At 36.2% G+C, this 144,179-nt stretch overlaps 5 protein-coding genes across 10 annotated transcripts; 3 read left to right on the forward strand and 2 right to left on the reverse strand.

The window, feature by feature from the left end:
- Window positions 1-13,432: 13,432 nt before the first annotated feature.
- LOC114246255 (uncharacterized) lies at window positions 13,433-31,622 on the forward strand. 3 transcript variants are annotated; one of them, XM_089740318.1, is made up of 2 exons: window positions 13,433-13,606; window positions 27,298-31,622. In XM_089740318.1, exons 1-2 carry the CDS (start codon window positions 13,552-13,554, stop codon window positions 27,951-27,953), a joined length of 711 nt encoding a protein of 236 aa, XP_089596444.1. In that variant the 5' UTR covers window positions 13,433-13,551; the 3' UTR covers window positions 27,954-31,622. The 3 variants fall into 3 exon arrangements, with proteins under 3 accessions (XP_089596444.1, XP_028034516.1, XP_028034523.1); XM_028178715.2 differs by lacking the exon at window positions 13,433-13,606 and adding an exon at window positions 23,636-24,146; XM_028178722.2 differs by lacking the exon at window positions 13,433-13,606 and adding an exon at window positions 23,640-23,994.
- Window positions 31,623-38,520: 6,898 nt separating this feature from the next.
- Window positions 38,521-59,499, forward strand: LOC114246681 (uncharacterized). 4 transcript variants are annotated; one of them, XM_028179352.2, is made up of 15 exons: window positions 38,598-38,758; window positions 38,854-38,973; window positions 43,210-43,281; window positions 45,306-45,442; window positions 48,152-48,313; window positions 50,544-50,719; window positions 52,072-52,241; window positions 52,768-52,904; window positions 53,932-54,082; window positions 54,465-54,631; window positions 54,777-54,913; window positions 55,115-55,352; window positions 57,327-57,537; window positions 57,900-58,012; window positions 58,296-59,499. In XM_028179352.2, exons 3-15 carry the CDS (start codon window positions 43,212-43,214, stop codon window positions 58,374-58,376), a joined length of 1,950 nt encoding a protein of 649 aa, XP_028035153.2. In that variant the 5' UTR covers window positions 38,598-38,758; window positions 38,854-38,973; window positions 43,210-43,211; the 3' UTR covers window positions 58,377-59,499. The 4 variants fall into 4 exon arrangements, with proteins under 4 accessions (XP_028035160.2, XP_028035153.2, XP_089596454.1 ...); XM_028179359.2 differs by lacking the exon at window positions 38,854-38,973 and having other exon boundaries at window positions 38,521-38,758; XM_089740328.1 differs by lacking the exon at window positions 38,598-38,758 and having other exon boundaries at window positions 38,832-38,973.
- Window positions 59,500-66,666: 7,167 nt separating this feature from the next.
- On the reverse strand, window positions 66,667-71,653 carry LOC114245698 (uncharacterized). The gene has a single exon (XM_028177967.2). The coding sequence runs from the start codon at window positions 71,457-71,459 to the stop codon at window positions 70,725-70,727; it is 735 nt and encodes a 244-aa protein (XP_028033768.2). The 5' UTR covers window positions 71,460-71,653; the 3' UTR covers window positions 66,667-70,724.
- Window positions 71,654-74,258: 2,605 nt separating this feature from the next.
- On the forward strand, window positions 74,259-102,456 carry LOC114246909 (solute carrier family 35 member H1). The gene is made up of 6 exons (XM_028179649.2): window positions 74,259-74,647; window positions 79,387-79,674; window positions 90,391-90,643; window positions 91,392-91,558; window positions 92,773-92,957; window positions 94,927-102,456. The coding sequence occupies exons 1-6, from the start codon at window positions 74,462-74,464 to the stop codon at window positions 95,048-95,050; spliced, it is 1,203 nt and encodes a 400-aa protein (XP_028035450.2). The 5' UTR covers window positions 74,259-74,461; the 3' UTR covers window positions 95,051-102,456.
- A 1,940-nt stretch (window positions 102,457-104,396) lies between these two features.
- LOC114245202 (KIF-binding protein) lies at window positions 104,397-106,049 on the reverse strand. Its single transcript, XM_028177282.2, has one exon. The coding sequence runs from the start codon at window positions 106,047-106,049 to the stop codon at window positions 104,397-104,399; it is 1,653 nt and encodes a 550-aa protein (XP_028033083.2).
- Window positions 106,050-144,179: the final 38,130 nt, after the last annotated feature.

Genomic DNA, 144,179 nt, shown 5'->3' on the forward strand with positions numbered 1-144,179 from the left:
TTTTCCTATAGTTTCTCTATAAATTTAACGGTGCTGTGTTGACATGAGCTCAATTTGAGTCTCCCTTGCAAGTGTTCAGAGAACCTGTTGGAATGTAGAAAACTGTTTGAAATGTGGTTTAAGTAATCATCTGAGTTCAATTATCACTCAGACATCAGCCTCATGCGCACGGGTTGGTAGGACTGCCGCCTCTATTTCTGGCGAAGTGGTAATGTGTTTCGGTTCGAAGAGTGGGCCACCCATTGTACTATATAACAATGAGACTTAGAACTCATGTCTCAAGGTGGGTGACGGCATTTACATTGTTGACGTCTATCTACTATCTATCTACTACCAATATTACTACTACCAATACTACTACTACCAATACTGCTATCACCATTACTACTACTACCAATACTACTACCATCAATACTACTACTACCAATACTACTACTAATACTACTACTACCAATACTACTAATACTAATTCTGTCCGTAGCTACCGCGTGGAAGTGAATTAGCGCCTCTACATGTACCGTGCTACTGCTGCACCCTAGGCAGCACTCGTACTAGACATGAACTAACTACTTGCAGAGCAGAGATGAACAATAGCCAATCTACGTCGAAGAAGAGCAGTGGCGCTTATGTTGGTTTCGGGGCCACACAAATATATTATATGCTCTGGAGTACTCCGAGCAAATTAATTTGGGCCACAACGAGTGGAGATAAATATGTAGATATAATTCTTCTTTTTCTCCACCTTATCTCATTAGGTGGGGTCGACACAGCGAATTTTTCTACTCTATTCTCTTCTTTCAGCCGTCATCTCAACACTAACTTTTCTCTCTCTCATATCGTCGCTCACACACTCCATCCATATCTTCTTCGGTCGACCTCTTCTCCCTCTACCTTGCACTACCATTTCCATACATCTCCTAGTCACATGAATCTTCTCTCTACGCATCACATGTCCAAAAAAATATGTACATATTATTGTGGGTAAGCTTATAGATTATCCATCCACACCTCTCGCCACCGGAGCAGAGTTCATCCATACTATCTGGAACCGCTGCGTTCATCGACAGTCCGCTTCCTACCTTTTCTACCGCATACCATCCGACTATGGAATGAGGGGAGCTCGTTCCATAGTCCACGTTGTTTCCCGAGAGCTATGACATGTCCTTCTTCAACCGAGGCTTGGTACTCAATGGTAGGCAGCGACTTGGCTGTGCCTCTGGCATTATTGACGCACATAAGTGATGGTAACCACTTACCATCAGGTGAGCCGTACGCTCGTCTGTCTACAAAAACAATTAATTTTTTTATAATATGATAATATAGGTATTATGGTATTAATTGATGACCTAAATCGTAGGCATTAGTGACACCAATCGAATTGCAGGACGCGCGGCGTGAATACGTTAGTTTCAACTTAATTTGTTACAAACCGAATTACAGAGACCGCGTTTTAAATTGCAAATATTTTTAATTCACCGATATGAAGTTGTACGAGTAATTGTGAAACAGTTTAGAAGCGAGTTTGAATTAATTAAATTAAATTAATTTGTGTTTTGCGCGAGCGGTTTCCTTTATGAAGGCATCAGGACGCTTGCAGCAGGATCGCAAGCTGGGCGGCATGCGCGGCAGAAGTCCGTCTCCAGAGTAACCAGTTGAACGGCAACGCTTATTAACGTAATGATTTGAAAGCTTTGATTGGATAAAATTGTATGCGGCAGCTACATAGAAACAAAGGACTATGAATTAAAGGAAAATCAACGCGGACAATAAGCGGGCTCGTGTTTCCGCACAGCTTACCTAATATTCAGTGGCTACCGGAATTTATTGACAATACTAATAGCATCACCCATCATGAGACAAGTAGTATGTGCTTTATTTTATATTTTTTTTTATTGCCCTTGTAGGCAGACGAGCACACAGCCCACCTGATGGTGAGTGGTTACCGTCGCCCATGGACTTCAGCAATACCAGGGGCAGAGCCAAGCCGCTGCCTACCGCTTAATACTTTGTATAGTTAAATGAATATCCGAACTGAACTGAATCAATCAAAGGCAAACCGACACGAATATCTATATCGTGACTTACTTACGACACATAATACAATCAGACTTTGTGCTGGTGTCGTGGGACGGTGGCTGGGAGGACTACGGGTTCCCGTATTTAATGCCAACTGCCACCATAAAAGTTCGCAATTAACAGTGGGTTGGATTGCCGAATCTATCACTATTTGGGGTGGTGCATTAGGATGATGTGTCGGACCTGGGCCCGCCCGCCTGTCCGATCGCTATGCCAAGTGTTATGCCAAAATTGAACTTGGAAAAAAGGTCGCGATCCGCTGCCGACAAAAAGAAAGCTTTATTATCACACCGTTAGATCCTAATATGGCAAAACCGAGTTTTATTTTGAGTATCTTACAATGGGAACGATGCAACAGTGCAGAAACAATGTATAAGACATGGTTCCATTGTTGGTGTCCACTTACCGTCAATTATGTTGCTGTCGTGTCCAGGCTTTGTGCAATAAAATGTAATCGGCTTAACTTCCTACCCGAATCGATAGAGTCCTAGCCATAGCTCGTACTGACATTGTATTTATCTTCATAGTAAACGGAATTTAATTATTTTGTTTGAGACCATGGGCCCCGATCAACCATTATATGGGTTTTGGAGTCTACACAACGTTGATGTTACGAGGGGAAAACTTTGCAATCCAACATGATTATGAATTTATGAACGAGAGGGTATTGTTATCAACAGCTTCAGGTGGTCACTTAACATCAGATGGGCCGTGAATATACCAAATTAGGCATTAAAAATTATTATTTTTAAACCGATATTTTTTTATTTGCTAAACTACTTTGAGCATTTTAAAAGTGAACTGAATGTCGACTTTCTGAAGGGATGCACTTACAAACGATTAGCATTTTATATTCACTAATATGTTAATTTATATTATTATGAAAAGTTATTTATATACCAGTCATGTACTATTGTATGAATTTATGTTTGTGTTTTCTATATATCTGGATAATATGAAAGAAAAATAGACGATTGTTTCTTTTAATCGCTTTGGGTGTTGGGCTTAGCTACGGACTTAGGACACCAAAGCTTTGGGTTTCAAAGAGATCAAATAGTTCACCTCTTTATTATCTTAAATTCATAGAAATTTATTCAAAGGCTCATAAAATAGCTACAAATTTAGGAGAGATTGCATATAACACAATACGACATTTTTTTTGAAGGACATCGCTTTCTTTCAAATTTTATTTGTTTCACATAATTTTATTTTACCAATAGTATTTAGTATAATTTAAAATATATCTATTTATAACATACGTTAAAAGAAGATACATACAGCAAATTAAATAAAAATCTAAACTTTAAAATGAAACGCATACATACATAGATGCATACATATACGTATGAAATAAAATCACAGTTGAAAATCTTTATAACGCTTAGGTTATGCCATAATTCAGAGTTTCTGATTTAACGTTCAGTATAGGACTTTTTGATCCTAATTGCTAGGGGTGACGTTAGAACTTATCATCATTACCCGAAGGATCATTCGTCATCAATTCGCGTTTTTCGATTCACGGCTACTCACTGTCACCCATCGACCGACAAGTAAAGCGCTTTACAACTTTAAAGTAGACCTTTGAGAAAATGTCAGACATTTTTAGCGCCTTATTTTCCGTGTAGGTAACGGCTTGGTAACGACAAACGACGGTAACCACCACAATCACGCGAGTTGTATGCTTTTCTACCTAACGGCCCACGTAAAAGTTATTCAACGAAAGTTAGCTTGAAGTTCTTTTCAAGTGTAAAAGAACTTTAAGTACATTAAGTGGGCCTTTTACACAAGGTTTTCCTGTTGCTATTGTTCGATTCCTATTTTTGAATGCTTTACGAGGAAACGCAGGTGTTGTTAAAACTTGAAGAATAAGTTTGTTAAAATTATATTCAAAACTCCCCGAGTAGAGCACAATAGGTATTGTAGCTTGTAGAATAGTAAATACCAGTGTACAAATTAAATATTTTGTATTTTAGTGTTTGTTTTTTCTTCCAAAAAAGATTTTAATAATTTAAAAAAATATCGTAGATCGCATGATATAAAAATCATTTTCGACGTGGACTACCCTTTTTCTTTAACGCGGGGAACCCGTTTTCCGATACCCGGTCGAAGAGGATGTGGATGGCCCCTATAAAAACCAAAAACATGTACTTCAGTTATTAAACTAATTATAAATACTAATCGATGTGGTAATTTCAAAATTACTGAAATCGCTACAGAAAGGTAGCTTTTGCCAGACGCCGTGCATCATACGAAAACCCCTTTTTTTATTGAGCCGGAGGCCAGTCCTCCTAAGAGGTCCCCGCGCTTAGGGAGCATGCGTAGTATGTTGGTCAATTAATAATTTTGTTATGTTAATAAACCAATTCTAAATTGTAATAAAACAATGTTTCATTATTTTTCAGTGCGATTTGCAATATGTTTCTTGCTATTAAAACTTGTTTATTTTTTCAATTTATGTTTTTTCTATATCAAAACTAATCATGTACACCAGAGACGATACATTAAATGATTAATTCATTAGTTAAAATGTGTTATACCGGTCTCTTTAATATGATTGATCAAATAAAGACCTAAAATAATGTACTTACTTTTCTGTTATTTTATTTTACACAACTTAGATTTTTTTTTATTTCGTCCTTGTCCTCAAAGAAAGATAGCAACATATTAAATACATCATAAATGTGTGGCGGGTAGCCATCATAAAACACAAGATATTTGACAGGGACTTTTTGGCGGGAACGCGAGGAGTGAAGTTGTGCGATTTGTTTTATTTTGTCTATTTAGTGTTTCTTCAGGTTTAAATGTGTAATAACGGTGGTTTATTAACTGTTTAATATCTGTGAAAGTGCACAAATGTGGGAAAATGAAACAAAGCCGCTGGACGCAACTTCTCGGGATCCTCCAAAAAGTCCACTGAAAAAATCTTAGTAAATGACCACCATTTTACTAAGATTATATTTCATTCCATATCATCTCATTTCATTTAATTTCATCCCAGTTGATTAACGTCTCAAATTAATCATTTTCATTTCATTTCACTCCATATTATCATTTTTCATAAAAATAAGAATATAAATTAAAATAAGACATGACTTAAAGGTCTTAGTTACCAGGTCATAAAATCACTTAAAAAAAAAGATATTTGACAGATGTTTGAAACTCGCTTACGACATTTTCAAGATAGGTTTGCATAGTTACAAGTGCCAAACTACAACATTCGGTTCGTCGGTCTACCGAGCAATATCACCAGGTCGATGGAATAGCTTCCCTTTTTCATTAAATCTCCGAAGGTGGTGACCTGAAACGAAACAATTACAACACATTTTTCGGCTACAGTGTCAACTTCGACTAACACTGCTCCCGCACTCTCCGGCTAAAAACAAGTGATCAACAGTCATCCCACAGCAAGCCAGCATCGCAGCCTCAACAGGTCCATCGCAGCCGACTCACTGCAGACTTCGAGCAGCACTGGCAAGCTAACCTAAACACGGACAACGCTGACCTAATGGCGCGATCTCCGGTCTCGGAGGGGAGTGATCTTAAAGTTGACAGCGTTTTTTTTATAAACCACCCTCCCGTCAGTACGTAACCACAGTATTTGGCATAAGAACAATGTAGTTAAAGAAATGTTTACAATTATTATAATACAATTTTACGGGTCCGGAAACTTCGTTTGGTATAACCCTGTCGTAAACAAAAGTAAATAAGGTAATCATAATACTTTAGTAGTTCAACTAAATTCTCATTTATTCGTACCTACTATTGTGATATTATATTATTATTTTTAAAAGCAGCCTACCGCCTTCTTGGTACATAGCTACTGTTGGTTATAAGCTTGTATATTTCTAGACGCACTAGTAAAAAAATAAAGCGAATCATGTTTGAAGTCATGTTTACTGGTGGTAGGACCTCTTGAGAGTCCGTGCGGGTAGGTACCACCACCCTGCTTATTTCTGCTGTGAAGCGGTAATGCGTTTCGGTTTGAATGTGGGGCAGCCGTTGTAACTATACCTGAGACCTTAGAATTTATGTCTCAAGGTGGGTGGCGCATTTACGTTGTAGATGTCTATGGGCTCCAGTAACCATTTTACACCAGGTGGGCTGTGAGCTCGTCCACCCATCAAAGCAATAAAAGAAAAAGAAGTTAAACTCTGGAACGAAATCCTTCTTGAGACCTGGCTAAAGGGAACTACTTCGTGTTAGGCTGTGGCTGGTTGTGATTGCGTTGTGAATGATATGTCATTTTAATAATATAGCCAAAAAGCGTAAGTTTGAAATTACGCATATTTATAATTTATATATAGTTTTGATGAGGTGGATAGTTAGAAAATGATCAGTCAGCGCGCAGCCGACGCCGTACGGTATCACGACGCACAGAAAGTCCGGCTCTCGTCTAGTTAGCCGTGTGGCACGGAGCGGTAGGGCTGTCTTGTCTACTCCGAGTCTAGCTCACATCTCCGAGTCCCTTTCGAACTTTGTCGAACGAATTCTTATAGCGAAACAATATTCGTTTATTATTATTGAATTCTGTTAATTTAATAATCTATTTTATTCTTAAGGTGAAACTTGAACTTTTGATAATATTGTACTTAAATCGAAAAATGAATAACGGAACATCGGACCAAAGTCAAGGCTCTGCCAACGGTAAGTGGCTATTTTAATTACATTAACGAGGAGAATAGTCTTTATGAAGTAATCGTTTCCTGTTTTTGTTTAATTAATTTTTAAACCGTATACCCTAACACAGGATTAACAATTGAATCGTTTGGTATTGTCATAATAATATGGCTATTTATTTTAAAAGCTTGCATTATTTATTTCTCATATGAGGCATTCGGCTGATTCTTCAAACTGTTTCGACCGTTTTAAATTTTATTATCGTCGCGCATATAATATTTTGGTTGCTACCCTACACAGGATAATACCACTGTCTTGTCAATACCAGCTTTTTTTTATTGCCTTAATAGGCAGACGAGCGTACGACCCAACTCATGGTGATTGGTTACCGTCGCCCATGGACTTCAGCAATAACCAAGCTGTCTACCGTTACACAGCACAGCTGTGGATCAGTAACAAGTTTTAGATCGGATCGCGTTATCGTTATTTCAAATGAAGCTTCAATCTCACTTCCCAAGTTGTACTCTTGCTAAATCTATTACTGTATCAAAAATTAAAATATAAAGTGCCGACCATTTTTTTTGTCTAGACCCAAAACCAAGGTAAGTTTATGTTACTCCCGACTCGGGTTTTTTTAACAGTAGGAAATTGCCGAATCGTTTGAAGGGTGGGGCAGCCGTTGTGACTATACTTGAGACCTTAGAACTTATATCTCAAGGTGGGTGGCGCATTTACGTTGTAGATGTCTATGGGCTCCAGTAACCCCTTAACACCAGGTGGGCTGTGAGATCGTCCACCCAATTCAGAAAAAAAAAAGTACATCCACCCACGCGTTGGAAGCGGTAGACGAGTCAGGTCGCAGTTGGACCTAATAAAATCTTCTGGGGCTTAACAATCGTCGTCCGAAACTCGGATGGGATAAGAGGTATCCGAGATACGATGTGGGGAAAATGAACAGATACGCGGTGCGTATCTGTTCATTTCTGGCATCTGGCCATATCTGGACACTCAACCGGTGGTCATTGGTGACCCGATCGCCGGGTCTCTCAGTCTGCAGGATGTTTGATGACTGCTTAGACGGCGCTGCCAAGTCATACGGTGGAATTCCCTGCTGGATAAGAATTAGCGTGGGCGGGGTGGACCGTCATCCCTCAACGGTTGCTGTTTCTCACGACGTGCTTAGAGTAGCTTATACGTCGTTTTTTGATCTCCTTTGCTGGTCCTCGAGACACAGGGGATATAACCAGAACTAGAAGGAGACTCGAAACACTTAGGGAGCCAAGGATCAGACGAGATCCCTATCCCAGCCTCCAGCTCGATGTTGAAGCATTGGTACGGAAAGAGAAAAGCGCTTTCTCTCACGACTTGCCGTCTCCTTGTGCAAGGTACTCGAGTATCGCCCGTCACGACTATTACCAGAGACAATACCGGACGCGGCAGAAAAAAAATGTTTTATTTATTTATTTTTATTTTATAGAAGTAATGCTTTTTGCATCAGTCACAATGTAACACCGTTATAAAAATGTAGTGACGCACAGGATGAACTGCCTCGAGGGAACGCGGGTAGTAAACGTAAAATGCTTTTATGTTAAGGTCATAGCTTAGTTTAGTAATGCATAATGTTTTTAGTTAAAGCTTGTATCTGATTCAGGTTACGGCCTCGGTAGCAGATAGCTGAAAGCTGCTCCAAAACTAGAGGAGCCAACAAAAATAGCGTTCGATCTCAAATCTATACTAATATTATACAGCTAAAGAGTTTGTTTGTTTGAACGCGCTAATCTCAGGAACTACTACTGGTCCGATTTCAAAAATTATTTCAGTGTTAGATAGCCCATTTATCGAGGAAGGCTATAGGCTAGTACACATTACGCTAAGACTAATACAAGCGAAGCACCAATAAAGAATGTTTCAAAATCGGGGTTTTAATCCTTTTGAGAGCTTCCACTGGGTGCGCTGCAGAAACGGTAAAGTCCGCGACAGCATATGTCTATATATTAAGGCTGGCTCACTATAACATTTTTTATGTTAAAGAAATTTGTTCTAAAATAAAGCATTATTTGTGAACTATTCGACACGGACGAAGTCCTGGGCAAAAGCTAGTAATAAATAAAAAGAGACAAGTAAAATTTCCCCATCTCCAAGCTGCGACCTGTTGATTCTAAGCATTCTAAGGCAACGTACCGTTGCGAGGATACAGGTTTACCAGAGAGAGCCCACCCGCACGTCATCATTAGAGGCATCATTTTAATCTAAAATCAAATGATACTCTGCTTAACGATTTCAATAGCTTATTATTATTGTTGCTTAGATATATGGACGAGCTAACGGCCCAGCTGGTGTTAAGTGGTTATCGGAGCCCATGGACATCTACAACGTAAATGCCGCCACCCACCTTGAGATATGAATTGTAAGGTCTCAGTATAGTTACAAAGGCTGAATGGGCAACGGCATCGTGGCGTTCATTACAAAGAAGGGTGGTACGTAGCTAAAATAATTCTTTAAAACGTACTATGAATGAGCATAGAGGTTTCACAGATTTCAGTTTCAATTCTGCTCTGATGACGGGTGATGCGACGTCAAAAGTTTTTTTACTGGTGGATCTCTTGTGGGTCCCAACGGGTAGGTACCACCGCCCCGCCTATTTCTGCCGTGAAGCAGTAATGCGTTTCGGTTTGAAGGTTGGGGCCGTCGTAACTTTACTGAGACCTTAGAACTTATATCTCAAGGTGAGTGGCGCATTTACGTTGCTGATGTCTATGAGCTCCAGTAACCACTAAACACTAGGTGGGCTGTGAGCTCGTCCACACATATAAGCAATAAAAAAAAAAGGCGACGACGTGATCATCTCAAACAATTAATTCTCGAAAGCAATTTACTGTACCCCATATAACGTACTATCCAAAATACAAAGAGTAGAAAAATCCGAAGACAACGCTTTGGATCTAGCTTTGGCATTGCTGACATCCGCGAGGGACGGTGACCACTCACCATCAGTGGGGCCGTTGAACGAGATTGCGATTTTCTGTAATTTATACATTCAGAGATTTTTGTTACCCATTCTGTAAAAAATTCCAGAGTTGTCTTTTAAGAAAGCCACGGCAAAAAAGAGGTAGTGTTATACTGGGCCCAATTTTATTTTATTTATTTGTTAGTAATGGCACGACAATATAATGAGTTGGCAAGTAAGTAGCAACACTGATCTTGATATATTTGAGAATATTTTTCATAAATATTGTAAATTAATTAGACATATTCTCAAATAATTAATATTATCCAGTTAATGATAGATTTAATTTAATCAGATAGTAACTTACATATGTGTGTGAGTGTGCGCGCGTGCGGTTGTGTGTGTGTGTGTGTGAGCGTATGTTACACGGTATTTAGGCATCGGTTCAGTTCTTAATTTTTTTTCTGTATGCACCTGTCTTGAATTGCAATCCAGATTGTTATGTTAAACATTTAAACTTATAATTTCTCTGGTTGTAATTTGATTTGTGCATCAATAAAAAGAAACAAAAAAAGAAGAAAAAGAATAACAGTAATGTTATTCGAATGTATTAGGTATAAGTTAGTATTTTTGGTTTGAAGGGATTTCTTTTTATTGGTTAGAAGGGTGAAAGAGCTCACGGCGCACTTTCTGTTAAGCGGATAACCACTTCACATCGCAACTTAAATCTCCATCTTGAGATAAAGATAAATCTCAATATTAAGAATAGAGAGACATCCTAATTTTTTTGTTATTAACAAAAGCAACACCTAGAGATTTGACGAAAGAGAGCTGTCTCAGAAATTAACGCAATATTTTTATTTCATGTTCTGATTCTCATTTATATACGTGTTAATAGAGGTGAAACAATAACTCTCATAAGCAACTAGCTGTACCCGTCCGCTTCGCTGGGCATTTAAAATTAACGTTGTTATTTCTCACCCCCTCAACGATTCTCATTATTAACGCCCCCTCAACTGGTGTAGGGAGTCCAACACTCAAATAAATATTAGCCTATCCATTAAGTACATGTATTTTCTACATGGATACCAAGTTTCAAGTCAATCGGATGCACGGTTCAGTAGTTATAATGGAACATCCGTAAACACAACTGTAGATTTATATATTAGTATAGATTTAGTATAGATGTCAATATACGTTTCTTTAAAAGCATCTATATATTTATTAATACTTAAAGCAAAAACTTTGTATCCTCTTTTACGAAAATTGCGACGAAGAGGGAGTATGAAATTTCCTTCACTTATCTATACATATAAATAAATATATTTTTTATATTAGTATAAATACATCACCTCATTTGTGAATATCTGTATATGTATATCTCTAAACGGTATTCTCGGTGCTTTAGACTCTCTAAGCACCGGTCACCGTTCTCGCCGAAGACGACGAAGAGTTCGACGTGCAACCTAGCCAATAGCCACAAACCACTGAGTTTCTTATCGGATATCAACTCCAATCCGTTGGTACATTCAACGAGAAACTGCTCCTTCTAGGCATAGTGTTAGCGATGCAATTCAATGCAATTGCAATATGTTTTTTTTATTGCTTAGTTGGGTGGACGAGCTCACAGCCCACCTGGTGTTAAGTGGCGCCCATAGACATCTACAACGCAAATGCGCCACCAACCTTGAGATATAAGTTCTAAGCTCTCGTTCAGTTACAACGGCTGCCCTACCCTTCAAACCGAAACGCATTACTGCTTCACGGCAGAAATAGGCAGGGTGGTGGCACCCACCCGTGGGGAATCACAAGAGGTCCTACCACCAGTAATGGAATAGTCCGTTAGGCTACCAAAGATTAGATACGCAAAAAAAGGCATTAAGACCAAAGCGCTCAGTGCATTCGTATCGAACTATACAACTATGCTGGTACTCAAATCCCACAAGTGGGTTTAAATTTTCTATCCGTATACGTACGTAACTCACGATTGACTTCCACGGGTAAAAAAAATAAACGGTACCTTCAGTAACTTAATACTAGGTGACCCGTGAGCTCGTCCCCTGTACAGAGCAAAATATGTTTATCACGAACTAAATGTGTAACAAAAGTTCCTTCCAAAGTCTTCCAAAAGTCCTTCTGCATTTTCGTGCAATAGCCTGTGAGCTACGTACTTTCAAGTCTCTAAAAGCTCATCAGGAAGTTAGTTTAAATCGATTACAGAACAGACAAATCCTTCGAGCATGGTCTTGAATGAACTTAAAATCTCCAAGCTTTGAAATCACTCATGAACATAATCCCACTAATGTGCTTGGTAAAAATTAATTATTTTCACTCGAAAAATTGTAGAATGTTTGTAAAGTTTTATTAATTCTAATAAAAATAAATATAATTTAGTTTTAGAAACTCCATCTTCCGTAAAGCGATGAATTAAAGTGAATTCAAACAGCGAATACCCTGAGCGTCAGTTGAACTTTAACTACGCGTACTTTATGAAAACACTGAAGCTGTAATTCTCCATTCGCGATATTTCATGTTTTTATTTTTTATTTTTTACTAGCTGACCCGGCAGATTTCGTAGTGCCTAAATCGATAAATAAAATACCTAAAACTTTTGTATAAAATAAACTTAAAACAAACAAAAGGAATCCGTCCGACGGGGGACACGTCAAAGGAAAAACAAAATTGTTTTTTTTATTTAATTCCGGGTATTTTCATATTTATCTACCGTTTAAACCTTCTCTGGACTTCCACAAGTAATTCAAGACCAAAATTAGTCAAATCGGTCCAGCCGTTCTCGAGTTTTAGCGAGACTAACGAAAAGCAATTCATTTTTATATACATAGAAGAAGAAGATAGAAGATTATTGCTTAGATGGGTGGACGAGCTCACAGCCCACCTGTTGTTAAATGGTTAATGGAGCCCATAGACATCTACAACGTAAATGCGCCACCCACCTCGAGATATAAGTTCTAAGGTCTCAGTATAGTTACAACGGCTGCCTCGCTCTTCAAACCGAAACGCATTACTGCTTCACGGCAGAAATATGAAGGGCGGTGGTACATATCCGTGCGGACTCACAAGAGGTCCTCCTAAGGAATCCCTCTGACTATGTGTTAATAATGGTCAGGGGGATTCTTTACAACCAGTATTAAAAGAGTCAATATTAGTTTGTAATAATAGGAAAGATGTTAGGGCCAGTGTAATTAAGAAGGCATTTGATAAAGTTCAGTCCTATGCAGTTACATTTCATACAGTTTCATACTAAAATAAAATAAAAGGATCGGCAGAGAAGCGTATTCAAAACAACATACCTGATTTTTTTAACTTAGGTTTTATATATTTATATAGTTATTTAGTTTAGATATTTATATAGTTTTAAATAAATACTTTTGCGTTCGTATTCTATTTGATGTCTATAAAAATGAAAAGATAATTAATTAATTTATCAAAAAAACTTTTCCAAACTTATTTTTAACATTTATAGCCATAATTAGTCGGCACGGAAACATTTTCAAAGAACTGCATCTTATTAAATCAACGCACAATACGGATTATGTTTTTCTCAGCCACCCACTGCATATCGAGCCGTAGTCATCGTGGAGCTCATACACGCCCGCCTTTCCCACACAGTCGTAGCATCTGCCAATTTGACCCTTCGGCTTACACAATAACCACTATTATTTTTCAACCCCAATAGTGACTCCCTTCCACTGCGAGATGCCACTTTTCTTTCATCTTTTCTTTCAAGACAATGTGATTCTTGACTTCGTGTGGGCCGCGTCCCTCGAACAGAGTAGCTACGGCTGCCGTGCCAAGCGGTCCATTGCACGCTCCGCTCTTCTTAAGTGATTTCGTACGTGTGCAGTGACTTTTTGTGATAGTTAATCTTAAATCAATTAAACATAATTATAATGAACACGTTAATCAATACGCGAAAAAGGCACATTCCCATCATGAATATCCCAAGTATGTATACGAACTGATTTTTAAAACCGAAGAATATGTAACGTACTTATCATTTTATGTATTCCTGTTCAAAAGCGAATCTAAACTATTTAGTTCTGATTTATATACAAGTATATCTATGTTTGAGAGTTCCACGTTCCTGTGAAAGTTTGTTTCTGCTATGTTTAAGTGATATTTTGGTGCGAGATTAGTAACCAGAAATGAAAATGAATAGTTATTTTTATAATATGTTTTCTGTAATAATTATTTTGTTTTAGAGTACGATTCTATCAACCTTTCTGAAACAAACTGTTAGTTGGGTAATGTTCCTTTGACACGGCAATGTAACAATATTGTTAATTAAAAGAAAAAAAGTTTGTGTTTTTCACCTAAGTTTCTGAGTTTTGAAGTCCAATTAACTGTATAACCTGTAAACACAAAATTAATCAGGAATGAACTTTATCTAGAATTTATAGCAAGTATTCTTACTCTAACTACTAATCACAGGCTGTGTTTTGCTTAGCGTTCATCATACTATCTTATCTATACTTCTATACTAATATTATAAAGAGGAAAGATTTGTTTGTTTGTTTGTTTCGAATAGGCTCCGAAACTACTGGACCGATTTGAAAAATTATTTTTCCATTAGAAGCCGACATTATCCCTGATGAACATAGGCTACTTTTTTTTAAAATTTTTTTTTTTTTTTGTTTCATGTGTGTTTTAATGTTTCCGAAGCGAAGCGAGGGCGGGTCGCTAGTATTTAATAAAGTTTAACAAACAATCGTTTATCTGTTAAAATAATTGTACCTAGAAGGTGAACACTAATATGAAACATTTATAAACGGGCACAGGTCAGGTATTTGCTAAAAATGTTACCTCAAAAACAGGTAAAAACAAAAAGCAATTGTCAACAACATAAAATTCAAGTATGAATTTTAAGAAAAATTTGAAAATTGTTATTTATTTTGTGTAAATAAAGTAAGAATCACAACGTATGCGTTACAATTGAGACTTAAGCATTATGTTGTATTAAATAAGATTTGCGCCTATATCATGTAGTGATGTTTATGGACTCCAACGAAAACCTTAGTTTTTTGATATAAAATCACATACTAGATAAACGTCAAGTAATTCGGTTAGTTAAGCGAATTTAATTATTATTTTTCTGGCCTCTGTTGTGATTTTTCGATAAAAAAAATTTCCCAGTAAATGATACATTAAACGGAAGTATAAAGGCGAGCCTAATTCCGTTATGATTTTTTTCTAAATTATCACGCTATGCAGACCGAGAGTTAGCCTATGTTAAATGCTTAAAGAAACTGGTGGCAGGACCTCTTGTGAATCCGCGCGTACCACCACCCTGCCTATTTCTGCCGTGAAGCAGCAATGCGTTTCGGTTTGAAAGGTGGGACAGCCGTTGTAACTATACTTGAGACCTTAGAACTTATATCTCAAGGTGGGTGGCGCATTTACCTTGTTGATGTCTACGGGCTCCAGTAACCAGTAAACACCAGGAGGGCTGTAGCTCGTCGACCCAACTAAATAATAATAAATACAATATTACAGTGGCATTTTATTAATATTTTCTCGTAAAAAACTTCTTAAAATTTCATTTCTTCGTTGATTTTCTTCTATAGATATAAGATAAAATTACGTATTTATAAAATACTTTAATATCAAAATAACCTAAGCACTATTAGCGGTTTTACTGATAAGATTCTCTTCTCATGGTATTGATACTTTAATCCGATGTCAAAATGGGCGAGAGCATATTTTATATGTAGCTTACGTTGTTGTGTCTACAGGGTCCAGTGATTGCGTAATGACCATGTGACCCGAGAACTAGTATGCCTATTTCGCAAATGATAAAAAACACAATGTAGTATTGTATACTTAAAAATATCGTTAGGATATTTTATACAGGACTAGCTGACCCGGCAGACTTCGTAGTACCTCAATCGATAAATAAAAGACCTAAACTTTTGTATAAAATAAACTTAAAACAAACAAAAGGAATACGTCCGACGGGGGACACATCAAAGGTAAAACAAAATTGTTATTTCTATTTAATTCCGAGCATTTTCATATTTATTTAACCTTTTAAACCTTTTCTGGACTTCCACAAATAATTCAAGACCAAAATTAGCCAAATCGGTTCAGCCGTTCTCGAGTTTTAGCGAGACTAACGAACAGCAATTGATTTATATATATATATATATATATAGATTATTAGTTTGTGACTAAAATAATTATGCTATTTTTTTGTTTTCCAGTGTAAATTGTTTCGTACTACAATAATTGCTACTGAAACAGGACTATGATGAGTACTTAAATTAGGTACTTAGATCTTCAACTCTGACCATCAAAATTTTTACTCTCTTCACTTTTATGAACCTACTCTTTTCTTCTATTAATTTTTAATATTTACTATCTTATGCACATAAGTTTCATGACTTATAGAAAAGTTGTCGAGAATCCAGGCAAACGTTTTTGGTTGTGTATGACATTTCCAAATGATGTTATTACTTTAGAACAAATGTTCATATTTACTTATCGCTCTACGATACGAATTAGTACCGTTTAACTCTGTTAATATCGCGCAGGGTAGATTTCAGTTTAAGTGTAAGTTAGTTTAAAGACTTCGACAATATAGCGTGACAAAGTAGTAGGTCTATGTTTGACCTATTAATCTTTTTTTTTTTATTGCTTAGATGGATGGATGAGCTCACAGCCCACATGGTGTTAAGTGGTTACTGGAGCCCATAGACATATACAACGTAAATGCGCCACCCACCTCGAGATATAAGTTCTAAGATCTCAGTATAATTACAACGGCTACCCCACCCTTCAACTGAAACGCGTTACTGCTTCACGGCGGAAATAGGCGGGGTGGTGGTACCTACACGTGCGGATTCCCAAGAGTTCCTACCACCAGTAAATGAACTCGTTAACACTAGAAAACTGAGGGTTCGTCTGGTAACCGCCTGTGTCTAGTTGAGCCGTTTACTCTTTTCGGCTAATAAATTATAAATCAGACACAAAACAATAATTTTAGATTCAGACTAGCCATACTCGCCCGCTTCGCTGGTCATTTAAAATCAACATTATTATTTATTGTCATTATTATTAGGGAGACCACTCATAAATATTAGCCTATCCATTAAGTACATGTATTTTCTACATGGATACCAAGTTTCAAGTCAATCGGATGCATGGTTCAGTACTTATAACGGAACATCCTTAAAAACCACTGTAGATTTATATATTAATATGGATATCAATATAAGTTTCTTTAAAAGCATCTATCTATACTTATATTAATACGTAAAGCAAAAACTTTGTACCCCTTTTTACGAAAATTGCACCGATGAAGGAGTATGTAATTTTCTTCACTTAATGAGAATATAGAGAAGGAGTGCAGAATGTTAATATTTTTTAAAATTATGCCAAAAAAATACATTAAATCAATAAAAAAAAAACATTACACACACTACCATGTATTTGACACACACACGCAGCCATATTGTTTGTATATTAATTATACATATAAATAAAATTGGAGTGTCTGTTTGTAATATTGAAATAACCGCTTTTAACTAAATGCATAATATGAATATGTATACGGTACATACACCAAAATAACATTTTTTATAATTTTTGTCTGTCTGTCTGCCTGTCTGTTTGTTTGTTCCGGCTAACCTCTGGAACGGCTGGACCGATTTTGACGGGACTTTCACTGGTGGGTAGCTGATGATATAAGGAGTATCTTAGGCTACTTTTTTAGACTAGCTTCGCCCCACTGCCTTACCCGCGGTACGACAATAACCGCGGGTAACATCGCGAGACTCAGCAATCAATAGTAAAATTTAATGTTTCCGAAGCGAAGCAAGGGCGGGTCGCTATCAATAATAAAATTTAATGTTTCCGAAGCGAAGCGAGAGCGGGTCGCTAGTAGAGAATAAAGAGAAGGATGGCAGAATGTTAATATTTTTTTTAAAATTATGAATAAAAAATAAATTAAGCCAATAAAAAAAACATTACACACACTACCATGTATTTGACACACACACATGCATACTATTTGTTTATTGTCAAACTTTTCTTATCTTTAAATTAATACGTGAAGGAAAAACTTTGTATCCCTTTTTACAAAAATTGCGCAGACGGAGGAGTATGAAATTTCCTACACTTTTTTTTTCCTACACTTATAGAGAATATAGAGAAGGAGTGCAGAATGTTAATATTTTTTTAAATTATGCCCAAAAAAATGCATTAAATCAATAAAAAAAACATTACACACACTACCATGTATTTGACACACACACGCGTCCATATTGTTTGTATATTGTCAAACTTTTGTTATTGCTTATAATCTGCAGTCAAATTGAGAATAGATTAAATATTGTTTGTCTTCATTAATATTTGCCTAAAGTGTAGTCTTGGCGAAATCTGTGATTATAGAAGTGTAATAAATAATCTTTGACAATAGAATCATAATAGTGTACAAACTTAAAATTTTAATTAATTATAGTCGAATTTCTACTAGGTACCGGCGATCCACTAGTATTTATATAACTAAAACAGAAATTGTATTAGGCAACAGGAGTGAGAATCTTGCATTGCACAAAAGTCACTTTAAATGTCTTTTTAAATTCTTTCATCATCCGCTTGAACATTTTAGAACAAAGGCTGTTTCTATCTTATTAAGAAAGAGCTTGAGAATCTTGAGATTTACCAGTTACATTTTGTATTTCCAAAATTATTATTATATAAATAGACTTTACATGATTTTATACTAGTAATTTTTTTCGTTTTTTTTTACTCAACAAAACAAGAGATAAAATTATAAAATATATTGAAATGTGATGTTTGAACGAATACCACTGATAATGGTTACCCGGAGTGTGAAATTCAGATAACGGTGGAAATTTAATCCACAGGATATATTAGTAATTAATATCCTATTTCGAATAGAAGCTGATTATGACTGAATCAATCACAGCGTCCGAGCAAATGAATACAAAATCCAGTCGAATAATCAATAAAGGATTTCGATTTAGTTCACTTAAATATGAAGTGGAACATTTAATTATAATGTTATAGTTATTGTACTAAGTATATGTAGGGATATAATTATTAGATATAACGAGGTAAGTATTTGCGCATTCTCAGTAATAGTTAGTTAAATTTGATTTTTCGATCTGTGTCTCTGTTAGATTGAGAATTCAGCATTTTTAGTCTAGACCTGCAGATAAGTGCGCGGCTTTTTCAGCTATCACAAAACACCACACGTGATTGCATCTGTCCCTCCCCCCTCTTGAGCATGTAGTGGAAGTTCCGATTACATTGGATTTATGACTATTTTACTGGTGGTAGGACCTCTTTTGAGTCCGCGCCGGTGATTACCACCACCCTATCTATTTTTGCCGTGAAGCAGTATGCGTTTCGGCTTGAAGGGTGGGACAGCCGTTGTAACTATACTTGAGACCTTAGAACTTATATCTCAAGATGGGTGGTGCATTTACGTCTTTACGTTGTGGATGTCTTCCGGGCTCCAGTAACCACTTAACACCAGATGGGCTGTGAGCTCGTCCAACCATCTAAGCCATGAAAAAATAAAAAATCCGTCGCACCGGAGTAGTTGACTGCTTTGTGGTTAAATTAGGCAGGACGGCCGCGCCAACCAAAACGGGCTTTTGATTTGGTCTACAAGTGTTGAAAAGGAATAGTTTCGAGTTAAGGAGGTATCTTTGCCTTTTCATGAGTTTTGTCTCATGCGAGGTTTGGACGTTGGTTGTTGAGAGACAGGAGGTTTTAGTCGGTTCGACTCCGACATGCCCCGCCCTCCATCCCCAGTGAAGGGCGGAAGTCCGGCGATTTCCTCCTGACAAAAAAAAAAGGAGGTATCTTCGGAAAGTGTCATATCACGTAAAGTTCTGCGTCTCTTGGTCTTTTTGCATCAACAGTATTAAACCAACGGTCCCTTAGATTAAGCACATCCCCTTCGATCTTCATGGACGTAGACAGTTATTCTTCGATCCAATTAAAACCTAGCAAACACAGAGCTAAGAATTTCATCTGTATTGTTTTTTAATTCATAATAATTCGGCTGCTCACGTGGAAACTATATTTTTTTATACTCAACTTTGCAGTTTTAATTTTGCCCAACGAAAACAAGTAGGAAGGTCCGCGCTAATGGAAGAACAATAAATTTACTTATGCATTTGCGTTAATAAATGAAAACAAACGGTATCTTAGAGATGCACAGCTCCTGAAAAGTGCAATATCAATGAAACGTGTTCATTGGTAGGTCCAAGAGATTTTGTAGGAAACGTTTCTGATATTGAAATTGCATTATGCACAATAATGGACCGTTCGATATAGAAATTTACAAAATGAAAACACGAAATGAGTGAGTTGCACAGAGTGGTTGGCTTAACATTTATTTATTTCTGAATCATGATTATTGTTATAGTAAAACACAGCTGGCTATGTCTTGTTTTGTTAACAAAAGTAGGTATTATTGTAGTATGACAGTTTTTTACGCTTTTACACGAGTAATCGTATTTTTAGCCCATTCAGAGAAAGAGCGATACGAACTAGCCGGTGTTCGAATCCCGCCAGGGATACCAATTTTTCTTATGAAATAAGTACATAGCTCTTGTTCGTGCCTTATGACGTGTCGTATGGTAGGTACCACCACCCTGCCTATGTCTGCCGTGAAGCAGTAATGCGTTTCGGCTTAAAGAGTGGGGTAGCCGTTGTAACTATACTGAGACCTTAGAACTTATATCTCAAGATGGATGACGCATTTACTTTGTAGATGTCTATGGACTCCAGTTACTCCTTAACACCAGGTGGGCTCTGACCTCGTCCACTATCTAAACAATAAAAAAAATTGTCGCGAAGTAGTAATACGTTCCGGTTTGAAGGGTGGGGCAGCCGTTGTAATATTGAATCATGTCTTAAGGCTGGTAGCGTTATTTACGAAGTTGATTTCTGTAGGCTCCAATAATACCAGTTTTTTTTATTTTCTTAGACTAGGTCACGCTTCTTTCTAAAAATCAAAAGAAAACAAAAATATATGGTGCCGCTGCTACTGGAGCTCATGGGCATCACACTTTCAACGCTGCCGTCCATCACATATACATTACTACCTAGCACCATTAAGCAGTATGCTGGTTACAATATCGCCACCCAACCTGAGTCATGAAATCGAAGCCCCAATTTATCGTAAAAGCGTATTTATCGTTTTGTCAAACAATGTAATGGTGTAAGAAATTGTAAATTTATTTGCCGTATACAAATCGAATTGCTAACGATGTGTACGTCTATGTACAAACAACAATAGTATAACGATTTACGGACAGTCGACTTCATGAGGAGACTGATGCTTCGTAAAGGGTTTTTCGAGGTATACTCCAAATCTACAAAATCTTGATTACATTGTTACCTGTATTTAAGTGGCCGTGTTCATTCCAAGTTTTACTTTATTAAGAATATAATATGTTGTATATTTTATTGTTGACATTTGGAACGTACTTTAGTTGTATTTGATACTAGCGACCCGCCTTCGCTTCGCTTCAGAAACATTAAATTTTATTATTGATAGCTGAGTCCCGCGATGTTACCCGCGGTTATTATCCTATCGCGGGTGACGCCGCGGGGTGAAGCTAGTCTAAAAAAGTAGCCTAAGTTACTCTTTATATCATCAGCTACCTGACAGTGAAAGTCACGTCAAAATCGGTCCAGACGTTCCAGAAATTAGCCGGAACAAACAGACAAACAGACAGACAGACAAAAATTGTAATAAATGTTATTTTGGTGTATGTACCGTATATATATTCATATGCATGTAGTAAAATGCGGTTATTTCAATATTACAAACAGACACTCCAATTTTATTTATATGTATAGATGCACTTTTTTATTAAGTCGACAGCAATATCACAAATGCCTGTACGCAAAGTGATTACAAATAAAATTTAAATTATTCCTAGGCTGCATACGAATAAAGAAACAGAAACGGTCGTGCAGGACATAATCTGTTCAAATCCTTTCAGAGAATCGAACAGCGAGCCGAAAGAGCTATTTCCATTCGAAAAATGTTAGCTGTAAAATATCGAATGTGCTCGACTCAAAGCTAAGTAGGTTTTATGTACTTTTACTCTGGTCTGTCGATGCCTTGTTTTTATTGGACTAGACAGGTGGGTAGTCGAGAGATTATGGTTCGCCTTGAGTTGTATAGCCACCGACTGGAATATATAGACACAGTAACGTGTACCGTCATAGAAACATGAGGCCGAAGACTGAATATAGTGCAACGCCTACCCTATATGCGAGGACGGCATACTACTGCCCATTGTCCGGTATGGGTGATTTAGTTATGATATACAATTCAGCTTACAATTCATATACATACTCCGTTGGCGACAAAGTCATTTTTAATTGGTTGCCCCAAATTTATCTCAGATTTTTAAAGTTTTAGAGCCGTCGATCCTCGTTCTCACTCTCTTCTAATCGAGAGTTGCATACCCTATTCGCATATTTAAAAAAATATTCTAACTTCAATAAAATACAGGGACGAACTTAGTGTCACAATCTCTTGTTTTACAAGCAAATTCAGGTGTGGGGCCTTTGCTGTGTTCACAGTTTCAATACTTAAGCGATTATAAGAATGAAAACAATTCCAGTGAAATTTGGAGCTCAATTTACAACGCTGCGTGATAAGAGTAAACCTAGGGTCATAAGTTCGTAAATTACTTACGCGGTATCCATGTTTAGCGTGCAGTGCAGTGCTGCGAATATTATCCTAAAATTCAGAATAAGAAGAAAATTTATAGATTATTTTAATGAATACATTTATTCCGGAAATACTCGTATTGTCATGCAGTTGGACTGTGGTTAGATCCCGCGGAAAGTATCTATTTTGTTATTTACTTTTTAATTTTTAATTTGTGATTCAAAGTTTGTATTATAAACTGTGTTCAAGAACGATATCCAACAGGATAAAATGAAAAACGCGGTAAAGAAATTTTGGTAATAGCGCTCTTAACGTATTTAAAGTTGATTACTAACATCCTATACGTCGATAGTTAGTGTCTGCTCTGTAAATCGTCGTCGCCCAAAAGGTAAGGCGTCCGGTACATTTTTATCTTGCGATGCAATGGTTTTGGATCCAGCTGGCAGGTACCAATTTTTCTAATGAAATACGTACCTACTTAACAAATGTTCACGATTGACTTCCACGGTGAAGGAATAACACTGTGTAATAAAAATCAAACCAGCAAAATTATAATTGCGTAATTACTGGTGGTAAAACGTCTTGTGAGTCCGCACGGGTAGGAACTACCCCCCGGCCTATATCTACCGTGAATCAGTAATGCGTTTCGGTTTGAAGGGTGGGGTAGCTGTTGTAACTATACTGAGACCTTAGAACTCATATCTCAAGGTGGGTGGCGGCATTTACGTTTTAGATGTCTATGGGCTTCAGTGACCACCTGGGCTGTGACCTCGTCCACCAATCAATGCAACAATAAAAAAAGAATCCATACCACCATCATGAGTATTCAAAATGCCAAAATCATTTTCGGTTAAAAAGATAAGACAGCTGAAGACTTCAATCTCGTTTTTCTAGATGGACGGTGTTATTCACTTTGAGGTTTGGATGGGCTTAATCATCGAATACCGAATAGATAGTCTATTGTAAACAAACTACATATTTTAATAACTGTCCAGTGCTGGTCTAATTATAGTATATATTTTTTTGCCTTCATATGTTGATAGCCTTGAGAGGCTATTTCAGCTTCGCCCTAACGTGTAGGTGAGCTCACAGGGCTCAAACCGGGAGTGTTGCTAATACTGGCCCTAGCAAAAGCAGTGCTTCGCAGAATCTACCACCGGATCGGAAACGTGACCCACTGAGAAGATCCGGCGAGAAACTCAGTGGGCTGTGCCTATGGGTTAAATACAGTATCATAAAGTATACAAACGCTTCGACTATAGTTTGGTAGTAAGTAGGTAAGTACGTGCTGTGCGGGGATACCGTACTAGCATGAAGCAGGTGTGTGAGGGCGGCGCGGGAGCTGTCAGTCACTGACTGTCAATGTCTCCCCGTTGCTGTGTCTCGCTAGAGTCAGTCAGTCGAGTGCGAGCTGCGAGTCGCGACGTGCGTAGCGCCTGCGCACGGTACCCGAGCGCCCGATGTGCGGAGAGGGGCGCGGTGCCGGCGGGACCGGTCGCACGCCGACCTGCCGACCTTACCTACCGTTCACCACACGCACCTAGACTCCACAACTAAACAGTGCATCAACAAACATACGAAAGTGTTTCGTGATCGCAATGGACATTACGGACAAATGCATCCGATTCCCGCAATTGGAAACTGCATTCGCGACGTGAATCATGTACGTACATATGTGTTCTACGGCTAGTGTCCATCGGCGCGTTGTTGACATGCGCATATTAATAACTGTTTAGATCGCGACGAAAAAACTAAGACTCGGCCTGCCCGAACGGCGCGGAGTTGTCAGTCGACAGTGACGGATCCAGTGATGAGGTCGGGGGTCGTAGTTATAAGAAAATCATAATGTTATATCTTTGTGTCGCTACCAATTGTTAGTTATCGTTAAATCGCTTCGTCATTGGGCCAACGAGCCCTGATAAAACTCGAACTACTCATCATAATTTACCTCATTTTTTAATTAATCGGCAATCAAACGAGCCTGTATTATTTACAATCGTTGTAACAACACATGTACTGAAATATATACAACACTTTTCAACGTATATATGTAAGCACTCTTTACATCCATTGCAATGGACAATAGTGAATAACAACTGTTCATATTCATCAGAAGTTGGGCCTGAACACCAATAGTTATTCTGCTGAACAATCTTTGGACCCACTTAGTCAGAGTTAGTTTTCGTTATCTCCTTCGTACACTTTCTCCCGTTGCTAACATCTCCAAAAGTCTAGAAGAACATTGGTTCTCAGGTAGAGTTCGAGAGTAAATTCAGTGTCTCTTTGGGGACCACGACTAAGATGCTCTCAGGATTGAAATTAGCAACACACAATTACTATTAACTAATAATTGTATCTAATTTAAACAAAAACACCTATGCGTTAGGTAAATACTGACATTGAACTTATTTTCGTCTTGAGAGAACCATAGAAACAAAACGAAATTAACGTCGTTGCGAAAATGGAAGCAAATAAACCGCCAACTATTTCTGTTACACTCGTTACCGTCTGTCGCGTTCACAATGCACTATAAATGTAATAAATATTTGCGTACAACTTCGTAAAGCATCTACACGATTTTATTCATTTACATATATAGGAAGAATGAACTTAAGCGATTTGTAATTAATTATTTTTAGGGCATAACGCAAATTAAAGTTTTTTATATACAGTTCTAGACAGACTGAACCCACCCATTTTGGGGCACAAGATTGAAATCTCAATATCTGCTGTCACACCATACGAATTAGATCTAGAAGTTCGCCCTAGAAATAGACAGGATGTTTTTTTTTGGGATCGATTACTGACTGCCGAGTTTTGAGTGATTTATTTGACAGTCTTGGTGGTAGGATCTCTTGAGTCCGCACGGGAAGGTACACCGCCCTGCCTATTTCAGACGTGAAGCAGTAATGCGTTTCGGTTTGAAGGGTGGAAGCCGTTGTAACTATACTGAGACCTTAGAACTTATATCTCAAGGTGGGTGGCACATTTACGTTGTAGATATCTATGGGCTCCAGTAACCACTTAACACCAGGTGGGCTGTGAGCTCGTTCACCCATATAAGCAATAAAAAAGTATCTTTATTTCGAAATAAATACTTTGAGTATCACGCCGCCACGCTGTTAAGTTGTGTACAAATTATTTGTGCTTATTTAATTTATCTACTATTAGATAATGTACTTGTAAATTATGTTTGTATTGATTAAGGGCAATTGTGCTCGAATAAGTAAGTAGACATTTACTTCTAAAGTGTTTGTATTTAAATTTTATAGTACAAAAGTATTATTTAAGTAAATATAAATTAAAAATAAGGTGTTCTTGAACTGTGAACCTGCTTAATAACATCCTGGAAAGATTATATTAGCTTAAAATCATTACTATACTAAATATTTGTGAACGCCATTCCAAAAAAGGATAACAAATCAAATGACTTCATTGCAAAATAAATGCAAACTATTGAGAGTTCAGATCAGGTATAGTTCAGTTCATTAGGTTAATTAGATATATCTTAAATTGTATTTTAAGGTCCGTTCGTTACTTTTAGAAAATATTCCTTAATTATAAAATTTTAACCTTAGTGTACATAATTACACAATTAGGCAAATACACTTTTTAAATTCTCTTTGTAACAAAGGGATCTCGATACACCGTTCGAATCAAATTTGAAAAGCAACTAAACTAACCAAAAAATACACACACAATATTGTAGATAGACCGTACTATCATGTGTTTAGTTAAAATGAAACTCGTTCGTCCCCTAAGCTTATAACAAGCAGAAGTTACGCCTTTAAAATTACGTCCATTTTACATAGAACCATGAACACATTGCCAAAAAAAAATTACGATGCTTATTTATCCTTTGTGTTGATTCTTGGCATCCTTATTGTAGTACACTGACACACAGCTATTGGTTTACAATCTTCATCAGCTCGCCAATAAGAAGGCAAGGATAAGGTTTACGGGCCACGGCCTACGGACAGATGCGTCAAAGGTGCATGCAACGTATTATCAATATTTGCGTATGTCTTGCCATCTCGCTAAATAAGCATCAATTTATTATTATCACCTGCCTTCAAAGCTTTAAACCGTAAAAAATAAAAAATAACAATCTCAATCTGGTATTGTTCTAATAAAATTCATAAATTAACGCTTGACCTATTTACAAACAACTTCGGAAAATCAATTAATTTTTTTTGGATTTGTAATGTCGTTTTAAAACGCACTTTTTAAAACAACAATTTCTAATCTGTCAAAAGTACTTTCGTTAAAATAATATTAGCAATAAATAAGGTATTATCATGCTAAATTGTGATGCGAAATGCTAAATCGTATGTCTCGCTTATAGTGAGTATACGAGTATTTTTTTTTTTTTTTTTTTTTTTATTGCTTAGATGGGTGGACGAGCTCACAGCCCACCTGATGTTAAGTGGTTACTGGAGCCCATAGACATCCACAACGTAAATGCGCCACCCACCTTGAGATACAAGTTCTAAGGTCTCAAGTATAGTAACGACGGCTGCCCCACCCTTCAAACCGAAACGCATTACTGCTTCACGGCAGAAATAGGCAGGGTGGTGGTACCCACCCGCGCGGACTCACAAGAGGTCCTACCACCAGTAATTACGCAAATTATAATTTTGCGGGTTTCATTTTTATTACACGATGTTATTCCTTCACCGTGGAAGTCAATCGTGAACATTTGTTGAGTACGTATTTCATTTGAAAAATTGGTACCCGCCTGCGGGATTCGAACACCGGTGCATCGCTCAACACGAATGCACCGGACGTCTTATCCGTTAGGCCACGACGACTACATAGTGAGTTCGTGGTATTAAACGGAATATTAATTGAAAAGTCGTTAAAAATTAACTTTCAACTATTCATTAAGTATAGCGTGATGTTTTACAGATCTAGGTAAAAGTACTTACTGTTCTAAAACAAACGATTAAAATTGTAATTTTTTCAGGTTGGACCAAAACTCTTGTGGCACCGGGACACGCAGAAGGCAGCAGCGGGTTCGTCGGTACCATGGCACAGGCGGCAGGCTCGCCGCCAAACACGCAGAATCTCAACAAACGCCAGCGTCTCTCGCGTCTCCTCGACAAACTAAGTGTGCAGTTGCAAAACAATAATTTGTACCCACCAACACAACATTGGCCAGCGCTGAACCCACCATTCCAAAACAATAAGCCACCTGCAGATGAGCCTTTAGATCTCTCGGTTAAGCACGAGCAGCCATCGCCGGCCCCCGAGATAACGTATACATGCGAAACTTGCGGCCAAACCTTCACCATGCACGACCGCCTCGCCAAACATATTGCTTCTCGACACAGGAATCGCACTCCGGAGGCGGCGCGGCTATATGAATGCGAGGTATGCCTGAGACGGTTTGCTCGCTCGGACATGCTGACCCGGCACGCTCGTCTGCACAGCGGCCTCAAGCCGTACTCGTGCTCTGCCTGCGGTCAGGTGTTCTCCCGCTCGGATCACCTCGCAACCCACCAGCGCACACACACAGGAGAAAAGCCCTACCGGTGCCCGTCCTGCCCATACGCTGCTTGCCGCCGCGACATGATCACTCGCCACATGAGGACGCACTCAAGGCGACCGCAGCCTGCTTAAGCCAGACTTTTTCGGCAACTTTTTATAATTTCCTATAGGTGTTATTTTAATCAGATCCCTTATTATTATTATCATTATTGTTTTTGGAGACTGAATGATTCATTCCAAAGTTAAAGTATCTTGTTTGTTTTTGATTGGTGTTTAATAAGTATTGTGTGTGTTCAAGAGACCCCGGCTTCTAACCAGTAGCTGACCAGATGATTTTGGTAAGAACGACACATCACATTGCACTATTGAGAATTGCACAGTTAATTTGACTAAGATTACGTTGCTGCCTTGCGATTTTTTTTTTGGCCCAGCGATGTCAAATAAACTGCACAGCGCAATGCGATCTGTCGTCGGTGTGTTTGTAGGGACTTTTGTTGTACCTATTTTTTGTAATTTGTTGCTTTTTTATTTTCATCGATATTGGCTTGGGAACCAATTATGAAGAGGTCATTCCTGCTCTTCTATAATTTGTTGTAATCATTTAACTCAGTACGTGTGCCATTGAGTTTTACGAATGTTAATTGTTTTTGTAAATACCTATTTGTACTTATACCTATAGTTGTATATACATAGTTTTTAAACATAGTTTATGTTTTTGTTTAATCATAGAATAAGCTTGCAGGCTCTTTGTTTATCGCCTAAAAATATTAAACGAAAAAAAAAAAAACTTTTAGCACTATAAGACGTGCTGAGCTTGACTTTACTTGTTATGGTCATTTAATGATTTCTTATTTAATTAGTATCGGGAAAGTAATTGTTGCTTATGTTATAATCATTTTTATATCATTATCTAGGTATAGTTAAGTACTTAAAATACATTTTATGGAATAAGCCTCACAGGCAGGCCATTCTTTTCACATTGTTTTCTATGTTATTTCTATTTCTGAGTGCCAAAACGTTTTGTTTAAACTCGTGAATATTATTGTTAAATACTACTTCCATATAATAGTATTTTCGTGATGAAGAGTAATTTAGTTCTGTAAGTGTAATTATTCAAATATTTAGTAAATGAACATAATACCTGTTAGATGAAGGTTTTTCAATCTCTTTGAAATTAACTCAGGTGTACAATAACTACCTACTTATTATACGACTTACTATACCATGAGGAACATGATTATGTAGGTAGTTAATTTCTATGTGTATTTATAACTCTATACTAACTCTTACTTATAAGAGCTGCATACCAGCAAAATCCTTACATCCTACATAAAGACCAGTCCAGATGTGCTTTAAGCTCCTTCTGGAATGAGCTTCTAAAGCGGAATTCGTAGAATTACATACAAGACATAACTCATGTTTTTTTGCAAAATATGAGAAAATTTCAAAACTATATGTAAATACGTCGTTAATGAATAAAATATCACCACTAATTTAGGACGTAAATAATGACTTTTATAAAAATTACAGATATAAATTTTACTTTTGGCGGGCTGTCGAGTAAGTTTGAGAGTGTTTGACGCTGTTCTATTTACTTAATACCAATCAACAAAAAAATATTTTATAAAAATTTCACAGGAGACCTAATACCAAAAAATCCAAAGACCGAAAGTTAAAGTTTTTATTTGGAAACCAAAGTTAATGGCTATATAATTAGGAAATGAAAACTAATCTTTATTAATATTAGTTTACATAATCAACGGAACACAATGAAATTAAGTAGAGTCTGAAAAAAAACTCACTCGTTTCATTCTTTTGAATTGTTTTTTTAGTAATGTTCACATAGAATTGTTTATAACAACATTGTAGTATACATATAGACTTTTCAATGTTCGGAGTCTGGTAACGTTAAAGTTGATCTTCGTTGCCAGAATCGATTTTTCGAGACAGATCATTTTTATACCGCCTTCATAGGTATACGGCTGGCTTGGAAGTTGCTGGTTACCAACGGTCATGGACATCAACAATGTCGTAGGCACAAAAACAAAGCCACTGTCTACCTACCTATCTATATATCTGGCGGAAATGTTTTCCATTTTTTTTTATTCTGCCACCAGTGTTCTCGTCTGGATGTCTGCTACATACATACAGACGAACATGAAAGACCGCTCGTCATTTAACGTAAGAGTGTAAATAGTAGTTGTATAAATTAAGTCTAGTAGGTTTTAGGATAAGTGTAATAGATTGTTAAAGTACCTATGCTTGTTTACACGACTGGCTCTCTTCACTCGCTTAACGCGTTTTTTTTTTAACTCAATTTTCCCTCAACTTCCAAATTCAGTTTAATAGGGTTTTCACCTTTTTTCAACGTGGTCAATCGAATAAATACTTTACATATCTATTACGCAGTTGTGGTGCTCCTCTTATGGTGCACCTCATTACTAGCCTGCAAGGGAAATATTTTTTTTCTAATGTTTAAATTTCAAAGCAATCCGACGACCAAATCTAGTGTAAGTGCGAGCTCAAAGTGCTTCAAAAATGTTACGTCTTTTGACGGAGCGAATCGAAGTCTTGAATCACTGCACAATATTAGCCAAGCTTATTGCATTCCTACATGATTGGCCAATCGAACTAGTTCCTGTATCGTCCTATCTTACAAAATTTTACCAATTGTATAATATTTAACATTCTAACCACATATTAAATCTACTACATATGTATATAATATACATAATAATAACTTCATTACTTGAAACAATCTGATAAGTTTCATATTTTTTAAACGTATGAATAGTGATTAAATAATTACTTATACTATTATAAAAATATATAGACTGCTCTCAATTAATAATAAAATTTGGTTCAGTAAAATAATGAATGTTGCTCATGAAAGATTTCATCGTTTTTAAGATACTCCTGTTATGATGAAGCATTTATATCGCATTTTAATTTTGTACACAGCTTTAGAAAAATAGGTACATAGGGGTTTGAGATAAGTTAAGTCTACTCGTATTAGCGTTTATGCTAGTAATGTTCATGATTCATTCATCATTCAATTATTCTCGCTCGTCGATAGCCGAAAACTGGATGACACTTCTGAATATATCTGTGTGTTTTAGCGAACGCTCCCTTTATCTCAAACTTTGGCAACACATCAAATTATAAGTAAGTATTATCATTTAAATCGGCAAATTTGCGAAGTTTATAGGCCTAGATCACCTTATTGACTATTGGGAAAAAGAGTTTTTTTTTAAACACAGATCAACTCATTATCGATGTGTATATTAAATCTTTTAAGAATATAAATCGTAGGTAGATTCGATGATACTATAATTAATTTAGTTTAGTAAATAATGTTCTTAGCGGAGTGTTATGCTTTATATAAAAATACTATAATCAAATTTTAATGTTTTGATCTTATAATAAGGGGACGTCTGAGTATATTCATTCGTATTTTTCGATGTAGGTAAGTAGTAGGTACTTCAGGTCTTAAGGATCTCAGTGAGTCAGAAGGATAAGTTTTAAATCAATGTTGTGTATTGTTAATTCGTAATTATAACCTATACTAATAATTGCTGTTTGGAAGTAAAACCATTAGAGGCTACTACGAAAAGTTGTCTGTTTTAGTTATCCAAGTTAACGTTTTCATTTAATTGTCAAACAAGTGCCAGCATTGACTCGAAAACTCGTAAATCGTTTGTCTACTGCTGCACTGCTATGATTTTATTCGCGTATGTTTTTATTTTGCAATGTTTAAGCTGTCATATTTTAGTTGTCAATAAACGTTTTTATTGTCTTTTATCTACTTCATTTTCATACACTCGTTCATTTCAGAAAATGTTGTATCAGCGTCATAATGTTTTTTACTGCGGTCTGAGGACACAGAGTCCCATAGCATTCAACATTAAGGCAACTCACAACCCACAAAGTATCCACACAATTATAATTGAGCGACCATTGTCAGACCAAAATTGTTTAGGTTTTATATACTGTTTGAATTATTGTTTCATAGGTTATATGAGGAATGGTTCATAATCTCTTTTTACCACATATCACACGCCACTGCTGGCTCTGGAATCAACTCTCGTTAACAGTAAACAGTCATCGCTGGTACCTACGTTGGCAATGAAACAATAAAAGATGCCCGTTAAATACTGCTTTTCTTTTCTTCAGAAAATAATAATCGATAAAATCTTTTTTTTTTAAGAAACTACAGTTTTGTAATGTTTCAAAACTGTTTGACCAAGCATAGTTGTTACACTAAAACATTATGCTTTTTGGTCCTATAACTTTTTTGCTATTATTTTTCTTAAGGATATTTTTGTTAAACAATTATACAGAATATAATGTAAGTTTCGAAATTATGCAACGACTTTATGATTCAAATAATCCCTAAAGTTAATTTCGTTTAAATTTTATTTAATATTTAATTTATTTTTATCTAATTGTGTTACTCCAGACATCCATCTTCGCACATTCGTACTTTCGCTGCACGCTTTCGTAGTCATTACCTACTCTGAAAATACGACAAATCTCGATCTGTAAATCTGTTCCTTGGTGGTGACAAAACCGTATAGGTACAAATATTTTCTTCCATCGACTTTGAATCGAGATCAAAGTCTAGATCGTATTACTAGAACAGTTGGCCCCTTCCATCTAACCAGAACGCATTAGTGCCCGGCACAGCAGAAATAGGAACAAGGGTGATTTACAATTTTACAGAACTGTTTTTTTATATACGATTTTCTAAATGATGGTCATTGTCCTATATTTAGTTTGTCCTGCAGGGAAATGCAACACTTTCAATTTCCTTGTTTGATTTTAAGAACACATTTCGAAGAGCGCGTGCTGTGTAGCGACTTGAATGTATCTAGTCGGACACGAATACACCGGGCGTCTTATCTTTTTCTTATGAAGGAAGGATTACTGGTGGTCCGACGGCCTTTCCAGTTTCACAAGGACAGCTTGGCGAGCACGGGCTCAGACAGGAGGGGTGGGATTTGCTAACAGCTACCCGAGCGCCTGCAAAAGGAACCTAACAACTAAAGAGCAGCTGCTTCGCGAATGAATCTACTACCGGATAGGAATTGCGACCCGCTGAGAAGATCCGGCGAGAAACTCAGCGGGCTGACGCACGGGTTAGCTTGCACGACGAACTCTTTGCCGAGATCGACGAGTACGGTTACTAGAACGCCCACGACTGATCCTAGTGTTAGAGCCGAAGACGTGTAATGCAACAGTACTAGGATTTGATTGATCCGTAAGGACGTGTCTAAGACGTCGACGGTGACTGGTTCCTGCTTGATCAGGATTCGGAGAGTAGTCAGCGGCGGCAACGATAAGGTGATTATCATGACCACATCTTATCATTTAGGCCAAGATGGTTTCAATTTTAAACGGGTCTGCCCGTTATTCATTGACTATAATTTAATAATAAATTTAACTCCTTTATAGACAAGCTGTCCATACTAAAATATATATGTATAGGTATCATAAAAAGTGTACAATAAGTATAATTTCAAGAAAAATGTTAATGAAGCTCATTTTGTCAAATTATCTACTTAGTTTATTATCTACTTACGCGAATTATGATTAAGTTTGTGTGTTACATCTAAGTCGATTTTATTAATTGCTTTAGGCAAGTAAAATAAAAATATTTCAAAACGGACTTAGTTCGATTATGGTATATATTATTACAATAATATCACTTGCAGGTACCTTTCATATGTTTTTATTAAAAACTTGCTTGAGTACATGTCCAGTTTTTTTTCTAATTTGCCCTGTGTTTGTCAGAAGCAAATAAAAATGTTTCCCAATATTGTTTCAAGAGCTGTGATATTATAGCTTTTTATTAAAATTTCATAACAACCTGTATTCATGTTTCTGTTCAATAAATGACTTTAAATGTGTAATTTTTTTAATTTTTTTATTCCTATTTCCCTATTCTTGAATCATTGTATTTAAAGAATACAGAAAATAGTCTAGAAAAATTACAATACCTTGCCTTTACCACCTTCACTAACATTACGTACATGTGTTGAACTCACAGTGCAAATCCCTCATACAAGTGTATCGGTGTGGAGTCAGAAGTATAATTTTCTTTTATTTATTTATTGCTTTCATGGTTGAACGAAATAAGTACTTACCTTACCCTGTGGTAGTTACCTGCAGATATGAGGTTGAAGTCTCAATATATTATGGTATAAATTGAATACAAATTGTTTTTTTTTAATGCTTAGTTGGGTGGACGAGCTCACGACCCACCTGATTTTAAGTGGTTACCGGAGCCCATAGACATCTACAAAGTAAATGCCGACACCCACATTGAGATATGTGTTCTAAGGTCTCAGTATAGTTACAACGGCTGCCTCATCCTTCAAACCGAAAAGCATTACTGCTTCACGGCAGAAATAGGCGGGCTGGTGGTACCTACCCGTGCGGACCCACAAGAGGTCCTACCACCAGTAAAAGGTTTCCAAATTGGTTATTAAAATCACCTCATGAATGCATCATCACCAGGCTTATGCTTGACAAGGAGGTATGCTAAGATACGTACTTTACAAAATCCGGGAGTTTTGCGTGGAATATTGGTCCAATCACTTGACCACTGACAGAAGGTGGCCATTGTCAATAATCCAATTCTAGCGGAACGTTTGATACGTTTGGGTCGTCCTATGAACTTATATTGATACTTTTATTTTAAATCTATACACAAAAAACATTGGTTTCGGTTAAAAACAAAATCATCATTAATCTTCTGAGCATCGCTTAAAAGTACCTTGAGATAGATACTCTAAAGTGGATACATATAAATTTGTGTCATCAGCATATTGGATGCTGTCGATTCTGACACCGTTCATGACCAAACCCACATCTACAATATTCAGTGCCTTCATAAAAGGTACTCAAAGTAGATGTTGAAGAGTACAGTCGAGAGAGAGTAAAAAAAAATTTATGTAAAGGTCAAAATGTTGGGCAGTGATACTCAGCCACTTACTCGCTGTATTTTTAGACAACATTTTAAGCTATATTTTGGAACAGAGACTATAATATTTGAATGTTTTTACGTAATCGATGAAACAACCGAAAATATTGTGACTCATAATTCAGCACCTTTATGTAGGTACGTGCCTTATCCATTACGAAAATCAAAATAGGTATTGGATTATTTTAAGAAGAACTCCAACTTGGGACACAGTATTTGTGTGAACATTCTTCGTTCTGTGCTCCCTATATTCTTTCGCTAAAACGACTTTGGTTAGAGTTTTTAAGGTCGTTTCAGCCAATCGAACCCGTTTCAAATTTGGTATTAAATGGTAATATTAAATTTTCTTAAGTTATTACAATAAATGCTACTTCAGAAGTTCATAAGGTATGTTCATTGGGACTAACGACTTTACCTTTTTTAGGAGTTTCAATTGCACCAGCCAGTTCATTTTCCGTTCTATTAAATGTGATCTGGAAGCAGAGTCTAGACTAGTCTAGAGTCTCGAAGGATAATACATGTTTGTAACCCTTATTTGCCCAATTGATTCATTATTAATATGATTAATAATCAGATTATTGTCAAACTTCACACAATCCGGTCTAAAATATGGATATAAATGTAACTAGTCAGGTCATAAGTATTGTCACACAGTAAAAACTTTTCTTTTAGAATGCTGGCCACAAAAAAGTTTATTGAATTCGAATTTCGAATTGTTCATGAAAATAAAAATGTATACTTATAGAATTTTACGCATTTTTAAATATGGAGTGGACGCTTAAAGAAGATCGTGTTGCAGTTATTGCGTTGCATCGTTGCGGTTACGCGCCAATTCAAATTTTTAACATACTGAAAAATTTGAATATAACCAAAAGATTCGTTTATCGTACCATCAAACGATACAATGAAAACTCTAGTGTAGATGACAGGTCAAGAAGTGGTCGCCCTTCGGTCTGTTAGGACTCCAGCAGTGATAAAAGCTGTGAAGGCGCGAATTCAAAGAAATCCCAAACGTAAGCAGAAACTGTTGGCCCTTCAGATGGGGTTAAGCAGAACCACGGTGAAAAGGGTGTTAAATGAAGACTTAGGGCTTCGGGCATATCGAAGAAAACAGGACATCGTTTGAATGCTCGTCTAATGGACCTGAGACTGAAGAGATGCCGCGCTTTGTTGAAGCGGTACGCGGGAAAAAAATATCGAGAAATTCTTTTTTCGGATGAAAAAATTTTTACCGTAGAAAAGAGCTACAACAAACAAAATGATAAGGTGTACGCACACAGTAGTGAAGAAGCGAGCAACCGTATTCCGCGTGTCCAACGAGGTCATTTTCCATCCTCGCTCATGGTATGGTTGGGAGTTTCTTATTGGGGCTTAACAGAGGTACATTTTTGTGAGAAAGGTGTAAAAACGAATGCAGTTGTGTATCAAAATACAGTCCTGACGAACCTTGTGGAACCTGTTTCTCATACCATGTTCAATAACAGGCACTGGGTATTCCAACAAGATTCGGCGCCAGCTCATAGAGCGAAGAGCACACAAGACTGGCTGGCGGCGCGTGAAATCGACTTCATCCGGCACGAAGACTGGCCCTCCTCCAGTCCAGATTTGAATCCGTTAGATTACAAGATATGGCAACACTTGGAGGAAAAGGCGTGCTCAAAGCCTCATCCCAATTTGGAGTCACTCAAGACATCCTTGATTAAGGCAGCCGCCGATATTGACACGGACCTCGTTCGTGATGCGATAGACGACTGGCCGCGCAGATTGAAGGCCTGTATTCAAAATCACGGAGGTCATTTTGAATAAACTTTAGTGTCATAAGAATCTATGTTTTGTTAAGTTCATTTTGGTATATGAATGGTTACATAATGAATAAACTTGTTTCAATTATTTTACATTAAACATGTGACAGAATTTATGACCTGACTAGGTATTTAAAGTAACCGTGCTCGAAGATGAAACGAAGATAATTTTGTACTTTGACTTATTCTTTACTTAGTAGAGTACTGTTTTATCCTCATTTAGCAATTTAAAGCGAAAACTGCGCCTGAGATTATAGCACGACCGTTAATTTTAAATTGTTATTGTGGGCAATTTTCTAACATTGGTAAAAAGATCGATTTCAGTTTTGAAATGTTGTAGCGTCAAAATCTCCAGCCACGGCATCTGTTTTCCTATTCAACTTTAATTCCAATGTACCTTGTATCAGATATGATCGTCTTAGACCTATTTCTACATGCATTTATACCTAGTATTCAAATTGTTAAAAATCTGTTGTAATGATTAAGTTAAACAGTTTCCCGCCCGGCAACTGCACTCTTCGAACTCAGCAAAGAGTTCGAAATGCAACCTAACCTCATGTCAAGGACAAGCTGTTGAAGCCTTTCAAGACTATCAGTATAAGTAGGAAAAAAAGTCAAGTCGCGATTCCGATCCTGTACCTAAATCATTCGCGATGCAGCTAAAAACCTATTTAGGTCTCCTTTGGAGGCGCTCGGGCAGCTGTTAGCAAATCCCAGCCCTCCTGGCTGAACCTTTGCTCACCCACCTGCCCTGGTGAAACCGGAGGGGCCTCCAGGCCTTATCCATAAAAAAAGTTAGCTAATAGTTATATAAATTAGAAAATTGCTATGAACGTAGTTTTGTTTATTTATTACTTTTTTAACTTTGTATTACCTACTCATTATTTTGTCCTCTATTTTAAATAGGGGGAAGAAAAAATGTATTGTAAGTAGGTAGGTAACATGTTAGGTAGGTAACAACAATGTTTTGTAATTTTTTTTTTTTGCCCATGTAGGCAGACGAGCATACGGCCCACCTGATGGTGAGTGGTTACCGTCGCCCATGGACTTCAGCAATGCCAGGGGCAGAGCCAAGCCGCTGCCTACCGCTTAATACTCTCCACAAGCCTCGTTTGAAGAAGGATATGTCATAGCGCTCGGAAAACACCGTGGAGGGGAGCTCATTCCATAGCCGGATGGTACGTGGCAAAAAAGATCTCTGGAAACGTACTGTGGATGACCGCAGTGGCTCCAGATAGTATGGATGAACTCTACTCCGGTGGCGGGCGGTGCGATGGTAAAAATGAGCTGCCGGTATCATCTCGAATAATTCTTCAGAGCACTCCCCATGGAATATACGGTACAAAATACAGAGGGATCCGAAGTCCCTCCGCAGACCCAGAGGTTCCAAACGATCCGTGAGAATGGGATTATCGACAATCCGAACGGCCCTCCTCTGTATGGAGTCAAATGGAAGAAGCTGGTATTTGGGAGCCCCGACCCAGAGATGGGAGCAGTACTCCACGCGAGGCCGGACTTGTGCTTTATAAAGCAAAAGCCTTTGTCCTGACATTTCGTTTTTTACGGATTCAAAGGCAGACATAAATAATAACCTGATTGTGAGCGACCACAATCATTCATGCATTTTAGAAATCCAGGCGCACGCACGTCCATCTAAAATCACAGCTGTTGCCTACTGTAAAGGAGTTTTTTTTTTTAAAGTTGTTAACAAAATTATTAACAAAATCACATCAATAAAATAGGTAAGTCTATCTATGTTTCCATTTTACAGCCTCCCTGCCTATTCTACCATAGATAAACCATTTAATTATTATCTTTAGACGATCCTAGGATATCCTGGTACCATCTCAGACACATGCCTGGGTATAAAAGAATTAACAAGAACTATTATAAAAATATTTTTAAAACTACCACATCATTAGCATTTTAGTACCTGGTATAGTCGACTAACTCACAAGTCGCAGCGCTGCCGCGCTGCCCAGCTATTATGGGTTACAAACCTATTTTCTGGGCTGGTCACACTGCGGTTTGTCACTGCTGTCTTGCGTAGTTCGTTCGTCCGCCATTTCGGCGTCACTATCGCATTTCAGAATTGATTGAAACGCCCTCATTGAGGGAAATTAGAAGCTCCATTGTTGGATTCACATCAGGTACTTTCATGAAATAATTTATTTCAAATTTTCAAATTACCGTGGTTTTTATACTCAATATTATTTATACAACTAAAAAACCTACATATTAACAGACACGTGGTGCAGTGAAGTCCAAAAGTGTTGAAATTTTCCGTGAAATCAAAAGATAACTGACGACATGAAGTGTCACTCCAGCGCCTCCTGTGAATTTCAACAATAGTTTCCTAGTGGCGGTAATATTTTGTCGCAAACTTGTATGGCATTTTTTAAATCTAATATCTCTTTTATTCGACTTCTGCTTTTCATTTTATTCATGATATCACTGCCGTTGAAACATAAAATGGCGGATCATATACTGTCTTTGGAGAGTGAAAAAAAACTTGAATTCGTTTGAATGTCTGCAGTGTTAAAATGCCTGTTTTGTGTATTGATGTTTTGTAGAATGAGTGTTCTAATGAATTGGTTAATCATTTAATTTCTTGTCTTGCCACACAAACATTTAACTGTTCGAACAGCGAAATAAATATAGCTTGAAATACGTAACGCGAGGTGAGCGATCGAATTTATACAAACATTTTGTATTCTCAAAATCTCCACTCTGTTCAAAACTCAGTCTCCTTATTATAACATTCCTTAATATAACATACTTTAGGTATGTATAGTTTTCGAATGCTTTCATTATCAATATCTCCAAACTGAAAAAATTAATGGAATACACATCATATCAGTTTAGTAAAAAAACGATATTCACAGATAACAAAATAGAATTATTTAAAAAAAAAATTGAGAAGTTTGAGCACATTAGAAAAAATAACATGTCAGGTAGAGAAAAGATAAATTTAATAGTACTTAAATATTACACATATGTATTATTATTTACTAGAAAAATCTACTGAAAATAATTGGAACCCCACCCAGTGATATAAAATCTTGGAAATGGAATATTTAAATTTAAAATCACAGACACTAATATGATAAGTTTCAAAATCTTAAAAAAAAAGAAATAACAATATTCTCAGATGAGGTTAGTAAATATCAATGTTTTTCCCCCAAAATGACACAATTTGCATTATTTTTTACATTTATATTTAAGAAATGAAGATTTTCTTAAACTAACACTAACCAAATTAAATTTGTCTTTCATAAATCACAGTAAAAGCTCACAGTGACCAATTAATCGACAGGTTAATTTACACTACATAACTAATTACGGTAATTTAAGAATGCTCATATAAATGGAAGATTTTTTCAATCTCACAATTCACTAGCACTAATAACATGAATTCTGTTGTACTTCTGGTATTGTAAAACTTTTCTATACTAGCAGTACATTCACTGATACACATGACTGGCTAAATAAATAATAGCTTAAAAAAAAACTAAAAAACATGCTTTCATAGAAAATTCAACTACAAAATAGAAAATATATTTATAATTAAAAAAAGGGCGGGGTGCTTTAATATATAAGCGTATTGTTTAGTTTTTTTAAAACTTTTTTATTTTGCATTTTTTTTAGTTTTTTGAGTGTTCAGTAGCATTATGTATCATAAATTATTTACTGTACATTCACGCAAATACGACAGCTTACAATTTGTTTAGTGAAAAAAAGAAGGTGCTCAAATTAATTTATGGTCTTGATTGCTGAAAGTAACTGCTTAAAATATTGAAATGTCATTGGTCTTTGATAAGTGTTAAGGCCAAAATTCAAGTTAACCCAACGCTTTGAACGGGGTCAAAATCACTGTCAGTTACATACATACTAACATGAGTATCAAGCTAACAAAAGCATATTAAAAATAAATTGATAAACTTTATACATTAGATCTCAAAAGAGTATTACTGCTTACTGTCTGTTCACATAACTCAGAATGTTGAATAGTGTTTTTTTTCAATTTTTTTTCTCTGTGGCTGTAGGTCACTATTTGTATAATTTGGGCACCATTTATGGATATAAATAAAACTTGTGATAAATCTACAAGGAAAGAAATGATAAAACACTGAGAAGGATTGATAGTATAAAAGGAAAGCCAACCTTTTGCAATACCCAAAAATGATGGTTTTCCACACTATGAAGCATTTGGCCACATATGAAACTACTTCAAATGTTCCATGTTTACCTAAACAGATAAAGTATTGAAGTATTGAGAAATTGCCGTAGTTGAAATATTGGTTTTTGGCAAAACAAAATACTTTTAAAGGGTCCCATGAGCTGAGAAAATAATATTTGCATGAATACAACCCTGTAGCAATCGTTTCACACACTATTTGAAGACTTGGTAGGAGAAAAGATACCTGATAGCAAGGAAGGTACCCATGTTGAAATAATGCCAAAGGCAAACTTGGCTTGCACTTGCAAGAAATAATGAAAACTGGACAGTTAGGTAGTTAAAAAATGTTCTTTTTTCTGAACAGACAAAAATACAAAAATAAACAGGGTATGTTGTGATGGAACATGATATATATGAAGCCCTCCAAATAAAGCATTAACTGTAAGTACACATGAGCTGGCAATTTTAGCTTAAAAAATTGTGAAGGAAACATAAAAATTTGTGGATACTACTGTGGATACTTGTGTATGTGTGTATTTGTGGATACTTGTTAAGCTGATAAAAGTAAACAAATATCAATTCCAGTATATAAATATACTGAAAGACAAAATGTTACTTTAAACTTCCGGTTATTTGAACATTTCAACGGATTAGTGATCCAAAGCATACAGCATGCATCTTTAAGGAACCTCTTACATTGCAATCAGTTTCTTTCTTAGATTGCCAGCTAACAACCCAGATCTGAACCTAAAAGTGCATCCATGAACTGAAGTCATTAAACAGTTTTAGAATAATAGCGTGGCAATTTAAGAAAGCTGTATGTTTAGGAGAATGACACTACCTCTCTTGCGAAATGTCAAAAATTGATAGTCAATGCCTCAAATAAATAAAGCATTAATTAAAACTCATAGACATGCTTACTAACTAAAAAAAATGTTAAAGTGTATTAAATTGATTTTTTTCTTATTACTTCATATTCATGTCAATTTTTAATCTAAGTTTCATAGAGAAAATTCTAGAGCATTTTTAAATCGTTCTTATTTATTTGCTTAGTTTGTCCATTGTTTGAAATTTGGTACTATTCTTTCTTTCTGGTCGTTCCCTCAATGCTGAGGATCGTGACTGTATGTCAATCTTCTCCACTCGGTCCGGTTCTGCGCCATATGTACTATAGAGAATTAATAAACATTGCAAGAACAATAATGTTTTTATACTATATTCCTAACCCAGATTGCACCATTTGTGTGGCTATTCCATAAAATAACTAGTTATTTCTAAGAATCGCATCATGATTTAAATAAAAAAAATGTGGAACTTCAGATCGTTCCTAATTATATATCCAAATCTATATATTAAAGTAATATTTGTTGCTATGAATAATAATATGAAAATGCTTATGGATTATTTTTTATTTGCTTAATATCTTTAATCTCTGTGATTCTTTTCTATTAGTTAACTGTTAGTTAATCGCTATATGTATGTCATCAAAATTGTTGTTAATGAAAAAGTATTACTCTGGATTTCATATCTCTTAGTAGATTTCATCTTCTTAATTATTCATTGTATTTTCATTCAATTAATCTTAGTTTTCTAAAATCAAGATGTTGTCGATTATTGCACTGTCGATTGCATCTATAATTGAGATGACATATGTCAATTACTTATCGTCAATTTGTCAATGTTTTTATTGATTATTACTTTGTTGGTGCAACTAACTAAATAAATAGAATATACTTGAAAATATATACTTATTAATTAAAACTGTGAGATCTTTGACCTTTTGAAACCAAAAATATCTACTAGAAGAATGAGCAAAATTTTTGGACCATTTAAAAAAGCTCATATGATAAACTACATTAAATGCAAACGTTTTTAAAATATAATAACAATTAATAAACTAAAATCTATCTAATAATTGACCTTTTCTAATGTCAAGGTTGTTATACAATTTCTTTTGTAAGCCTTGACTGTATCATATTTTTTACAAGCTTATAAATTGCCAAGAAGCTGACAGTATAAAATTGTCATATATACATAGATTAAAGGAGAAGCATAGGGTAATATTTGCAAAGATGCTATATAAATTTCTGCATAGCTTTTTTAGCTGCAAGATTTTGGATATTTTTGAATTCTAAAATTATAATTTTTAAATCAATCAAATAATGTTGATATTAATAGATATCTAAAATAAAATACATAAGAAGCAATTACAATGCTCAATTTGTAGTTTTGTAGTTTAAACTACTTATGTAATAAAAATGTTAGCATTTGTGCTATTTCAATGTATTTATTTTCATTTTGAATTCATGTTTTATTATTTCTAGACAATATAAATATCACTTTTATATATTTTCCATTCATTAAAAGTAAAAAAGAATCAAAATCTCTAAACCCATCATACAAAGCTAACTTTTGTTGCAGTTATGCCTCCTGGTAACAGAAAAGAGAAAAAAAAAGACAACATGGATGAAGAAACTACAACAGTTATCACTAGTAAGCTGCTAATTTTACTTTAAGTTTACTTTTTATTATGTTAAAAGTATCAGTAATTTAATTTGAAGCAAATCCTTTGAAAATTATAAATTATTTGAAGTTCAGTTTTCAAAAATAATTAAGAATGCTCTAATTTACAAAACAAAAAAAAAAGGAAACTAGTAGTAGACAGGGACTTGGCTTGCCTTCTTATATTAACTCTGTCCATGACTGATGGTGACCACTTAGATATGTTACAACAGCTCTCTTATTGGTTTCGAAATTTCGTGGCATTGAAAATAACCCACTTAAGCTATTTTCAAAGTTTTACTTTAACATAGTGACTTAAGATAGTTTAAGATACAACACAACTTGGCTATTTCACAAGCTTAAACTTTTAACATAGTAATACTGTTCAGTAATAGTCTTTCGTTAATAAGATTGTCACTAGTATGGTGGACTGAAACTGTTTGAGCTTATAGTAAATTTATTAGAGACTGGGATTGGATTAACTCAAAAGCATATTATTTATTTTAATGACGTAAATAAGTTTTAACTTGTAACCTGTTTAATGTTTGTAAGGGAATATGGTTTACTTGAAATTAAATGCTATAAAAACTACTTTGTCAAAAATGTGTTTTGTGTGATGGCATGATGGTTGGATGGCTTGTCAGTAAAATTCTGTATAGTATGATAAACTATCAGTGTAATAAATTCACACTGCAGTTTACAATTTTTCAATGTACCATCCATCCATTCTACAAAGGTTAGGCCACAAAAGATAGCTTTAAAAAATGAATATTATCCTATCATGAGCAGTATTTAAAATTATTCCCGATTTCAGTACCAATACCTATTGAAAATTGATCGATTAAATCATAGCCGCCCCTCTCTCATTTTAGGAAGTTAGGCAGTCTCGCCTTAAAAAATAGCATTAAGAGTTAGTTGTGATCATTATTAATTTAGGCTATAGTCGTTCACTGCTGAACATAGGTTGCCCCCAAGGTCATGCTCCCCCCGTCCAACGGTTTCCGCGATCATCATCAGGTCGTCGGTCGACCTTGTGAGTGGACCCTGCCTTGTCAGCATTGCCATTACTCCAATGCAACAGAAACTTGCACCACGTGTGCATGTGTAGGCGATACGATTCATGGCCTTATCGACAGATTTACTGTGATTTCCTCTGCCCGTCTACTGCTATGAAAATATAATTCGATTTACAAGTTACATAATACCTCAGTAGACAGAAACAAGATTTGCGTTTGTTTCATTTTGCTTTTTTTGTTGTAAAAATTTTAAATGTCGCCACCGAAAATGAACATGTGAGTAAATAAACAAAACTAATATTGTTTTGTCATCATTGGACAATGCTTTATACGAATTTAATTAAAATGTCAAAATAAGTATTATTTTTGAGGCTCATTTTAAATTATGGCATCGATACACTATTTCTCAAATCATCCACCATTTTAACTTTTTATAAAAATTTATCACTATAATAAAATGAATGTTTGTATGTTGTTCTCAATGAGCCCCTAAAACATCCGATTATTATCAAACCTGGTGTGGTTGTTCTTAGCACTCATGGGAAGACATAGTAAAAGCAACATTAGGTAGATAGCGCGTGAGTAATTTCCAGAAATTGTTGTTTTTCATACAGTTAACGATGTCACTGCAGCACATGACCGGGTTTCACTAGTAATTAAGTTAAACAGTCGATCAAGCTGTAAAAAAACCGAAATCAACCTCGTATTTTCCAAATTTAGTTGTAAGGACAATACGTATGCGCTTTTAAACACTCATATAATATCGTTTATCATGTGAAATATCAAAACGGCATGCCTGATAATTAATCTTGAAACCATGAAAACTCCAGGCGTGTTTTATTAATTGGTATGACGATAGGTGCGACTGAAATTAAAATTCCTAGTGTTTTTAGGATTGGATCACTTCGCTCTTCGCTATCTAGTTTTATCAGGCGAACCATTGTTACCGTGATCATCTTATAGCGTTCATTTGATTATTAATACCTATTATTGTGACAGTGGAAAGTGAAGATGAACCTGACACAGGGGTGACATACTTCGTAGACGAAGAAGGCAGGTACTATTACCAGCCCACTGGGAATAATCAGGACCTGGTTCCGCTGCAGACTGAAGCAGCGGAAACCACAAATAAAGACGTAAGTACAAGCAACACTTTTTAGTACGTTTATTTAGGTATTATAGTAGTATAGTAAGTTTTGATGTAATAATTCTCTACCGGTATTAGCTATGACACTTTTCTTTGCCCAAAATATCTGAAGATTAATACAGATTTTTGAGCCCAGTACAGACCCCTGGCTCTCTCAAAGGGTTTACTTGGTCGTATTTGTAATTGTTCAGTATTTGTTTTTTTTTATTGCTTAGATGGGTGGACGAGCTCACAGCCCACCTGGTGTTAAGTGGTTACTGGAGCCCATAGACATCTACAACGTAAATGCGCCACCCACCTTGAGATATAAGTTCTAAGGTCTCAGTATAATTACAATTACTTGAGACGGTCCTGTCGTGCAACTTAAGCTGTGAGTGTGTTATCTTTATTAAAGTAGCTGTACCCGTCTGCTTCGCTGGGCATTTAAAATTAACATTACTATTGCTCACCCCTACAAAGATTCTCATCATTAACGCCCCCGCAACTGGTGTAGGGAGTCCAACACTCATATAATATTAGCCTATCCATTAAGTACGTGTATTTTCTACATGGATGCCAAATTTCAAGTCAATCGGATGCATGGTTCAGTAGTTATAACGGAGCATCCGTAAAAACCACTGTAGATTTATATATTAGTATAGATGTTTATTTTGGTGAGGCGAGTTATGCGGACGGACGCATGAGTAGCTATCCTTGTTCTTCTGAATTTGAGTGTTTGGTCTGAAAGATAAGCAGGCTTGTATTTCGAATGCACGTCTTAAGATTGGTAGGGGCCATCACGTTATGGTGTCTGGGCTTCGGTCCCCCTCAATGGCGGTTGGATTCTGAGCCACTTACACCTAACTAAATTGCTCTGTACCGAAATGTCTTACAGTCATTTCTTTTGTGTAATATGTATATTATGCAAAATAACTGAGCTCAGATTATACTGAAAGTTATTTATTATCTTAACTTAAAATTATCAGTTGGCTAGTGTGACTAGACCAAGTTGGCTAGACCAAAAATAAAACTAGTTGAATTGGATTCTAATAAAAGGAATAAGCACGGAACTGGTCTGCCATCGTATCCAATAAATAAAAAATACCAGTAATCTCTGAACTCATGTGACATGATATAAAGATTTTTATTTTTTGTTTCCACTTCAAAATCAAGTCTTATTAGTAGCCCATTTTCAAATGTTAATTAGGCTTTTTGTCATAAATATTATTTACATTTCTACATTTGAGCTTGATAAGCTTCAGAGGCTTGCTATTACTACTGCGCTCGCTGTCGCTGTAGTGCCCGAAGTGATTCTTGGCCGTCTGCAATAAATAAACATCGTCATTCGTCTGGCGTTTATTTTATTATTATTTGTGGTCATAGGTTAACAAAGATGGTGCTTAATATTAATAAAGGTATCAGTATGTCCTGCTAGTAAAGCGTACAAATATTAGGTTTAAGTATAATCTACATAAATGCGTTGCGTAAAACCTTGGCACTTGGAGCTGTTTACTCACTTCACAGCCTAACCCTGATCTACCTGCACTAAATGCCCGAACCACTTGAGCCCGGGCGCCTTCATTTCCCCCAGAATATTTGGCTCAACAAAAAGCTCCTCTACATCTTTGTTGTTCCGGATTCGCCACATCCCACTGAACTGGTGTCAGTAACTTCCTCAGTTTTTTCCTCCTTTCTCTCAGTTACGAGAACTTTTATCTCTTCTTTCCCTGAAAGCGTCTATGCTTCGCATCCATACAAATACGATCGGTCTGAGAGTTGTATATCCGAATCTTGATGCGCCTGCTTCGTAACTTCGAAGAGAGAACCAAATGTAAGGCTGCACTGTATATTAGAAAAAATTGTATACGAATTTAAATTTCATTGGTGTCTGTTACATTGCAACCAAGGTACCGGAATTTAGTAATTCCTTTGTACTTTGTATTTCCCACAACTAGATCTTCTCGACTTATGTTTTTCGAGTATATCGACCCATGTAAAGATACTCCGTCTTTTCGTGAGTCACACGAAGGCCAATCCGATAGGCTTCCTGTCGGATGACGTTAAATGCTATGACGTGCTGCTGCCTTTCTCCTAGTAGAACAAGGTCAAGGGCATACCCTATCACCTTATGCTGTCCCTTGAGCCGCGTTCCGCCGTTAAGTATGTAAATTTCCGTATGTGACGTATTCAAGTGGTTGGTTGAACAGCATTAGTGACAGAGCGTCCCCCAGCCCAAGTCCAGTCAGTTTATTGTTAAAAACTAGTGGTACACCGGTAGTCGGAATTCGACTATAATTAACTGAAATTATAAATTTGTACACCATTATGATTCTATTGTCGAAGATTATTATACTTCTATAATCACAGATTTCGCCAAGACTATGTACACTTTAGACAAAATTAAATATTAAATAAAGACAACCTATTCTGAATTTGACCACAGAGCAATATATAAGCAATAAGAAAAGTTTGTTAATACACAAATAGTATGCTTGCGTGTGTGTGTGTCAAATACATGGCAGTATGTGTAATGTTTTCATTGATTGATTTAATGTATTTTTTAAGCATAAATTAAAAATATATTAACATTCTGCACTACTTCTCTATATTGTCTATAAGTGTGGGAAATTTCATACTCCTCCGTTCGCGCAATTTTCGTAAAAAGGGGTACAAAGTTTTTGCTTCACGTATTATTAATATATATTGTTGTTGTTGACAGTCTATTAGCGATGCTGCTGAAGATGTGCTGATGAGCAACGAATCCGAACAATACCAGACCGTGACCCTTGTCCCGTCAGAGAACAGCGGCGGTGAAGTCAGCTACGTCCTCGTGGTGCAAGAAGAGACTAAACCTATCAATCTTGATATTAAAGTCGATCAGGTAAGTGTTTATTGAATTTTAAATTGACACCGTCAATTTAATTTACTACATTTGAGGCCTATAAAAAAATCAAAGGCAGCTAAACGCCATAGTGTCGTATAATTGATTAACAATGGCGCTATCTTGTTTAGTTAGTTGGACACGCTTTAGTGTTTTCATGGTATAACAAATGCAGCTAATTCTCCAACAAATTCAGTTAAAAAAAAATATTTTTACTCTGTACTAAATACTAATAAACGAAGTTCTATCATTTAAAATTCAGATTATTAGTAATATTCTCATTCTTTATAAATCTGCTTTAAAATAAAGAATATCGTAGCTATCCGAACAAAGTTATTTCAGCTTTTCAAACCGGGAGTGTTGCTAACACTGGCCCTAGCAAGAGCAAGTACTTTGATGGTTCGGGAAGATCCGTAATGACGTGTTTAGGGCCGATTTTTGTATTTACCTGAATATTTGACAGACTTGGATTTAGCTGCCTTTGATTTTATAGGCTTCCTTTATCAAATTGAAGTAGTAATTGGTTAAACAAATTGAGCTGGAGGAAACGAGTGAGGGCCAACAAGAAGTACTTGAGAAGAACTGAAAACGAAAATCAATGTATCGTTAATTGGAAGCAGTCATTTATTTCGAATTAATGCTCTCGATAACAAGAATGCGGTAACATAAAAAACAAATCATACCGATTACATACATGATAAATAATTCAATATATCCAATTAATAATATCTCATTATGACAAATAATAATTTATCTCAAATGATTTCCTGTTGTTGTCTGCAGAGAAAACCAATAGGGTGAATCTAATTAGAAGTGTGACCATTCGTACATCCCTATCGCCCACCTTTGTTACAAAAATCCTTAGCACTCACTTTTGTAACGAAATAAAACTAATGAAGGTAGACAAGATCATTGTCGTAATTAACTTCTTCACGGAAGTATCACATAAGCGTGCGAGCGGAAAATACGATAGAATCGAAAAAAAAACAATATAAGTGTGAAATGATATCAAAATTATTTTCCTCTTATCATAAAACATTATACAAATATCTCGGAGTCCAGAAGAAGAGTCCCACTCTCTTTGATTGGCCATCAGGATGCATTATTTTATAATAGTCTTTCAGTTTTAATAGCAATATTGCGTTACTGTCCAACCCTGTGGAACAGCGATATTCAAAAGTATTGCCAATAGTTTCGTAACAAATGTTCACGATTGACTTCCACGGTGAAGGAATAACATCGTGTAATAAAAATCAAACCCGCAAAATTATAATTTGCGTAATCACTGGTGGTAGGACCTCTTGGGAATCCGCACGGGTAGGTACCACCACCCCGCCTATTTCCGCCGTGAAGCAGTAATGCGTTTCGGTTCGAAGGGTAGGGTAGCCGTTGTAACTATACTGAGATTTTAGAACTTATATCTCGAAGTGGGTGGCGCATTTACGTTGTAGATGTCTATGGGCTCCAGTAACCACTTAACACCAGGTGGGCTGTGAGCTCGTCTAAGCAATAAAAAAGAAAACCTGTGTGCTTAGTGCGAGTTCGTTAACGTTCTCGATAGCGTAAAAGTTAACTCAAATTTGTACGGAGTTGGAACGTTTGCCTATGTTTGCGCTAGGGGCGCTGTTTCGACGTTTTACGTTAAAAAAACTCGCACCAAGCACACTGGTCCTAAATTAGTAATCGCTGTCTTATGGGAACTATAGTGACGGGTAGTAATACATATTTAAATATTTAAAAATATATTGTGTATTCAGTCCACAAACGTCCACTCCTTAGGTAGCTTATTACATGTATATATTAAAATATATACATATAGATATTAAAAACCGAGACAAAAGCAAACTTGTTCGTCGAATATCTCCACGATGTGGGAATGTATACCAGTGCTGATGATGTAAAAAAAGCGTTGTAGAGAGCTAAAATAAATTAATGATTGCATTTTTTTTATGCAGGCTGTGTTCGAATGACGCTTACAATCGGTATTAGTTTTATACACATCGATTTGTATAAATAGATCCGAACAAGTTTTGAAAACCTCGTTGGTCTAGTGGTGCCATATATATCGGGTTTGATTCTTGATGAGAACGTCTCTTTGTAAAGGATTTTGATATTAACTAAATATTAATCTGTGTTTCCGGTAACTATAATATGAGAAAATCGCTAGCTATAAGTCCTTGAATGTGGTGTGCGTGAAATGTGTAAAGTTTATTTGTTTATTACAATGTAGGATGAAGAAAAGGTCTCCGAAGACGTGTATAACTTTGAAGAGGAGGAGATTGAGGCAGACGTTACCGACGAAGAAGACGAAAGCGAAGCAAAGAAAGCTCAACCGCAGACGAAGAAGGGAAAGTTCTTACGTCCATGTTTCACGTGCAATTTCTGTTCGTACTCAAGCCACAGGCGGTGAGTGTTTTGAGTATATTCCTTAAATCAAACTGACGCTGCAATCCGTTTTCAAAGTAGCTTCACTATCCGTATTTGTGACAATTTTAAATCAAGTCAATTCTCTTTTTTTTATTGCTTAGATGGGTGGACGAGCTCACAGCCCACCTGGTGTTAAGTTGTTACTGGAGCCCATAAACATCTACAACGTAAATGCCCCACCCACCTTGAGATATAAGTTCTAAGGTCTCAGTATAATTACAACGGCTGTCCCGCCCTTCAAACCGAAGCGCATTACTGCTTTACGTCAGAAATAGGCAGAGTGGTGGTACCTATCCGCGCAGACTCAAAAGAGGTTCTACCACCAGTAAAAATACTATTTCTTCGCTCACTCCATTCTTACACATATCGTCATTCACGCAATCCATCCATTTTTTCTTAGTCTTAGTCTACCTCTTCCTCTATATCTGTTCTTATTTATATTAATCTATATATAGGTAAAGGTAAAAAAAATTGTAAGCGTCATTTTCACTTCTGTTTGTCAAGAAATTTATTATACATGGTCACAGTGCCTAACCACATTAATAACCAGACAGTCTTGTGCCACATAATACATTCATCTGTGATTTTGACAAGCAAACATGAAATTGGTTACCTATTTTCTATGATTTCATATAGAACAACATTTTGAACCTATCGAATTTATCTAGAATAATCACTGACCCGTAGCAATAATAGCGTAAACAAATGAACAAATCCAATAACTACTGAGCTACTACTGAGTCCAATAACTACTGATAAAAACCTTTCTCAGAATGGGGATACCTTAGATGCAAAGTTATATTTAAAACATTCAATAATTATATTATTATGAACACTCAGAATTAGTTAAAGTAGTAATCTTACTAAATCATTGCACTGTTGTATTATTAAGTTTGGTATTCAATTTAAAGAATATATTATAAAATCTTGTGAAATATGTAGTTTCGAAATTATGTACGTATGAGTTTGGAAAAATTCGAAGATATTCATCACTAAAATGACGCAATTGTTGATTTCTACAATAGTAATAGAATAATGTAACGCTTTTAAGGATAAAATAACTTTAGTTTCTGAATTGATTTGTGTTTTTTCTAGTTTTGTTTTTTTTTAACATGAAGCTTTAATATTTGAATAGTAATAGTAATAGCTAACATATATTTTTAATACGTGTGCAGTTTAGCCATATCAGGACTAAGTGTGAAGGTAGAGAGGAGAAGCAGTCATGTCAGAACTATGTGGGATGGTAGAGAGAAGCAACTTTACGTATAAAATTGTTAGTTGAAATTATTCAAAGGTATACAAGATGTTAATAAAAAATATTTGCTACCCAGATATCTGCTTCTTCGCCACATGAAATCTCACTCTGAAGATCGTCCCCATAAGTGTGGTGTGTGCGAGCGCGGCTTCAAGACAATTGCATCGCTTCAGAACCATCTCAATATGCATAATGGAGTGAAACCTCATGTTTGCAAATTTTGCAACAGCCCCTTTACTACCTCAGGTAAGTTTGTTTTAACTTTCTTTAGAATCGTGGTGAGTTGAGGTCTGTAACTTCAAACTGTTATTTACATTATGATTTTGGTTAGTAAACATAAAAGTCAGAACGTAACAGAAAACTACACTGCTAAACAGTTATTACAAACAGTCATTTATGTTTAATATTAGAAAAACAATTGATTAATTGAATATGAAATTTCGAAAAGGGCACATGTCGCATATTTTGTCAAATACGTTTTTTTCATACACATGTAGTTTTGAGGCTTACCTACACCCATTTTATTATAATTCCAGTAATTTTCAATTGCTAGGTACTTAACACTAAAATATATCTCAAAAGTTAATATTTTAAATTTTACTCTGTTTTAGAAAATAATCAGTTTTTTTCATTTCCTGAACATTTTACATTTTCAGAGATGTGCCTTTTTCGAAAGTGCGTATACAATTAATGTTTACTTGTTTCGGAAATTGGTGTTTGTGAGTAGAAGAAGTTTGTAATGTATATAATAATATATTATTGGTTTTATCAGGCGAGTTGGTCCGTCATGTACGCTACAAGCACACACACGAAAAACCTCACAAATGTACGGAGTGCGACTACGCTTCAGTCGAACTTTCGAAGCTACGCAGGCACGTGCGTTGTCATACTGGAGAGAGACCTTACCAGGTAACGCAAAAATTAAACATTACTATATCAATTTATTTATCTATTACATTACTATATCAATTGCGAAATTTTCAAATCAAATTTTTTGGAGTGAAAACAAAACAGCTAGTGGTATCTGATATCGTCGTTGTCAAATCAAAATATGCTATGTGCACTTTTTGAGATTTTTACTTTTTGACCTTTTCGTATAGTTCACAGCCCTATCTACCGTATAAAAACTGTTATGTGTCTATAGCTTTAATATTTATCTATAGCTTTCATTTGTGAGATAGTTCTTAAAAATTCACCTTCATATAAAAATTTATACGAAAATGTTTTTACTCGTTAATTCAAGAGTTTTTGCACATCGCAGATTTTGGTTTGACAGCGACGATATGCTAGCACACAAACAGTTACACCTCAAATTTTATATATTTATAATGTTTTTGCATGCTGTGGGTACTGCGGGACTGCTACTGCCGCTTTATATTGCGGGTAGCAATGTATAGTAATTTATTTCTTTAGACTATGAATTTCAGTTTAGGCATATAAGCTCAGCAACTAAAAACTGAATTTAAAGAACCACTTAGGTTGGAGATAATCAAAATCGTCAGTGATTAACGGATCTGAAATGAACCATTTATAGAAATCGGAAATTATAGAAACTTTTTTTTTTCAAATATTCAGTGTTTAAATTTATCTATTAATAAATACAAAATTAAATATTCGCCATCGTCTTTTGGTGGCTAGGTATTTGAAAGTATACTGGCATGTTGTTTTAACGTTACAGCCTTGTGGTTACTGTGAACAGCCACTACAGAATATTAAAATTTACAAATATAAAAGCATAATAGTAAAAAAAATTCACTCAGGCTTTGGAGCTTTAGCGCGTACTTGACATTGTCGAACTTACGTTTGACGGATTTGTACGATTTTCATCTTCTAATATGATAATGAATTTATCAGATCAAATAATTTCATTAAATATAACATTTCGTCCGTTATCAATGTTGTTATTAATACAAAACTATGGTATGTTCATTATCAGTGTCCACACTGCACGTACGCTTCACCGGACACTTTCAAGCTGAAACGCCATCTCCGTACTCACACTGGTGAAAAACCGTACAAATGTGAACACTGCAACATGTGCTTCACACAATCAAATTCTCTTAAAGCTCATAAGCTTATTCATAATGGTAAGTAATATTTTAAAAAATACTCAATCAGTCCATAAATTCTTTCAAGTTTATTAGTCAAAACTCTTTAGCACCGTTGTGATTGGAAATTCAATTAAATTAAAATATATTATAAACATCTTAAGAATTTGATCCGCGAGCGAACCATACAAAATATTTGTCGGAACTAATATTTGCGGTGATTTGTCGAAACAAAAAATAATTAGTCAATCAGTTAAAGGTTCGTTTGAAATGTAGGTATAACTGTTATTGTATTTGAATAAATAAAAAAAATCCGTAACACACGAATTTAATTTTTTTAACTTCAACAATAACATTTCATTGTATATTATTGGTCTTTGTATTTTTCTCTATCATGCTTAATAAATAATACCTTCAACAGTGTCTGAAAAGCCGGTCTACGCTTGTGAGTTGTGTCCAACGAAGTGCGGCCGTAAGACTGATCTTCGGATTCATGTGCAGAAACTTCATACATCTGACAAGCCTCTCAAGTGCAAACGATGCGGGAAAACCTTTCCCGACCGTTATTCCTGCAAAATGCACAATAAGGTACTAAGCATATAGACTAATGGATAGTTACACCTTTACAAAACCCGCCAAGACTCACTGACGAAAATAGAAATAGAATTTTTTAAACAATGATTTCAATATTTATGTGTACCATTTATAATCCATATCAATACTTACTTTACAGACTCACAATGGCGAGAAATGTTACAAGTGCGAATTATGCCCATATGCTTCTACAACACTACGTCACCTCAAATCTCACATGCTCAAGCATACTGATGAAAAACCTTTTTCTTGTGACCAATGCGATCAATCTTTCAGGTAAATTGTGATTTGCTAAGAAAACATTATACTACGAAATTATGGGTAAAAGGCCGGGTATTTATAAACTCATCAAAATGTAATAAATGGTAACAATAATCTCTATCTATATAAATATGGGACAAATAAATATGCATACAATATTTTTTTAAATAAGTTACTTCAATAACATGGATTAAAATAAAAACAACAATTTAACAGGCAAAAGCAATTGCTACGTCGTCATCAGAACTTGTATCACAATCCTCACTATGTTGCCAAGCCACCAAAGGAGAAAACCCATTCTTGTCATGAATGTAAACGGAATTTTGCCCACAAAGGCAACTTGATTCGGCACCTGGCCACACACGATCCAGAATCTGGCCACCAGGAAAAGTTGCTTGCTCTGAAAATGGGACGTGAAAAGAAAATAAAGTACCTCAATGGACCAATAATCAAAGTAAGTAGTGCTTTCATTTTATGGGATTAATGGGCAGACAAGTTTAAAGGGAATGCAGCTCACCACCTTTAAAAATCTCATTTGTACTGCATAATGGCTTAATGGCCTTGAAACCGTAATCTACCCATGAAGCTTCACTTAACACAAAACTGTAACAATTACCCTAAAACGTAACTGAAATTTCAAGTATTTTACAAATAAAACTCAGTAATAATAATTTTAACCAGCATTAGGGGTCAAAACTAACCCCCCTCGACCGGGTATCCGTAAATGGATTCCCCAGCGTTAAAAAAAAAAAAAAAAAAATAGGGGTCAAAACTAATAGTACTGAGTTTCCTTTTAGATAAGTATGCTTTTATGCTGAAAAGTTTAATCGCTGTATGTAAAATAGGTGCTGTGCGCTTAGAATGTTTCTGAAATGTTTAAAACATTAGCTGTGCGATATATTGAAACTTCCTACATAGAATAAATTGATAATTCAAGTATAAGATAAATTATGCATCCAGTAGAACAATATTATGTTGCATACTGCATATGAAAACATTTGTTCTTTTACTGCTTATACAGGTTAAAGAGCACTTGTAATTGTAAATTATTTTGAACTAGCGACCCGCCCTCGCTTCGCTTCGGAAATTGTAATTTATCATTGATTTATCCACTATTTAATGGATGTTATTATACATATAAACCTTCCTCTTCAATCACTCTATCTATTAAAATAAACCGCATCAAAATACGTTGCGTAGTTTTAAAGATTTAAGCATACGTAGGGACAGATATAGGGACAGAGAAAGCGACTTTGTTTTATACTATGTAGTGATAAAGATAGAAAACCTGTTTAAATTAACTAATCCCTTTTGAATTTTGTTTTTGAGTTGAGTTGAGTAGAGTTGATTTTAGAATGTGTTTGTGAATGTGAATTTAGAATTTAGATTTTGGAAGTAAACAAAGTAAAGAGAGATTTATGTATTATATTATTAACTAAAGCAGTGCATAGCGAAGACTTAATAGCAATGTTTGCACTTGATCATTGCGATGTTTAACTACAAGAAGCTGAGCGTAGAATGCGTTTATAGTTTATCTATACTAATATTATAATACACAGGAAAGATTGTTTGTTTGTTTGCATTGTATAGGCTCCGAAACTACTGAACCGATTTTAAACATACTGTCACGGTTGGCAAGCCACACTATCCCTGGGTGACATAGGCTGTATAATATTGGCAAAAAATTAGGGTTCCTTACTAAAACTTCAATAATGTAACTCCAGGTGTAAAAAATTTCCTATAATACTCTTTAGCGAAGCCGGGGGCGGGCTGCTAGCATCATATAAATTATATAAATAGCATAAATAACCAATATAACCAATTAAAATTAACGAAATTATTTGAAAAAATTGACATGTATTAGAAGTTTACTTTTGGGAAAGATATTTATTCAGAAATCAGTTATTAAACGCTGCAGAATCTTCCCTGGGCTTTAGAAACTAATTAAATTAAATAAGCTAATTTGATAATGTGTTGTTGATAATGTCTGTCTATTAGTGACATAATTTTTGACACCTTGATTTCATAATTCTAGATATTCCTCTCTGCAAAAAACATAAAAATTCTGTCTCTGTAATACCAAAATATGTAAATACAGAATTTATTGGCTTAGCGATATTTGAGTTATTTTTAATAGCTTTCAAAATAATGTATATGTGCAACCCATGCTCGAAAACAAAGACTCTTGTGCTAATTAATTTTTAAAGTGCTATATAGGATAATAGGATAAAATTTACATTTGAAACTCACTTATTTTATAGTTTATAATAACAAACAAAACATATAAATGCAATTCCGAAGATATTAAAAGTGTTTCTAACCACTCTTATATATACTAAACTCCAGTAGTAATTTATTTATTTAAATCTACAAACTGTTTTTAGATATGTCCTATTCTACTAAAAGTCTGCTCAATCTATTGTTTCAGGATAGTGAAAATGACGATCCTGATGTGATCCGTCTTGGACTCGGGACGACCGGTCTGAATTCTAACGATCTGAAACGAGGCGAGCTGGTAACCGTCGCTGACGGTGAAGGACAGCAGTATGTGGTGCTCGAGGTTATACAAATGGAAGATGGATCCGAGCAACAAATTGCTGTTATAACCCCTGATTATCTTGAAGAGGAAGATGAAGCAGGTGATTATTGATATAACAGCTTTTTATGTTGTACTTACTCGATCCCCATAGATAATACAAGGTTAACATTGCCTCCCAACTGAAAATTGAAAGATTAAACTTTTACATTAGAGTTGTGGTTATCCCATTTTAAAAAATGCGCTATGTTTTCACTGCTGAAATATTGTATAGTTTATAACAAATTAAATTAACTTATTTAATTCTTCTAAATTCATTGTTTGTCTGATATTTAAACAGCTAACAGCACTTATTACTGTTATTACTGTTCATTATATTATATAATAAGTATTTAATTATGAGCTTGTATTAATTATATTTAATTTAAATACATACATATTTAAATTATTTTATTAATTTAACAGAAATGGAAAGTGTAGATTCTGATGATGACAAATCTTCTATAGCACAATCCAGCCAGAAAAGAACCAGGACCATTAAAGTAGAAAACGATGTGGATTCTTGCTTCGGTTTTGATGTATGTTTGCTTATTATTACTTAGAAATACCTATTGAATACTAGTCAAATATGAAAATAAATTAGTTACAATATGTAAATATAAATTAAAATTTGTATGTCTTCTCTCTTACTGCACGAACGTTCACGTTTTTAATTTCTGAACTAGACACGAATTTTCAAGAGGAATTTTCATGATCCTGAAAATCTATGAAAATAACTTGTTAAAATTTTGTTTTATAGTTATTTAATATTTTCAAAATTGTGAGTTCTTCACATAAGGTAACTTAATGTAAAATTGACAGGAAGAGGACGAAGATGAGGAGGAGGGTGAAGATGAAATCGAAAATGAGGAATACAAGGAAGTGGTGCTGCGCATAGTTTAAAACTATTTGTTACGGGTCTCCAACAGGCGTGTGCGAAGCGTGCAGAGTCTCACGCAGGTTTTGGGATCTGGCGCTAGAGCAGGCTTAGATCCGAATACTATAGTTTAATTAAATTTACGTCAAATTTTGGGTATGAAGATAATCAATCACCTTTAATAATTACAAAAAAAAAATGTTTACTGATTTGTTAGTAATTAAGAACTGTAAGTGATTTTAATCCTGAATGTTTGTTTATAATTAATTATGTGCATACTATCTCATAGTATATATTTAAATATATTGAACTGTTAGTACTAGTAGGTTATTAAAGAAATATATATTATGCATGTATATTTATTTATACATCTTATATTCGCAGATGTGGTAAGCTTAATAGGACTTGTAGTATTTTAATAGTAATAGGTTTGTTGTCATTGGATAGTGTGTAGATCTCGAAAATTAGTCTTGCTGTGTACTTTGATGTACTTTGTTTTTATTTAAAATTAATAATAACGTTTTAAATTTAGATATTTGATTAAATAAATGTATTCATACTCTTTGTGTAATAATATGGTTTTGCCATAAAAGTAAGTCGGAACGTTAACCATATTCGTCTAATTAATTTTGGAAAAGAAGAAAAACGAATCAAATTACTGGTTGTATAAAAATGTACGATAATAGTGTTAACTAAATGAATAGGTGAAGACACATTACTAAGCAAATATAATTGTAAAAAAAAGATAAATAATGTAAGTAATCTTATTTAAGAAATAAGTAATTAAAACTTTCATTTATTACAATATGTTTAGTAATATACCAATAATTAATTTTCCTATAATACAGTTAAGTTTAAAGCTATTTCATTTGACACCTTGTTTCTATGGATATATTCATGATCATATGAGAAAACTAGCTGTACCCGTCCGCTTCGCTGGGCATTTAAAATTAACATTACTATTGCTCACCCCTACAAAGATTCTCATCATTAGCGCCCCCGCAACTGGTGTAGGGAGTCCAACACTCATATAATATTAGCCTATCCATTAAGTACGTGTATTTTCTACATGGATGCTAAATTTCAAGTCAATCGGAGGCATGGTTCAGTAGTTATAACGGAGCATCCGTAAACACCACTGTAGATTTATATATTGGTATAGATTAGGAAGTTAGTGACCTATGCATCTACACGTATAGAATTACTTGGCCTTACTGCTAGTCCACCACCACGGAGCTTGAACAAAGCAGAGCTAGACGATGTCTCTCATGTCGAAAGTATACATATTAAATTTCTAGAAATTTCCTCACTAATGAAATAAAGGATGAGCAGTTGTATATGTATAGAAGCTCGTCATATTCAACGTAAGAAGCACGTTATTTCATATACTTGCTTCGGGTTAAAAATAAATTGTATTCATGTAAGAGGGTGGTTTTCAAAATTATATACCCCTAATTTATTTCAAGTCAAAATCACTTTCGAAGATAGAAGTATAAAATTCAAAATTAAAGTTTAAGAATACATAATATATTATAAATGTTAGTACTTCGTTACTAGTATACTAGTACGTATATACTATATAAATAATATACTATAATTTAGTTTATAATAATGGTCAGTATCCTGATTCATCCGTGTAAAGCTACGGCGGGTTATTAATTAATCTGAATTGAAATTGTATTGATCTTTCCTTAGGTCTATCTCATTTCTTTTTGACTGTTAACTGCGTGACACGGAAATACTTATTAATTATTCAATAGGATTATGACAATTTGACATTTTTTAAATCGACGTATTTAAATATTTGGGAACTGATTTACTGAGACTAATCTTAAAATAGAAACATTTATTTTGGTACAGTAATTACCAGAACAATTTTTATTCTATTATTTATTAAGAATGCAAACATAAAATAAGTAAAAAATGAAATATTACTTTTTTTTTAAGTTTAATAACAATCATATTTAAATATTCACGTATTTTACGTTTTACGCACAAAATAAAAAGTTCTGCAAAATCGCACTTATTGTAAATTTTAAGCTTTATCTTCCAATAGACCATACATAGCTCTGCAGAGACACCATAAATAAAATAGTTAGTTTTTTAATTTAGCAGATACAATAAATAGATATTGACTGATATACCTACATGTATCATAATGCCGTCAATTTTCAAATTCGTCAAACAAATTCTTAACAAAAAGTCGCCGGAAATATTCCCCCTCAAGGCCCATCAATAACTGCTTAAATTTCCGGTTTTTTTTTAGCGAATTTATATTCTTTTTTCAATACAACTACCTACATACAATTATTTTTCATAAAGCCCGTTGTTTTTAAAAATACTTCAGTAGTCACTATCCAAATTACTATATTGAGTTCCGTTCGCTTATTTGATATATTTAACATCACTGTTCTCGAACTTTCTGTAATATTCTAGTTGTATGTCGATCATAATAGGAATATTTAAACATAATTCGGAACCTGTCTCAATACGGACAAAATATTGAAACTTTAAAACCACGTAAAGAGCCTGAATTCAAATTATTTTACATATACAAAATGTTTGTTTTATTACAAATAAAATAATTTTGAAATGTTAGGGACTTACGATATTGAATCTAAACAATGACGTCACTCGCCGCTCATCTTTCCTTTAAATTATAAGACTAGCGTATGGTAGCTTTGTGGCTTAGTATTTATTATAAGGTGAAGCAAGATGTTAGTAGTAACACCCAAAAAGAGTTTAAATTGCGTGTTATAGCTATCATGGATGTTTTAAATAACTAAATCTCGTAGTTCACGTTGAAGGAATAACTACGTGTTAAAAACAAAATCCGCAAATGTTGATATTTGCGTAATTCCTGACGGCAGCGCTTCATTGCTCTGGTTTCATCGGCTTTTCATGTCGTCTTCAATTCGAATAAATAAAAATCTGCATTTAAAAAATGCATTATATTTCGTTATGTATCGCGATCAGTGCGGTTGACATATTATTAATAAATTGTTTAATGAGCACTTAGTGAAACTTCGAACCGAGTAAAATTGAACTATCGTTTCCTAAAATGAATACGATTATCGGGTGAATAATTAAATGTAATTGATCTTTTTTTTATTGCTTAGATGGGTGAACGAGCTCACAGCCCACCTGGTGTTAAGTGGTTACTGGAGCCTTACTAAGGCCCATAGACATCTATATGGTAAATGCGCCACCCACCTTGAGATATAAGTTCTAAGATCTCTGTATAGTTACAACGGCTGCCCCACCCTTCAAACCGAAACGCATTACTGTTTCACAGCAGAAATAGGCGGGGTGGTGGTATCTACAGGCGCGGACTCACCAGACGTCCTACCACCAGTAAAAATTACGCTGAAGTAAAAACCGTAATCCAGGGTAAAAAAACATTACGCTGGATTACGGTTTCCCGGAGCAGTGGGGACTGCCGTCGGGCGTCATGTTGGGCGGCAGCATCAACATCGCTATAAATGTTCAGCGGTTATCACCTACCATCTGGTGGGCCGCTGGCATTTCTGCCTGATTATGCAAAATAAAAAACTTTTCGAAAATATATGCCCGTAAAGGTAAGAAGACGAATTTCGTATTTCAATGATTAATTTCATTGAAATGCAATCTTATTTAAGGTTAATGCTAATTTAGATTCCTAATAATCTTAGGATATAATATATGTAATCTGTCTATCCGTTATCCTTGGCTACCACGCTGGTTGTACGTCTTGTAGAATGAACATACATTTGGTTAGTTGCGAGGTTTGAAAACTTATCTTAGATTAAAGGATAGATAGGATATACAAATCTAGTTATATTCATTCGTAAATTAATTAGTAGAAAAGCGATTATTGCAGTATGCTAAACCATAATGATCGGTGTTGCCAACATTAAAATGATTAATAACAAACAGTAAAATATAACTAATGTAATAATGTAATAAATAATACATGCGTATATTTAAAATATCTTAATTAAATTATATCAATATATAAGTTAGATTCCTGAAATATTATTATGCTTGATAAGAAAAATTTAGTAAACAATTTTCAATATTGACATCCTTTTTTTCAACTGCCCATAATATATAAAATGTATGTATTGTGAATATTTTTTTGTTATAACGTGATGTATTTTCACTATCAATTTAATTATATATTATTGCACTTTCATGTTACATATTATGTGGTTGGTGTAGTTTTAAAAATTACTTTTAAGGTTGTCTTGTATTGTAGAATTAATTTTAGTTGGTAACCGATAGTGTTGTAACTATTTGTATGTTTTAAATACAATTTTTAGTAAATTCAATTTCAAATTTCTTAGTAATAATATTACAGAACAACAAAAAGAATTTTCTTATAATACAAGCAGTCTTTATAAATCGTGTTGTAATATTTTGTTTATTATGTTAACTTCGATAAATACATATATGTACTAGATTATGGTCACAGTAATTGAAACATTGAATACAAGCTTAGTAAAATTATGACATAATCAAAATAGTTCACCTAAGGAATAATTGTCTGTTATACTTATAAAGTGTTTGATTTGTTTTTGAGAAATCGTCGAGGGAGACTTGAAATTTTAATATGTACTTAAAAATGAATAGAAGAATGATACATCAAGATAGCATTTTATTTAAATTGTCTCGGTCGACACTAATATTGTCACTGTTTTTGGAGATGAAAAATATTTTTATTTTTATTTTTATTGCTTAGATTGTTGGACGAGCTCACAGCCCACCCGGTGTTAAGTGGTTACTGGAGCCCATAGACATCTACAACGTAAATGCGCCACCCACCTTGAGATATAAGCTCTAAGGTCTCAAGTATAGTTACAACGGCTGCTCCACCCTTCAAACCGAAACGCATTACTGCTTCACGGCAGAAATAGGCAGAGTGGTGGTACCTACCCGCGCGGACTCCCAAGAGATCCTACCGCCACCAATTTTAATTAACTTCCTAGCTTTTTGATTTGTGGTCCGCCCTCCTGTTACCTTTATGTCATTTCTGGTGGTTTTGTGTCGTATATATAACTATCAATATATAATTATTATAGGTATTAATTGCACAGATTAATTGCTGTGTGCTCGTCCACCCATCTAAGCAAAAAATAAATAAATTGAACCTCTTTGTTAACAAGCCTGTTTCTCCTTTCACTGTACAATGTGAGCTCATCGCCATCAATAAGATTTACAAATATTAAATTATGTACTGTAAAGTGCTATTTACATCGAACTAATAATATGTTGGAGTCCATTTTGCAAAATGAATTTCGTAAGAAACATACATTTCTGGAATATGCTCGACCACAAGGATTTTACACGTACTTAGTTCACACGGCTTCATCTATCGTTCACGCGTACACGTTAGTGACATTACCAGCGCGGTTGCCTTTGTCTCTGTCTACATAAAATAATAATTAATGTAGTCCCTGCATTATAGACATCGATGAAAAGACATCATCATCATTAGAAGACTAACTTGCAGGGGCATGCCGGTTTTATATTCTAGTAACCTCGAGGGTTTTTACTAGATTCGCTGGGTGAGTGGCAATGCCGGCAGATACGTAATATAATACATATTATTCGTGAGGGCGCCCTCAGGCTCGTATTGTACGTAGTACCTAGGACGTACCGTTTGTTATAATTTCTGTTGTGAACAATCTTTTACAGCAGCTGCAAAGATCAGATGACACTACAGGAGTTCACGCATAGTTCAGTTAAGGGATACCTACTAGTAACTGTTTTTACCATAAGTAAATAATAGTCATCTAATGTAATAATGTAATTTTTCCGACCTCGTTTTGTTTCCGGTTTTTGTAATACGGTTTTTTTTTGTAATTATGTCTTCTGGCTTCACCGATTTAGTTGTAAGCTTCACCTGTCTAATATTGTGATTGTATAGTTATTTTATTGCATAGGTAGTAGCTGCGGACCAAGCACCCGGCTAATATTGTCTCTTCTGTAATATTTAAAATTTACTCAGTTGGAAAAACAAAATTTTATTGTTTTACTTCATTTCCCTCCTCCCCGTTCCTGATACTTCATAAAATATCAATTAACATAGCAGCAGCGTGGCAGAAAATGTGAAGAAATACGCGTGCCTGTAAATCATAAGGGACGAACCATCCATAAATTTCTCACAAATTTTAGGAAAACTTCCTCGCGTCCTTGCTACAGGTTGTCACACCCCTTCTTCCCTAATGTGACTTATTAATCTTCTTAATCTTAACTTAATTTTATTTATTTTTATTAAATAATCTTTAATAAAATCGCTCTCTAAGGAGCACTCTCCGACGACTTAAACCTATTTAAACATTGACAATTCAGAACATCGTGAATTTTAGTGTCTCACTTGCATTACAACGCGGCTCTTGTATGAATGTATAATATAATATAAAGTTGAATGTAGTTGCTTAAGAGATAATTTCATAGCGAGAGTGCTAAAGTAATAATAAATTCTCAAGCACTGGTCACCATTCTCGTCGAAACCGTCGCGATGAAGGGTTTGGCGAGCATATTAACCCTCAGACACACCCACTAAGTTTCTCGCCGAGCCGTCTTAGTGAGTCGCGTTTCCGATCTGGTGGTAGATTCTGCAAGCACTGCTCTTGCTAAGGGTAGTGTTAGCAAAGAAAAAAATCCTAGTACGAGTTCTTAAATGTTTAGTTTTTTATTCACATAAATTTCCGGTTTCAGTGTTTTGAATGTTAATATGTGACGTCCCAAAGATTTTAACGCTTCTCTGCCCTTCCTCTCCCCCCTAACGAGTGACGTAATTTTTGGATGTGGACACTTGATAAAACACTACAACCTTGCTTATTTCTGGCGCAAAGTAATGCGTTCCGGTGTGAAAGGTGGAAAGGTGGTCGTAAGGTGGGTGTCTCCGGGGTTTGGTTACCGTCATAGAGCGCCATCTATTAAGTGTATAATCTATGGCGCCATCTGTTTAAGTCACATTTTGTAATTGAACAATATATAATATTATGAAGCTGTGTGTAGATCTTACAAATATATGTAACTAATTTAATTAAAATTGGACCGTGTTATTCAGTAGGTATTGATAAACAAAATTTCAACATGAAGCTGTTGAGTGTAGGTATGCGTAACTTAAATGAAATAGCGAAGATACAATACATGAGTCAATCAGGCACGTTTTCCACGCTGAGAGAATAAATTTGTGTTCAAAAACAAAATTACAAAACGTAATTGCTAATTTTATCCGGACAGGATGCGCACCCTGGCCCATTAAAGGTTTTTTTTATTGTCTTTGTAGCATACGAACATACGGCCCATCTGATGGTAAGTGGTAACCGTCGATCATGGATGTCAGCAATGCTAGCAAATACTTTGCATTTCTTAGCTTAAGGTCTCGAGCGAACACTTATCGGAGGACCACAAACATCGCGAAGCAAGCGGACGAATCAACATGAAACAAGTGAAGGCAATCGGGTTAATATGGCCCGCAATAAGCCACACCTAAGGCCGATCGCAATGACGAAATCCTATTGAAGCCCTCTACCCCACCTAGGGGCCTTAGGACCTCAAACAATTCCGACCCTTTTCTTTTTGTCCCTACCTACTCGCTGGTAGCCTAAGGGGCTATTCCAGCTATGCCCGGACGGGTAGGTGAGTTCACGGGCTCAACCTGAGAGAATTTTCTAGCACTAGCCCTAGCAAGAGCAGTGCTTCACAGAATCTACCACCGTATCGGAATCGCCACACACTAAGAAGATCCGACGAGAAACTCAGTGGGCTGTGTCTATGGGTTAGTTCGCTCGTCGAGCTCCTCGTCGTAATCGAAGAGGACGATGACCGGTACTTGTTAGACCTAAAAGCACCGAAAGTGGATCCGGGGATCCGACAAAATATGTTTTGGGCGACGGCGGCTTTGCGTTGCCCCTTGGCTTGGGTCGGTTAAGTAATTAGCGGCGGCCCCGATAAGAGAATTAACGTGTTGCGCCGCTTTGTCGTAGCAGCGTTCTGACGTTACCTTAAGATACGTATCGGTTCTAGATTTAAATCGTCATGAAGGTCTACAATCCACACGTTCGACGGTGCTCCGATGACTATTCTCTAGAAACGGGATTGGATGACCTGATGGGTGTTTATGTGCATGCGGTCCGCGTGAGCGAGCACTACACTTGCAAATACTGATTCATAACAACATTCGTGAAGCAATCGTCGGATTGGTTTCAAGGGTGGGATATCCTCAAAGGAGAACAAGGAAAGACAGTAGAAGGGGAACTTTCGTGCCATAAATGGAAAAGTACCTTATAGGTACATTGATGTGACAAGGTTAAAAAAATCAGGTGCCAAAATATCATACTTTTATTTTATAATAAAAATGGTAGTCTACGGTAGACAAACTCAAAGTTAACAATACCTACTTTCCAAAATACTTTACTTTTAGTGCTGAATGAGAAGTAAATTCAATTGTCTAACAGACGAATTGGACAGGAAATTAATTAAGATCCGTTTATTTTTATTTCACAATGAAACTGTTATAAACTTTCTTGTCGCACAATTCTCCTTATTGAATACTCAATGCGCAACGATACAAAAATGTTGTTGATTGATGCAAAAATGAAATAAAATTTTAATTAATTTAGACAAAAGCAATAGGCACGCGGACTTCTCATTAGGATCGAAGAGAATTTAACTAATAGAATTGCGCGTCCGATTTAAAGCCATATCAGAAAAGGCAACATAATATGAATACACTAATATTACGATAATAAACTTCAATACTAATGAGACTTTCCGCCACTGCATAGGCATTATTTAACTTGTAAAAATATTCTAACAATAAACATTATAATTGACTTTATCAACATCACACAGATCCAGACAAATCTGAGCACTAGCAAAATAAAATTCTTTTATTACGTCGTCACTCACTTGATGCTTAAACATTTTTTATAGAAGGTTAAAGCTAGTAATTGACTTGAATAAAAACATCGTACAAATTAAGACAAATTTGAGCACTAGCAAAATCAACTTAATATCATTTCATCGTCGCTGATTTTATTTTTATACATTCGTTGACAGGCACACAAGTGTAGACAGGCACATAAATTTTGTAAGAGTAAAAGCCTTCTGGGACTTTTAGGACAATCCAAGCAATTTCTTGATGCTTTCGTATTGACTTTTCTCGTGAACATAATATTAAATCACGCAGAATTTTTAGAAATAAGAAATCATTTTTGAGTCACTAATTTAAAAAATTAATAATACTATTTAAAAAACTACAAATATTTATGCGTCTATTTTAATATATTATTATTAATTAATAAATTAAGTATTAAAAATCATAAATTTGTTATTAATTTAAAAATCTATTTTCTTATTTTAGATAATACATTTCTAAATTCATATTATAATATTTAAACCCGCAACAACACTGCTAATTGGTTGCAGCTTACCATTCAGTTTTATTTTAATATATATAAAAAATACCGACTAAATGGAATAAAAAATGAACTCTTTATTTAAGTAAAACTTAAAAAATGTCAAACGGCTGAGCAATAATTTTCGTTATTTTGTTCTATTATTTCTTTACTTCTATGTACAATGATATTCTTCAGGACTCTATAATTTTCATCATTTCTAATACAGTACAATTCAGGTTTCGAGGTCACTCATAGACGACTAGGATTTTATGAATTGACAAAAATATTAATTTGATTTTTTAATAGCGCCAAATTACCTTCCGTTCTAAAGGTGTTTGCAAAAGAAAACAATTCTAACTTCATTTTTATAAAAAAACTTTGTAAATTGGAAGAAGGCTCAATGGAAATGAAAATAAAAGACCTAAAAATCTCAAAGATATGCAAATGGGAGAGCTGGAACTTCAGAACTGCAAACAATATTTTTTTTTTCATAAACACTGACTGGCTTCTAAATTACTAACAAATGTATTATAATCTTGGTGGCTTTCTTCAACATGAAAGTTTGACCCACCACACACCCCCCTACTACGCGAAAGTTGGACTTCTTCATCTTCTTGCCCTTATTCCTTAAAGAGTGGGGACGGCGCAGCATGATCCTTCTTTTCCATTCGTGCTTATCAAACGTTTTCTCTGCAATCACACTCTTCTCTCGAATATCCTCTTTCACAATGTCTATCAGTCTTTTTATGACGTCCTCTCGATGCCTACGTGAGGACATCACCGTCTACTTTCAGATTACTTTTCGTGTCGGTGAATGGATCGTCATTTACGAAAAACTACCTGAACAGCGCCCCTAGCGGCAAACGTAGGCAAACGTTTCAACTCCATACAAATTTGAGTTAACTTTGACGCTATCGAGAACGTTAAAAACTCGCACTAAGCACACAGTACTTTTGTTTTATAACATAATATCTACATAACAATTCTTGAGCCGCTCATAAGTAGTTACTTAACGACGAACGAATGTTTCATTCTCTTTAATTTTTAACCGAATAAGTTCAGTATTGACATTCGGTTGCCGCGTTTCATATTCGTTCATCATGAACTACATAGGTTGAGTCATAATAACACAACATGGACGATTTTAATGTAGATATCGGAATTATGTATCAATTTAATTTATTTAACAATTCGTTGCTTAAACGTTATCTTTGAACATAGTAAAATTATACTATAATTATTAATGCTAAATACGTTATATTTAATAAGAATTCGTTGTAGGGAAGCAGACAATATTATTAGAAAGTTTTCTTGTTATTTACAAACGTAGCCATTTTGGCTTCGGATCCTCATGTCTACTTGATTTTCGTCCAATTTATTCTATTTTTTCCTTGTATAAAAAGTAGAAGGCCATATTATTACAATGCTCTGGTTCGATATACTCGTATAGCATAATACCGATGGTATTATTCGTAAAACTCCTGTTATCTAAAACAGCCACAATATGTGTGTATTCATAATAATTTTCATTTTGTGATTGTAGACTTCAGAGTATGCCGCTCGTCCCGTTTACAATCCATTACAACTAACATATTCTTAACAAATAGTTACAGTTGACAGGCATTACTAGCGTTTATAATCGGTCTGTTATAATTCACATCCATTTCCAACACTAATTTTAATGTTGAAATATTATACACAGTTGAATTCTCACTATACTCTGGCATCGGTGACTGAGCTGGTACTTGCCACATTGATCACATACAAATTAACAATAATAGTAGTACAGTTGTCCTGTCTACTTTTATTTTATGGATATATATTCAGCCGTTTTCGAATTGCATTGTACACTAATTGTTTTAATATTCCTAATTAATTTAATCAGTCATTTTTTATTGCGCACCCAATACCAGTTGTTCTGAAATCACTTTTAAAAGAGATAGATAACATTAACACCGCTCATTCACTTCGGTTTATGGTAGTTACCATTGTATTGCCTACTTTATGCACTGAAAAGTGAAATAATAATATTAATAAGTTATACCACCAATAGCACATATGTACGTCAGTTAACTGTCTGACTAACATGATTTAGAACGAATAAATCCAGTAACTTATTGCTTTTTTTGTTTTTGTCATAACAAAATTGTTTTTATCATAACTAAGACTGCATATAATATTCCCTTCAACAAATAATCAAATCTCAGATAATTTTGAATTTGCCCATATTAGATACATAATATAGGATTTAAACCTTCAGGGTGTATACAACAATCAAGAGATCATAATGAGCCATTTTCCAGAATGCTTCTCTTCTTATGGTTCCTTCAACATTCCCATTTTTATTTAGCAAATAAAGCAGGTGGCAACACCTTATCTTCTATAAACAAACATTAACTTATTATATTATAATATATAGTAATTGATTTTTTTAAACTTACATGGCTGTAAGCAATAACTGCTAGTCAAAAAAATTAAAAACCAAAAAAATGAAACTAGCTTTTAATTAGGCTTGAATTGCTAAGGCACAGTCAGTTTTAAGCCTAAAAAAGGAACAGAAAGCATAAGATTATTCATAAATCATAACTGATCTGGATTGGTTCTGTTATAGGGGAATATGTTGTCTATAATAGTTATGAAATATAATATATTGAAAATAACATGCCAATATATCCATAATAGCTATTAACATTATTACTAAACCTATTGATGTATAATACTATTAATAATTTACAGAATATAGATGTATACAGTATTTACTACAAAATTAACATTTTATAGACATAGGAAAAGATCATATTTGTTCTGATAAAAGAATAACTTTCATGTTTTATATAATTTATAATAACAGTATAATAGTACTAAATTATGTTTCTATATGTTTAATTCTATATGTCTAAATCTTATATCCTTAAATTTGTACTTATCATTGCAATATTTTAGTAAAGTTTATTTAGATTTTTTTATTTCTTGTAATTATCAATTTATTTCCATTAATAACAAGCTTTTATTCAATCTATCCTTGATCATATCACAGGGGGACTTAGTTTTGAAGTCAAATGGAACAATATTAGATGTTACTTGTTCTTTCAAATAAGGCACCGGTATCGGCTTAATCCTTGCCGACACAATTTTACCAAAAGTAGAACACTTTGCTCTATGTATCATGTTATGCAGTATATAAGACATATCTCGTTTACAGGGCTGCAAATTTTGTATATTATTTTCGGGACAACTTTTATCAAAAATCTCTTCTATCGGAAAATCATCTGATTCATGAAGATAGAGTGAAGAGCTACTAGTACTTAATATATTTTCCTCAAACACTTTGTTCTCAAAGGGTGTTTCTAGTGCTGTTATTAAATCAACTGAATCATCGTTTGAATGGATTTTCAATTCATTTAGTTTAACATCTAATATCTGATTGTCTTCATACTTATGTTCTTTTGCTTTTAGCATGTTAGTTACTTGTTCAACTAAAACACTTTTTATAGGGCTTACCGACATGCTAGAGTGCGATTCAATAAATCTCTGACTGGGTGAAGAGAGCCGTGAGTCTGACATACCTTTGCGAATTCCATTATTCAGTGGTATAGGAATAGCCTTACTTGAATGTCCTTGCGGGTTGACCGATTCTGTTTCGGGTACATTTGATTGTGAAAGATGATTGTCTACGAGAGCCAACAGGGATGAGAATGAACTTGAATCATTCATTTTAATACCTTTTTAGTTCTTCAATATGAATCTTGTCACGCTATATCATCTGGCTTTTGTGATAAATCCATGTGTAAAATGCGCTATTACTGTTCAAGTTGCTGGGCTGGTTTATGTAATGATTCTTTAAATCATTATTGTACCTACTTTTCTTTGTTTCAGTTTCGTCTGTTTGTGTATGTTAGGGATGTCAAAAATATCGACACATCGACTTTCATTATGCAGCACAAATAATCGATAATATTTGTGATCTTTAGTGTTTAAATTAATTTATACAATTTTAGGCATACAAATTAATGTACACATTAGCGTATACATTAACAACAACAATCTTAATTTATATTTTTAAATATTAGCAATGGTGGAAAATCGAATTTTATTTAGGCCTAATTTTTTTTTTTTAATTGCCCATGTTGGCAGCCCAGCCTACGGCCCAACTGATGGTGAGTGGTTACCGTCACCCATGGACTACAATGCCAGGGGCAGAGCCAAGCCGCTGCCTACAATTACAAATACAAAATTTGTCTTTGTTAAAATTATTAGACTAGAGTATGTAAGCGCCTATATTTTCTTTGGAATCGCCCTGATACGTCAATTTCTTATGTACTGTAAAAATCAAAATCGAAATTTGCAAAAGACATCGATTTAATTTAATTTTGTTATCTGATGAATCTTACTTTTTAAAACATTTAATTTGTATTTCAAGATTTTTATTTTTTATTTTCCAAAGAAAATGGCCTAACTAAAAGTCTCGTAACTAGACCATGAAATCTACAAAAAAATCTACAAAGAGCATGAAACTGATACCCCCAAACTTTTGGAACAAAAGTCCGAAAGCTCGGAAGCTCCGAAAGTCACTTCACTTTTCATTTAATAAATAAGTCACCGATATTTTATTGTGAATTATGTAATTGTGCTCAATTACACACAAGTATCACACATTTGATCGCCTTTCTTGAAATGGAAAAATGAAACTACTACGTTGAATTTTTCAGATGCACATTTTGGCGGAAATTTGAAGAGCGAAAATGTATGAATTGTTTTATTTTGTCAATTGAGTGAATCTTGAGGATTCAATGTGTATTAATTATGCTTTAATAACCATTTAACAACTGTGAAAGCTTACAAATGTGGGAAAATTAAACAACGCTAGATATAACTTCTCGAGTTCTTCCAAAAATTCCACTGAAGTGTCAGTAAATAATTATCCTTTTTCAAATTTCTTGGTATGTATCAATTCTCAGGATCTAATAACATTTACCAAGAAAAAGTAATTTTGGTATGCAACTTTAACAACTTTAAAGCAATTTATATCACCTATAAGCTAGGTTTACCAAATGTATAGGCGAGCTCACGGGGCTTAGCCTGAGAGACTTTACTAACGTCTGCCCTAGCAATAGCAATACTTCGAACTGCTGAACCTCGTACGAGGTCCCCGCGCCTAGGGGGCACGCGGGGTATGTGGGACTTGATGATCTGCAAGGTGTTGGGAGCAGACCGCGGGCCCAAGGAATTTTAGGGCCCCACCCACTAAACGACTCCCCTGCACTCTTACACCTGACGTCCGATCTCCGTCCGGGGTCAAAACCCAGTAAGAGTAGGGGGGTTCCCGTGGTCAACACTACAACCAGATACGTGACGCCACCCCGAGGACGCCCAACCGACATGACTTCGAGGCGATAGTCAACGACCAACGACGTCAGTCTCCGCGGTACGGTAGCCCTACCAGGACGCCCGGGCGATGCCGCTGGTGTTCCAGAATACCCCGCTGGGCCAGAACTAGCCGGCCGGGTTGGAACTTGATACACCACCGACCGGGTTGCTCTTCCACAGTATGCTCGGCGATGACAACGACGACGAAAATGCGGACCGCATCGCAGTCCGCAGCTGCCGACGCGTCGTCCCGTCCTCCTGGTGCCAGCACGCTAGAGTGACGGTAGCGTGCAGCGCAGCCTCAACCCCCTTAGGTCGCCCCATGACCATCACCGGGAGGAGACTGCCTCCTCATAGAGGCTGAAGCTGGACAAACGCCCTCCTCCGACCCTCGGCTCGGCGGCGGTGGCACGGCGCCGAAAGTGAGGAAGAGTTCTCCCTTTCCCGTTCCGCCGCCTCCTTCTGCGAGATGATGGACTTGCAGAAGCCGAGCATCGCCTGCCAGTACTCGTCGCTGCCGAGCATCGTAGGCACGACGGTCGGAAGTGACAACTCCGGTCCTATTTTTGCAACGAGGACGCGGCGCTGCTCCGCGAAAGCGGGGCAGTACGCGTGTGCTCCGCCGTGTCCTCGTTGCAGCCACTGCAGTGGTGGCACTTCGGCGTAGGTAGACTGAAACAGCCGTATCCCGTGAGCACCTGCGTCGCTCGGAAGGTGAGATGTCCTCGGTCGCCATTCACCCAGTCCGATAGGACCGGGCGGATCGCCTCGAATGTCCAAAGTGTTTATACTTAGAACAACTCTAAAAATATTTTACTTCTTGTTGTATCTAATAATTGAGATCATGATTATGTTATATTATTCTGTTTATTTTTATCTTTACTTGATACCTCCAGTTGATCTTAACCTTTGAATTTCAAGTAATTAAGAAATAATTATTTCAAATTCTTTCAAATCAAATTATATTTATAATTATAATAATATAATTGGTTATAAATAAAGGAGCTAAAATTAAATGTTGTCCGAAAGTCTACCAAAATTGATACTTTTAAAACAGCAGAAAAGTTACATCGACATAGGTACATAGCGACATCTATAAAAGACTTATTGAGCCACCGTCTAACATCACTAATCTACTCACCATCACTAAATGTAAGATTGACATATCGACAAATTACGACCTTCGACTACGCTAGTTGAGGGGTTGGCGCATTTTGCCACAGAGAGGGTTCGACCGGTTCGTATGTTTCGTATCTTCTTGAATTCAAAAAGTTTTATTCTTAAAGAGATTGATAACTGATATGATAAAGGGCGGTACTCGCGTCATCGTAGTGTTTGTTGAATAGAAAATGCCCGGTACGAAATACAAGCAGCTGTGCAGTAAGAGCGATGTTGATGAAGACGTGTTTACTAGCAAACCCAAGTCGAAATGGGGCGATGTATGTCTCCAAAAAGGGCTCTTATCTCTGGGCCTCATCTTGCTTTATTTTTCTTTATCAATCGGCCTTACTTTCTACCAACGCTGGCTGTTAAGGGTAAGTAACTTAAAGTAATATTAGTAAACATAAAATTATTGTAAGGCGCGAAATCAACCAGAAGCAGATAAGACTAGTTCATTCTTTTGTAGTTGAAGCGGTCACTTAAGAATGACATATTCCCAGGTATACAGGATTCCCATATTACAATAATATTCTACAAACTCTCAGCCCTGAGCAATAGCATTTTTATTGGATTTTCTTTGTGTACTGGTAACACTAGGTAAGACAATATCTTGTAAAGTTTATACATCAAATAAAAAAAATAAAAAAAAAAATACACTTATAAATTATAAACTTATCTGGACATTTCACGTAAACAATGCAATAACATCACTTATGCAAATTATGTAATTTTTCAGGAGAAACATTGGAAAATTCAACATCTTATTATATCATTCTTACATAGTACTGCTAGGCTATAGAAATAAAATAATAATGTTTAAACTACAACTTTAAACTTCATCAGTAAAAGCATACATCTCGCTCGTCTCACTAATAACTATTAAAAAAATTATTTTCTCATACCCAGTCCAGTGTTAACGAAAATTGCATAAGTGACTTTATAGCACCGTATGTGCGATACATGTACCTCAATTTGAAAATGTATGTACCTCATAAAGGAAATTATATGAAACAACTACTAGTTTCATTCAATATTTTGCTAGGTTCCTTTATTTACCATTAGAGACCACTACAAACTTTATATTAATGAAGCAGTTATTATAGAGCACTTTATTTGCAACATGTTAGATCATCATCATCATCATTCCTTCCTATTACCCTCTGCTGGGGTGTAGGGCTCAAATCAATTTTTACCATTTACATCGGTCTTGGGCAGTCTGTTCTAGCTCCTCCCACATCATGCCCAAGACCTAGCTGTTCGAAGCCAAATTGTTCTGGGGCGGCGTCTCTTCCTCTTGCCAGACACTTTCCAAGTCAGTGCTCTCTTTGATAGGTGGGTATTGGGTTTTCTCAAAATGTGACCAATCCAATGCCACTTCCACAACATGTTAGATAGTTCAGAAATTATGAAACTAGATATGAATTTGTCCTTACACATAAAAATATATAACATCATTAATTTTTTTCTTTCTATAAAGTGTTAAGTAGGTGGTCTAAGTTAATACCAAAATATAGGCCTTGAATAAATTGGAATATAGTATGGTACTGTAAAAATTAAAGAGGCACTGTTCCCTTGTAATACATTTATGCAATTCAATACCATTACAGTCACAATAGTATCCTTAGCAAACAACATAATAACAATTAAATACAATAATCATAGTGATAACGAAAATCATTTAATTTATCTACTGCAATAAAATACAATAGCCTAACATGCTTCTTATCTTCAATGTCTAGTCGACAATACATATAACATACTCTGTAACACATTTTCATACTGATTAATCTCAACTATAAGTTCCTTAAATTAAATTCATCAATAGAGATTAATGTAATTTTTTCAAGATGTTGCTTTATTATTTCTGTGTAAGTATATTGGTAAGTATCAGGGGTGTTTAATAAAAAGTGATTATGCGATACATTCTCCTTGGAAAGCAAAAAAATACTGGCAGGCACGCTCCAGACATTACATATAATAGTAATAAAAAAAGCAATCATTTCTCTTTTCTTTTTAAAAATAGAAGTAATTTGTTTGCATCATGCTGGAATGTATTCTGAAAATGAACAAAAGTGAAGCAGCTTCTGGTAATAAAATATCTCTGCTTGAAAAATTTTACTACAGAGCTGGTAAATCAAAACTTGAGAGCAATATTAGGAGTTTATGCTTCTCCATTTTCTATGGCTATGAGCTGGTGAGCTGAGTTCAAGTGAGGAAATATTTCTCTTAACTACGACCCCCACATGGGATGCTCTACATCAGTAGTGACTGAACAAATGATTAATAAACTTGAAAACATTGCCTTGATGGATCATTGTGTTACTGTTAGTTTCATAGCAGAAGAAATGAAGATTTTCTTAGGAAGTCTCGATAATATTATACACAATAATTTAAGTATAAAAAAGTATCAGCACTTATATGCCTAGAATGCTTCCTGACACACAGAAACAAACGAGACTGAGAATTTCATAAAGCTATGTGCGTTTATTACAACAAGATCTTGACAAATTTTAGACTCGATCCGTAACTATGAACAAAACATGGTTTCACCATTATTACCCAGAAACAAAAAACCAGTCCAAGACTTGTAAGGGACTGTCATGCCTAACTTCGAAGAAATGTAAGGCGATTCCATCCACTGGTAAGATCATGGGCTGTTTTTTCTGGTACAGCTAAGGGGTGGTAATGATTGAATACTTTAACACATTGAGTGCCTTGTATGTCACTGGGGCCCTACGTGGCGCACTGAAGTAATTAAGTATAGTAAAAAGTAAACCTGAAAGGTGACTACTTCGAAAAATAATATAACATTTAATAAAAGAAAATTGCACTATAATTATTATATACTTTTTATTGAGCACCCCTAGTTATTTATATATAGTGATTTCATATTATGTTTGTCTATTGTAGGTATATATTTTTTGTATGTATTTTTTTTTTCATAATTAAATAATTAGCTTAAAGACTTGATCTCTTTTGATAGATTGCTGCATATTGTAAACAATAGTACACCACAACATACTGGATGCATCTTTTTCACAATTTCGTTAGATAAAAATTGTTGTCTGAAAGAGGTATCTTCGGTTTGAGGAGATTCGAAAAAGAACCAAGGTAACTGACATAGCCCAAAGGATTGCAATATGGAAGTGGTAGTGGCCACTGTACATTGCTTGTAGAACAGGTGGCAGTTGGGTGGCGATTGCGTATCGGAAGCAACGAGTAGGCCTCCCACGATAGTTGGAAGTGACGTTTTATCGAATTAGCGTAATGTATCGTACATCTAACATACAAAATTTGTAACTACATTGATTTCATATAAATTATTATTGACGTGAACACGTTAGAGACGATACACTTCCGAAGAAATATCTTTTGAAGACACAATGTGCCCTATTAGCTTATATGTAGTTTGAGAGCAATATAGGCAGTGGCTTAGTTTTGACGTCCATGGGCGACGGTAACCACTCACCATCTGGTGGGCGTATGTCTGGATATGAGGGAAATAAAAAATAATATACGTAAATGAAAACACAGTACGTGGCTTAAATCGCGAGCTTATGATGAGACCCATCGTAAAGTGCAATTTCTCAGACAAACTGATTGATAAAAACTTAAAGAGATAGTAAAAGTATAAATTTATATGTAATCTACCTATATACATAATCGTACTATGAAATTCACTGGGTATTTTGTATTTGTATCGAATGCCACTGTAACGATAAGCGCGGTGAACTGGTATAAAAAACCTTCGTCATTTTCATTCTATTATTATCGTATCGTATTTATAATATGTATACGTAATAACTATGAATTAATTGTATATGTGTTATAGTAAAATAATACAAAATAATATTTATTACGACTCGGCCTGGGTTGAATCTGTTGTAAAATAGTCGAATGGAATCGAAATTAGATTTCAGCGATGAATTTTACCGGTGGAATACTGTACAGATGTTAGTTAATTTCCATAGCGCATGAAAGATTCATTCGAACCCGAAGTGGCTTTCAATTGACCGCTGATTTAACCAGAACTCAGACCAAGGATTTGTATGATCACCCTTGTTGAAAACGAAGAATAAAAATGAAAAACCAAACTTATATTGTACATACAATCTGTAATATATTCAAGTATCTAAATATATAGTAAATACAACGTCTAAACCATTAACTATTCTAAATATATACTAAAATTAACATTTACTAAGAAATTGTAACATGTGTTACTAGTCTCTAAATTCCTTAGACATTTATGTACATACAAATTTTCACAAAAATAGGAATGGTTATTGTTTTGTTTTCTCATTGTACTGAGAAGAAGGTATCCGTAGTGTTAAGCGGCCGCCTCCTTGAAGCATGGTCTGATAGCTATCCCGCTCTACAAACCGTACAAATAACTTTGTGATAGAAAGAGACAAGGTTGTAGTGCCAATCCGTAAGTCTTCATTCGTGGATCTTCACGACGACCTGGAGCTTGACTCTGTCAGTAAGTATCTACAGTCGGCATCGCTGCGCCACTTTGAGAAGGCGGCACGACATGAGAACTCTCTTGTCATGGCCACTGGAAACTACATACCCGATCCTGTAGACCGAATGGTAAACTGTCGACGTCGCCCAAAGCACGTCATTACGGATCCTCCTGATCCATTAACGGTGCTTTTAGGCACAAGCACCGGCACCGGCACCGTCGAAACCGCGCTTGCGATGAAAGGCTCGACGAGCGAATTAATCCATAGACACAGCCCACTGACTTTCTCGCCGGATCTTCTCAGTGGGTCGCATTTCCGATCCGGTGGTAGATTCTGCAAAGCACTGCTCTTGCTAGGTTCAGTGTTAGCAACACTCCGGTTTGAGCCCCGTGAGCTCACCTACATACGTTAGGGCGAAGCTGAAATAGCCTCTCAATGCTATCAGCATAGGTAAGATAAAAAAAAAAGTCTTCATACTACCGGTATTCAAGATAGGAATCACACTTTTACAATCATACTATAAGTTATTTTGGAATTTCCATAAATACATTGATTGCATTGCATAACACTGAATAAGTGAACTTCAATTAGTAAAAGTGTAGTATGATGAAATCATATTGGTCTAGTTAATGAATTACTGTTTTTAGGACTTCAAATACCCATTGACGGTGGTGATGTACCACTTGGTTGTGAAGTGGTTGCTGTCTGTGCTAGTGCGTTCCGTGCTATACTGCATCACGAAGACCCCCCAGCTGGTGTTGCCTCTCGGGACTTGCATCCGGTCCGTGGCGCCGACCGGCCTGTCCAGCGGCATCGACGTGGGTTTCTCGAATTGGGGCCTGGAGCTCGTCACCATATCGCTGTACACAATGACGAAATCGACAACGATCATTTTCATTCTCGGCTTCGCGATAATTCTCGGTTTGGAAAAGAAGGTATGTTTGATTAGCTGTGTGTTGCTTGATTTAATTTTGTGTGTATTGTTTACCTACTTAATAAGTGTACATAAAACATGAGCGAGAAGAAACTTTCAGGTCCTAATTTGATAATTCATTTCGGTTTTCCGTTTCCACCTAGAGCAGCGGTCGAGGAACCGGGCTAAATAACCCCAAATGGGGTAAAAAGAAATTTTGGGGGTAAAAATGAAATTTTTGTGAGTAAAAAGTATATAATTATTGAAGTGAAACTTCCTTAGAATCGTTGTGATTTCAAACTCGATGAAACGAAACGAAAAAATAAGCCCAATAAAAGCGACTTTTTTCCCGAAAAAAATAATTTAAATTAAAAATTATTTTTTAGGGGGGCTATATATAAAATTTAAACTAGTTTTTTCGTCTAATAATACAAGATATCATATGAATGATAAAATAACAAGAAATTATCATTTACTTATATTTTCTGTGGGGGCGATTTTTTTTTCCACAACTTAATCTTATATTACTATTATTACCGTTATGTATTACTGGGTATTACATTGATAAATTTAATAAATGATGTTTAAATTAAGTTTTTAGTTATTGTTTTCTTTTCAAAATTATCATGGAGGCTATAATATGAAAGATGCTAAAAAGAAGCGATTTCGCTTGTTTTGTTCCTAGCCATGGGTAATATCAACTTACACAAAAATATTTTGGGGTAATATTTAAAAAAGTTCCCCGACCGCTGACCTAGAGCACTATATGAAAAATGAAAAGTTTTTTTTTTCGTCAAACTAGGTTGATTAACGGTATTTTTTATTAGCTCAGACGAGAAAAGAAGGTCACCATAAACCTGAAATTCAGTTGCTGAAGTTCATACAGGCAGAGAGTGTGTTGGGCCGTCACATCTCAACCCGGCAAAACCGATGTCCTTAGCTCCGGCCTTCAGACGCTTGATAGCCTTGCCACTTCCACCGCAAACCTCAGGGTGGGCGCCGACATTAAATTTGACATGTCTTTATATTTTGATAACAACATAACGGCTGGCATATACACAGCTATACCGCAAGGACATAAAAAAAACTGGATAAAATACAAATTGAACTGTAAAATTAATGCTAATAATGCCTGGTTATGAGTTTGGAATCTGTAGTCTTCAATTTAGCCATTTGACTGACTGTTTTTCAACAACCTTCGGATACGATTGGTCAGCCACCTTAGCACGTTTTCCGGTAACGCGACGATGCGGTAGAAGCGGCCTTAGATCATTTGCGCCAATCGTTTTTGCTTAACGTTGTTATTGTTTTCGATACTCGAGTATCAACTATACTTTTTGTGCCCACTGAGTTTCTCGCCGGATCTTCTCAGTGGGTCGCGATTCTGTGCCGGTGGTAGATTCTGCGAAGCACTGCTCTTGCTAGGGCTAGTATTAGCAAATTCACTCAGGTTGAGTCCGTGAGCTTTCCTACCCTTCCGGGCATAGCTGGAGTAGCCCTTTAGACTACCAGCGAATAGGCAGGGCAAAAAATCTTACTTACGTAACTCGATGGCGTAAGAGTTTACAGTTTACGATTTACTGATCTGTCAAGTATATCTGGAGGGGTACGTTGATCGAAGCAGATCTTCCACGCGGCCTTTGAAAAAAAGGAATATTATTAGTTTCAGAATTACAAAATATCATTTCTTGTCCCAAACGGTTTTTAAATGCTAAGGAACCGTTCATAAAATATGTAACGAAAAATTTCGCTTGTCCAATATTGAAATTCTCAGCAGATTTTCATAAATATATTGTTTACTTGTAAGCAAGTTATTAGCCTTTGGTTCCTGCAATGGCACATACTTCGTTCGAATAGTATGCTTCTGGCTGAACCTCGCAAAAGTGAATTAGCAGCTTCAAAGGGCCAACACTTTTTTAAATCCTAACCTAACTCGACATAAATGGCGTTAAAAAAAATTCGAGATATTTTCATCCGAAACAAATAACACTAGTAATTTTATGATTATTTCAAAAAACAAGCGAAATTTTATTGAAGCCATATTCGCTTTTGATTAATATAATAATTGCGTGTTCAACTTAGCTAGTCACGTTGAACTCGCAACAATTAATTTAATCAAGACTTTGTAGTTCTTCTCTTGTGTAACGATCGAAGTGCGAGCAGTACACAGAATTTAATTAAATCGCGTCGCCAAGTTGCCGTTGTAAAACTTAAATTTACCTAGTACTAGCAACCTGCCCTCGCTTCGCTTCGGAAACTGTAATTTATTATTAATTTCTCCACTATTTAATGGATGTTATTATACATATAAACCTTTCTCTTCAATCACTCTATCTATTAAAAAAAACCGCATCAAAATCCGTTGCGTAGTTTTAAAGATTTAAGCATACATAGGGACAGACAGATATAGGGACAGAGAAAGCGACTTTGTTTTATACTATGTAGTGATACTGATTTCGTTATTGTTGCTATTGATCAAACTCTAGCTACTCGTTTGCCTTCGTCGAAGACGATACTTTCGTGTTTAATTAATCAAGCGCGCGAGCAACAGGAAATTAGTTTTATCGTGTAATTATTTTTTTCTTTGAAACCATAGAGATGAGGAAATATCAGGTAGTCTAGCTGGTATCAGAAGCGTTCAGTGTGCTTAGTGCGAGTTTTTTAACGTTCTCGATAGCGTAAACGTTAACTCCATTTAGTATGCAGTTGGAACAGCGCCCCGAGCGGCGAACGTAGGCTTTTTTTTATTGCCCTTGTAGGCAGACGAGCATACGGCCCACCTGATGGTGAGTGGTTACCGTCGTCCATGGACTTCAGCAATGCCAGGGGCAGAGCCAAGCCGCTGCCTACCGTAAACGCAACGCAAACGATCAATTCCATATAAATATGAGTTAACTTTCACGCTATCGAGAACGTTAAAAAACTCGCACTAAGCACGCTGGAGAAACTTTTGAAGTTACTTAAAGACTGGACCACGCTCCTTTATTATGTCAGATTTACCTTTGCAGATGATTGAGGTCATGATTCCGTTGTTACTCTGTCTGTTTTTTTGGTCATTGAATAGCTTTGTTCCTAGTACAATTTAGTTATAGGTGCAGTAAGTAGGTTTATTAAAATTAGTTATGTATGTGAAAATATATTAATTATGTTTTCTATTTATTTATTAACATCGCCTTTAATATTTATAATTCGAGTACTAATTTAAATAAGTTATATGAATAGGTATTATGATGAAGACCATACCAAATAATTTACCAAATATTTCCACTATCAACAAATTCATGTTGATAGTGGAACAACAAGTGGTGCAAATACATATTAAATAAAAATGTTAAGTAAGTATAAAATGTATCTAACGTTATCTTATGAACTGGGGCTATTTGTAATGCCACACGGCCAATTTCAGGCCTAACTTGCTTGTCAGTTATTGTAGTCTACGAACGTTTTTCCTGGTGGAAGCTTGCTAGACGCTTTAACACATAGACTTTATGTCCCTAGATAAATAGCTGCATCATTAAATGTGTCTTTCACGTCTCATAGTTTCATCAATCTAGTATTGGGCCTTCACTATTAGCGTCATAAAACTCATTCTATGGGTTTCTTATCCACTATCTTTATCTATATTTAAATACACAAGTGAAATACCATTACGAGATCTCCGCACTAAGAACGGCTTTATGAAATTCTCCATATCCATTCGTATCCTTATATCATCACATATATAAAGCAATGCAAAACATAGGAAAAGATACCATGCCAGTGATTGGTAGTCTATGGGTCAGTGAGACAAGCTACTTTTTATCCCGGGCAAAAGCAATGTTTTTTATTAGATCTGGTTTTCCAGCCTGGCATCACACGACAGACATGCATGATAAAATTGACGCACAGAAAACAACAAATGTCTCATAAATACTAATAAACGAATATTGAGATAAACATCCCTTAGATTCCCCCTTAGATTCAGTGTGACAAAACTTAATCTAATTTAAGTTGTCTCGACAAACGATTTATTGGTAAAATAATTCAGCTGTTGTCGATTTTGAGATTTTCTTGTGGCATTTAGATTTTAACTAAACTATTATTCTATTTAATTAAATTTTATCTGACGAAACTATGAAAAGAATGACTGAAGGATCTAAAATAACCGGGAACATGAATGTGTTCAATACGTCTGATTATTGAAAAATAAAACACGAAATTGAACTAAAATACTTTTTAATCGTGCCCCATCTCTAAAAACCGAAAAAATCCATACTTCATAATTCTTTTACGGGGCTAGGAATAGTTCATAATATTTTCACGGTAACAGCTTTGAGATTCATTATTGATGAAGGAACATGGCATGTGTTTTGGCAAGGTGTTTGCGTCATAACACTCTCTGTAGAATGACACTCTTGTGCTTGAATACATTCGATTTGATTAATGTGGGCGTAAATTCTTATGCGATTACTTCCCCTTCGAGAAATTTAAATCTGAATCATCGAACACGCCAATCAAATTTAACCGCTCTAACGATTTCATTATGTACTATATTTGTTATAACAGAAACAGTATAAGTTTTGAATGAAAAATAAAAAAGGACAAAAACAAAATTGATTTCAAACTTTTAAGTGAAAATTAATCGACACCTAAACTTCAATTTACAATTACTAATGACAGCCAGTGATTATTTTTTTAATAATAGAATAAAATTATTAATACTATTTGTCAATTTTGGAAGGACAGAAGAGTATTGTTCTGTTTCTACGCGTGCTTATTCCAATAAGTTTATAGATTTGCTGCATAAAAACTACATTTGTTGGAACCGTTTTTTGATATATGTATAGAAATCCTCATTTATTGGTCACAGAATATGGGAATCATTAATCTGTGTTATTGAAAAAAAGAATTGGAACATCATTATTATATCTACGTATGTTGCTCATTGACAGTCAAAGTGACAAGCTAGAGTTACGTCACGTTAGGTATTTGCGGCACAAGAAGTCGATGGAAGTGTCGACAACTTAATTTAAACTACAGGTACATTATTTTCGTGGTCCCGACGTCGTCTGTGAAGTTTTAATTAAGCCTATGACGCGCGATAACCGAAGAAACCATTAAATCTACAGCTTAATGTTTTCTGTAGCACTCGCAAATAAGTAGATAAAGTTATTGGTGGTAGGACCTCTTGTGAGTCCGCACGGGTAGGTACCACCGCCCTGCCTATTTCTGCCGTGAAGCAGTAATGCATTTCGGTTTGAAGGGTGGGGCAGCCTTTGTAACTATATTGAGACCTTAGAACTTATATCTCAAGGTGGGGGCACATTTACGTTGTATATGTCCATGGGCTCCAGTAACCACTGAACAACAGGTGAGCTGTGAGCTCGTCCACTCATCTACGCAATAAATACAAAAAAAAACAAAGCATTGGAATCCCGACTCACTGAAAAGATCCGGTGAGAAACTCAGTCGGCCTTAACCATTGCTAAAGGCTGCCAACCGCTACCATTATTCGACACGTTTCCTACATAACAATAATAGTTACAGAACAAACAACAAGGACAAAGTAATTTAACTTGCAAATATAAATGAAACTATTGAAAAACATTTTTGTATTTCACTTAAGTAATTTTTTCATTACACGAACATTAACATTAACACATAAAACTCGCACGTTTATTTCACTTGTATATGTTTAGTTTTAAATAGAACCCGCTTTTATGAATTAAAAAATTAACACCTCTTACTCCTTACATAGATTTCATAATCAGTAACCGCATAACAAAAGTTGAGTTTCTGCACGACATGAAGTGCGATATGATTCGGACATGTCGGGAAAAAATATAAAAACTATGTCAAAAAATAAATAAATAATACAAAAATATGTAAAATAAACTTTAAAACGATAAAACAGCTATGCACACTTTTCTCTTCTGTTTGTCAATCGATAGTCTTTGATAAGCTTTAGCGTTTGTTGTACGTAACATAAAATAAACATTGAAAGGAACCAGTTTTTTTTTTAAATCTCGCTTACAAAATAAAAGGCATTATTTATTAAAATAAAAAGTAATTAATTTAACTCTTGAAGATTCGATGATTCTGCACTAAAGCTCGATAATTGGACGAGCACAAGTCTTAAGAATGCACAAGGAAAAGTTTAAACTATGGATGAGGCCTCTAATGTCAAGAAATATTAAGGACATATTACCTTATCACCAACCAGTATTACAGATTGCTGCCTATAATTGCTGTAGCATTTAGTCAAAATTTACCTACTGGTAACTACGATGCATTAGTGTAGTTAATAGATTAATAATTCTAAATAAATTGAAAGCAGATAACATTTAGAGGTAGCGATTGTTTTTTTTTATTGCTTTTATTTAAGTGGGTGGACGAGCTCACCGCCCACCTGGTGTAAAGTGGTTACTGGAGCCCATGGACATATACAACGTACATGCGCCACCCACCTTGAGATACAAGTTCTAACCGAAACGCATTACTGCTTCACGGCAGAAACAGGCAGGGTGGTGGTACCCACCCGCGCAGACTCACAAGAGGTCCTACCACCAGTAAAAAAATTGGTAGATTCTGCGAAGCACTGCTCTTGCTAGAGCAAGTGTTAGCAAATTCTCTCAGGTTGAGCCCGTGAGCTCACTTACCTGTCTGGGTGTAGCTGGAATAACGTCTTAGGCTACCATAGAATAGGTAGGAAAAAAAGAAAAAAAGAAAAAATCAAATTAGAAACAGCTGCTGCTAAAATCACATGCTGGAATATAACATGACTTTTAGTTTTCTAACTAATGTTCGAATGTGGAAACATCTTACGGTTGTCAGGTCCACAACGATTGGCATTGACGAATGAACAATACTGGCGCTTAAAGAACACGTTCGTGTTAGCTAAATTGTTGTTTTCATGTTAGTTAGTTACTGGTCAATAATTACCGTAATTGTCGAAAACTAAGCTTAAATCCGACAGAAATGTGCCTAAAGGGCTGACTGTTAACCGTGGAATGGAGGAGTGGAGGAGTGGAATGCACGAACATAGTCCTAACAAAAGTGCTCCGTAAAGGTCACGACCCTCAGCATTGAGGAATACGATGCGCGAAGGAGGGGACTAGGTTAACTGTACCAGGGTCACAAAATACTTTGATATTATTGACCATATTGACAGTTTCCAAAATGTATCGGAAGAAATTCTATTGAACTAAAGAAACCCCTGATTAAGTTGTATAATAATCTCGGTCGTGTTTCCTATTTTATAGCAAATACCACATTATCCCCTTGCGAGAGGCTAATTGAACGTCTAGTCAGTATGTTATTCGATATTTTGATATATTTCATGCGTATGTGTTTGGTCACCTATTGTTCTTCCTAATGTGATTCTAATTGACACTCTGACATGCCACGTCTCAATGTAGTTTCCTGTATTCATATACATAATATATGGGTTTAGGTAAAAGGCTTTCAGAGTCTCGGATTTCGCGTGGGCGCCTTTTTTGTAACGCGCGCTCGTGCGAGTAGATCATAGACGTTTTCTACGTCACTCTTCATTATGTATGTTTTTCATTAAATATACATGTTTTGAACGGTTTTCGCGTCAAGTATTTTTTTTTCTTTTTCGTTTTAATCTTCAAAAACATAACTACGGTGCGCTAAAATTATTTTGCATCTTTGAATACACACGAATTACAAATTGAAGCAAAAAAAAGGACTAACAGAGTCACCGATGAGAAACTGAGGAGCTGAGCAACTACTCACCATTAGGTGGTGAGTAGTTGCTCACCGTGTTCATGTCTTCCTACAAGGGCAATAAAAACATAAGAAAAAAATTGTGATTCTAAACTATTAGTTATAATTATTTTTTTCTTCGATTCGTGGACGATCTCACGGCCCACCTGATGTTAAGTGGTTACCGGAGCCCATAGACATCTACAGCGTAAACGCTGCCACCCACCTTGAGACATGAGTTCTAAGGTCTCAGTTCTTACAGTACAACGGCTGTAAACCCTTGCTGCCCACCCTTCAAACCGAAACGCATTACTGCTTCACGGCAGAAATAGGCAGGGTGGTGGTACCTACTCGTGCAGACTCACAAGACTTCCTACCACCAGTAAAGTATTTGTTTGATACGACTAATTTCCTAATTATTTTCATTCACCATTAAAGTTCAGTATGTATAGTGAATTTATATAGGTACCTCGTCGAGGTTTATATTATTTATTTATCCCCCGCCCGTACTTCTGTAGCGCTCATTTTACAGCGAGGCTATATAGCGGTATCGGTTTGATTTAAATATAACCTTCTTGTAAATTCATTGGATTCGTTCGCTAGACCTCATGTATTGCTCGCGTCAAGGTGAATAACGAAGCTTATGCTGTAGCTACTTTGAATGGTAAAGGTAATCCAAAAATAGATATGTTTTCTTTTAATGCAATATAGTTTTCGTTTCGAATGGAAAGTAAATTTTTTATTTTTTATTTTTTTATTGCTTAGCTGGGTGGACGAGCTCACAGCCCATCTGGTATTAAGTGGTTACTGGAGCCCATAGACATCTACAACGTAAATGCGCCACCCACCTCGAGATATAAGTTCTAAGGTCTCAGTTACAACGGCTGACCCACCCTTCGAACCGAAACGCATTACTGCTTTACGGCGGAAATAGGCGGGGTGGTGGTACCTACCCGTGCAGACTCCTAAGAGGTCCTACCACCAGTGATTACGCAAATTATAATTTTGCGGGTTTGATTTTTATTACACGATGTTATTCCTTCACCGTGGAAGTCAATCGTGAACATTAAAATTTGTTGAGTACGTATTTCATTAGCAAAATTGGTACCCGCCTGCGGGATTCGAACACCGGAGCATCGCTTCATACGAATGCACCGGACGTCTTATCCTTTAGGCCACGACGACTTCAAATTGTAAAGAGGCTTAGACGAAACGAATATCAGAAACGTTATTATCCAGCCCTGCCTTATGACCCGGTGCCAAGGGGGCTTTTCGAACTACGCTGTGACTGGTAGCTGAGTTCTCAACCTGAGAGAATGTACTAACAATGGCCATAGCAAGAGCAGTGTTTTGCAGAATCTACCACCATAACGGGATCGTGACCCAATGGACGAATTAGAACTGTGTGTGAGACGTTGATTCCCGGCTTGGTAATTCTGTTTCAGCCGGTTATCTTCGTGACACACACACTGGGTCTGCGCAAACCAATCGAGTAAGGGATGGAGAAGGAACTTGCCCAGCAAGGTATCCTAGGTCCCCGATGTACGTCTAGGATTAAAAAAAATGCATAATACACACCTAGGACTTCCACACGGAGATCCTGGACGCGTGCACTGTTCTAGATTCACTAAGCCTTTTTGTTAATTATAATTGAACTTTACCCGCGGTCATCGAATTCGGTTATGTTTGAATCTTTTAGATTTGTTTGAGTGTTGTTCGGCTGCCCTTTGTAATCGATGCGGTGTGCATGCGATGTAGCTTCGCTCTGTCATTTGATAGATCCGAAAATGGAGATCGATTGGCGTTGTAAAATGTCAAATTTAAAATTTGCCGCGAAAACGACACAAGGACAATATGCTGTTTGTAAAGAAAATGACCCATAAAACGATTAAAAGTGGTGTTAGTTCACCGTACTGTTATTACAAACATCGCAAGTGCTTGCTAATGCAAAAATTTGATTTGTACAGTCTGTTTTTAATATAGACTAGGAAAACACGAAAATTATTCTAAAAATAAAACATTTCCCCCTAATGTTATCTAAGGTATATTTTGAAATTCAGATCAAGTATCAATCAAATTTATTTCAACTTAAATATCATCGAAGCATAGTTGTTTAATGTCGACACGCGATTTCCACTGCAGATTCCAAAAAAGCCTAAGTGAACCGGCGAAACAAGATCAGCGGACTTGTCTTTTTTTACTACAATTCGTTTTTTGTTTTCGTTTTTTTTTTAAATGACCTGCATTACTTTGAGTTCGTCTAGCAGTGACGTGATTGTAATCATATTGCCTTACATAGCATAGCATCGTAGCATTCGATGTTTGGGCGTACAATGTCTTATGATCATTATTTAGGTAACGTCAAATGTATTTGGAAATTCTCAAAATTGACAACATATTTATTATACTTACTATTTAAGTTTTTTGATTGACAATGTGTGCAGTGTTTATATTTTAATGCCTGAAAATAAAGCGTGTATACATATGCCTATAACAGATTAGCGACCCGGTTTGTGAACCTTCATAAGTTGTTATTTTCTTTATTGCGTAGATGACTGAATGTGCGGGACCTCAAAGATATCAACAGAAATGTCCTCATCTGCCGTGAGATGTGAGGTCGATGTTTTAATTTGGCTTTATAACAGTAGTCCCATCTTCGAACCTCACCGCATAACTACTTCACGGCGCAGATCACTGTCAGAATCATGTTAGTCTAACATGTAAATGATTAATTTAGTTTGAAGTTTTACGACTACCGTCCATCTGACGTATATCCGTTTTCGATTCGGCGAGTCCTTGGATTCGGTGTTCAGGCTATGATTTTGTGGGAATTGAGATCTGTACTGTTATAAACAATGGTGGTAGAGCCTATTGTGAGCTCATAAGGATAGATAGGACCCGTACTGTATTTCTGCTATGCGATCAGGTATTCAGATTTGAAGGGAGAGATACATCTGACTGATAACTGATCAGTTAGTCAGACTCAAACTACCGTATTTCTGACCTGGTGTTTTAATATTTTGTCCTACAGTCTTGGTCTCTCGTGGGCATCGTCCTCATGATCGCGGCGGGTCTTATCATGTTTACGTACAAAGCGACCCAGTTCAACATCGAAGGATTCAGTTTCCTACTCCTGGCGTCTTTTGCGGCGGGTCTACGTTGGACCTTCGCTCAACTCCTCATGCAGAAGGCGAAGCTGGGACTCCATAACCCAGTGGATATGGTGTTTCACGTGCAGCCCTGGATGTTTTTAGCCCTGATACCATTTACAGCAATTTTTGAAGGTGAGTCTTCGTTATGTAGTCTTCTCATTAATTGCACAGTTGGAGTTTGTTATTTTTATTGTGTGGGTGGAGGAGCTCACGGCCCATCTAATATTAAGTGGTTACCGGAGCACATATACATTAGCAACGTAAATGCCGCCACCGACCTTGAGAAATGAGTTCTAAGTTTCAGGTTTTACAGTGTAATAGCTACCCCACCCTTCAAACCGAAACGCATTACTGCTTCACGGCAGAAATAGACAGGATGGTGAACTCACAGAACGTTCTACCACGAGTAAAGATTGAAGTATCGACCAAACCTTTGAAAATTGTTTGATATACAATTGACATTAAACTGTCAATTTGTAATAACAAAGCGAAGTCAAAGAAACAAGTATCATGCCATTAAAAACTAAAATTGATTATTACTTTGCGATTAGAATCTGCATGTTGCGTGTGCATACGATGGATACAAAGTAAAAAATATAATTTTATAAAAAAAAAACGCTTGAGACAAAACTTTTAGTACGAAATTCATGTAAAGTATTTCCTGTCCAGGATTCGCGAACTTGACACAACAGATATGAAAAGGTACTCTATAGTGTTGGTCACGGCTCAGTTACGAATTAACGCATGATCGATAATTATACTAATAATTCGCCGAGAATGATATAGATTGAAATGTTAGCCCCAGTACTGATCGAGGGTATAATCGTAATGAATAAATTGTTCTTTATCACCAACCCTTGTAAATGATTGTTATTTTCAGGCCTGGATTGCATCATGTTCCTACTAGGTCTCCCCGACGAGTTGTTACTCCCAACTGTCTTGAAGGTGACCGTTGGAGCGACGATCGCATTCGCAATGGAGATCAGCGAGTTCCTGGTCGTAACCTACACTTCGAGTCTGACGCTGTCCATTGCTGGAATATTCAAGGTCAGGCATATTTATGATGTTTATTTTTCAATGTTTTCATAGGTATCGGGAGTCCGTTGATAGCTACGTGGGTTCCGATGCTCGACTTAGATATTAAATACATTCTGTCCTTTAGATCACAGTGTGGTTCGTGGTAAAAAAAATGAAATAAAAAAGGATTTGAGGGCTGTGGTAAAGGTCACGGGACGAATTAAGGGGGAGGGCGAATAGCGCACTGCTGAAAGCAATTCCAAAGTTTTGCCGTGGAAGAGCAACCGGTTGGCGGTATATCGCGCTATAGACCTGACAGTTCGAAACAAAGGGAAACCTTGTGCAGTTCATAAAATCAAACCCGCAAAAATTATAATTTGCGTAATTACTGGTGGTAAAGCGTCTTGCGAGGGGTAGGTACCATCACCCGGTCTATTTCTGTCATGAAGCAGCAATTAATTTCATTTTGAAGGATGGGGCAGACGTTTTTCTGTAAAAACTGAGCCTTAACTTGGTCGATGGCTAAAAGCTGTAGTAGTGGAATGTCCCGAAGTATTTTATCTCTTTCCTTCACAGGTTAAATCCTATCAATTTGCACGATTGTCTTTCTTTAGTGTCGCTTTTCAATTGACATTTTGCGATCGAGTTTCAAATCACAATAAAATCGCTTCTAGATGTTATTGCCCTATGCTGCATGTCGGATTAGATGCATAAAGTCGAAGTTTCAACCATACAAAGGCTGTCCTTAGTCTTCGAACCGGAACGGATTCCTAACTGGCGGTTAAAATAAAAACATCAGTGGTATCTTGCTGAGCAGGCTTACATCACGCCCTGCAGATAATTATGCCGAATCAATATCGCTATGTGATGCCATTATATGTATATTTGTCAACAGCAGTATATCCATTCAAATCTCATTAGATTATAACACGTCATTACGGATCCTCCCGATCCATTAACGGTGCTTTTAGGTACCACAAGCACCGGTCACCGTCCTCGTCGAACCCGTCACTTGCGACGAAGGGCTCGACGAGCGAATTAACTCACAGACACAGCCCACTGAGTTTCTCGCCGGATCTTCTCAGTGGGTCGCGTTTCCGATCCGGTGGTAGATTCTGCGAAGCACTGCTCTTGCTAGGGCCAGTGTTAGCAACACTCCGGTTCCGGTAGCCTCTCAAGGCTATTAGCATAAGCAGGGAAAAAAAATTCGATTATGAATGTCTTGTTTTTCTGTACGTTTTCAGGAGATGTGCATACTGGTCTTAGCGGTGAAGGTGAGCGGCGATCAGCTCAGCCTCATAAACGTGGTCGGTCTTGCGGTGTGTCTACTCGGGATCATTGGCCACATCGTCCATAAGATGTTGATCATTAAAGCCGTCGAGAGTGCCGTTGTTGTCGAAGTCGATAACTTCGAGGCTGTCAAGAACAGGTCAGCGTTGAGATTTTACTTAGATGATATTCAGATTACCACAATTTTTTTTGTGTACGTAATTGAAGATAAGGTCATCTAGGTAAAATATATCCTTGAAAACGTACATTGTTATAACGCCTATCTTCAGCCTTCTTCTTACCCTTCATTTGTAATATCCAATCAGGCAACTATAAGCATCCAAGCAGTAACTATACCTAGTCAGGTCAGAAATTCTGTCACATGTTTAATGTAAAATAATTAAAACAAGTTTATTCATTATGTAACCATTCATATACCAAAATGAACTTAACAAAACATAGATTCTTATGACACTAAAGTTTATTTAAAATGACCTCCGTGATTTTGAATACAGGCCTTCAATCTGCGCGGCCAGTCGTCTATCGCAGCACGAACGAGGTCCATGTCAATATCGGCGGCTGCCTTAATCAAGAATGTCTTGAGTGACTCCAAATTGGGATGAGGCTTTGAGCACGCCTTTTCCTCCAAGTGTTGCCATATCTTGTAATCTAACGGATTCAAATCTGGACTGGAGGAGGGCCAGTCTTCGTGCCGGATGAAGTCGATTACACGCGCCGCCAGCCAGTCTTGTGTGCTCTTCGCTCTATGAGCTGGCGCCGAATCTTGTTGGAATACCCAGTGCCTGTTATTGAACATGGTATGAGAAACAGGTTCCACAAGGTTCGTCAGGACTGTATTTTGATACACAACTGCATTCGTTTTTACACTTTTCTCACAAAAATGTACCTCTGTTAAGCCCCAATAGGAAACTCCCAACCATACCATGAGCGAGGATGGAAAATGACCTCGTTGGACACGCGGAATACGGTTGCTCGCTTTTTCACTACTGTGTGCGTACACCTTATCATTTTGTTTGTTGTAGCTCTCTTCTACGGTAAAAATTTTTTGATCCGAAAAAAGAATTTCCCGATATTTTTTTCCCGCGTACCGCTTCAACAAAGCGCGGCATCTCTTCAGTCTCAGGTCCATTAGACGAGCATTCAAACGATGTCCTGTTTTTCTTCGATATGCCTGAAGCCCTAAGTCTTCTTTTGACACCCTTTTCACCGTGGTTCTGCTTAACCCCATCTGAAGGGCCAACAGTTTCTGCTTACGTTTGGGATTTCTTTGAATTCGCGCCTTCACAGCTTTTATCACTGCTGGAGTCCTAACAGACCGAGGGCGACCACTTCTTGACCTGTCATCTACACTAGAGTCTTCATTGTATCGTTTGATGGTACGATAAACAATCTTTTGGTTATATTCAAATTTTTCAGTATGTTAAAAGTTTGAATTAGCGCGTAACCGCAACGATGCAACGCAATAACTGCAACACGGTCTTCTTTAAGCGTCCACTCCATATTTAAAAATGAGTAAAATTCTAAAAGTATACATTTTTATTTTCATGAACAATTCGAAATTCGAATTCAATAAACTTTTTTGTGGCCAGCATTCTAAAAGAAAAGTTTTTACTGTGTGACAATACTTATGACCTGACTTGTTATATATGTCAATTAAATCATTAGATAACTGTTTTGATACACAATTTAAACATTAAATTCTAATTTTATTATTTACGTCAAGATAAAGGCCTTATCACAACACCCTATTTCATATGTGGTTCAACGTTTTATATTAGTCGAGGATCTCTGCCAAACTCGTTTATTTTAGACTCAAATGCCGTCACACTTAATTTAATTCTCTTTAACCGCGTTTCCTATTTATTGATGTCTTGTATATCAAAGCCAATTATAGTTTAATCGACAAATATATTTTTAAGATTCCGAGCGACGGAAATCAATTTTATATACACTTTAATAAGGTCGATTTTGAGAATTGTACGATGATTTGAAATATTCGCAGAATTGTGGATATTCATTGTATTACTGGTTTCGAATAAATTAAATTAATTGAGCTTAAGAGTGTTGCCTGTAATAAAAATGTATTATTTAAATTGTGTTTACTTCAGGTCCCCGAATAAAGACGAAACAGATGAACCTCTACTGACGGAGAAGAGTTGGCTAAGCGAAGACAGCGACGTAGACGCTAACGTGGTGCTGTACGAAGTATTGCAGAGACGCGACGGACATTAACATTTGAATGCATTGAAGCGACACAACATCGAGGCAACTCTATACTACACAACTATATACACTATAAAGAATACCAGCCCGATTGTGTATAAGAATCGCGAACACATTAATACCTCCTGTCGTGAATATTTTCAAGAAAATTAATAGCGAATCGTTAGCACAATACACACAGATTCTATTTAATGTATAATTTTTACTTATATAAAACTCATACGTACATAAATGTACACGTTTATATTTTAAATACGAGTGCTGACGATGTTGTGTAGTTTTAGTCGGAAAATGTTTTAAAGCTAGCAACACCGGCATTGTAACGTCTATGGAACGCGCGACGGCTATAGTCCGAATCGAGTGAGCCGCTCGCCCGTATGAGTACGTAAGCTAAGAACGCTGTATACGATGTTTTGTCTCATTCACGCTTGCGGCATTCGCACGCGGGTAACACGAATAGAAAATGCACCGTAGGATAGCATACTAATGATCTGTCAAAGCAGATACAAAGAGACAAAACCTCACCAGTGTTCAATGTTTTCCATTTATAAAATATAATCTTATATTCTATAACGCATAGTGATAAATATATTTTTATAATATTATTAATAGTAAGCGTTCTAATAATCAATTTTCATATTACGAAAGACTAGTCCACATATAGAGAATTGTATAAATAACTGCTTTAGAACAGTTAAAATTTTATTTATCTACTTACATAAAATATGTATATACAAAAAAAAGACGCGCGATTTTTGTCAAACGTAGATGCAATCGGTATATTTATATCATTTTATTTTTAAAAGACTTTTATTATTTTTGTTGTTTGGCGTTATGCAAATATTGCATTTTATTAGATTATAAGTTGACTTATAGTTTTGTTATCGTTTAGTTTATACCTGTTACTAATAACATTCCAAATAAAATGAGTATAAAAATAATAATAATTAACACCATTGTAGTTTACAAACGTGAAAATGGTTTTCGATAATAGCAACACCATTATCCATACATAATTCCATAATGTACAGTAACAATATAAAACCATATTTTTTTTACCAAAATGCAGTCTTGACACGAGGGATTTTATGTTTGACTTTTGAAAGGTTTGAATAGTCTTTATTCCAAGGCAATAGGGGCGTTCATCTTACACCTCGAGGTGGGCGTGCCGTGTGTAGGATACCGCTTTTTTTTTTTTGAGTTTACGTTTTGTACCATAACTGGCAGCTCGGTGATACCAGCTCTCAGCACGTCTGATGTCCAGTTATTTTTTTCCATTTTTTTTCTAGTAGCCTAAGGGGCTATACCAGCTACGCCCGGACGGGTTGGTGAGCTCATGGGCTCAAGCTGAGAGACCTTAGCAAGAGCAGTACTTCGCAGAATCTACCACCGGATCGGAAACGCGACCCCCTGAGAAGATCCGGCGAGAAACTCAGTGGGCTGTGTCTATGGGTTAGAATGATTGCCGCCGTCCGCCTCAAGACGTGAGGTATAAGTGTAAAGTACATTGCAATCAGGCCGCTAGTATGAATGTTTTGTGGCAGTAATGATTGTCTTAATTTCGATTAAAATTCTACGAATTATCTCCCGTTTTTTTTGTTGTTGTAGTGTATAGTTTTCGGACAATAAATCGTAATAGTATAGTTTTATTTTTTTCTCCTACCTACGCTGAAAGTTCGGTTTTCGGTTTCGGTCTACGTCTGCTCTCACGCACCTAAAATTCTCCGCCATTGTTGTGCTCGGGTAATTTGCAATATTGTGTTTAGTGTAAAAGTGAAATAAACAAAAGGTAATTAAATTTAATAGTGAAGTATTAAACAAAGATGAGTTCATCAGACAGTTCTTATTCAATTAGTAGTTAGTAGTTTATTTGAAAATAAAAAAAAACAGTTAAATAGTTTTTTTATGAGCATGGAGAAATGTCCTACTTTCCTCCCTTGGTGCACAATGTACTAATGTCTACGACTCTGGAAATCCGAAGAAGTTACTTAATGAGTTATATACATAGATATATGTTAGAGGAAATCTGTTCGCCAGTTCTCAATTATTATTTTTTTGTTTTCGCGATGTACAGACGAGTACACGGCCCACCTGATGGTGAGCGGTTGTTGTTGCTCATGGACGTCAGCAAGCATAATCAAGCTTACCGCCAGGAATCCAGAAAAGCTGCCAACTATGTTGTTTTTTTATGTATATATTTTGTTACTGAAGCGTGAATTTCTACATCCTATTGTATAGATTTAATTAATTTATTAGATATTTTTAACGATAATAAGTGCCGATTCTCACTTTGTGTTAAGCAAGTATACGTTTAAAATTCGATGAAATTACTATTAAAGTAGGTACCTACCTACAAGTATGACGAAATGAAATTATCTTAATATATTAATTTACAAATCGTAAAATGTTTTTAATCTATATTTCACAAGAATATACAGTTGAGTAATAATAATATATTATAAATAATAATTATTTACAGTCATAATCTGTATCGTACAGTGTTCAATGTTTCACTTTTAGTCGCTTGTGCTATAGTGTTAAACTTTAGTACTCGTGTGCTCACTTGCTGTGCTCACAAGACCTGTTCAAATAAAATTAAGTAAAGTGCATTTTTATTATAGCCATTGTGTAACGTGATGCGAATCGAACGTATATTCCTGTAGTCTAACAACATTCCCGAATTTAAAGCTTCATGTGAAGTTGTTAAGCGAGAAGGAAGCAATCAATTGAATATAAAATTTCGAAAAGGGCCCATCTCTGAAAATGTAAAATGTTCAGGAAATGAAAAAAAAACTGATTATTTTCTAAAGCAGTGTACAATTTAAAATATTAACTTTTTAGATATTTTTTAGTGTTTATTAGCAATTGAAAATTAATGGAATTATTATAAAATGGGTGTAGGTAAGCATTTAAACTACATGTATATGAAAAAACGTATTTAACAAAATATGCGACATGTGCCCTTTCCGAAATTGCATATTCAATTAAAATGATTGCTAAATAACGTGCTATAAAATACCTTATGTAGGGATTCCAAGATTTTTTTGCAATATTTAATGGCTATAAAGGTGAGAAACATTTAGAAGTATGAAATCAGTGTGTGTATTCAAATGTCATTTGTTACTGATATAATGCTTTTGAAGCGCACTGTGTCCCTCTCGCATAACAACCTTATCCGAAACTAAAACTTTAAATTCGAAAATAGTTCCTAAATAACCGTGCCCAGTGAATTTATTATGTATATAATATTGTTCTAAAGTTTCTTTTTTTCTTTTTTAATTTAAATAAAACATTCCTTTGTTGTAAACTCAAGTGTGAGTTAGTTTTGTGTGGTTGATGTTATGTCGAATGTTGTCAATAATAATATAAACGGCCGTTTCAGAACGGAGTTCGTTGTGAATTGTTAGCAATTGTTTAGATACATTTCATGCGAAATCGATTATAAAATTGAAATTAATAATATTATCATCACAACACAGTATAGTGGTGGATGGTAATTATTTTAATTTAAATCTGCTGTTTGTTATAATCGTTTTACAATTCCCGAAACTGTGCAATATATCGTTTTTTCGCATTAAAAGTGTACAATTTTCTAAAATATTCGAAATTGAGTTAATATGCGGAATCATTTGGTATCACCAGTATTTCTCTTATATACTGTCAAAAGAGCATAATTTAGTTTTTTTTTTTTTTTTAGTTTACCTATTTTTTGACTACTATTAACAAAATTAATACATAATTTTATCATACTTTAAAAGACAGATAATGTAACTGGTAAAAAAAAATGTTGCAAAGATGATTAATATTAAAAATATCACATGTTAAACCTTTAAAACATTCACCTATAAAATTAGTAAGTTTTGAGATTATACAGTTTTAATGCGAGAAGGCGAATTATGTGGGCACTGACTTAAGCCAAAAGAATCCTAACAGTAAAATTTTCGAATAAAACGCTAACGTGTTCCAATATAAAAAAAAAATCGAACGAGTGCATGAAAATTTAAACAGTCGTGCTGTCTCAGAGAAGGTTTTCGTTACAGTATTATCACCGAACGCAAGATGGCGTCACATATATTTTTTTTTAAATAATTCAAAATTTTTTTTCATTTAGAGTCACGGCTTACATTACACTCAGTCTAATACGAATGAATATGTCACCGATCCGTCTTTAGCCTAACGATTTGGAGTCACTGGAAAATATCTAATAAGGTATGCAACTATAGGCCTAATGGCTTGTTGTTAGGGTACATGATCCCGAAACTGGCCCTTTACTGCGATTCTTAGGTTCAAGCGTCTCATTTCCACTAACGAAGACCGGTTGAAAGAAAAAAATATTTAAAAAAATATAGACGGAATCCTAATGGACGGATCCTAATGGAATTTATTTTACACAGTCTATTGACTGAAATTGAATGTTGTACTTATATCCGGCATGACAAGACATCTCGGTTGAAAATAAAAAAAAAATTTAACCATTGAAACATTTACAAATTATTATTTTTTAAGTTCTCTTTAGGTTGTGATCTTTGTTGTATTTTATTTTTATTTTTATTATAAATATGAATTGAATTAAAGTCTTCACCGTACAACGATAGAAACTATTAAACGTCACTTAATTTACTATAAAAAATTGTTTAGTTTTTTTTTTCTACCTTAATGCCCAAACAAGCGTAATCATATAGATATATTACAAATAATCATTAGTAGCATGTAACTACGTAATTTATGATAATATGATTATGATAATATATATAATGTTTATATAATTACGATAATAGATTTTCGTGCACTTGTAGTAACAGCAGATAAAACTTGTATTTAGTATGCTTTTATGCGATATGATTACTGATTTTGAATCTTATTTGGCATGAAGATTGTTTTTTTTTTTCATGAATAAAAATACAGTTATGGCATATGAATGGAGTAAACTATTCTCATGAATTCATAATTAAAAATAAAAAACAATGTCTGCACTTAGTATAGTATAATACAATTTGTGTCCAATAGAATATTTCAAGATTTCTAATCACCTCCAGTTTGGCGATATTGAAATATGTATAAATATTGTAGGTAGCGGTAGGCAGTGGCTTGGAGCGGTAGGCAGTGGCTTGGCTCTGCCCCTGGCATTGCTGAAGTCCATGGGCGACGGTAACCACTTACCATCAGGTGGGCCATATGCTAGTCTGCCTACAGAGGCAATAAAAAAAAAAAATGTCCTGCCTCTATTGGTAAAAAATAGCAGTAATGAAATGCTGATAAGATCCCTTATCCAATGTATTGATAGTTTTAAAATTATGCCTTCAAAGTCATAACGTTTTAGACATGCTTAATGTGACATACAAACATTAAGACATTTTTTGTGGCTTTGCCAAGTTTATATTCAAATCGCATCCGTTTTGTATGATACTACGCGTGACTCCGCGATTACTCACAAGAGGTCGCTAGTTCGAAATTTTATCGGTGTCTCAAATGCTTTCAGCTCTTCTGAAACTCACGTACGTAATGCGAAGGATTTCTTTCCTAATGGCGGTGTCAGAGGTACCGCCAGCACCCTGTCTAATGGTAGTCTTCTCATTGAAATCGGCATCGATGAAAATATCGAATATTTCGGCTCCGATTTTAACGAGTGACTTTTGCATAATATTATAATAATGTAATACTAATTAGCTAATACATACGCACAATACTTATAAGTCTTATCACGTAATATATTCAAAGGGAAATAAATGTATTTTTTGACATTAACCTTCATCACACGTTTTTACATAAATAATGTATCTATCTAAAAAGATAACATAAGACAAAATGTACATATTATATTATTAGAGATTCGTATTTTATGAAATGTTATTGAAATTCGTAATAAATTGATATGTTCAGCATGAAACTAAAAGGATATTTGATTAAATTTTTAACCAAGTAATTATTACGTATTTTTCAATTATATTAAAGTTAGTCAGAAGCCCATTACAACGGTATAATACAGTTTAATGGCCCTTAAATTAAATTAAATATATATAAAAAAAAAACACATTTTCTAATTTAGATTAAAGTCTTGTTTTCTCAGTCAACTTTTATATTTAAATAATTTAGATTTCGGATCCACTTTCATTAAAATGTTTTTTAATCATTGTTTTGACAATTGCTAGAAGGACTATTATTATCAACACAGAATACAGTTAATTATGTTTCAAATGTGGTAGGAATCTACTAGTCAATCAGCACGTGTAGACAATATCGTCTTATTTTTGGCGTGAACTATTCGCGCGTTCTTGCACAGCAGGCCGGTCAATGACCTAGGTACATTCTTTGGACATAATATTTATCGGAGGGCGACAAACTTGGAAACAAAAAGATAAATAATTAATTGTGTATTTTTTTAATTGGAGCAAAATTCTCGCTACGGTTTGTTCAAATTACAATAATCTAATAAAATAAAGTCGAGATAAAATATATTTTTTAAATAGTCCCAATTAAAATGTCGAATCTTAATTCGTTGAAAAACATATGAGATTATAAGTTAATCTCAGTGCATAGTTGTATCCTCAATGCGTTTTATAAATAAATATATTGTTTATTTAATATCGGAATCTCTGGTCGAGTTTGATACCTAAAATCTCCTTAATCAATGTTATATTAAGATAATGGTTATCGTCTTTCGCCTACCGCAAAACGTGTAGGTAATGCATGTAAGGTATCAAGGTGCTTTCAAATCTGCATCGACAATGTTTGATCTATACTAATATTATAAAGAGGAAAGATTTGTTTGTTTGTTTGTTTCGAATAGGCTCCGAAACTACTGGACCGATTTGAAAAAATCTTTTTCCATTAGAAGCCGACATTGTCCCTGATGAACATAGGCTACTTTTTTTAAATTTTATTTTATTTTATTTTTTTGGTTTCATGTGTGTTTTAATGTTTCCGAAGCGAAGCGAGGGCGGGTCGCTAGTTTATTATATTTTTTGCCTTTCAACGTCCGCGCTAATTAATATTTCACTAAACGATCGTGGTATCAGTTTTTGAAACTAACTTTTGTATTTTCATTATTTTATCAAATAAATATTCTAAGCTTCTGATTTTTTTTTATATCTTATCACAAAGATAAATAGCGTTGTATTTTTTTTAATTTTGTTGTATGGTAGCAATGTAGTAACCAAAGACAAAAATGTTCTGTTAGTTCGCCGAGCTCTTAGTGGATTGTATATTTTTGTGGTGCTTAAGAATGATTTGAATAAAGCAATTATGTAACAATTTAAAAAAAAAACACGCTACATCTATGTAGCATTATGAAGGAATTTATTTAGTTGAAAAATTACAAGCTGTGTGAAATTTAGTCATTGTAGTATTAATTTACATTTACATTTGAATATTAAATTCAGTTAATTGATATAAATAAAGTGTATTTTATATTCTGCTGATTGTTTATTTCATTTTTCTTTTAAGATTTTCATGTTTGTGGTGAACCTTCAGTTGCATACAATTGTAGGTGTTTTAATTTTTTTTATTGCTTAGATTGCTGGACGAGCTCACAGCCCACTTGGTGTAAAGTGGTTACTGGAGCCCGTCAACATTTACAACGTAAATGGCGCCACCCACCTTGAGATATAAGTTCTAAGATCTCAGTATACTTACAGTTACAGTTGAATACATAAATTTATTATCGAATAATGAAACTTCAATTGAAATTTGAACCTGTGTGTTATTATTATGCGTGGTGGTCTATCATAATATAATCAAGGCACAAAAATATTGAATATTGTCCCAAAAAATAATATCAGAGGAACGCAGATTATATGCAGTAAAAACATTTTTTTTTTGCTTAGATGAGTGTTGCGATGAGTTCACAGTCCACCTGGTGTTAGCTGTAACTGGAGCCCATAGACATCTACAACGAAAATGCGCCACCCACCTTGATATGTAAGTTCTGAGGTCTCAGTATAGTTACAAGCTAAACGCATATTTCATTCTATACATACGTTAGTGATTGTATTTTTTAATTTAAAACGCGTCTCATACTACGAATAAATTCCGTTTTTAGATTGGCTTGTAACGAACGAATGGCAACCAAAAAAATTGTTTTGTCTTACTAGAACCTTGCGTTGGATGAAATATGTATAATGAAATTTCTCTTGCAATAGGGAATGCCGTGTATAAGAGAAAATACATCTTCACCATTTAAATATATTTTAAATTGTATATGGAAAAAAAACTAAAATCTTTTAGTAAAAATAAACTACTTAAAATATATTTTATATGTTACTGCCATCTACAGGAGCAGTGAGGAGCTAATAACAAGCCATCTAGTGGCCGACGTCCGTAAACAGAATGTGTATAAGAGAAAGTAGCTCGCTTTTTCTCTCTCTTCAAGATCGAGTGGTTCGCGAGACGTTCTATTTTCTCAATCTCGCTCGTCCTAAATTGTATCTTTTCTCTTTAGCCGTAACGAATCTGTCGCGTGTTTTGTTTTACTCTCAACGCGCCAAAAAGGTTTCACCTCAAAAACGCTTGTAATTAAACATGATGAAATTACAGCTTTAACTTGGAGACGACCTGATAGTTACACTGGAACTTTATCGTATAAATACCACCAGCGTTGGGGTCGAAGTATTAACGAAATTCACGGAATAACAAACGGGATAAGAGAACTAGGATAGATAGCGTCCTATTTTAAAATATATAAAAAGTATCCACATACTAAACCTAAGAAGAAGCTATAGATCGATATGTGTATCGTCGCTGTCTATAATATTTAGGTTTCAATTGCGCTCGAAAGTCAAATCAAAGAAGTCGTTATTGTTTTGCGGCTGAAATTGTTAGCGCGGCAGTGGCAAGCCGTTCGTGCCATTTTTTAAACAGCCAAACATAATTTCGAAATAAAATGAACTGGTTTATAAAGCATCCTAACATTTTAAACGATTATCAGTGAAATATGATTAAACTACTTTTTTAAGTTTCTAAGACTATTTCGTCGAGAACAACTTCTTCAAAGCTTTGACTAAACAAATTACCCTTTGCGGCTTACAATAACGTTACAGCTTTGCAAAAGACCTGTCGACTTTGTTGCGAATGGCTTGCGGCGAGCACAATATTAAGTTTTACACAGGGAAAAAAACATATTTTATCCAATAAATTAAACAGAAAAGATTTTTATTCTCATCTTTATTTTTAATCTGTTTGTATTGTAAGCTAATAGTTAAAGAGCCTTCTTTGTATTTGAAAATATTTATTAGAATTTCAGTTTAATATCCTCTCTCATCAACAATGATTTTAATTTATTTGGGTGTCTTTTCAATTTAATATTATTTAGAATTTCACAGTTATTGAGTAGGTAAATCTTTGATTTTGCTAGTTGTTTTCAGTTTTTCAGTATTCCAGTTCCAAAACTAAGCTGCGAAGGCGTCTTAAGTCCCAAATGTCCGCTCAGGCGGTACAGCTTTTCGTTCAAAGAAGTGGTAGCTTCCATCTTACGCAGAAACACATTCTTGCATGATGTATTGAGAGTTTTCTCTGTAATCGTTTTAGTTGAATCGGAATCTAAAGAGTTAATGATCGAATCTGCATCGTTGTCAAGGTTGAATATGTTCGTTTGTGACTCCTGCCGCCAAAGCTTCTGCAAGTTCAAAGCCATCAACTCTAACTGAACTTGTGATAGTTCTCTGATGACATCTATCTGAACCGACATCATGTTGTCGCAGGTCTTTAACAAAGAATTCAGGTTTTCTAAAACGTCAGCGCGGCGCTTCTGTATGCTGTATTGGTTGTCTATGTTCCTCTCGAAGAAAGCAAGGTGCTCATACAACTCAGCGAGCTGTAGAGAACACGATATGTATTGAGCCGAATGGTGTTCAAAGTCGTAGTAATGTTTAGCTCGCATGAGCCATTTGTGTGTAAAAGCAAAAAGTTTTCTAGCATCTTCTGCTGTACATACCAAACCTAAAGGTACTTTGCTTTCCATTTCTATCAAATCTAATGAAGGAAAGCTGAAAAGTTTTTCGGGAGTACAGTCTCCTTTTGATTTTTCAGCTCCTAAATCCTTTAAGTTTTCTTCTTGAATTTTAGTGTCATGATTATCGTCAGCCATTTCCACAGTCTTCCATAAGTCAGTTCTGCAAGACGGCTCTGAGAAATATTTGTTCAAGATCTTCTTTTTGGATAGCTTGAACAGTGTGAGCCCGTACTTGACCCAATGGTGACTCAATTCTAAAAAGTGAATTTCGAAATCTGCCTTTTGGAGTACAAATTCCTCTGGCATCAATTTGCAGTTGTCGTGACACGTCCTCAGCACGTGGTACGCAGCACAGAGATGGTGTCGAGCGTTACCCATTTGATTAAGGTATGTAAAATAGTTACCTAAGCGTGCTGTCTTCAAAGCCCAGTCCTGAGGCGTTCCTTCTTTCATTTCCAGCTGCCTTCGTAGAGCGGTATGATTGTAAAGTACATATTTTTCAGGACAATTCAATTTGTTATACAAAAATGCTTGCATCTGGACGTTGTTTGTAATGACTTTGTCAATTTTTTCTGGGTTCACACGTTTGATGTTAGCGATCGATTCTGTGGTGAATAAGTCTTCTGCGTCTAAAAACTTATCGGTTTGTGATTTTCCTATTTTTTCATAGAGTTCCTCCATGCTTTTCAGAATGTTTGAAGCCTGAGTGAACTGATCAAGCTGTATAAGATAATAACAAAGAAGATTTTGAACTTTCAATAAAATAAATAGACATTCTTCTCGGATTGCGTATGGTTTTAATTTGTCGAACGCAACTTGAAGGATATTCTTTTTTTCTACGAGAGAGCAAGGCATAGTTTTGGCGGAAAGAAGAGATAAATAGGCGTCCATTGCAAGAGATCTCACATACTGGTCGTGATTCTCCTTACCCAAAGCTATCAGTTCCATGCCCAGGGTGCGCATGTCTTTCTTGAGACTTTGAAGGCGTTCCATTGAACTCTTATTCTTGATTACGTTCCTCACATTTTCGAACGTAGTTGTAATTCGATCTAATGTTTCCATAACTGATTTAAAACACTTTAAATTTATTTTCTAATTATCTGAATATAACAATGACTATAAAGAATTTTTATTCCGAATTGTCAGTTGTAGAAAATTGTTTTCTTGTCATTATAGACAAAAAAAGATTTTTTACCATTATTCTTTTTAATTAAATACTTCTTTATATAATAAACTAGCGACCCGTCCTCGCTTCGCTTCGTGGACTATAATTTAGTATTGTTTTTATTGAATTTTCTTATATACAAATCTGATAGGATATTGTATAGTGAATCGTTTGTAGTACCTCCATGACTCTATGGCTCTATGACTCCATGGGTCTACCACGTGGCTCTCTAAATTGTGAGCACTGCCGTTTCCCTTTTTTTCTTGACTAAAATTTTTCTTGAATAGCTTTTGTTACTCCATATAGCGTCATTTGAAAGCAAATATTGTATAGCTGGATATGAGTCAATGAATGTTTAGAATCTGGCCCATTTCAACCAATTAATATGTGGCTTTGATGGCGGTACCAATGGCGTCAATTTGATTTTACCGCTCGTACAACACAATCTAGAAGCTTCATTTTTAAACTTAAATGCCTTGAAATACTGACACACAACGTTAATTGGTCCGCACAGAAACAATTTGTTCTAAACTTTAAAAGTCAGTGTTTTACATCTTATGTATTTTTAAATATAATTCCGACCGAAGCATTTGTTTTAAACAGTTTTCAGTTTTATTACATTCTCTTTTACGATATTTCCTGGCGGTAGGAGGAGGTAGGACCTCCTGTGAGTCCGCACGGTAGGTACTACAACTCTGCCTATTTCAGCCGTGAAGCAGTAATGCGTTTCGGTTGGAAGGGTGGGGCAGCCGTTGTAACTATACTGAGACATTTGAACTCACATCTCAAGGTGGGAGGTGCCATTTACGTTATACATGTCTATGGGCTTCAGTAACCACATAACATCAGGTGGGCTGGGATCTCATCCACCAATCTACGCAATAAAAAAATAAAAAAAAAATTGCAGCACGCATTCTGTCAATGTTCTGTCAAACGTCATAAGGTTACATTAGAAATTTTAATATGTGGTAGTTATTTATTTTAAAATTTTCTAATTTTGCGCGCATTTTTCTTAATTTTTTGCTCTCATAAAAACCTTCTGACAATATCAAACGCAACAAAAAAAGAATTATCCAATTTGTTGCCGGCGTTCTGAAGTTATGCGCGTGCATACATACATTACGCAGATTCATTTTTATATATATGATTAAAACAAATACCTATTCTTAAATACTATTCATCGGTAATCTTCATTGAATAGCGATAAAATATATGTAGTGATTTTATTATTATTGCACAGATAAGAGGAGTTCACGGCCCTGCTCTTGTTAAGTGGTTACCAACCAGAGTCCATAGATATCACAACGTAAATCACGCCACCCAATTTGAGATGTGATATCAAGGTTATATATTGACACATTATCATTTTTGCGGGGTTGATTTTAATTTCACTATGTTATTCCTTCATCGTTGTCATTGTCATTTTCATTCAGTCATTCGTGGATATGAATTAAGTAAGTTAATTATAAATTTATATATTTATAATTGGTATAAAATTGGTATGGGCTTTGTGCAGGATTTGACTATCGACACAATCGTGTAGTTCGTTACAAGTAAAACAAGCGTCTCATAATTTAGGCCACGACGATTTCATATTATGTGTGAACTTTGTATGATATCGATTGTATTTTCACTACACATTTGTCGGTAGTCTTAGGGGCTATTCCACTTTCAATCTGAGATAATTTGCTAACACCTAGCCCTAGCAAGACCAGTGCTTCGCAGAATCTTCCAAAGGATAGATGCCACTCACTGAGAAGATCCGGCGCGAAACTCAGTGTGCTGTGTCTATGGGTTAGTTGGTTCGACGAACTCTTCGACGTTTAGTTTATGCTGTTGGTTTCCCAAATAAATAAATAAGTAATCTAGGAGTTTGACCGGTGCTTGAGGGGTCTAAAAGCATCGGGAGTGGATCCAGGGGATCCGACAAGACATGTTTCGGGCGACGGCGGTTTTGCATTGCTCCATCGCCTGGGACGGATAAGTAATTAGCGGCGGTCACGATTAAAAGGTTATCATGTAGCACCGTTTTGTCGAAGTACCGTTTTGACGCAACCTTAAGATACTTACGTATCGGTTCTAATAAATATATAGATCGTCGTGAAGGCCGTCATTCCTTACGTACCACGTTTTTCCGACAGCTATCCTGCAGAAATTGGATTGAATGACCTGGAGAATCTTTATGTGCCTGAGAACTTGCCCAGGTCATGAAAAAGCGTATGCAAGTTTTGTAGAATGTCACCTTGTTCCGAAGGGTCAATTTACTTCGCTTGCGGGTAATGGAGTAGAGTCGACCGAGTAGGAATATGGCTCGGTCGCGTACTGATTTAATGTGGGGTCCAAATGTCATTCCCCTGGCGAGAGTGACGCCCAAGTGCTTGGCTTTCGAAGCCCACAGTATGGGATGGCGGGAATGAAGTTACTGCGCATAATTCGTGACGAGATACTGGCAGTGGTGTCAGGAGAATGACCCCTTCTGAAGAGCACGGCTCTGCTTTTCGTGGGGTTGATGTCGATGCGCCATTTCCGAAATCACTGTCCTAAGTTGTTTTAACTGGCTCAGCTGACTGATCTGGAAAATATCGAAACATGTTAGATACTTGTACGAATTCGCGGATTGTGTTATAGCTCATAATGACTGTCGAACCTTTTAAATTATAAGACATCACAGCAGAGGCCACGAAGATGGTATCTATGCATATGAACTGACAATATACGCTAAAATCAAGCATTTAGATCCTAGACTTTTCTTTGTTTCATCATCTTCTTCTTCTTAGTCGAATACTTCATTGCTGAAGGTCGTGTCCCTGAAAGCCCTTCGTGGCTCTTTGTACCATCAGCTTCCATTTGCTTCGGTTTTCAGCTTCTCTCAGGGCGGTCGCAACAGAGAGTCCAGTGAGCGCAGTTATCTGATCTGACCAACGGTTTGGTGACCGGCCGGTGGGTCTTTTCCTTCTACCTTGCCAGTCAATCACAATTGACCACAGTCAATCTTTCAAGGTTGTCTGGTGGCCGCCGAGCAAAGTGACCAAAGTAACCAAGAACCTTCTGGTAGCAAATCGTCGACAGTCTCGTTTCTATACGAAGTTGCTCGAGGACAGATTTGTTTGTTCTCTTGGCGGTCCGCGGTATTCGGAGCATTCTTCGCAAACACCACATCTCGAACGCTTCTATTTTTTTCCGCTCTTTCATCAAATAGGGTTTGAGTTCAATAAATGATATAACGTGAGATTTTTTTGGGAATTTTCAGCCGATTTATGAATAGAGTACGTAATATCAGGTATACTATACCTGATACCTAATATACCATACCAATAGACTATCGAAGTGTAGTTGCAACTCATACGAGCTATATTCATCCAACAACTTTGATTTTAATATAAGTCTAATAATTTTCAGAACTACATCATGCATTAGGGCTAAAGTAAGTTTGTTTCTCCAATGGAAACTAGGAAAACCCATCAGCAAGTCCTGACATAAATGATAATAATAATATACGTAGTTTGGAGTTTACCTTCGTGTGTAAGCCCTAACACAGACACGAACTTAGGTTTCACAAAAATATTTAAATTAATATAGTATTTTTTACTATACGTACTATACTATAATTTTTGTTTTTTGTGTAATCAACTTTGAAATTATTTTCCCATTTTGTACATTTTTTGTACAATGTTTTTCTATCATTTTTTTTACCCGACTGCCGAATGAGTGAGAATGTTGTATTTTCAAGCGCATGTACGTATGTGTAATTTTTGGTACGGTCTGTAGCCTGAACATTTTGATGGATTTCAACAAATGAGACATCACTACGTTCGCATCGCCGATTCTGCTCATAAGTTAACTTGAATATTTCTAAAGCCGGCCTCTTTTTAAGTCAAATGGAAATATAAGGGAAGGCACTGGGAGGGAACTGCACTCTGAAACGTGTTATGATCTAAACATTATTCAAAATACTTATTGGTAAATGCAGAATGATGATGATGTCTGCAGCGTTGTTTTCTTTTTAAATTCAATAGTACAGTAATTAATTGCTTGCTGCGTCGTAATTAAAACGGTAAGCTATATTGCTGTGAGATAGCATAGGTTTATTATAACAATTGCCTTGAAGTTTTGATCAATAATGAATTATATGCATCAGCGAAGGTATTACGGAGCGTATAATATGTAGTTTAATTTATAGCTGTAGACGAGTAAACGTGTCTACCGCCTAGCTCATATTAAAGGGTTGCAGCAACGCATAAATTTTCCAACCTAAATGCCGCCAATCCATCTTGAGTCTTATTTTTTGATGCCATTGTGGGCCGAAAATAGTATCTGATGGTAACTGGCTACTGTCACTCATGGACCTCAGCAATATTAAGGGAACAGTCGAGCCGCTGGTTACTTCTGAGTGCTCTCCAAAGCCTTATTTGAAAGAGGACATATCCTAGCGCTCAGGTAGAGGGGAGCGTACGGGCCAGCGCGCACATCATATTGCATACCGATGCATTTTACATCAGTCATTCATTTTCGAGTCAGTTCGTGTACCGACATCAGCAAGGCGTCGCGTACTCGCATAATGTCATTTTTATCATATAAACAGCCACCAGTTTAGTGTAAGCATATCAATAAACAATAACTTAATGTAGGAGCTGTTATCATTATCACAACAGAGGGTTGTGTGGACAAACCGTACAGGGAGTAAAGTTTTGGAATGAACGGTACGTGGCAAAAAAGATCTCTGAAAACGCACTGCGGATGAACGCAGTTTTTTTCGGTAGTATGGATGGACTCTGATCCGGGGCAAGCGGTGCGATGTTAAAAACGAGATGACGGGATAATCTCGAACAAGCACTCCTGTGCGAACGGAGTTTTGCTTGTGTTGTCTTTTCGGCCTTTAAATTTAAATCCAAACGCAATAGTTATAGAGATATATACAGAATGACGGTATCTGTTTGGGGGTATATGACAAAGGGAAATCTTCCACTGAGCGCGTGAAAATCGGTAGACCGACAGTCCGAATGTTGCAAGTTTTGGTTAGAAATGTTGTTGGCGCGATTCAGGAATCTGTCAAATACTTTTGTTTTGTGATAGGTGCCCGCTACAACTACGCGTGTGGATTTGACAATGCCCCTTGGGGCCTGTCAATTATTTACCGTGCAAAATCCTGTAAACAAGCATTCACTAGCCACTAGCTGATTTCATTTTAAAATAAAATTTATTAAACACGGTGAAAACGTTACGAATTTAATTTTGCTCGTAGTTTTGATTTGTGGTTAGCTTTATGGTAGTAAAATTTACTATTTCGAATCGACTGCGAATAGCTGAGCTGGATTTGCCTTTAATGTAACGTGCCCGGGCTACTTAACTATGTATAAATAAATGATCGTGCTTAATTTGACGGACTCTCAAAATAATTTCGTTTCTGTTTTTTTTTAATTGATGTTTGGTACTTCAGATTCATATTCATTTTGATTGACAAATATATAGGCGATTTATTAACTGTCTTGTATTGAGCGATTGCAGGAAACCCAGATACACTCTGATTTAGTAGTGGTAGTGAAATAGTACGACAAATCTCCGACTTTTACTAAATCTAAATTCATGACATTTTGATGCCTTCTCTATTGACAATCTATAGTCAGATTGGGATTTACGTGGTAGCATCATGGTGGCATCACCTATGACGTACATACATAATTCCCAAAGTCATGTTTCTGTCAACTGTCAATTTCAAATGTACGTCAACGACGATTTATATGTAGTATGTGAATGTAATTATCACTTCGAGGGGTGAAGAAAGGCTATGGGTTTAAAAGACATTTTGAAAACTTAACAGGAGATCCATTTAAAGTTTAAATTTTGGAAAAAATATCTTAACAATACCTTTTTCAGCTATTTGAATGGGGTAAGCTTAATTGGAGTTCAATTAAAAACATCGAACTGTTGATGCTAGTACAAATAAGACACACCTTTGATTGTAAATATGAATGTCGCGTATTAACACGTTCGCTGCGGCAAGTAAAATCTTAAACCTTTGTCTGGTGCGGCGGCGGGCCAAATTGTGCCCCCAATGATTTTTCCGCCAGTGCGTCTTAGGTCTTTTTCGACACGTCAGCACAAGGTTAGATTAAATTGCTATAACTTTGCGAAAACATAATGTAGGTGAACAGTTTTTGGACTGTTGGAAAAACCTTGAACCCAACTTCTTTAGATTTGATTCGCCCCGGGATCTGCCGAACAGAAAATGAGAAATAAACCAGGGAAAGTGGCGGGTCGATATCGACCAGAACCGCACTAGAAAGTATTTTAGTAGTGATGGGAAAGACAAAAATAAGGGGATATCGAAAATAAAACAGAATTAAAGTAAAGAAATAAAAATTGTTTATTTAATTATTTATTAATGGCTGTCTTTAAAACATTTCGCACAAAGATTTTGCTTGCACATTCTGCAGTATGTTTTAATTTTTTTTACTTTCCTTTTCACCTCGGAACTCTTCATGGTTTCCCGCAGTTTTTCATTTTCTTGAAGGAAAATATCTCCTGACTGCTGTCACTATCACTATCTGCACCGCAAATTAATTTATTTTCCAAAATATTTATCTTTCTTTTGTTGCCTGACATCGTGCCTTTAATTTTAAGGAATAAAAAACGTGACGTACGTCAGTTCCGATAGCTTGCCCAACACTAACTGGCGAGGCGGGCGCTCTGTGCGGTATCGGGCCGCCAACAGCCTATTGGGACGGCGGGCCACAATAGGCCTCCTCCCGCACCGAGTTGATATTTTTTACCCTCAGTGCGTGATAGGCCGATAAAGGCCTGCCGTGATGTTTTTATAGGGAACACCTATACTTTTGACCACAATCTCAAATATATATTTGTCTTTGTCGTACCTTTACAAACACCTGAGATAATCGTTCCGCACCAGCGAGAGGGACATAGTTTTCTTCGTCCGCACCAGGTGAAATTCCGCGGCAGGCTGATTTGGGCCTGTTCCGCAGTGAACGTGTTAAGAGAAACGTCGCTTAACCATATAGCCTCTCAACTTATATTCATGTTTTACTGAATGCAACAGAATTGGCAGATCTCAGTTTGCCTTTCAAACGTTAATTTCACTCGAAAATGATGTGATACGCTTTCTTTTACAATTCAATTTTCAGTGTTTCAACAAAAACAAATCAAATAAAACTTTTTTAGCTTCAAACATTGCGTTCGGCGCCAGTTATATGACGGCAAACTGCGAGTGAGGAGCAGTATTACGTTAACTTATAAAATACTAGCCGTACTCGCCCGCTTCGCTGGGCATTTAAAATTAGCATCATTATTTACTGTCATTATTATTAGGGAGTCCAACACTCATATAAATATTAGCCTATCCATTAAGCAGATGTATTTTCTCCATGGATACCAAGTTTCAAGTCAGTCGGATGCATGGTTCACTAGTTATAACGGAACTTCCGTAAAAACCACTGTAGATTTATTATTTAAGATTTCACGACTGTTGTTGACACGGGCGCAACGTCTGTCGCTAAGTAATACGTCATAAGGCCCCGCTTAATGTGAAATTATTTCGTATCACGTAAAGCGGTTGTTCGCGGCATTTACTCATTAAAATGTTGTCAACACCTGACAGAGTAATCATTAGGGTTGCCAAACAATACAGCTTAATAATACTTTTAAATATTTCGTTACATTAAGGTATCGGATGGTAACAGAAATGTTATTAATCAGAAGAAACATGGCCTGTATCAATGAACTAGATTAACTGGTCCAACCTTCGGAGAATCAGGTCGTCTACATCGGATTTTTTTTATTGCTTAGATGGGTGAACCAGCTCACAGCCCACCTGGTGTTAAGTGGTTACTGGAGCCCATAGACATCCACAACGTAAATGCGCCACCCACCTTGAGATATAAGTTCTAAGGTCTCAAGTAAGTTACAACGGCTGCCCCACCCTTCAAACCGAAACGCATTATTGCTTCACAGCAGAAATAGGCAGGGTGGTGGTACCTACCCGCGCGGACTCACAAGAGGTCCTACCACCAGTACGTATTCGGACAACGTATTAAAAACACGTGTGTACTACCTTTTGAATATTTCTGCAACGAATGTTCGGGATTGCTTGAAAGGAGCTTTGTGCTAATGCTTTTTTTTCTTGAGATATGAGGCCTACGCCTCAGTTGTTTAGTACATTTGCTCTCCTACCCTTCACTGAACGCATTACTGTTTCGCGGTAAAAATAGACGAAGTGGCGGCATTTACGTTGTTAATGTCCACGGGCTCTGGTAACCACTTGACGTTACAATGGCTGTGCACTAAGAAGCTCATTTGTGTACACAGGGTAAATAATTAATTAACAGAAATCATTATGCCCAAAAATTATTGGCAGCCCTGACATAACGTATGGTCAAATCGGTGGCGTTTAATTCCGTTTCGTCACTAGATTTCAGAACAGTGCGCTCTCCGCAGATCGGACGTGACTGATCATATGCAGAGGATCATGTCAAAATTCTCCATTAGCCGAATATCAATCGTTTTCAATCAAAATTCAACATTTCATCAGCATTTTGTATTGGATTTTGCTGCAATTCCGTATTTATCGAAAAAATCTCAAACTGTAGATGTTTACTGAAGGAAAAACGATTAAAAACATGGGTATTGGGTTGTGGTGATTTTAACATTTATATTTGTTGTAACACAAGTGAATATTGTTTAATGTGTTCTGACGTAAGCATGCTAATGAACTGATGTTAAGTGCTTATCGGAGTCTATGAACATCACAACATGACCCAAGCGTGAGGTCGAAATCTCATTTGCATTGTTGTAATCTCATCCATCCATTAAATGTATGGATGCTGCGTTATAGAAAAATTTGGTACTTAGATTGACCGTGGACTACAAGACCATATTAATCAATAGCCCGCCTTTGCCTTTTCTAGCACGATTGTTATTTTCCGCTACGCTCTTTCAAAACACCTATTGAACAAAACAGAATGAATCGAGTATTGCAATTGAATTTAAAACAGAAATGAAGGTTGCATCAACTGAATCAAAATATAGAACAAAATAGAAATTATTTGGGGTTCTTGAATAAAAAGTAAACAGGAAAGAACAAAGGACCAGGTATGTAACAATAAATTTTAAGTAACATATAAACGAAAATGCACTAATATTTTCTCAACACATTTTCTAAAATTGAATTAAAAAAAATTCATTTTTAAAAAATAAAACAAGCGGAAACATGGATAGATCGAACGAATAAGGCTCACAAATTTCGCCTTTTGTTCAGCAAGGTCTTACACAAACAAAATATTGCTAGAAATTTGAATATAAATCGGTCTACGATACGGGACGAAAAGTTTACAACAACAATTTTCGGACCGTCGGTCTACCAGGCGAAGACACCGCTCTGCTGAAGCTTTTCCCGTATCATTACACAGTCATTCGTAGTCCCGCTCAGTGCATTCAGAAGAGGGCAGGCCACACCGCTTACAATACAATTTGGTATATTTCTTGACCGATTCAAATGATTATGACAGCCGCGGTCTAATCTCCAATCATCACTATGTCGTCGTGGCCTAAAGGATAAGACGTCCGGTGCATTCATCTCTTACGATGCACCGGTGTTCGAATCCTGCCGGCGGGTACCAATTTTTCTAATGAAATACGTACCTAATACGTTTCCTACTTATGCTGAGGGCCTTGAGAGGCTATATCAGCGTTACCCTAGCGTGTAGGTGAGTTCTCGGGGCTCAAACCAGGAGGTGTTGCTAACACTGGCCCTACAAGAGCAGTGCTTCGTAGAATCTAGCACCGGATCGAAACGCGACCCACTGAGAAGATTCGGCGAGAAACTCAGTGGGCTGTGTCTATGGATTCGTTTACTCGCCGGACCCTTTGTGGCAAGCGACGGATTCGACGAGAAAATGTTGACGATTGACTTCCACGGTGAAGGAATAGGATCGTGTAATAAAAATCAAACCAGCAAAATTATAATTTGCGTAATTACTGGTGGTAGGATCTCTTGTGAGTCCACACGGGTCGGTACCCCTACCCTGCCTATTGCAGCCGTGAAGCAGTAATGCGTTTCGGTTTGAAGGGTGGGGCAGCCGTTGCAAATATGCTGAGACCTTAGAACTTATATCTCAAGGTGGGTGGCGGCATTTACGTTATAGATATCTATGGCCTCCGGTAACCACTCACAGCAGGTGGGCTGTGTATAATAAATAAATAAAAATGTTATAAAAATACTCCCTTTTCAGTTTATGCAGGACAAGGTTGACCGAATGATGTTTCACCATTTAAACAAAATATGACCGTAATTACCTAGAGTACGCACTTAAAAGTGTCCAACTCGCATCAAGAATTTAATTGATAAAATGGTGATATTTCACAAGAATAGGGAAATAAAATAGGGAAATAGAATCCACGAGATGCTATATTTACTTTTATCTACTTTTACTACTTTGAGTACGTATACGTGGACTAGTGATCTAGAATCAGTAATAACTTAATTAAGTTGCCTTATAAAAGGGACGTTTCTTTAAAGAATCTCTGATTTACCTAAAAACTTAATGGTTCCAGAATAAAGTTAGTTCGTTTTATTATATAAAAACAGACTGAAGCATGATTACATAATTACATGCATAATTACATTTAACGACCGTCTGGTGTAGTGGTAAGTGACATGGTCACTACACAAGGGGGTTGCGGGTTCGAATCCCGCCAAGGAAAGATATTTGTATGATAAATATAAATGTCTTTTCCAGGGTTATGGATTTATATTAAATATATGTATGTGTATAATAAAATCTTACATTTATTTCCGATATCTGGTACCTGTAACACAAGTTCTTTACGAACTTATCACGGGACCAGTTAACGTGGCGTGATTGTTAGTAAATATTTATTTATATTTATTTATTTATTTATTATGGCTTTTTTTTAGCATGAAAAAAGTTCTTAATTTTTCAATCAAATATACCGAACATATAACTTGTTCTGTGATAATATTTATTTAAATGTAATTCTCTGACGCTTTCATATATTTGTGAGTATTTTAATCAAGGCGTTCGAAGTTAATATTATTCCAATATTGAGCGTCAAAAGCACCAGTTCTCAAGCTGAAAAGCTGTTTAATTAGTTTACGTCGCACTGGCACTGTCGTAAAATAAAGAAAAGTTTTCTCTGACGGTCCACTCAACTATAAAATGTTCTTTTAAAACGAAATGAATAGATAGTAATTGTAAAATCAATCAAGACAGTTTGACTTTTGTTTATTTTTTTTTCTGATCTTCCTACAACACTTTTACGTTTCATTTCAGAGAGAGCTGAAAGGGTAATCAACTTTTCTTACTTTTAGTTTTCGATCTACGACTGTTAGACATGACGGTAACTGATTTACAATAATAATATTTTTTTTTTAATGCATACATGGGTGGACGAGCTCACAGCCCACTTGGTGTTATGTGGTTACTAGAACCCATAGACATCCACAACGTAAATGCCGCCACCCACCTTGAGATATGAGTTCTAAGGTCTCGGTATAGTTACAACGGCTACCTTATCCTTCAAACTGAAACGCATTACTGCTTCACGGCAGAAATGGGCAGGGTGGTGGTACCTACCCGTGGGGACTCAAAAGAGGTCCTACCACTAGTTATTAGTTTGAGCTTATTTAATTAGGTCTTTGTATCTTCACCAAACATACATAAACATTGTATAATATCAACTCGAGATCTTGTTTCGATTATATAATGTACGTCGCATTGAAAACTAAGACTACAAGTAGTAATCATTTGTAGTTGTGTTCAACAAATAATTTTATATTAACTGTGATAATCTAGTATAAAATTAACATCACTAGAATCGATTGGATTGTGTCATCAATTTTACGTTTGTATCTTCATTTTGCCTTCCATACGTTTTGGATGTATCCGTAAGACGAACGTGGAAACCTGCATATGACATCGTTTAGATCAGAATTTAAATTGTAAAAGGTAACGCACATTTGAAGGGTCCTGACGTTTCCATCTGTGGTTCTAGTAGTTAATACTTGTGCAGCGTTGTAAGCAAAAGTGTAATTTATCATCTGTAATTATTCGCCACGTCCGGGAAACATTAAAATAAATTGATAAATGAGTTACTAACTTAAACTTTTAAAGTTTAAGAACTGTTAACTTTATTTTGTCAGTTGATCTACAGTTTAAGGCATACACAATTTAAACATCGATGTGCCCTGTCTACCGGTCTGCCTTGATTATCGTAATAATTAAATTCATTTTTAATTAGTATTTCCTGATGGAATTTTTATTTCTCTTCTTTTTATTTTTATTTCTACTTAAAATATTCTTACCTGTAGTTTACTATATTTAACTATATATTGAGAAAGTGTACCAAAATTTGGCATAAATAGCAGGAATTTGCTAGCAGGCGTTTAGTTGGGTTATTTAAGTTATATCATCATCATCATCATCAGCCTTTATCTGTCCACTGCTGGACATAGGCCTTCCCCAATGCCTTCCACATAATGCGGTCCTCCGCCTTCCGCATCCAAGTTATATCGATATCTTAATATTCATTTGTTTAAAACATTTGGGATTCTTGTTTTATTTAAAAACTAGCTGACCCGGCAGATTTCATAGTGCCTCAATCAATAAATAAAAGACCTAAACTTTTGTATAAAATAAACTTAAAACAAAAAAAAGGAATTCGTCCGACGGGGAACACATTAAAGGGAAAACAAAATTGTTATTTTCATTTAATTCCGACAATTTTCATATTTATCTACCTTTTAAACCTTTTCTGGACTTCCACAAATAATTCAAGACCAAAATTAGCCAAATCGGTCCAGCCGTTCTCGAGTTTTAGCGAGACTAACGAACAGCAATTCATTTTTATATATATCATAAAAACAATATTTTATGTTAAACTTTTTTGTTATAATATTATATAGTTAGATAAATACCGTATCCAGCCCACGATTCAGAAGAATTAATGACATCTCATGTGTTGAGATTGTTAGATTATTTTATTAAGCTATAAAGTGGAGCAGACGCTCGTACAGTTTGCCTAGAGACATGAGGAGGCTAATCGGGCGGTAGCTTGCCGGATGATTTTTGGGTTTACCAGGATTATTTATGCCGTTAACGTCCGCGGCTTTCCAGATCGCGGAAAAGATGCAGTTCGTCATAGCGGCATTGAAAATAGATGCCAACATCACGATAAGTTGGACGGGTAGAAGTTTAATAACGCGGTTAGATATACCGACGGAACTGGGAGTCTTGCGAGGTCGTAGATCTTTGATTAAGTCTTTAACTTCCATCGGAGTTAATAAAGCGTACTAAAGAAATAGACATAATATATAAGTATGTACGTAATTATATACATCATAAACTGAACAGTTATTACTTATATCATCATTAGCCCAAGCCCACTTTCGTCCACTGCTGGACATAGGCCTCTCTCAATCCAAACCACTGAGCGCAGTCTACGGCTCTCCTCATTCACTTCTTGCCGGCCACCGTTCGGAGGTCATCACACTACCTAGCCAGGGGGCGTCCCACTTTACGTCTTCTGTACTTCTTCTTACTTACTTCCGTCTTCTTACTTATATAATGATATACCTAATATTAATATTAATATTAATATAATATTACTCACAATATATTATAATGATACTCAGTACTCCATTTCTAAATATTCGAAGTTCATAATAGCAATCGAATTCAGCTAATGTATTATACGAATGATATTTTGTATTTTCATGTATCGTGGCGTAAAATACAAGTGAGCAAAAATTATTAATTGGCTTGTACCGCACGTAGTTGAATTTCAACCAATTTGTTCGGGAAAATCATTTCATAAGGTATACTTTATGGTTAGGTGTATGCGGTTACCGGACCCTATACTATAAATTAAAGTGAATGCTACCGAATTTCAATATTCACGGATAAAACAGATAGCTGCCTAGTCGAGATTTTCGATATTCATATTTTTTAATGGTTTTAATGACCTGGTAACTAAGACCTTTAAGTCATGTCTTATTTTAATTTATATTCTTATTTTTATGAAAAATCATTTACTGAGATTTTTTCAGTGGACTTTTTGGAGGATCCTGAGAAGTTACGACCAGCGGCTTTGTTTCATTTTGCCCCATTTGTGCACTTTCACAGATATTAAACAGTTAATAAACCATTGTTATTACACGTTTGAACCCGAAAAAAACACTAAATAGACAAAATAAAACAATTCACACAACTTCACTCCTCGCGTTCCCGCCAAAAAGTCTCGTTTTTTTATTTCGCGTTTTAAAGGAGGCAGAGTATAGCGCAACTTGAATGTCGCCGCACATAAAAGGCCTGAAATTCGAAGTCCCAATTGCCTTATTTGATGATTTTCTCGTTTCTCAAATTGGAACGCAAGTTGACTTTTAACTTTAAATTTTTATATCGAAATGAGCGCGAGACTCACGTTGATACCACTCTTTGCTTCCTCGTCATCTCTTATCGATTATGAAAAACATGCATGGAGTAATTAATCATAATCGATAATAATCGAAACCTATAAAATTAAATTAAAACAATAGTTTTACCCACATTTTAGTTTCACAGTTAAGGTACTTCAGTTAAATCGGAAACTTGTAGGGATCCGTTTCAAAGAGCTTTTTACGGTTTAAACTCCCCGTCCGATGGAAGTTCGTATTTTTATTTTTTGTATGGGTGTAAAATTATCGTCCGACGAGCCCTTGTTTTCAATGTTCGCTGGCTACGAATCGAGGGAGGCGGCAACCTCCCTCGTCGTGAAAATGCATCGCGTGGCTGCCACCCCAAATCAGACGCAAACCATTTAAAACTAATAACGTCTTTCTTAATACAAATCATGTCGATAAATTTCCTGTATTGTAAATTGTGATGAGAAAGAGAGAAAGAGCGAGAGAGCGAGAGAGAGAGAGAGAGAGTGTTCTTTATGAACACAAAAAAAATGATGCGAAACATTAAATACAAAAAAAAGTACAATTGGCGGTCTTATCACTAAGAGCGATTTCTTCCAAATAACCATCAGGTGTCCATCATCAGTTCACGAAGCATTGAAATATTTTAATCAAAAACTGGTCAATACTTCACGGCGAGCATTGTAATTAGCTGTTCAATACAAAACGAATAGACAGTTTTGTTTTCAAGAAATCCTCGGTAGGAATAGAACAAAATTGTATTGACCGAAACACCTTTCACGATACAATCTTCATTATCTATTTTTGTATTTTAATAATGTAGCGTGGGCAGGCCTCTGACAAGATGTACCGACTATCTATTGAGGTTCGCGGGGATCCGTTGGATGCAGACAGCGCAGGACCGGTCTTTGTGGCGAGGCTTGGGGGACACCTGTGTCCAGCAGTGGTCGTCTGTAGGCTGATAAGAAGAAGTATTTATTGGTCAGCACCTACAATGTAGGGATCCTAACTAATCTATGCATTCTAAAGAGGGTGAGCGCAACGTTGTCTGCTTTTAGCTGTCACCAACGCTGACATAAGAACCAGTCAAGTTCCTATTGATCATCGGTTAATGCTTTTGATCGAGATGCGAAGGACTACAAGGCTGCACAACTTTTGGAAACTAGATACGTTGTGGGATGTGAATATTGTTTAGCAAACTAACGAACAACAAACGTTGCAACAAGAAACCTTAACTAAACTAGGTACTTCGGGGCGCTGTAAAAACTCGTCGTTGTACTGTAAAAACGGAAATCTTAGAACTCATGTCTCAAGCTGTGTGGGGGCATTTACGTCGTAGATGTCTGTGGGCTGCAGTAACCACTTAACGTTAGGTGGGCCGTGTGCTTATCCACCCACCTAAGTCAATAAATAAAGAATACATCCCAGTTTGTTGGGTAGGGCAACTGATATGCAATACAATGGAGCTTTCAACCTCATGCTAAACGCTAGGAGTAATATCGAAGGTGGACAGTGTTGACCCGTCTATTAGATAAATAAAAAAGAGAGATATTACCACTAAGCTTTGTGAATAGTAAGTTCGCTGAAAGCCCACTCGAGATGAATCCGGTTTAATCTAGATTAAGCAAAGTTGGTAACAGTAGTTAAAAGTAGATTCAGAGCATTTCATAGACGGCATTACAAATTATCTACAGACCTACAGACTCAAAACTCAGAACCGCCGTTAAATAAACGGAGAAGCTCATCTACTTTAGTTAAATGATGTTTTGAATAAACCAATTCTAGATGCTTCGGACATAAAACCTTTGAAAGTCGCAGCTTAATTTTATTTTAAAATATTTAATACTTTGCGTTAGAATTAGCTCTTATTTATATACCTTCATATATTAAGGTGATAAGTTTGATTCTCTTCATTTAAATCTGAAATTCGACGAAAATTAAATGCATTAAGACAATTGTGTAATTTATTTCAATTCTTATAACGAATTTTTTTTTTTCAATGCTTGATCGGGTAAACGTTCTCACCATCACTTGGTGCTAAGTGGTTACGGAACCCTATCGACACCAACAACGTAAATTGCGCCACCCACTTTGGGTCGTAAGTCTCAGAACAACACAACGGCTGTCTCACCCTTGAAACTGGAACGCAATACTGCTTCACGGCAGAAATAGGCAGGGTGGTGGTACCTACCCGTACGGGCTCACAAGACCTCATACGACCAGTAATTACGCAAATTATTATTTTATGGGTTTGATTTTTGTTACACGATGTTATTCCTTCACCGTGGAAGTCAATCGTGAATGATTGTTAAGTACGCGTTTCATTACAAAAATTGGTACCTGCCTGCGGGATCCGAACACCGGCACAGTCGCATCGCTAGATACGAATGCATCGGACGTCTTATCTTTTGAGCCACGACGACTTCAAATGGATTGCGAGGCTATCTGTCAACACATAATTTGTCCATCAACAGCAACAAAAAAGGGCTATATACAAAATTATTGTAACGATCCCTAAGCAGAACTTTCTCCTGTGTTATGTCCGGAAATGCACAAACCGGAATAGAATATGTACACGTCGATTTATTATATATGTATTTTAACTATAATACTGGCTCCTGGGATTCGACTCTGTGATATCATGTTAAGGTCAAAAATGTAGCGAACATCAGAGAAATGTAGAGCAAAGCCAATGTCGAACTATTTTTAAACTCTAACGTTGTATTCTCTTTGTATTATCACTGTAGTTCCCTTACTATCGCCTGATCTTAACTATCTCTCACGGAGGTCAGTTGTAGCTGATACCAAAGCTACTGACTAAAAATAACCGGCAATTCACATCGCCCTGCAAATCGAAAGTAGTGTTCCATATTACTGCACGAAACAGTTTGTAATTTGATATGAATGTTTGATCCAGAATCAGGCTCGATGTAGAGAACCAAATCACACCAATTAGAGACCCACAAAGGACCTTACGTGTATAGTAACCGTTGCAGTGGCGAGATCGTGTGCTCTATAGACAGAAAATAGACAGACGATACAATTACATGGCGGTTTTACAATGACATGTCGTATGTTGGTCCTGTAGAGCATTCGGCTTTCAATGTGTGTATGGTCCGTATCTGATAATTGTCTCGTTCGTAATAATATGAAGCGTGCTCACGAACTCTATCATGTACAAGTTGAAGATCCACCTGGTATCAGGTGAATGACACGTATGGAATATAAATTAAGAAATCAAACGGCTCGTATGTCTTAAAAGTAATAATAATATATAGAGAGGTGAAAGGTTATTTGGTTTAACAATTATCTTTGCAATTAAAGGGTCCGTTTTATTTGGCATTCGAATCAACAGCTCGATGTTTTTAACTGAATTTCAGTAAAGTTTACCCCATTAAAATATCTGAAGATTTTTTTTTAATTGATTTATTGATATTTTTTCCCAAACTGAAATGGCTTTCCTGTAAACTTGCAAAAATGTCACTTAAATCAAATAGGCTTTCACCCCCCGATGTAGTTTGATTGAAAAATCGGTCCTTTGAAATTCAAATAAAATGACGCATGACTAAATCGCAATAATTCTTATCGCACTTCATAAGGCTATTATTGCGAAACGCATGCATTGGAAGCTGCGAATTGCAGCGTCGCGTGCGAGAATTCACATATAAGTTTAAAATTTGAACTACTTTTCGTGAACTACACGAGTATATGTCGACTTCGGAATATCGATAGCTTCGCTTACAAGTTCCAATGGGTAGTCGCTGAGCGATATTACAGTCACGCAGTGTTTATAAAATTTGACGTTTACAATTTTTTTTTCATTTCTCTTTTGTGTAGACAGCGGTTTCTCTTGAAGATTCATTCAGTGAGCACAAAGATCGTTCAGTTAGACAAATAGCGGTTTATGAGTTATTCTCGACTGCAGACGAATGGATTTTATTGAAGGTTGAATAATTCACTGCCCCGCATAACCTCGTTGTCATTATTAAGTTATTTTTTTTATTTTCAAGTTCTAAACGTTTGTTGTATGAAATAAGAATTTTATTACACAAATAATTTTGCGCAAGGCATTGTTGAGATGAGAGTTTTAATATCTGTAAACTGCTTGCGATATCAAGTATATTTGTCGATATGCTTGGACCGAATTTCAGATGCCACAGACGCTACCCATGCGGTGAGGGTAGCTGTATTAGTGAAATGCTATTTTTTTATTTCTTAGATGTGTCGACGAGCTCACAGCCTACCTGGTGTTAAGCGGTTACTGGAGCTCATATACATCTACAACGTAAATGCTCCAACCCACCTTGAGATATAAGTTCTAAGTTCTCAAGTATAGTTGCAACGGCTGCCCCACCCTTCAAACCGAAACGAATTACTGCTTCACGGCAGAAATAGACAGGGTGGTGGTACCTACCCGCGCGAACTCACAAGAGGTCCTACTACCAGTAATTATGAAAATTAAAATTTTGCGGGTTCGATTTTTGTTACACGACGTTATTCCTTCACCGTGGAAGCCAATCATGAACATTTGTTGAGTAGTTATTTCATTAGAAAAATTGTTACCCGCCTGAGATTCGAACACCGGTGCATTGCTAGATATGAATGCACCGGACGTCTTATCTTTTAGGCCACGACGACTTCATAACGTCACGTGTAAGGAGGATTGGCTTTTACAGGCATGCCGCCGGATCGCCAGGATCGCTTGTAGAGGCAGCCTGCTGTTCCAAGACGGTCATAATAGAGTCGTCGGCTATCGTTTCCACCACTGCGTCGCTCGGGTATCCTTAGGGACAACTATGGATGAGTAGTGTTGATCCCGCAATCTCCCCCCCTTACCCGGATTCTATATCCAACAGGGATGGGGTATCGGGTGGAGTTCAGTGGGTGGGCCTTTACTCACCTCTACCTATCTTGACGCGGGAACCTCGTAGGAAGTTATTTTAATTGTCCTTGTTGGTAGTCAAGCATACGTCCCACCTAATGATAAGTGGTTACCATCAACCATGGACGTCAACAATCCCAGGGGCACAGGTAAGTTTCGGCGTCCAGCACGAAAAAAAATGACTTCTTAAAACCATTTTTTCTTCTACGCATGTGCATGCATTATTTTTACAAGTTAATTAAGCATCACTTAAAATAAAAAGTAACAAAATGGTGTTGGTTCATATAAAATAAAAAACTTTTACCAATAATGAAATCTGTTCTCACAGTTTTAAATACTGTATCCTATATTCATCTAAGTTAAGATAGAAACACAAGAAAGGAAAAATAATTAACGAGAGAGCTTATCTCTGATATTATCGTCAATAATATCGAATACCTATTACAAAGTAACAGGTTCAAGTGGAGCATCAACTTATTGTACGTAGGTTCTTTGAGAATATACGTACAATGCAGCCCGAAAGAATTGGACGTTTTCATTAATTTTAAAACCATTATTCGTTAGCGTAAATTTGTAAATTAACTCAAGGATATTTTCGAGGAATGAAGCAGTAATACATTTCGGTTTGAAGGGGGGGACAGCCGTTGGTACTGTAAAAGCCGCGACTCAGAACTCATGTCTCAAATGGGTGGCGGTATTTACGTTGCTGATGTCTACGGGCTCCAGCGATATATTAATACCACATGGGCCGTAAGTTCTTCCACTCCTCTAAGCAATAAAAAAAAATACGCCACCGAAGTTTGCCTCCATGAATGCTATATACTGTATCACTACATAGTATAAAACAAAGTCGCTTTCTTTGTCCCTATGTCCCTATGTATGCTTAAATCTTTAAAACTACGCAATGGATTTTGATGCGGTTTTTTTAATAGATAGAGTGATTAAAGAAGAAGGTTTATATGTATAATAACATCCATTAAATAGTAGAGAAATCAATAATAAATTATAGTTTCCGAAGCGAAGCGAGAGCGGGTTGCTAGTTGAACATAAGATATCTCAGCTGTTAATTCGCTTTGTATAACTACGTTTTTATTGTGATATACAAACCCACGGTCTAACCGATGTTAAATTAAGCTAACATCGATCATTGATTCGTCGAAGTCTCAATTTTATTGCATAAATGATTAACTGTGTTACTTCTACTATTAATTTACTTTTTGTACCAAATAAAAGTTGGTCCGAAACTCGTGATCTGCACTGTACAGAGACTATGAGAGATTTATTCCGCTTTGAAAATTAACATATTTTACGCTAGACGCGTTTTCGCGCGCAACTCCGTTCGTGGGATTACATATTTTCAACTTGTTTAAAGATATTTTTAAAGTTACTTTCACTGTTTTGAATATGGCGTATTTTAGGCCCACAGATGTAAGTGGTCAGGGGTGATATGAATTTTGAATTATTAATTCTCCCTGTGATTGTTCTAAGCATGAATGGTAATACCACTCGTCTATATTTCGCCTAGAGTTCCGGTACAAGTTTACCCCGGATGTATCGTTCACAATTACAGGTGTCATTTCATTATGATAAACATTTTGTGTTTTCTTTTTTCAAGTTATAATTTGATTATCACGATATCCAAAACAATGAAGAAACAACATTCGCTTTCTATACTTTAATTTTGTGAGAGAAATATCTAAACGTGTGAGACAAACCGTGTTCTGGAGAATTAAAAGAGCTATTCAAACATGGTATCTTTTTTTTTATTGCTTAGATGGTTGGACGAGCTCACAGCCCACCTGGTGTGGGTTACTGGAGCCCATAGACATCCACAACGTAAATGCGCCACCCACCTTGAGACATAAGTTCGAAGGTCTTAGTAAAGTTACAACGGCTGTTCCACCCTTCAAACCGAAACGCATTACTGCTTCACGGCAGAAATGGGCAGGGCGATGGTACCCACCCGCGCGGAGTCACAAGAGGTACTTCCACCAGTAAGGTACCACCAGTATCTTGGTATGGAGTAGAACAAAATACAGGCTCAATGCGATACGACTGTACCGATATTCGAATCTGGCAGGGGTAGATACAAATTGTTCAAATGGAATACGTAATTAACTCATGATCACTAATGTCTTCAAAGATAAAGAAATAGCATCGTTTAGTAAAAATTACAAAACCTGAGAATTTTGCAATTTGCTTAATTACTAGTAGCGTCTTGTAGCCACCAGGAGATAGTTACTAATGATGTCTCTGTGAAACAGTAATGCGGTACAGTTAGAAGGGTAGGGCAGCCGTTGTACTATGGAAATTAAAACCCAAAGTAAGTGGCAGTATTTACCTTGTTGATATTAATAGGCCACGGTAGCCTTTTAAAACCGATTAGGCTGTGAGCTCGTCTACCTGTCTAAGCAATAATAAAAAATTAAACGTAAAATTATTGAGAAACGAACAAAAATACAAACCAACAAAAAGCATTCGACAGCGCAGACGGCCCTGTAATCCGATCGCGTGTTCATTTTAAATATTTCCAAAGCACACAACTACGTATCTGCTGCATAACATTATTAAGTCTGGCGTAAAAAATTAGGTACAAACTGTTTGAGGTACATTAATATTGCGAAATTGATTTTTCCTGATACTTTTCACTGGATGAGCTCTGTGCCGTCCATGGATGGAGCTAGCACACGTGAATCCATATATCCAAAATTCCAAATCCAAAATTAGCAGGATGGTACTACCTCTTTGGAAAACTAATAACCAAATACGTTCTCGGTATTTAAAAACTGAAACTATATCGCGGAATGAAAATCTATTTGGTTCAAGAGACTTTTTTGCAAAACTTTAGACTTGTGGACGAGCTCACAGCCCACCTGGTGCTAAGTGGTTACTGGAGCCCATAGACATCTACAGCGTAAATGCGCCACACACCTTGAGATATAGTTCTAAGGTCTCAGTATAGTCACAACGGCTGCCCCACTCTTCAAACCGAAACGCATTACTGCTTCACGGCAGAAATAGGCGGGGCGGTGGTACCTACCCGTGCGGACTCACAAGAGGTCCTACCACCAGTATCCACAAATCTACAAAGAGAGCCATATAAAGTTTAAAATTTGATAAAAATATCATAACAAAAGATCACTTCAGCTATTTTCGTGGGGTAAACTTAACTGAAGTTTAATTAAAAATATCGAATTATTGACCTATAATTACAAAGATAAACATCGCATACTAGCTGACCCGGTAGACTTCGTAGTGCCTCAATCGATAAATAAAATACCTAAACTTTTGCATACAATAAACATAAAATAAACAAAAGGAATTCCTCCGACGGGGGACACACAAAGGAAAAAAACAAAGCTGTTATTTTTATTTAATTCCGAGCATTTTCTTGTTTATCTACTTTTTAAACCTTCTCTGGACTTCCACAAATAATTCAAGACCAAAATTAGCCAAATCGGTCAAGCGCTTCTCGAGTTTTAGCGAGACTAACGACAGCTATTCATTTTTATATATACTAGAGGTCCCGCAGTAGTCGAAATTCGACTATAACTAATTGGAATTGTAAGTTTGTACACTATTGTGATTGTATTTTATACTTCTATAATCACAAATTTCGCCAAGGCTACTCTATAAAAAATATTAATAAAGACAAACAATATTAAAAAATCTATTCTCAATTTGACCACAGACGTCAAGAACAAAAGTTTGACAATAAATAGTTAGCATCCGTGTGTGCGTCAAATACATGATATGTAGTGTGTGTAATGTTTTTTTTACTGATTTAATGTATCTCTTATGCATTATTTAAAAAAAAATTAGCATTATGTACTTATTCTCTATGTTCTCTATAAGTGTAGAAAATTTCATACTCCTCCGTCCGCGCAATTTTCGTAAAAAGGGATACAAAGTTTTTGCTTCACGTATTAATATATAGATAGATAGAATAGATAGATAGATTAAGCGACATTTCGCTCAAACTAAATTACCATTCGATAGGTATGTTACTGAAACAAAAATAATTATTTCAGGGACGCACCGACATCATTTTATGAAGCTTACAATTTTCAGAACTCAATTTGTTCGAGTTTCGGAGTGCTAAGCGCAGGAGAACCGCTACGGAACATCGATGGAGGGAGAATATTTGAACTGTGATTTAAAATAACTCGGGTGCTGGCTGTTAATGCAGTCAAACTATTTAGGATAAAGTTTTTTTTTTTTTTATTGCTTAGATGGGTGGACGAGCTCACAGCCCACCTGGTGTTAAGTGGTTACTAGAGCCCATAGACATCCACAACGTAAATGCGCCACCCACCTTGAGATACAAGTTCTAAGGTCTCAAGTATAGTTACAACGGCTGCCTCACCCTTCAAACCGAAACGCATTACTGCTTCACGGCAGAAATAGGCAGGGTGGTGGTACCCACCCGCGCGGACTCACAAGAGGTCCTACCACCAGTAATTACGCAAATTATAATTTTGCGGGTTAATTAATAAATTATAATTATATAAGATCCCGTATTCAAGCTACGATTGTAGTTATTGAGCGAATTAGATATTTATATGTATAACTAATATTTCTATATATAAAAATGAATTTCTGTTCGCTAGTCTCGCTAAAACTCGAGAACGGCTGAATCGATTTGGCTAATTTTGGTCTTGAATTATTTACGGCTGAATCGATTTGGCTAATTTTGGTCTTGAATTATTTGTGGAAGTCCAGAGAAGGTTTAAAAGCTAGGTAAATATGAAAAAATCTCGATATTAAATAAAAATAACAATTTTGTTTTTCCTTTGATGCGTCCCCCGTCGGACGGATTCCTTTTATTTGTTTTAAGTTTATTTTATACAAAAGTTATCGATTGAGGCACTACAAAGTCTGCCGGGTCAGCTAGTATTAGATATAATTAGATATGTCTAGATCGTGTGATCGAAATCAAACCAACAAAAACTGAAAGTAGCGTAATGATTAGCGACAGGGCATCATGTGGACCCTAAAAATCAGGTACCCGCCGGCATTAATGCCGCAAAGCAATAATGCGGTTCGATTTGAAAGATGGGACAGCAGAAACTTTAACCTCACGTCTCAAGGTGCATGTCTTCACGTTGATATTTATGGGATTCAATGACCTCTCAGCGCCAGGTTGCTAGTAGTATAGTAGTATATTGTTAGTGTAGTAGTATACTAGTAGAATAGTAGTCTTAGTAATAGTAATAGTCACAGTTGTAGTAGTAGCAGCTGCAGCAGCAGCAGCAGCAGCAGCAGCAGTAGTAGTAGTAGTAGTAGTGGTAGTAGTAGTAGCAGCAGTAGTGGTAGTGGTAGTAGTGGTAGTAGTAGTGGTAGTAGTAGTAGTGGTAGTAGTAGTAGTGGTAGTAGTAGTGGTGGTAGTAGTGGTAATGGTAGTGGTAGTGGTAGTAGTAGTAGTAGTAGTAGTAGTAGTAGAAGTAGTCGTGGTAGTAATATAAAAGCAGTAGTATATTATATAGTCAGTATATCGTGAATGGCGGAACGAGTTAAATTATGCAATATAGTGGAACATTTTACTCCTGGCTCTCGAACCAAGAGGGAGTTTTTAAGCCTGAAATATTCATAGACAAGTGAAGTAAATAAGGCCGCAATTCAATTAACGCTTGCTTGTTGTATCCGAAATTGTTTTCTAATCCACTTGCATATTGATTTTGATGAGATGAGATTTGTAGTTTGGAACGAGCTGTATTTTACCTTCAGCTGCTTGTTTATGAGACATCAAATAATGGAATTACTGTCATACACAAAGAGACATAGAATCGAAGTCTGAATTTTTTTTCTTATACTAGCTGACCCGGCAAACTTCGTGGCGCCACAATCGATAAGTAAAAGACCTAAACTTTTGTATAAAATAAACTTAAAACAAACAAAAGGAATCTGTCCGACGGGGGACACATCAAAGGAAAAACAAAATTGTTATTTTTATTTAATTCCGGGCATTTTCATATTTATCTACCTTTTAAACCTTTTCTGGACTTCTACAAATAATTTAAGACCAAAATAAGCCAAATCGGTTTAGCCGTTCTCGAGTTTTAGCGAGTCTAACGAACAGCAATTATTTTTTATATTATTATATATAGATAACAAACAAACAGACTTGCACGTTCAGAACAGACGACAGACGTTAAGAAATGAAATGAAACCCACGCCGCGCTTCGGGAGCCCCTACCTCCCACGCCGCGCTTCGAGAGCCCCTACCTTATTTCTAATTTGAAGTCGATTAAAACTTATGTTTTCCGTTCCTAGCCGTCCGTAAGCTCCTCTAACGAACTCTCAACATGAAACATTCCAGGAAATGCGGAATAAAATATTTAAGTAAGTATCGAGAGCTTAGTCGACGACTCAAAGGATATTCCGTGTGCAGTTTATTTTTTATTTTTATGCGTTACAAAATTTAAAAGTTCACGATAAACTGAATAGCTTTGAAGGAACGATTAAAACTCACCTTAGTATTCCGACTGCTTTCTATTTTTTCACGCTGTAAAACTTTTAAGCTCCGCTCTCCCGTCATATTTTTGTGTCTCGTTTTGTTTTGACGACAAACGAATGAATTTTTCAAACTCGATTTTAATTATTATGAAATAAGTTAGTAAAAATCAAGTCATATATTTGAGGTCTACATTGGCGACTTTAAATGTAAATTAATGCAGACAAATCGTTATTGCGTCGAGGCGTGTTTTTATAAAGATGATATTAATCCCTATCCAAATAAATACTTTATTCACTACAAGTATTTAATTTTAAAGAAATTTACCCACACTTGATTTTAATGAGTGTCTCGCTATGAGTATTTTAATGAGTATGAGAAGATATCGCAATTTTAAAATAACATCGCAGCAAAATAATGATCAAGTGCGTAATATTGATGTACAAGGCGCCGGCCGGTGCGCGACGGCACAGAATAAGAACAATAACAAGAAACACCCAAATGACTTCAAGATAGGTTTTGAAAATTATAGATTTTTGTGGATTTCTCCAGGATCCCATCATCAGATCTTGATGATTACGGGACAATTCGGGAAGTCTACCCTTTCGAACAAAAAATTGAAAAGAGAATTAATTATCAGAATCAGTTCAAGCATTCTCGAGAAAGCGGTGAACGTACATATATAAATAAAGGTGGTCGAATTGATATTGAGACATAAATTGGCTGAGGCTGATGACGAGGACCACATGTTGAAATTCAAAAACATAATGTGTCTATTCTTTCAGTGCTAGAGTCTCAAAGCAATGATATTATGAAGGCGGCACCTATCTGTCTACCTACTACTGCATCTTCACAAGTTTCTAGAGAAGACAAAATTAAAATCAAAATTTTTAGTGATGAGCTGGGGAAACAGATGGGTGTGGCATTACATGACCTTTGTTTTGGACAACATGTGATTAATTACTGTATGCCAGGTGCTAATCCAGCACAAATATTTGATAAGATTTTAAATACCACACATTGTCTAAACACAGTCATAATAATTATGTTAGGGAGGAGAGAAAACGTTAACCAAAAACAAATTTTGCATTATGTTGAACAAGTTAATATGTTAAATATTAAAAAAAATATTATGTTCACCTTTCCTTACTTGCAGGACTTGTCGACAGAAAACAAAATTAGATTTAATATTAATAATGCAATTTATAATGCTTTTGATAATAATAACTGCATCTTGACATCCAAAAAATATGCATTTAAATTAATAGACATAAATAATATAATAAAATGTCGATATTTAAGGACATCAAAAAATGACATATTTAAATTAACTAATAAAAATTTTAGACAAGTAGCAACATCGCTACAGTATTTTATACACAATTTCCTAGCTATAAATTTAGCTAAAAAAATACCTGCTTCTATTGAGCAGAAAAAAAATATGACATGTTTTAAGACTTTGGAATCTGCTTCCAATTTAAATTAATTAGTAAGACAAAGGAGTCACACTCTTGCAATTACAATTCTATTAATACAACAACTAGATTATACCCATCAAAAGACGTTAACGTTTCAATTATTAACATATTCAATTTGGTGCATCAAAATTTACAAGGGATGATGGGTAAAGAGCTAGAAATTGAAATGTTTTTAAATATGCATAATATTAATGTATTCTGTGTCACTGAGCACTGGTTTAGAAACTATGAATTATTGTTTAATTTTAATGATCACCAGTTGTCAAGTTCCTTCTGCAGAGAGAACACTATTCGCGGTGGCTCACTGATTCTCGTTAGTAAATGTTTGAAATGTAAGGAACGAAAGGATGTAGTGGCCCTCTCTGTTGAGAGAATTATTGAAATTTCCTGTGTTGAGCTTGAGCACCTCATTGTTGTCTGCGTCTACAGACCTCCTGATGCGTTATATGATTCTTTTGAAAATATTTTGGAAAATGTATTGCTAAAGCTTTCTGTCTCTAATAAACAAATTTTTGTATGTGGTGATTTTAATATTAATCTTTTAGAAAACACAAATGCCACTATTAGATTCAGAACACTGTTAAAGTCATATAACCTCCCAAACTTATTTTTAGAGCCTACTAGGACAACAACCACATCGGCAACATGTTTAGATAACACATTTACAAATGTAACACCGATTAACAAAAAAATTATTAATCAGTTAACATCAGACCATAGTGGACAATTTGTGTCTTTTGAATATAATATGAATTCTAAAGATAAAAATACTCTTGTGATTGTTCCTATTAATAAAAAACGAATTGAGAAGTTTAGAAATAATATTAAGCAAGAACATTCAGAAATTATTTATAACAAAAACCCAAATTTGTCATACCAGAATATGTTTGAGAGAATTAATTTGGTCTTTACTGATGTATTTATTCCTAAAACTGTAACATTAAAAAACAAAACAGTGTTCAGCGAGTGGGCCACCACCGGAGTGTACAAAAGTAGAAAAAGTTATATGATCTGTACTCTGAAAAAGCTTATAATAATGATGAAACATTTCATCAATATGTCAGGAACTAATCAAAACTATTTAGAAAAGTTTGTTTAGCGGCAAAATCTTTACATTTAAGTGATTTAATAAAAAATGCCCCTGACAAGATAAAGATGACTTGGAACATCATTGGTAGAGAAAGTGGAAAAGTCAGAAATAGCCACCAAGAATTCTCATTAAAAATAGATGATAAATTGGTAACTAGTCATGAAGATGTGGCTAATGCTTTTGAAAAGTTTTTCTACCGTCATTTACTATAGAAGAGCCCTGCATTGCGTCCCGCTCGATCCTCCCGCGCTCGCTAATATCGAAGCATCAGTGTGCCGAATCTCACTGACGGGACACGCGCCGATCGTTATCGCGTCCGTTTATCTTCCACCGGATAAGATCGTTCTAAGCAGTGATATCGAGGCGCTGCTCGGCATGGGGAGCTCTGTCATTCTGGCGGGCGACCTAAATTGTAAACACATCAGGTGGAACTCACACACCACAACCCCGAATGGCAGGCGGCTTGACGCGTTAGTCGATGATCTCGCCTTCGATATCGTCGCTCCGCTAACACCGACTCACTACCCGCTAAATATCGCGCATCGCCCGGATATACTCGACATAGCGTTATTAAAAAACGTAACTCTGAGCTTACACTCGATCGAAGTAGTTTCAGAGTTAGATTCAGACCACCGTCCCGTCGTTATGAAGCTCGGTCGCGCTCCCGACTCCGTTCCCGTCACGAGGACTGTGGTGGATTGGCACACGCTGGGCATCAGCCTGGCTGAATCTGATCCACCATCGCTCCCGTTTAACCCGGACTCTACCCCGTCTCCTCAGGATACCGCTGAAGCCATAGACATTTTAACGTCACACATCACCTCAACATTAGATAGATCATCGAAACAAGTTGTAGCGGAGGACTTCCTTCACCGCTTCAAATTGTCCAATGATATTAGGGAACTCCTTAGAGCTAAGAACGCCTCGATACGCGCCTACGACAGGTATCCTACGGCGGAAAATCGTATTCGAATGCGTGCCCTACAACTCGACGTAAAGTCTCGCATCGCCGAAGTCCGAGATGCCAGATGGTCTGATTTCTTAGAAGGACTCGCGCCCTCCCAAAGGTCTTACTACCGCTTAGCTCGTACTCTCAAATCGGATACGGTAGTAACTATGCCCCCCCTCGTAGGCCCCTCAGGCCGACTCGCGGCGTTTGATGATGACGAAAAAGCAGAGTTGCTGGCCGATACATTGCAAACCCAGTGCACGCCCAGCACTCAATCCGTGGACCCTGTTCATGTAGAATTAGTAGACAGTGAGGTAGAACGCAGAGTCTCCTTGCCACCCTCGGATGCGTTACCACCCGTCACCCCGATGGAAGTTAAAGACTTGATCAAAGACCTACGTCCTCGCAAGGCTCCCGGTTCCGACGGTATATCCAACCGCGTTATTAAACTTCTACCCGTCCAACTCATCGTGATGTTGGCATCTATTTTCAATGCCGCTATGGCGAACTGTATCTTTCCCGCGGTGTGGAAAGAAGCGGACGTTATCGGCATACATAAACCCGGTAAACCAAAAAATCATCCGACGAGCTACCGCCCGATTAGCCTCCTCATGTCTCTAGGCAAACTGTATGAGCGTCTGCTCTACAAACGCCTCAGAGACTTCGTCTCATCCAAGGGCATTCTCATCGATGAACAATTCGGATTCCGTACAAATCACTCATGCGTTCAACAGGTGCACCGCCTCACGGAGCACATTCTTGTGGGGCTTAATCGACCAAAACCGTTATACACGGGAGCTCTCTTCTTCTACGTCGCAAAAGCGTTCGACAAAGTCTGGCACAACGGTTTGATTTTCAAACTATTCAATATGGGTGTGCCGGATAGTCTCGTGCTCATCATACGGGACTTCTTGTCGAACCGCTCTTTTCGATATCGAGTCGAGGGAACCCGCTCCTCCCCACGACCTCTCACAGCTGGAGTCCCGCAAGGCTCTGTCCTCTCACCCCTCCTATTTAGCTTATTCGTTAACGATATTCCCCGGTCGCCGCCGACCCATTTAGCTTTATTCGCCGACGACACGACTGTTTACTATTCCAGTAGAAACAAGTCCCTAATCGCGAAGAAGCTTCAGAGCGCAGCCCTAGCCCTAGGACAATGGTTCCGAAAATGGCGCATAGACATCAACCCAGCGAAAAGTACTGCGGTGCTATTTCAGAGGGGAAGCCCCACACGGATTTCCTCCCGTATTAGGAGGAGGAATCTCACACCCCCGATTACTCTCTTTAGTCAATCCATACCCTGGGCCAGGAAGGTCAAGTACCTGGGCGTTACCCTGGATGCATCGATGACATTCCGCCCGCATATAAAATCAGTCCGTGACCGTGCCGCGTTTATTCTCGGTAGACTCTACCCCATGATCTGTAAGCGGAGTAAAATGTCCCTTCGGAACAAGGTGACACTTTACAAAACTTGCATAAGGCCCGTCATGACTTACGCGAGTGTGGTGTTCGCTCACGCGGCCCGCACACACATAGACACCCTTCAATCTCTACAATCCCGCTTTTGCAGGTTAGCCGTCGGAGCTCCGTGGTTTGTGAGGAACGTTGACCTACACGACGACCTGGGCCTCGAATCTATACAGAAATACATGAAATCAGCGTCGGAACGGTACTTCGATAAGGCTATGCATCATGATAATCGCCTTATCGTAGCCGCCGCTGACTACTCCCCGAATCCTGATCATGCAGGAGCCAGTCACCGTCGACGCCCTAGACATGTCCTTACGGATCCATCAGATCCAATAACCTTTACACTAGACGCCTTCAGCTCTAGGAGCAGGCTTAGGGACCTCGGTAACCGTACTCGTCGAACTCGACAAAGAGTTCGCCGTGCAACCTAACCCATGAATCAGCTCGCTGAGTTTCTCGCCGGATCTTCTCAGCGGGTCGCGATTCCAATCCGGTAGTAGATTCATTCGCGAAGCAGCTACTCTTGAGTTGTTAGGTCTCCTTCGGAGGCGCTCGGGCAGCTGTTAGCAAATCCCACCCCTCCTGGCTGAGCCTTTGCTCGCCCACCTGTCCTGGTGAAACTGGAAAGGCCTCCGGGCCACCAGTAATCCTGCAATCATAAAAAAAAAAAAAAGTTTTTCTCTGACATTCCAGTTTCAACTACCACTTCTCTAAATTCATCCCCCACAGCAGCTGAAATATTATTGCATAACCATGTCGACAAATGTAATGAAATTTTTAAATTTAAGGAAATTAATTCAAGCAATATAATAAAAAGTTTTAATAGCCTTAATGTAAAAAATACAGTTGACTTGTGGGGAATATCAGTAAAGGTTTTGAAGTCTGTAATAGACATTATTGCTCCTCATCTTGCTAGTATTTTTAATGATTGTATTAGGTGTGGTGTATTTCCTGACTTAATGAAACATAGTAAAGTGATACCTCTTTTTAAATCTGGTAGTACTGATGACCCCTCTAACTATAGACCTATTTCAGTACTCCCTACGTTGAGTAAAATCTTTGAAAAAATTATTTTGACACAACTTTTAGAACATTTTAATTCAAATAACCTGCTTCATAATAAACAATTCGGGTTTACCAGGAGTCGCTCTACAACTGATGCAGGTGCTTATCTAGTCAAAAATATTTTTAAATCTTGGGAGGAATCGCATGATTGTCTTGGAATTTTCTGTGACTTGTCCAAAGCATTTGACTATGTTGAACATGAAACATTGGTGAGGAAACTATATCACTATGGTATTAGGGATGGTGCATTGGAACTTATTACTTCCTATTTATCAGGAAGGATACAAACAGTAGATGTGAAAGGTAATAGATCTTCAGGCACCTTGTTGAAAATGGGTGTACCTCAGGGTTCCATTTTGGGTCCTTTTTTATTTCTAATATATATAAACGATTTACCTAGTTTTATTGAGTCCCGACACGAGGTCGTATTATTCGCAGATGATACATCTTTATTATTTAAAATTAAACGACAATTACAAGTCTATGACGAAGTGAATGATGCGATTTCGTGTGTGGTTCATTGGTTCCGTATCAATAACCTATTATTGAATAGTACGAAAACTAAATGTATTAAATTTACTTTAAAATGTATTAAACCATCTTTAAATGTGAGACAAGTGGAGAGTGATGTAATTGTTTCTGAGGAATCATTGGAGCTTGTTGAGTCAACCGTATTTCTTGGTATAACAGTGGACTCCAAACTGCAATGGGGACCTCATATTCATAAATTGGCGAGTAAGCTCAGTTCTGCAGCATACGCAGTAAAAAAAATTAGAATGTTAACAAACGCGGACACGGCTCGTTTAGTTTACTTTAGTTACTTCCACAGTGTCATTTCCTATGGCATTTTGCTATGGGGCAATGCGGCCGATGTAGAAATGATATTTATTCTGCAGAAAAGAGCTATACGTGCTATTTATAACATGCACTCAAGGGAATCCCTGAGGGAGAAATTTAAAGAAATTAAAGTTCTCACTATGCCATCCCAGTACATTTTTGAAAATTTGATGTATGTTCGTAAACATATTGAGGAGTTTCCTAAACAGTCGGACATACATAATAGAAATACTAGGAACAAACACAAGCTTATTGTGCCGATGAGTAGGTTACATAAGATACGAAATTCATTCGGGTGTTTGTCTCTGCGCCTGCACAACAAAATCCCACAAGATGTTCAGAACCTACATATACATAGGTTTAAGAAAACTATTAAAGAACATCTGTGCAATAAAGCTTACTATAAAGTCAATGATTATCTAGAAGATTGCACAAAGTGGGAATGAGTTGCTCGCTCCAGGCATTTCAATATCGTAGTAATTGTTACGTTATATTACTCATTGTAAAAAAATCATATTTAAAAAAAAAATCTAATATTAAAAAATAAATAAATAATAATTTCATATGTAAAAAAAAAAGACATGCCCGCTGAGTTTATTGCCAATTCTTCTCAGGACGGAGGCTAGTTCTTGTGAATTGGCGGTAGTTTTTTTTGACGTTCAACAAGTATGTACTTTCATTTATGTTGAATAAAAATTTTTGATTTCATTTGATTTGATTTGATTTGATTTGATAGCCTCCTCTTTTGAAATCGGTTAAAAAGCGTGATTTTGCTACCATAAATAGCTCCTTAACATTCTATTATTCAAAAATATTTTCACTTTCTACGTAAATGAAGTCGCGGGCAAAAGCTAGTTATGTATAAATAAAATAACATGTTCAAATATAAATTATTATTATAAAGCTAAAATTTATAAGTTTCTGTAAATTGTCTACGTAATAACTCTTTAAGCTCTCACGTGTTGGTACCACCATCCTGCTTGTATCTGCGCGAAGCCGCTGGACTTCTTGCTTGAAGGTGGAGCGGTCGTTATGTTATACAATTACGACTTTAAGGACCGTCTTAAGGTCGGTGACGGAGTTAATAATGCTGTAGATTCCAGTGACCACATAGCTCGCTCACCCACCAATGCTATAAATTACCGAATTATATTATGTTTATTTAAGGCATTCTCTATCAGTCAACCAAAGGTAGTGCAGAGTGAATAGTGGTAGGTGCAATGAAATTTATATTAAATATATATAATATACACATACATATATACCCAATGACATATACATACATACATACATACATACATATAATAGTTTACACAGTATTAAAGGGAATATATTAATAAATTCCCTTAACAAATAACTTCATCTTAATAAATTCATGACGATTCCGCTAACTTTAACGCTAGCTATTATATGATTCAGTTAAAAGAAAAAAAACTGTGCATTCAAATTAAAACGCAATGCAAATTTCGAACTTCGATTGCTCGAAACATTGATAACACTTTAATCCTACACTCAAACGGATCGCATATGGAATGTTTGCATTATTGATGAATGCGTGTTACGGGAACGGTCGCTCCCGTAGTTATTACGTGAGCGTCGAAATAAACTAAATACACAAAGTGACGATCAAGTTCACAAACATAATATTAAATTCACAATTTAAAAAAAATCGGTTGTCTCTAAAGTCGGTTTACTGACGATAGTTGAACGTGACAACGTCATAAAAAAATACTGATGGAATGGCTTCATTTTTCAAAAGAAAATTTTATTTGATGATGATAGATATTTTGTATTGATATAGAGAAGGAAGTAAATGGAAATCACTATTGAATTGATCAAGTTACATTTATTTGTACGCATAAATACAATTATGTCATATTTTTTTTACAAGTATGAATGTGCTTTGAATTGTATTATTGTATAGCAGCTGTCCACGCAGATGCATTGCCTCAGAGCGAGGTAACGCCGCATGAGTCCTGTTTTTTCGAGCGTGCAGCCGGCTCCATCGAATTAAAAGACGTTGTCACGTCAAAAAGGATTGAACATAAATGTCATATATTCCATTCTATTTTTTAAATATCTTTCACAAACATACAAACTTGTTGCACAGAATACAATATAGTACGCGGGAACGATTGGCAAGGCTGCAAAATGCCTTTTGAGTTTTCTTGAAAAAAAGACATACCCCAAAACTTACTTCATCGTCTATGTGCAAATAAGTGTCAATCAATAACTTAAAAACAAATACTAGAGGCCCCAAACTACGTTGCACTACCCTAAAAAAACCTATTACCTGTGTGCAGCGCCGCCTACCGGGTCCAACAGTAATTTTTAACCATCCAAAAAGCTCATACAAATATCTTTAAAATCCGTCCAGCCGTTTAGATGGATTTCTATGATAAACACGTTCAGAACAATCAAATAGATTTCAATGTTTGTATAGGTTTCATACTTCAGTGATCCATATGTGATAAAACTTGGTATAGTTTTAGCTGACATTTCACGAAAGGTATCTTATAGTATAATTAGTGTCAGATAGGTGGTGCGCGAGTACTTTTAAGACTCATATTTATCATCACATCCAAATCAGTGTGTGCTTAGTGCGAGTTTTTTAACTTGTCGATCGCGTAGAAGTTAACTCAATTTTGTATGTAGTTGGAACAGCGCCCCTAGCGACAAACTTAGGGGTACGGTGTCAACTCCATACGTATTTGAGTTAACTTTAACGCGATCGATAAGTTAAAGAAGTCGCACTAAGCACACAGATGCTTCGCAAGCTCGTTTGCCTACAAGAGCATTATAAAAGTCATAATGCAGCGTGATCGAGTTATCCAATAAATTAAAATGTTCAAATTCAAATCTCAATGCGATAATAGATATTTAATGTATATTCACTAAAAAAAAAACGTTTGAATAGAGTGAACGTAATTTTATTGTTAACATGTTCAATCACAAAATAAGTGATAAATCTTTTCTAAACGTAAATTGAGATTGGACAAAATCTTTTTCAACGTGTTTGCTTTATAACAGACAAATTCGTCAAGTTATCGTTTGGTTGTCGTGGTCTAGACGATAAGATGCTTAAGGAAACCGTTGGGGTATTACGACTGAGCCGGTGTTCGATTCTCGGTAGGAAAATAATATTTCTAAGGAAGAACATAATTTTTAATGTTAAATATGTATTTCCTGTGAACATGAACCACAATATGATGGAATATCATCGTGTAATAAAAATGAAAACCGAACGAGATATACGTGACTAGCGTTATGAAGTATTACAACTATTCTCCATCTATTGTTGCCACGAAACAGTAATAAATGTTTTAAGTGTTAGTGTTCAATCGTTACAAAATTTGAGAATTCGATATAGTCTCAAAATGTATCGCGTACGTTATATTTTCCATAGTATTCCATATATTAACAACGACATAATTAGCACATGAACTTAAATATGCAAACGAAACAATTTGCAATTTTGGTCATCAACAAATAACTACCGCCATTTTCCTGTGTAGCATACTTAAAATTACGGCATTAGTTCATCATGGCTTCCATGTTAGAGTTAAACAAAATACCGGCGTAGCATTAGCGGGCATACCTTTTCGGATTCAACGCTAATCGCGGAATACTTAGCGTTAAACTCTATGCTGTGCAACCAAAATACATGTTTCAAATCATTAACTCAAATTTTGGACGTGCGTATTAAATAAAACAGAAGACTAATAGGGATGTACCCTAAAAACAAATGAAAAATGAGATGAGTATAGATGCGACATTTATAATTTTAAAGAAAATGTATTGAAAATATTTGGTTGACAACGCATACCTGGTCAGTAATAGCAGTGACGTCATAGCTTTATGCGTATTGTTTTTAATCATTTACAGATTCAAAAACGAGACTTAATTTTTTTTTGTAATTCTGGAATAAAAAAAGTGTTTCATATTTTTTTTATAATTCCCAGATTAATTCTATGGTATTAATAATTTAGTTTTTTTTTATTGCCCTTGTAGGCAAACGAGCTTACGGCCCACCTGATGGTGAGTGGTTACCGTCGCCCATGGACTTCAGCAATGCCAGGGGCAGAGTCAAGCCGCTGCCTACCGTTTAATACTCTCCACAAGCCTCTTTTAAAGAAGGACATGTCATAGCGCTCAGAAAACACCGTGGAGGGGAGCTCATTCCATAGCCGGATGGTACGTGGCAAAAAATACCTCTGGAAACGCACTGTGGATGACCGCAGTGGCTCCAGGTAGTACGGATGAACTCTACTGCGGTGGCGGGCGGTGCGATGGTAAAAACGAGATGTCGGTATCATCTCGAACAATTCCTCAGTTCAGCTAATCTTTTAGATAAACAATTTTGTCTCAATTATATCTTAATGTTGAATGCCCGCCACTATACTGTTTACTAACTAACACTAACATCCCGTTCCCAGTTAATATCAACTATATCTTAACGTTCCCTAATCCTAAAGTTGTAAATGCATTAGCTTGTTTTATTTCCAGCAATAACATTAAACTGTAAAAATATTTACAAATTGTTCTCCCGTTCTCATTATTCTCGTCTACTATCAACTATCTATATCGTTGATATTCTATCTACCTCATTTTGTCGAAGTGCTCAGCTTATTCGGCTATTACTCCTTTTTGAAATATGGGGTTTGTCAGTTATATATATTTTTTTAAATGATTATTACGAATCTAAATGGAGGATGTGGAGTCCAGGATCCAGTGCAAGAGCTCGAGCTCTTAGCCAAGGTGGAAAATTTCAACCGGATCGTGGCTACCTTATATCGAAAATATCGTCTCGCAAGCATCAAGCTTATCTAGAAGTACCTAATAATTCCAATGAATTTAAGAAAGAAAATAATCGGTAAACCTTTTCTGATTTAAATTCAATTGAGCAGTTTAAGCGGAGCTTCATTTTATCGCGCATGCACATACGATATTTCTAAAAAAGCACACACACACAAAAAAAAACTTCAAACCAAATCCCGTGGAAAATCCCTTTGAAGTTCAACCACTTGGATTTCAGTTTTTCAGTGCGTTGTTGAAAAAATAGCGAGGAACGAATTTATACGACTTTAGTGTACATTTGAAATATTTAAATTTTCTAATATGAAAACTGATTGTGAAACCTTTAAACACATAAAACCAATCTAAACGTTCTTTTTTTAGGTCGGGACCGAATCTTCACAGGGAGTTTTGGCATCTGGGATATGTCGGCTCAGGGGCCGAAAATGAGAAAGGTTGAAGATGGCAGAAGTCCATCCTTTAAACCACTCCTTAATTCTTTTTCCCTGACGCTCGATTTTCGTTCAAGACAGATTTCGAACAAAGCAGAAGGTTAGGGTTGCAGCTTACTCGAAAA

Source organism: Bombyx mandarina, chromosome 01, assembly GCF_030267445.1.
Source record: "Bombyx mandarina strain Sakado chromosome 01, ASM3026744v2".
Classification (NCBI taxonomy): Eukaryota; Metazoa; Arthropoda; class Insecta; order Lepidoptera; family Bombycidae; genus Bombyx; species Bombyx mandarina.

Coding starts and splice junctions, on each gene's coding strand:
- LOC114245202 (XM_028177282.2), bottom strand. CDS start 106,049: ATGGAAACATTAGATCGAATTACAACTACGTTCGAAAATGTGAGGAAC.
- LOC114246255 (XM_089740318.1), top strand. CDS start 13,552: ATGAACACGTTAATCAATACGCGAAAAAGGCACATTCCCATCATGAAT. Junction 13,607..27,297: donor TCCCATCATGAATATCCCAA/GTATGTATACGA, acceptor TAATTTTTTCAG/GTTGGACCAAAACTCTTGTG.
- LOC114246909 (XM_028179649.2), top strand. CDS start 74,462: ATGCCCGGTACGAAATACAAGCAGCTGTGCAGTAAGAGCGATGTTGAT. Junction 91,559..92,772: donor CCATTGCTGGAATATTCAAG/GTCAGGCATATT, acceptor GTACGTTTTCAG/GAGATGTGCATACTGGTCTT. Junction 92,958..94,926: donor TTCGAGGCTGTCAAGAACAG/GTCAGCGTTGAG, acceptor TGTTTACTTCAG/GTCCCCGAATAAAGACGAAA.
- LOC114245698 (XM_028177967.2), bottom strand. CDS start 71,459: ATGAATGATTCAAGTTCATTCTCATCCCTGTTGGCTCTCGTAGACAAT.
- LOC114246681 (XM_028179359.2), top strand. CDS start 43,212: ATGCCTCCTGGTAACAGAAAAGAGAAAAAAAAAGACAACATGGATGAA. Junction 52,242..52,767: donor CAGCCCCTTTACTACCTCAG/GTAAGTTTGTTT, acceptor TGGTTTTATCAG/GCGAGTTGGTCCGTCATGTA. Junction 58,013..58,295: donor ATTCTTGCTTCGGTTTTGAT/GTATGTTTGCTT, acceptor TAAAATTGACAG/GAAGAGGACGAAGATGAGGA.